General features: G+C 36.5%; 4 protein-coding genes across 11 annotated transcripts in view; 2 read left to right on the top strand and 2 right to left on the bottom strand.

Annotated features, from left to right (window-relative positions):
• Nucleotides 1-9133: 9133 nt before the first annotated feature.
• On the top strand, nucleotides 9134-12454 carry LOC129235634 (cyclin-dependent kinase 2). Its single transcript, XM_054869580.1, has 6 exons — nucleotides 9134-9420; nucleotides 10040-10235; nucleotides 11463-11573; nucleotides 11643-11804; nucleotides 11862-12059; nucleotides 12122-12454. The coding sequence occupies exons 1-6, from the start codon at nucleotides 9296-9298 to the stop codon at nucleotides 12236-12238; spliced, it is 909 nt and encodes a 302-aa protein (XP_054725555.1). The 5' UTR covers nucleotides 9134-9295; the 3' UTR covers nucleotides 12239-12454.
• A 32-nt stretch (nucleotides 12455-12486) lies between these two features.
• Nucleotides 12487-50896, bottom strand: LOC129236394 (uncharacterized). The gene is made up of 5 exons (XM_054870764.1): nucleotides 50888-50896; nucleotides 50741-50826; nucleotides 34338-34458; nucleotides 13558-13637; nucleotides 12487-13486 (listed from the first exon to the last, which is right to left on the bottom strand). The coding sequence occupies exons 1-5, from the start codon at nucleotides 50894-50896 to the stop codon at nucleotides 12487-12489; spliced, it is 1296 nt and encodes a 431-aa protein (XP_054726739.1).
• LOC129235348 (putative thiamine transporter SLC35F3) lies at nucleotides 31812-101152 on the top strand. Of its 8 annotated transcripts, XM_054869150.1 has the most exons (11): nucleotides 31812-32307; nucleotides 63616-64162; nucleotides 64265-64712; nucleotides 64801-64979; nucleotides 65064-65192; nucleotides 65325-65514; nucleotides 65593-65682; nucleotides 71879-72008; nucleotides 80031-80060; nucleotides 81788-81807; nucleotides 100945-101088. In XM_054869150.1, exons 2-11 carry the CDS (start codon nucleotides 63725-63727, stop codon nucleotides 100974-100976), a joined length of 1686 nt encoding a protein of 561 aa, XP_054725125.1. In that variant the 5' UTR covers nucleotides 31812-32307; nucleotides 63616-63724; the 3' UTR covers nucleotides 100977-101088. The 8 variants fall into 8 exon arrangements, with proteins under 8 accessions (XP_054725125.1, XP_054725120.1, XP_054725119.1 ...); XM_054869145.1 differs by lacking the exon at nucleotides 81788-81807 and having other exon boundaries at nucleotides 31812-32121; nucleotides 100945-101152; XM_054869144.1 differs by lacking the exon at nucleotides 81788-81807 and having other exon boundaries at nucleotides 100945-101152.
• Nucleotides 101153-121243: 20091 nt separating this feature from the next.
• Nucleotides 121244-130403, bottom strand: part of LOC129235343 (uncharacterized) — a 12132-nt gene continuing 2972 nt past the window's right edge. The window contains exons 5-7 of the mRNA XM_054869138.1: nucleotides 127526-128055; nucleotides 124485-124602; nucleotides 121244-124182 (exon numbers count right to left, since the gene is read on the bottom strand). Of these exons, the coding sequence (XP_054725113.1) occupies nucleotides 123916-124182; nucleotides 124485-124602; nucleotides 127526-128055 (915 nt within the window). The 3' untranslated portion in view covers nucleotides 121244-123915. The remainder of the gene's footprint in view (nucleotides 124183-124484; nucleotides 124603-127525; nucleotides 128056-130403) is intronic.

Here is a 130403-nt window from a genome sequence, read left to right as displayed (position 1 = left end):
AAATAATAGCGGAAAATATTTTTAAAGTGAAAACTTCTTTAGAATCGTTGGGAGTGATTTGAGAAAAAGTGAAACGAAAAAAGCGACACTCTTGGCTACGAAGCGTTATATTATATGTTGATATAAACGTAGCGACGAACTAAATAACTTTTAGGCCAGCGCCGACACCATGGCGCGGTAGCCGAGCGACTAGCAATGTGAGCTTCCGATCCAAAATCTTTGGTTCGAATCACAAGAAAAAAAATTTTTTTATACAGTTATTTTATTTTATTTTATGATATGTTTATGAGGATCTTTTTTTCATGGCAGAAATACACTCGGTGTTTTGCCATTGCCTGCTGAGGGGTGAGCGCTATTAGAAAAATAGTTTTCCTTAATTTTGGTGTTTTCACCGAGATTCGAACTGACGTTCTCTCTGTGAATTCTGAATAGTAGTCACGCACCAACCCATTCGGCTACGGCGTTTGTTTAATTTTACTGATGCAAAAATGAGGGAAAATATTTGAATAAAGTTTGCTTACTGTTCTGTTTACACATTTTCCAAAGGTGACGGAGAACCAAAAAAAAAAGTCGATTTTCAAACAAATACGAGTGCATATGTGTAATTGTGTTAGAGTTTCGGTCACGCCCCAGCAAAACCTGCGTGCATATGTGTTTGTAACATTCAAAAAAATGTAATTGTGTTTCGGTCACGCAGGTTTTGCTGGGGACGCTCATAATAGCAACCACGTGTGTATTTTTATATTCGTAAATATTTTCATTTTTAAATATTTACCGCAATTATGCCGAAAAATAATGCAGAAAAGTGTCGTGAATATCGACAGAAAAAAAAATCAATAAATAGCATCACGGAATTCATTCACGAAAATTTAATAAAGTATACACCAGAAGTATCGCGGATACTTAGAAAAGATTACGATAAAGTTCCAATGATTTTAAGTGGCGATTTTAACGTAAATTTTGCATTGGACACAGCGGTTCCTTCAATTGACTTTCTCAATACAACATTCAATTTAAAAATGTGTTACAATCGCACTGAATCGACAACACGATCAAAAACAACAATTGACGCGGTATTTCAAAGATATGTTGACAACATCGAAACCAAAGCATTTGTATCATATTTTAGCTATCATAAGCCACTCGTATCATTTGTTGAAATTGAAAACATTGAGGATGAATAATAATAAAATGAAGAAAATAAAATATGAACTTTATAGCAATATTATAATGAACCTATAATTATCCCGCTCCTAATGCTGCTTTCATCTCATTCTCTCTCAGTTTGTTTTACGGAAGGTTTCAATTCTATCGCGTCTAACCGTTAGACTGGTATTTTTTTACTCTAGAAACTGCATGTCATTTTTTGAAGTAGTCAAACAAATTTACGCAGTCCGGTATACATTTTCGTACGAGCTCTTTCTGTAAGGTTTGGGTATTTATTTTTCAGATTTGCAGTTGTAATTTCTGCTAACTATGAATTAGGAATGTTATAATCTGCCACAACTGCTAAATTCGGTGTTACTTTCTGCAACCGATAATAAAAGAGGAAGTAAAAATTAATTACTTACTGTTTTATACTTAACCATATCTTTTAAGAATTATTTACTGTCAATATTTATAATTTTGATGCTTGGACTACTTTCGTAGAGAAATAGGTTTGTTAGTAAAAAGAGTATTTACAAAAGTCAATGGCCTGCAGATAACTGCAGCTGGTATCAACTGGGCAGGAGCTACATGCAGGGTAAATAGTTGGGAGAATACTCGACGAACTACCCATTGGAAAGTCACACAAGAACTCCGTCAAACCAAAAGGGTGGAAGCTCTTAACCTACAAAAGGAAAGTAGTAGGTTTTCTAAAAGGTTGCTATTACTTAAATTAACATCTCTCAAAACTTTACCTTGGTCAAGTTCTTGTTTCAAGTTCTTGTTCCCAATGCACGCATTAGAAAAAGGTGTGCTGAGCGTCATCTTCGGCTGCGCAACCGTACATGCATGTGGGGTGTTCGCATTTTCCTATTTTGAACAGGTATTTCTGAAAGCATTTGGGTTGTATCAATCATAGAAGTTCTCTTTTATTAGCCTGACCGTCCATCTGCCACGTGTTTCGTTTCTCCAGCGGTCTTGCCATAGCCTTATCGCTTTGTCCATCATTTCGCGCGCTGCAAGTTTTTCTTACTCCTTCTCCCATCCTTAATGCTCAAACTTTTTCTTCTCAAAGGCCAGTAAATCTATAGGTATTTGTTGTAGCGATGCTAGAATCTTACACCGAAGATTTGTCTTTAGCGCGTTTGCCCACAGTTCAACTCCGTATAAGAGAACGGAGAGCGTGGTAGCCATCATTGTTTCTCCCGTTTCTTTTGGGTTGGTGCCCCTATGTTTGCCATTAGTCTACTGAGTAGGGATGACATCTTAGCAGCTTTTTCTGATGCGTTTTTTATTTGGGCCTGGAAAGTTTTCCGGAGTCCAGTCTTATGCCTATGTATTTTATAACGTTTTTTGTGGTTAGCGTATTTGGGCAAGTTTGCATGCTAACTTCTAACGGGATGTGCTTCTTTGTTTAAAGTATTAGCTCCGTTTTCTCTGTGGCTCATTTGAGGTCACGTGAATCTAGCCACGTTTGTGTTGGTATCATAACTACGGACTTCTTCAAGGTTTCGTGCTGTGATCACTGCGACGATATCGTCAGATTAGAAAGGTGCTATCGGGCATTTCTGTATTGAATAACTCGTCATAGCTAATATTCCACAAGTCGGGACTGACTTTGCCTCTTTCGTAGTAAAATATTATACTTTATTAAAGATAGAAACCAACCTGGTTTACGCCGGCCCTAACTCAGTTCATGTAAGGGTTTAAAAATCGAATAGACTTAGCATTTAAGCAGTTACATCTAAAAATATACCTTAATCCAACACAGAGGTCTCAATTTTTTTTGTCGATATGAACTCTAAAAAAAATTATGCTGTTATCTCTAAGGCAATTCAATCTTATAATCATATTGCTTGCCACAATATTTTGATGCCTAACATTTCCGAAGCTTTTTACTTGATACCTATTTCGTTTTAATTCACTTCCACAAGAAGCAAGGAAAATCCGAAAATTGTGAAATAAAATAATTGTAAAGAATTTTTTTTAAATTTCAATACTTAAAATCAACATCAAAACTTTTTTGTTGGCGCTCGTTCTATTTATTGGCAAAAAGCAAAGCTTTTCTCAGGCAACTAAAAAACTTCAAGTTTGGTTGACTGCTTAGGAATAAATAGCAGAAAAATAAACAAAAAAACGGCATGTCTCAGATATAAATTTCACTTCACTTTCAAACACTCTTACATACAAGTACAGAGTCGGTGGGTAGTAAGTAGGATATGTTTAACAAGTCCCTTTGCCACTCACTTTGCCCATTCAACTCACCATTTGCAACAGTGGCCAAGTGGAAAAGAAAAGTCAAGAGAGAACCTGCCACTTTTGTAAGGTTGCACACAAAAAGGCGAAATATTGGCCATTGGCCATTGCAATGCTCTGGTGGCCAAGTGACTGCCAGGTCCACTACCACCACTACTGCCCAAAAGGTGGTTGTGCACATTTGATTCGTCATTGAAAGCGTGAGTGCATGTGGATCGTCTGCACATAGCAAGGCTTTAGGGCGATAACATAGACTTATGTGTGTTTTTTTTTCGTTTTTCAGTGTTGTTTTTACTCTACATATCAATACTTGGTTGTATTTATGTTTATTTGAGTTAGAGCGCAGATATATGTGTTTGGTATTATCTTGCGTCTCAGTGTCCTTTACATTATTTTTGTTGCACAATATAAGTTTATTTTTAGACACATTTTAGATACAACAATAACTATGCCTGTGTATAAGAGAACGCTTATGCAAGTGCAGTCTTACATGTGTGACATTTACATGTGTGTGTGTGTGTGTGTGGTGCGTATGAATGGTTGTTGCCGTTGCTTTTGCCAGTTCGAGGAGACTTCTGCACTTTTCTTAGTTCCACAACACGACTTTGATCTGCCACATTTGGCCGAATGGAAACACTTTTGGTCAGATTGCTGCTTTAGCCGGTTAGACTGCTGCTACTCCTGCTGCTCCTGCTATTGCCACGTATACTGCCGTTGCTGTTGAAGCTTTGATAACGATACGCTTCATTCAGTTTTTCCACTTCTTCTTGTCGAAAGTCAGAAGTTGCAGAACATGGCAATACAAAAAATTACTTCAACTGGTGTTACACAGTTTTGGATGGTTTGTTTTCGCAGCAGTGACGCTAAACTGGTGTAGAGGAGGAGCAAGGTTTGGCATTGATACGAATGCAATAGAAGTGTTGGAATTTGCTTCGAAATTTCTAAATTTAGGCAAAAAATAAGACAAGAACAAAAGGCTACAGTCAAAAGTGTTTGAATAAGCTGTTTGTGTAGCAGGTCTTAGCTGGAAACGAAACATAAGAAATGATAGCCAACTAATGATACGAGCTGTAAGCTGCTTTTGCATGTATTAGGTTTCGTACCCAATCTATAGCAGGTCCCTGTTGATAACTACAGTCAAAGTCCTAAGAACTTTAATGTAAGGATATGCAATAATAATTAAATCTGGAGTAGAAAAGGTGTTGCTGTTCCCTGTCCGCTGAGCCACACATGGTTCAGAAAACGTGCGCCTGATAAGCACTGATACGTTCCTGAGCCATATGTGCGTCAGGGGGGTATATGAAACTTCTAAAGCAAATTATTAGACTGGACGTAACGGAACTATACAGTTTCTGCACTGGACGTGCTGGTACGATAATAAAGTAAAGAAAAACGCCGGGACATACGAAAAAATATTTTTATTTTGCGCAGAAATCACAAATTATTTTTAATTAGGGAGGTTGAATTAGTTTTAAAGGTTTTTTTTCGAAGATTTGGGGCTTTATTGTGAAAAAACGGTACAAAATATTTTATTCGAAGTATTGGCCATCGCTAGCTACAACTTTCGCCCATCTTTCGGGCAATTTCCGGATGCCGTTTCTCCAAAATTCTGGCCGCTGCTTGGCTATCCATGACTCAACCCATATTTTGGTAGCCTCGTACGAGGAGAACCGCTGGTCCGCCAAATCGAGACTCATATGCCGGAACAAATGATAATCGGAGGGAGCTATGTCTGGACTATACGGCGGGTGGGGTAACACTTCCCAGCCAAGCGTTCCAAGGTATTTTTTGACAGGTTAAGCAACATGCGGCCGAGCGTTGTCATGTTGCAAAATAACCTTGTCGTGCCTTTTTACCGTTTCCGGCCGTTTTTCTTTCAATGCCCGGCTTAAACGCATTAATTGCAGTCGGTAACGATCCCCCGTGATTGTTTCGCCCGGTTTCAGCAGCTCAAAATATACGACGCCGACCTGATCCCACCAAATGCAGAGCATGATATTCTTGCCGTGAATATTCTGCTTGGCCGTCGACGTTGATGCGTGGCCGGGCAAACCCCATGATTTTTTGCGTTTTGGGTTATCGTAGTGGATCCATTTTTCGTCGCCAGTCACCACCCGATGCAAAAAAACCTTCCGATTTTGCCGCTCGATCAGCAATTCGCACGTAAAAAATCGCCGTTCGACGTCGCGCAGCTTCAACTCGTACGGGACCCAATGTCCTTGCTTTTGGATCATTCCCATCGCTTTTAGACGCTTGCAAACGGTTGATTTATCAACGCCCAATGATTCAGCAAGCTCTTCTTGGGTTTGGCATGAGTCCTCGTTTACCAATTCCCCCAATTCCGCGTCCTCGAACTTTTTGGGCTGGCCAAGACGCTCCTTGTCTTCGGTGTGAAAATCACCACTTTTGAATCGTCGAAACCAGTACTCACATATTGAAATCGACGGAGTATGGTCTGGGTAGGCCTCCTGCAGCAATTCACGGGCTTGGGCTGTATTTTTTTTTCAAATTGAAGCAGAAAAGCAAAGCTTCCCGCAAATTGCGTTTCGATGGCACGAAAGTTGACATACTCGGAGCACGAAAACACTGCGTTGTTTATACTTCAGCGAAATGACAGATACTGATAAACAAAGCCTAGGGATGAGGCTTTGTCATGAATATATATTCAGTATTGCCAACGCGATAAAGTGATAAATAGCGCCATCTGTGTGTCACCTTTAAAACTAATTCAACCTCCATATAGTATTACAGTGTAGAGAGGAACTAGAATTGCTTAGTCATTGGCTTGAAATTACTCTGATATGAGTTCTCGGTCATAGGAAAATAGGGGGTAATGAAGAAGCGGATGAGCTAGCAAGAAAAGGTTCGACACTAGACATAGCAGAGGCGGTGGCAGTCGGCCCCCCCACTCAGCACAATAAAAGTATCCATTCCTTCACACTATCATGCTTTAGCCGAAAGAAGGTGCAAGCAATTAACTTCATGTATTACGGCGACCGTCGTAACCAAATGGGTTGGTGCGTGACTACCATTCGGAATTCACAGAGAGAACGTAGGTTCGAATCTCGGTGAAACACCAAAATTAAGAAAAACATTTTTCTAATAGCGGTCGCCCCTCGGCACGCAATGGCAAACCTTCGATTGTATTTCTGCCATGAAAAAGCTCGTCATAAAAATATCTGCCGTTCGGAGTCGGCTTGAAACTGTAGGTCTCTCCATTCCATCGTACAAAATTCAAAGGACGAATTACCTATTAGGATGCTCTCGACCAAACATTTCACACATGACTGCAACCCTTACAGCCAGACTCTACCTTCCTTTCAATCCCATCTGCAGGAGCTGTCCAGCGGAAAGGGGAAGGAAAGTCTTTTCCACTACTTATGTGAATTTCCAGGGCTAGCTAGGGCACGACATCGCTCTTTCTGTAAACCTTTCAAATTAATGAGATCTCAGACATCGAGATACAGAATTTGCGGCTGTACTTGGATCTCGCAGAATGGATCTGACTGAGAAACAGGAAAAAAATTAGACATCATCACACGAGAACAGTGGTAGTAAAACGGTGCTGGTCGCTAATTAGGATTATTTCAGTAGAAATACTCAACCACTCCAAAAACAACAACAACAACCACCAGCATTTGTATAGGCACGGAACATTATTCTTTCCTTAGTGATCTTATGCCCCAGAGCCGAAGTATCTTTTAAGCGCCCAAGGGTTTTATCGGGTAAGAGCTTCCAAAATAAGTCAGGCTCACCGGAATTTTATTTGATAATTTTTATCCGCAAATTTTTAGCCATCTTATTCCATGCCTCTTAAAGTTTGCAACCGAAACATTGTTAGCGTAATGCATAAATGGAAAGTTCCGTATTTAATTTGTTCAGAATGTCAGTATTTTTTTTTTCATTGTAAGCAACATACATATGTAAATGTTCTCTTTGTAATTATAAGATCACGCCATGTAAAAGTAAACGCAAAACTGTCATTTTATTAGCAAATTAATTAGATTGTACGTCCCCTAAATTCATGCAGCTGATTCAATTAAAAAAATTACAATTACTTCCCCGCGCTTTATTCTCAATAATGCAACATAGAAACAGCAAAAAATAAAGACAAAACATAAAATGTTGCAAGTATCGAGGTAAAAATTTTCTGATGTCGCAAGTACTGAGCACGCAATGAAAAAAGAGTGTCACAAGTTTTGAGGTGTCCAAGTATCGAGTTTCTACTGCATGTACATATACATATATACACGCTTTTTTACTGTTTACGCAGAGGTAACCTCTCTTTAATATCTTATAATTGGCGATACAAAATTTTATATTTTGTTTTTGTCACTTCATTATTGTGCTAAACATTAAACGCGCATTAGCACTTTCGAAAATTCCCTTTTTCGAAATGTATTCAGGGTATCGCATTTACTTACGTTCATAATCATATAATCGTTGCTGTATAGGTGTATCAAAATGTTTCAATGCATACTTTCAGGCGCTAAGCTTCAAAGGCAATGGAATCACATAACATTTTGAGCGATAAACGATAAGGAACGGAACGCTTGTCTTTTATATGCATTAAAGGATTATATACAGTTATAAGGCCGAATAAAGCAAATTTTCCAAAATTGTTTTCTAAGAAAACTTTTGAATTTATTGATCTAAAAATGTGTACACATATTACGTTATCTTTTAACTGTACTTTAAGACTTAGTATTAGTAAAAATGTTTATTTGGAAAAGAGCTACAGCTGATCTCCGGGAGTTGCTCTCAAAAAAGATGTTTTGCGGTGACCACTATATCTCTGAACTGGATCCTCTAAATTAAAAACACTAAAGGAAATTCGTTAAAATAATGTTAAATCTAGTAATTAATCGAAGGGATAGGCAAAATAAATTTCTTTGACAAAATGGAGGTTTCTCAAAAACAAAAAACGATTTTTGACCAAAATATCGGCCATAAATTATTTATAAAAAAACTATTTATCAGTGAGGAAAAAACTTCGATACACACATATAATTACACACATATAATTGGCGCGAACAACCCCTCGGGGTGTTTGGCCGAGCTCCTCCTCCTATTTGGGGTGCAAAAATCTTTGAAAACATGAATGTTACAAAACCGCTCAAAGTATTGTTCCAATTCATCAATTTTTAGAATATTTCAGAGTTGCTTTCAGCATTTAAATGCTATATGCAAGACATATTTAGCATTTAGTTTCATCTATGTAGAGAATTTTATATGGATAATGGTGCATGGCGGCCGCCGTAGCCGAATGGGTTGGTGCGTGATCACCATTCGGAATTCACAGAGAGGTCGTTGGTTCGAATCTCGGTGAAAGCAAAATTAATAAAAACATTTTTCTAATAGCGGTCGGCTCGCGGCAGGCAATGGCAAACCCTTGAGTGTATTTCTGCCATGAAAAAGCTCCTCATAAGAATATCTGCTGTTCGGAGTCGGCTTGAAACTGTAGGTCCCTCCATTTGGGGAACAAAATCAAGGTGCACACCACAAATACGAGGAGGAGCTCGGCCAAACACCTAACAGAAGTGTACGCGCCAATTATTTATTTTTTTTTGGTGCATTTAGATTTCTATATTTATTTAAGACAAATCAGGCAGCACCGTGAAACTCTGCTCTGCTCTTGGCAACGCCACACTACCACCGCGCCACCTAGTGTGGGATTTTATGAGAGAGGCGCGCATTTTTCCGGCACTTTTCTCGTTGTTATTTTCTTATTTGCTTTTTTCCGTTTTCGCTTGATGCTACATTTCTTGTTCTAAGCCAATTATTCTATTAAAATATACAAATAAATCTTTGAAAAATTAACTAAAATACTTTAATTTACTTAATAAATGCCTTTGCATCTGAAAAGTGTGTTCGAGTAGCGGCGGCTGACAGAATGCTCGAGGTGGGCGATTTTAAAAGAATACAAAAAATAGGCGAAGGAACTTATGGCATCGTTTATAAGGCAAAGGATACGAAAACAGGAAAGGATGTGGCACTAAAGAAGATTCGTTTAGAAAGGTGAGTCAGCTAAAGAAGCGCCTATTTCAATGCATACATACATATGTGCATAATTAATTGGTAATTCAGCAATTTATTTTTGGCGTTCAATGGATTTACCGCTGCCGCCAACACCTCTGTTGTTGCGACGCTTATCCTTTGCGTAGGTGTAGAGACAAGAGATAAACACATATACGTCAATTGTCACGCTGCTATAGCGGACGGTGGTAGCAGGTGCGTTGTCCTTGATGAATGTCATTTGCCTCAAGCAAATAAATGCCAGTTGCGGTGTCATGGACATGGGCATGTAGGCATGTTTGTGGCTAGTGTTTATTTCAAAACAACAAGACGAATAAAATTTCGAAAGAAATGTTGCAACCTTACAAAGCCCGTATCCTGCGGATGCTGCGCTTTTATAAAATACTATACGTAGCACCACATGATTCGGCTTTGTCGGGTGGAGAAGACCAACGATATAGCCATATAACTTAATTAATGTGTTATTGATTAAACTGAAATTTTGTATAAATCTTTTATTTTCATGCTGTCATTTTAAATATGGTGAATGGAAAACTGTTGAGTAATAAATAAACTAACGTTGACTGTAAATTATATTAAAGTATTGTAATTTGTATTTCAGTGAAACTGAGGGCGTCCCTTCGACGGCAATACGTGAGATTTCGCTACTCAAAGATTTGACGCACAATAACATCGTGCAGCTGTATGATATTGTGGTGGCGGACTCGAGCTTGTATATGGTGTTTGAATATTTGAATATGGACATGAAGAAGTTAATGGACAAGAAGAAGGATGCCTTTACGCCGAAGCTTATAAAGGTGGGTATTATGAAGTGGTAACAATGCTGACAAAGCGCAAACGAAAGTATTATTCGATTTATTTTAATTTTAAAGGGACGAAAAGTAATAAAAGTAAAAATTTATTAATTTCGATTTTAAACGCAACAAAGTTAACTAAGCGGCCGCCGTAGCCGAATAAAATGGTGCGTAGCTACCATTCGGGAGTGCGTTGGTTCGAATGTCCGTTAATGAAAAAATTATAGAAAACTTTTCTAATAGCGGTCGCTTCTCGGCAGGCAATGGCAAAGCGCCAAGTGTATTTCTGCTAGAAAAAAGCTCCTCATAAAAAAACCATCTACCGTTCGGAATTGGCTTAAAACTGGGTTCCTCTATTTGTATAACAGCATCAAGACGCACGCCACAAATAGGAGGACGAGCTCGGCCAAACACCTGACAGAAGTGTACGCGCCAATTATTTTAAAGGATTAGGGGTAGTCAATATTTTACAAAAATAAAAACATAGCATTAATACATCATGTTTGTACTTGACTTTAGCAAAATTTCAGAAAAACAAAAATTAATAATTGTAAAAGTTTATGTGGAGTCCGTTTCGCCAGAAGTCCCTTGCAGTGATCATCACAAGTCCTTGGAGATTCATCTAAAATCAATCGGACAGGAGAAATTGGTTTTATTAATAGATAATCTTTTGAATGATCGAATCTTTTTTTTTCAAAATTGGCAATATGGCGGCTTCAGAAAATATTTTTCAGATTTTCGATATAAAAACCGACAATTCATTGTTTAAAAAAATCGGTACTTTTGCAAAAAAACATCCTTCGATCAGGCACGAGTTTTTTATGTTTTATTGAAATCTGTCAAGCGCTTTTTAAGTTACAGTGATCACCAGTTCAAAAAACATAGTTTTGAGAAAAACGCATTTAAAATTTTGGTATCGATTCCGGAGTGCCCGCGCGCAATTAACAAAGCAATTGTTGAATAACTCGAAAAGTATTTGTCGAATTCACTTCAAATTTGCACACAATATTTTTAAGATATTATACTTTAAGAAAATGCAAAAAAACAAATGTTTTGGAAACTCTGACTACCCCTAGCCCCTTAAGTAAACGATTTATAACTGTCTATGCCTGTTTGCCCAGAGCCCACTGAAATGTATTCATTAAAATCCCGAGTTATACTATTGCAATAACTTTTTCTTAAAATAGTACTAATATTTTATTTACTTTACTTTTACTCATTCATTTCCAGAGTTATATGCATCAACTTCTTGACGCCATATGTTTTTGCCATACAAATCGAATTCTACATCGAGATCTTAAACCACAAAATTTACTAGTCGATAGTGTGGGCAATATTAAGGTAGCCATCCATCTTTCTTCCTTCTCCTTAAATATTTGATTTACATATAAATTTTATTTTTGCCCACAGTTGGCAGATTTTGGATTGGCACGCGCTTTTAATATGCCAATGCGTGCATATACACACGAAGTTGTCACGCTGTGGTATCGTGCGCCTGAAATACTGCTGGGCACCAAATACTATGCGACGGGTATGGATATCTGGAGTTTAGGTTGCATATTTGCGGAAATGGTTTTTAAGCATTATTCCAAAATTAAACAATTTAAGCTAACTGTCTCCACTTTTTAGATAATGAAGCGCGCACTCTTCCCTGGTGACAGTGAAATTGATCAGTTATATCGGATATTCCGTACCTTAGGTACACCCGACGAAAATACATGGCCGGGTGTAAGTCAATTACCCGATTACAAAGCTAAATTTCCTAGGTGGGAAAAGACCAATGTACCAGATGTTATTTTGAAACATGAAGCGTATGATCTCTTTAAGGTAATTAGTGCATTAAAGACCTTTTATTCGATGAAATGTTACCGGCATTTATGTCATTGCAGAATATGATGCTGTACGAGCCAAATGAACGCATATCAGCTAAAAATGCTATGACACATTCTTACTTCGATGATGTTGAGCATGTGGATGCTGTAGCCCTGCCGGTGGATACACCATAAAAGGGTTTCTATAATTATTTGCATTTATTTAACTAATAGCTAATTTACCATTTAATGTTGCTAGTTATGGAATGTCTTTTAAATGAATGCCAGTCGAGAATTTGTAATATAATTGCCTGCCATTTTTTGTAGGCTTATTTCTGCTGTTATTGTATTTATGTAACTATTTTTAAGGCCTACACAAATATATGCACATTGATTTTCTAGATAAATTAATATACATTTTTTGTTTCGCCTTCTAGTATATATTAAACCCGTTGTAAAACATAATAGGTAAATTTTGTCGTAGGCTGTGATTTGACTCTACGGCGCACAGTTTTTGGCTTATGCTTTATACTCGTCCGCTGGCGCATTCTATTGAGGCGATCGTCTGACATGTAAGTGCCAATTGAATTACGCAGCATTTCCACATTTTTAACATTTTGCTGTTTACTTAGTTGAATATCATCAAATGGATGTCCATCTAGAGTTTGCTCTTCAAGTTCATCGATATTTTCAACTTCCGGTGGTATGATCTCCACTTCCGCAGAATCTTGAACTTTTTGGGAGTCAGACAGAATGGGTTGTTCGTTGATTTGCTCCATCGGTTCATGGCTGGATTCAGTGCTTTCGTTACTCGTTTCCATAGTCGGTGGCTCGATTTGTGGTGTTATTGATGCCGCCTGTCCATCTGGCTCCTCTACTTCCTCCTCTTCCTGCTCTTCTATGTCATCCAGCTGTTGCTGCTGCTGCTGCTCAGTAGGGGCATAAATATTTAAGTACTGTGTTTGCGTTTTTCGTATATTGTAATATTGACCAGTGCTCGGATCGTAAAAGTACAGTGTTTTACGTGGGTCAAATTTGACAGTAAAAGGTTCTTCGTAACCACCATAACCACCAGCTGTCTGATAGGCGTCATTCTCTTCTCCCTCATAAATTGTAGGTGTATGTTTGCGTTTTTTGGTTTGTTTTCGTGTGCTTTTGCTGCGTTTACCCTTCGTCCTTCTGCGGTTGTAGTTACCTACTGGCGAGTCAATAACATTTGTGGCACCAGCGTTGAAGAGATTCACTAACGGATTGGTCATATTCCAGCTAATGCTTGGCACAGGCAGGCGTATATTGCGTACGAAGTTATTCCAATACCGTATAAATGGTCGCTCAGTTGTGGTTAGAGTGGCTTTCTGATAGTGACTTGGCGCTCTGCGCGCCTCTGGTACAAAATAATCGTAATCATAGGCAGTGCCGGCAAGAAGCTGAAGGTCTACGTGGCTAGAAACGATAAGTTGTGTTAATACAGGCTATGTGGTTGTATGCGTGAATCTGTTTAGTTTCAAGTTTACCTGGTACTTCGTGCCGGGGACTTCTTCAAAATTTTTGATGCACCGTAATTGAGGCAAATTGCAATTACCAGGAAATATGTCTGAAAATAGTTGAAATTAATTAGTTCGTACGTTTGAGTGCAAATAAAGCATACTTTAGGGAGTAAAATCTATAAAATGAAACAAAAAATACTGATATGACTTTTTTCAAAAAAAGTACTTTCAGTGCAAAATATTACAATATTACGGCCATTAGGTACATGAGGCCGCTTGAGTTGAACGGCTATCCAACACTGATGCCGTAGAATGTCCAAGTCGCGATTGAAGACAATTTAGCATTTCAACGATATTGCTCTCCATCAGTTTGTCTTATTTCTAAAGATGAGGTGGCACTTGAGGGAATTCATGCTTATCGTTCGCATAGAGTAATTTTCAAAAATTTTATTTTATTTTTATTTTTTTTAAAGCTTACATGATAATAAAATTATAAGTAAACTCAAGCAAACGCAGCGCTAGCAGCAGAGTCTTTCGGCCGGCTGGTGATGTGTGTTGGATCAGATACGACGGAGTAGGTCGGTGTCCTTCAGAAATTTGTAAATTTTTTTAATGTTTTCTTCAGTGGCATCTTTTAAAAGTAGAAGAGCATCTGTGTTGATGCCTTTGAGAAGCAAGTTCTGGGCAGGATACCAGTGGATGATGCACACTGACTGTGGCTTGGCAGAAGAGGCAGGTGTTGGATGTATTGCCTTGTAATAGGTGTACGCTAGTAATTATGGTGTGCCCAATACGGAGTCGTTTTGTACGTTTGGAGTTAATGTTCCAATAATGGTGTTTATAATACGACCATTCACGAAGTAACTTAGTTTGCCTCTGTTCATGAATAAGTCCGTATATGTCGCTAGGTAGGATGACTTCTGATGTGACTGTTGGTGTAATGGAAATGACCTTGGCAATTGTAGTGCCCAGGTATCCACATAATTTTGATGCTACTCCGATGGGTAATTAGTATGTTTTTAACACACTTTTATTAGGTCGGGTTGTATGTATGTATGTATGTATGTATGTATGTATGTATGTACGCATGTATGTAACGGAATCTTTGAGCTTAATTTTCACTGGCTTCTAAAAATCTGATCGATTTGGAATTTTGCACACCTATCAAGGACCGATGACAAAGCAATAATTTGATAAAAGTTTTCCATTATCCTTATTAGGATTGCCAGGAATAATATTTTCTTTTTTTACCTGTGGGCAAAAAGTAAGGTGAATTTGGTTGTAAAATGAAAAAATTTTATTTATTCTTGTAAATCAATTTCATCCCCTTCAAAATAATCCCCTCTCGATGAAATACACTTATGTCAACGATTTTTCCAATCCCCGAAACATGCCAAATAGTCCATTTCCGGTGTAGCCATCAGTATCTTCTTCGATTCAACTTTTATCTCCTCAATCGACTCGAAACGCGTTCCCCGGAGTGGTTTTTTGAGTTTTGGGAATAGCCAAAAGTCACACGGAGCCAAATCAGGCGAATACGGTGGTTGCGGAATGATATGCGTGGAATTTTTGGGGAAATGGTCACGAAGAACGAGTGCAGTGTGAGACGGTGCATTATCGTGATGCAAAAACCAAGAGTTGTTGGCCCATAATTCTGGTTTTTTTTGACGAATTGCTTCACGTAAACGACGCATAACGCTCAAATAATATTCCTTATTAACAGTTTGGCCAGGTGGAAGGAATTCATAGTGCACCACACCACGAAAATCGAAAAAAAATGGCCAATGGAGTGGGGTAGCCGTTTCTCAGGCTCCCTCCACGAAATAAGTTCTTCATCCCGATTACTTCTTTATCACGGCCGATAGCTGCATAGCTTTAGACTCACAGTTGATAAGAAAGGAATTAAATATAACACGAATATATCGAATCATTAATTCACTGACTGCAATGATAACAATAATTTTCATTCATAATAAAAAATAGTTAAAAAAAAAAACTAAAAAACACGCTTTTATTGCCAATCGAACTAAAAAGTAGAAAATAAAAAATAGTTTAAAAAAACTAAAAAACACGCTTTTATTGCCAATCGAACTAAAAAGTATAAAATAAATTTTAATGACAAAGAGACCTATAATGAAATATAGGGATGCTTGATATAGTAAATATTACAATCATTCTATTGGCAACTACCTATGTACAGAGGGTTATGAAAGTGAAGCAAAATGCATCCCACGCTTTTAACTCTAATTTGAATTGCTCTATTTGTTTCTTAATTTTTGTTATAATTCTGTTCTGAGGTAGTTGACTATGACTGATCGTTCGATTTGCTATTACTTCATTATAGGTCCCTTTGTCATTAAAATTTATTTTCTACTTTTTAGTTCGATTGGCAATAAAAGCGTGTTTTTTAGTTTTTTTTAAACTATTTTTTATTAATACTGTCGATGATTTTGCTTGATTTTTTGTGGCTTGGAAGCAGGACAAACTGTCGGATAATATGGCGGTTGTTTCGGCAGTGAAAATAGAGCAGAATGAAAATAGAAGGCCGTACGCGATAACTTCCTAATTTTCCTTTACCACTGCTTCTTACGTGGGATCCTTTTGACCCGTCAGTAAAAACCAATTGCCACCCGTTAAATTTATAGTCTGCGATAGATTCGGAGAACTTGGCCCTGTAAATGGCGTTTGGAGTATTATCTTTCCGTAAATTAACTACGTCGTTGATAAAAGATTTTTTGCTAACCGCCCACGGTGGGTGATTAGTGTACCGCAGAGTGTGTAGTTTAGAGGGCAGTTCCGCATCTTTACCAAATAAGCGGCAGGTGTGTATTGATGAGGGTATTTTAGGTGTACGAGTAGATACGCGTGAGGTTGCAGATTGAAAGTCTTTGCCAATAAGAAGGTTGAGGCTTAGAGTAAGCTTTGGAGTTCACTGTAGGTGCCTTCCTCGACATTGAGGGGGCTTTTAATAATGTCCTCCCGGAGGCAATCACCAGTTCGCTAGGTAAACTAGGAGTTGGAACCGAAATCATAAGGCTTATCCGGTCGTGGCAGAATGGGGTGACACCTCTCTCCGCCGGCAAGTGAACAGAGGCACTCCGCAAGGCGGTGTTCTCTCGCCACTACTCTGGATTGCCGTACTTAACGGTCTGCTGGAGGAGCGGGAGAGGAGGGGCTGTAAGGTGATTGCCTACGCGAATGACGTGGCTTTTATTGTCAGAGGCAAGATACTCTGATGGAACTGATGCAGGGTTATCTGAATCTAGTTATAAATTGGACCGCAAATTGCGGCCTATCGAAAAATCCTCTGAAGACGGAGCTCGTCTTATTTACGAGGAAATACAAAATATCAAGAGTGTTTCTCCCCTCAATAGCGGGCGCTCATCCTTGACAGAGGTCTTACGTGTAAGCCAAACACGGAGGAGAGAATCAGAAAGACAACAGTCTCTTTGTATGGTTGCAGGGGCGCTATCGGCAAAAGATGGGCCTCTCGCCTAAAGTCACTTTTTGGCTTTATAACACGATTATAAAACCAATCTTGCTATACGGAGTCTTTGTCTGGTGGAACTCGCTAGAAAGGATGGTAGCAGTTAAGAAGCTGGAGAGGGTACAAAGGTCTGCCCTCATTGGAATCAGTGGGGCGCTCCGTACCACTCCTACTCTAGCGCTTAACGCTATGCTGAATGTAGCGCCCGTGGACATTGTAGGAAAAACTACCGCTGCACGCGCCGCAATCAGATTAAGGTGTTCGGGCCATAGGCTAGACTTAAGTTACGGACACTCTAGCATTCTTAAAAACTTTGAGTTCATCCCCATGGTGCTGGACCCACGCTAGGTCCGAGCGGATCTTTTTCTACTCACATTCCCTCAAGGGATGAGTGGACGGGGTGCAACATTTGGCGGCAAGGCATGGCAAACATGTTCACGAATGGCTCGAAATTGGACGGAAGGGTTGGTGGGGGAGTATTATGTACGGAGCCTCCCATCAAACTTAAATTTAGGCTCCCGGATCACTGTAGTGTTTTCCAAGCGGAGGTATTCGCAATGAAGGAAGCAGTGGACTGGTTTCTTAAGTCGGTAATTACCGTTAAGGAAGTAAATATTTACTCCGATAGCCAATCGGCAATTAGGGCCTTGGGCACGCTGTTTGTGCGTTCGAGATTGGTCGGGGAATGTCTGGCTTCTCTCTCGATTGCATCCGAATACTTCGTCATCAGGCTCATTTGGGGTCCCGGGCACAGCGGCATAGAGGGAAACTGCTGGGCTGATGAGCTGGCTAGACAGGGAACTTTGGAGACGGTTTCGTCGCGAAATGAGAGAATTGGGGTTCCCCTGAGAACCTGTGGTCTGCTCCTGGAAAGATGGGCCTCGAGTCAACTCAGCGAGCGCGGGGCTAGTGCGCAAACGTGCAAGGTCGCGAGATCCTTCTGGCCACGGGTAGATAGGGGGCGCTCAAGGGAACTCCTAAGGCTAACAAAGCCCCAGCTCTCCAATTTGGAGGGCATCCTTACCGGACATTGTCCGTTAGGTGTTCACGCCGTGGATATAGTCGGTGTAAATATCATAAATTTGGTGAAGTTCATGAGTAGCTTGTTACGGCTAACTACGATCGCAAATCAGCCACCGTCGGCGTCGTCGTAAAATGTATGGTCATCATCGTCTCTAATACCAAGGCTCCTTCTACCTTCTCTTCTCCTTTCTCCTCTTCCATGTATGGCACCACAACGGACGAATTTTTTAATATTGGTCCAAGTGAGCCCTTATCTAGGGCAGCCATTTAACCTAAGCTTTAGATAGAGCCTGAATATTTTTTCCTCCATGTTGTCGTATAGAGACGGAAGGCCCGATTCGGCAAGAATGGCCTTTATGGGCGATGTCGGAAAGGCGCGTATGGATCTGCGCACTGCGGCATGGTAGGATGCAGCAAGCACCTTTAGATTTTGTTTGGCGTGTAATCCATAAACAGCTAGACCATAATTAATGGTAGATAGGATGAGGGCTTTTACCACGTTAATCAGAAAAGTTGAGCTAATTAGCGAGCGTTTGCTTGATAAGTATTAAATAATATTTAACTTAAAATATAGTTTTTCCCTAACATATTTACTGTGCTGTTGGAAGGAATATTTGGGATCGAATATAATACTAAGAAACTTAAGATTATCTGTATTTACAATATTTACGTCATTGAGGGTAAGGGAAGAAGAAGGACACTCCCGTTTTTTACATATATGAAGCATTTTGGTTTTACTAGGACAAATTCAAGGGCCTGAGGATAGAGACCGGGTGGATAAAAGGTGTAGAATTTTGGAAAAGGTTCTCATTACTTCCGCTTGATCCTTGGATTTGGAGAATAGCAATACATTGTCTGCGTATATTTGGTGTAGGATTGTTGGAAACTTGTTCAAAATGGTACTAATTTCGTTAAAGGCTATAATGAACAAAATTACCGATAAAGGGGATCCATGTGGAGTGCCATTATCGAGTGGAAAAATGGGAGAGGGGGTGTTTGATATAAGTACACGTAATTTTCTGTTCGAGAGAAATGATTTTATGAAATTGTACAATTTGGGACTGATCTTCCATTTGTCGAGTTGTTTGAGTACAACCTAAATTCCAATCCGATCAAATGCTTTTTGAAAGTCGAGTGAAAGCAAGGAGATGTGGTTTTTGCTGGAAAGCGCGTTTGAAATAAAATGGTCAAGATGGAATAGGGCATCTGTTGTGCCTTGTCCCTTTTTGAAGGCGACTTGATTCGGGTGGATGAGTTTGTTTGAGTGGGCATACCAGGTTAGTCTGGTAGCGATTATCTTCTCCATTAATTTACCTAGGCAGGCAAGGAGTGAAATTGGGCGATAGCTGTTGACGTCGCAAGGTGATTTTCCGGGTCTTAGGAGAAGAATTACTGCGCTTGTTTTCCATACCTGTGGGTAGTGACCTGTGGTGAGGATATTGTTATAATGCTTGATTGAACGGTGAAGGAGGGAAAGAGGGAGATGCTTAATCATGGGATAGGATATTTTGTAAATACTGGGAGTCTGGCCTTTTGTTGCGGACAGGGCAAGTTTGAGTTCATGGAGAGATATGTCGGCTTCTAAGAGTCTGGCAGAGTAGGAGAGATTAGAAGGAGTGGCATGCGTTTGGGGAATTAGCGAGTGTTTAGAGATAATAAATTCGGGAGGAAAAGTGTGGTCTGAAGAGGCGTTAGAAAAGTGGCTGGCAAATTCTTGAGCTATATCCCAAGGATATAGAAGATTGCCATGAGAGGAATTAAGGGAGTGAATTTGAGAATTGCAAAGTACACCAGTGAGCTTTTTTATGTCAAATGCTGCTGGTGAACTTTTGAAAACAGTGCAGCTTTGCATCCTTAATTACACGACGAAATTGTGCGTTCAATTTTCTGTATTGCATGAGATTTGAAGTGGATCGATTGCGTTTAAAATAGTGCCAAGCGTGTTGCTTGACTTGCCTAAGGGAGGCAATTTCTTTGTTCCACCATAATGATGCTGGTTTTACTGGTTTTGTTGGGGACAGGGGTATGGAGGCGTTGGCCGCACATCGAATCGCTTTATGGAGGTTGGAGGTTTCTAGGTTGATATTGAAGGACAGTGGGAAGGAGTTGGAAGAGGACTCGCAAGCAAGTTCGAATTTGTTCCAATACGCTCTATCTGTTTTAAATTTGATTCTAGGGGGAATGTGTGTGATTTTGATAAGGATAGGGAAGTGATCGCTGCCGTGGAGGTCATCTATGAGGGACCATAATGAGTTGTTGGAGAAGAAGGGAGATGAGACGGTAAGGTCAATATGGGTAAAGGTTGAGTGAGTTGAGAAGTTTGTGGGAGAGCCGTCATTGAGTACAATACAGTCAGAAGTAAGGATTGCGTCTTCTATAGCGCGCCCTCTCTGATTAGAGGAGGTAGAACCCCAGAAGGGGCTCCAAGCATTAAAATCGCCTGCAAAGATAAAGGGTTGAGGAGAGGAGGGTAAAAGGTTGTAAAAATCAGCGGTCGTTATTATATATCTATGGATAGTGAGGAAATATTGGATGGGGTGGGAAATTAGCGGTGGGGTAGGTTACGCTTAACAAGAATAGCGATTCCTTGTTTATTGGTGTTGATGTGGGGAAGGTTATGGAAGTGCCCTACGTAAGTTTTGGGAGTGGGGGTATAGGAATTATGGGCAAGGTGGGCCTCATTTAGAAGTATGACGGAGGGCTTATACGTCTTTATTAGGATTTCAAGTTCTATGTAGTTATTGTTGTACCCGTTTTTATTCCACTGTAATAATGTTAACATAGGATATGTAAGATGTATGTGTGTGTTAATGTGTTATTACTAACTATTAATGTTATGACTTATCTCAATAATTGGTTGTATTTTGTACAGGTAAAGAGTTTTGTACCGGAACAACAATTGGAATTTTTTATATACGAACGGATCTAAAACGAGCACTAACACCACGTTCGCTGTAGTTAACCAACAAGGAATGCTCATTTCTGGAGGTCAGTTACCTGAACACTGCTCGGTGTTCACAGCGGAAGCAATGGCCATATACAAAGCAGCGGATTTCGCACAGTGTAATAAAGGAAAATACTTCAATTGTACGGATAGTATGTCGCCCATTAAAGCCATACAAAACATTTATGGTAGTAGCAAATTGGTTGAAAAATAATAGACCTTTGTATTCGTAACATAAAAAAGATCAACATTATGTGGGTACCGGGCCATAAAGGCATCCTTTTTTATAATTTTTTTTGTTTGTTTTTGAATTTATTTCATTTTATTAATTTCATAAGTAGCTAAACGTCGAGGAACACTCCAATTATAATCATAAGATGTTTTTCCCCGCAGTGTTGCGTATTCAAAAAACACTGAGCGTCATATGAATGTAGTAAAGCGATATTTTATCAATAAAATACACAGCAACATTTTTATATTAATACAATTAAATACAATTCTCATTAATTACACACCAATATCCGTGCCATTTTCATTAATCACTCAATTCACACTCCAGTCCACTTAATATTTAGTTATTTTCATCTAGACGCCTTGAAGATTTTCATAAAACTGATTTCTTTACGCGCAAAAATTCGCATAAGAACCAAAACCGATTGCAATCTAAATCGAACAAATATCAAATAATAAAATAGAAACTAATGCAATACCTTCATATAATAATTTTATTATCATATACCGTTGAAGAGGCTGCAGAATCGAAGATGCGCAACCAAATCGAAATTCATTTGTCCATTCCACTCACATTGGCATAGTGGCGGAACGGCCGCGTACATCTTTCGCCTCACTTGGTTTCTCCAAACAAAAATTTGAATATGAATACAACTATAACAAGGAAAGTTTTGCACAGTCATACCTTTCATACATGCATACGTATGTAGATATATATGTATGTGTACAATATTAAGCGATTTATTTTACTATAAGCTGTCATCTGCATAAATTTCCAACAGCCGGCTGTTGGCTAAGTTAATGAGCGCTTTAAATCAAATTGAAGCTTGAGTGTCGATGGTGTCGGCTTTGAGTTGACCATTGAAGACTGCTGCTCTACACGAATAAATTAAATCGCTTGTCTAACTTTTGTTTTCGTTTATTTGTTTTATGCAAATAATCTACATATGTAACTGTAGTTGCAAGCAGTAATCGCCTAAGTCTAAAATAATGTTTTCGGCAAAAATCACATGCTTTATATTGTCAGCAGACCAATACGAGTGTGTTAGCTAAGAACATTTTAAAAATTATGCTTAGAGAAGCAGGCATTTGACGTAAATACATAATTAAATTTGTAATAGAATTTGGTGGCATACACAAAGTGTCGCAAAATTAGTCATCTAATTTCGTTTTAGAATAACTGTTTTACAAAAAAAAAAAAAACGAAAAAATTACTTTGAATGATGGAAATCTTTATTTTGAGCTTCGCGCGCTGTATGGCTTGTCTGTTTGTATAATGCAGGTGTCTAGCTCACAGGTGTTATATATTCGTCGGGCTCCTTGGTGAGCTTATGGTTTAGTAATGCTTGTTACATATAAATTTATGTATCTCATGTACACAATAATGCACGAAAGACGTCTTCATTTGTCGTCAATCTTGAGTATTTTCTTCCATAATGTAGTCTAATTTTCTTGTTATCTTTGTTGCGGGTCTCTTGTGCGTCTTCCGAAAGTTTTTAATATTACAAAAATGTGTTCCCTCTTCAATAAATACCCTCTTCATGAATCAATAGATTGTGCACTGAGGAGGCCATATAAACCATTTATATTTACAGTGGACTTTAGCACATTCCAACCGAGAAAGTATTATTTTTTTTAGTCAAAGTGGTTTTTCCACTGATTACTTTCTCTCAAACCACATTCCTGCAGACTCCTGCGTACAGTTCCCGCACCACAGATTATACAGAGATTTTAAAGCGATTCTTTAAACAAATCTGTTCTGAATAAACAAATCTCATCTGAATATCACCAAGGCGAATTGAGTATCTAAAGTGGCGCTATTAAAAAACTGTTACTTTATTTTTCGCGATTTTGACAAGTCTGTTGACAGCTCCCTTCGCAATACAAAACAAGCAAAAGGCGGAGATATTACATGTTTGTGAAAATTTAGTGAATGGCTTGGCAATATTGTTTTTTGTGAGACTTAAACTAATCAAACTAATGAAAACGAAGTGCGCTGTGAATTGTGAAAGAACAATTAATATAAAGCCTCCAAATGCAATTTGTTGGCATTTCTATGCGGAAGACGCCATGTGAAGAAAGTACGGTGTGTGCATATACTTTTTTGTGTGTTGGTTGCTTCCATTGCTTTCGCATACTCTTCTTTTACACAAAGAAGTATTTCCCCTTCCTTTTGCTTGTTTATTCATGGGCTCTTACGACACAGCGAATTCGGAAGGCGCAATTGTGTATTCTATCATTCTGGGAATGCCACCTATTCGGGGAGATACATATCTCTTTCCTAGTTCCAACTCTGCATCCAGGTTTTCTCGCTACCTCGCGTGTTGGCATTTGATCTTTTCTAAAGTACAAATAATTAATTTTTAATTATGGTGTTGCATTTTTTCTCCAATAAAAAAGTTTCGTGCATCCGATATATGGGGTGTTTTTTTAGCTGTATGACAACTATGGTTTGACGGTTATCGATAACTGTGGTTTGATGGCTTAGAAACTGTAACATGAATAACATTTCTTTTCAGAAGAAACAACACTCTCAAATTGTGGAAATTTACTTTGAACAAAAAAAAAATTACTTCGCGAACTTCATAGAAATGGCAGCATCATCGGTCTTTATTTCTTTCGAAATAAGGAAGGGGCTGCCCTTACGGTGAGTAGCGAGCCACGGTTTCTGAATAGTTGTCTCCAATAATTGATCAGCTAAACATCGACGGCATTTGGTTCCAACAAGATTAGGTTACATAGGTTAGGTTTAGCAGCCGCATTGCACATAGAAACAGCGATGCCATTTAGACCACGAATTGGGTCCGTTGTGAGCCGCAGGGGCTGGGACACATTTCCCCCTCCAACAAGACTTGCCATGTAACTCGTAGCCGCGGCGGACATATGCCGGATATCACCTTCAAAAAAAAAAAAATTAACAAATGACACGAAATTATCTACCAGATTATAATAAAAAATAGTTTAAGTTCTCAAGCTCTTAACAAACACCCTATATAAAAAAAATTATAAAAAATCAATTGGACTTTTCAGCTATGCTAAATTTGCACTTTATGATACTAACTCATTAATTTAATTCAATAACTACCTAAAGGTGATCAATTAAGAGGAGTTTTTTTCATTTGCGTTTTTTTTACAGATCGCACGCGAGTTGTGGCAAACTGTCATCGTGGATTTGTTGAACAGCGTTTGGCATTTCATCATGGAAAGACTCACACCGCAACAACGTCTACAAATTGTTCAACTGTATTATGAAAATCAGCGTTCTGTGACAAATGTTTTTCGTGCGCTTAGACCGCATTATGGTCAACATAATCGGCCTGCTTTAAACACTATTCGACATACCATCAACAAATTTGAATCCGAATATTCATTGGTGGATAATTCTCGACCGAATAGACCACGTCCAGCAAGAAGCATTGAGAATATAGCGGCAGTAGCAGAGAGTGTACGTGAAAACCGCGATGAATCGATTCGGCATCGTTCTCAGCAACTTGGACTGTCGTATGGAACAACTTGGTCAATTTTACGGAAGGATCTTCATTTAAAAGCATACAAAATACAGCTCGTACAAGAACTAAAGCCAAATGACCTTCCTGCACGTCACCGTTTTGCTGATTGAGCTCTTGAAAAGATTGAAGAAGATCCGCTGTTTTCGAGCAAAATTTTGTTCAGCGATGAGGCGCATTTCTGGCTCAATGGTTACGTCAATAAGCAAAATTGCCGTATTTGGGATGAAGAGCAACCAGAACAGGTTCAAGAGCTACCCTTACACCCAGAGAAAACAACGGTCTGGTGTGGTTTATGGGCTGGTGGAATCATCGGTCCATATTTTTTCAAAAATGATGATGGCCGCAACGTAACTGTGAATGGTGCTCGCTACCGTACTATGATATCGGACTTTTTGCTACCTGAAATTGAATCTAATGATCTCTACGACATTTGGTTTCAACAAGACGGAGCCACTTGCCATACAGCTCGTGAAACAATGATTTTATTGAGAAGTCATTTCGGAGAGCAGCTGATTTCACGTTTAGGACCTGTGAGTTGGCCACCAAGATCTTGTGATATCACACCTTTGGACTTTTTTCTTTGGGGATTCGTGAAGTCCAAGGTCTATGCTGATAAACCAGCTACGATTGAAGCTCTGGAAGCCAACATTACGCGTGTTATTCACGACATACCAGTCGAAATGCTCGAACGAGTGATTGAAAATTGGACCTTCAGAATGGACCACCTTAAGCGTAGTTGCGGCCAACATTTGAATGAAGTCATATTCAAAAAGTAAATGTCAAAGAATGTCCTTTCAAATGATAAATAAAGGTTTTGAACATAATTTACATTTTTGTTTTTTTTAACTATTGAAAAAAGCACCTCATGATTGATCACCCTTTATATAACGGCAAAAAAATATTTCTGTAACTTCCAATTAAAAATCGTGGAATTAGGATAAAACATTTGTGGAATTATTCTAATTTTTGCATAAAATTTGAAAATTGGATATACTCGTTTATGGTAAGACAACAAACCATAACTTTATACAAAAATAATGGGAATTCAAAAAAAAAACACAACAACAAAATATAAATGCAAGTAGTCAAAATTGGTCAAAATGTTGATGCGCCACCCATTTGTCGCGGGGTGAAATCACTTTGATAAGATTTAAATATTTTGTATTTACAGAGTTAATAGTTCCGTAAATGTTACGCAAAACATCATTACTTCAAAATGCTCAAATTAGTGTTGCCAATTTTTTACATAAAATAGGTGGATTTCTTGTGCTTATAAAATATGAAATACGGGCAAGCTTCTCAAACTGTCAAAATCTACATCGAAATTAAAAACAAATTAAAATAAATTGTTAAATAATATTTAATATAATATTATAACTATTAATAAATCATTTTATGCAAAATAAAATATCCATGACTATTTTAAAATCTGAATATAACTTGTAAGCCAAGTCTGTATAACTAAATAGAACCTTGTTTGGAAAAAATCACAAAATTCAGGGGTGAAAATTACCGCGTTACGATTAAAAAGTTTCAACGATTTCTTTATGTCAACTCCTAACGCAATTTTCACTTTAATTATTTAAATAAATACAAACAAAAATAATACTAAAAGCCTGTGCTATTTACTACACTCTGCAACAGTTCTTTCATTTCGCGTCATATGATCACTCGCATAAAACTCTGTGACATAATTTGAACAATACTAACTAAAAAATTGTAGTGCTAAAGTTACAGTTTCTATCAATAATAAATTTACGCCTTCTTCCACTGAAGTGTTGTTTTTTTTTCTATTATTTGGAGGCAAAAAAAGCAACACGAGCAACGATTCAAACGAATGAATCGTTACTTATGGCATTTTCGCGTGTAACTGTTACCTTGCTCTGTACTCTCTACTCAGTATGCTGTAAAAATAGTTATAAGACCAACCCATGATGGAAAGAATAATGAGATGGCGCCTATCGTGGTCCCGTTACTTTGCGCTCAGCAAATTTGACAATGAGTTACGTCGTATTAGCACCAGTATGGCCAGATTACCATTTTCGGAACTTGATTTAGCATTTTTTTATTGTTATTTAGTCTCAGAGTTTTAGTTCTTTCTTCATAACATTTTTCTAGCCTGTTCTAATTAGAATGTAATGTTTATAATTTTGTAAAATATACATTTTTTAAAAAATAGTTCAATAATTCACTCAGTTTTATTTAGCTTTACTTTTTTTCTAACATCTGGTCGCATTGCCCGCGATTGCAATGGTTGTTTGTGTTCTTCTGCTTTCGGCAGTCAAATCTCTCTCTCGCTACTGCAGTGCTGCTCAGCTTTGGATATAAAAACGCACTAAAATACCCATTTAAAGAAAATAAAACACCAAATTTTTATTTAATTACTTAAAGAACTTTGTATGCGTGACAAATTGTCTTTAGAATGTGCGTTTTTTTTTTTTATAAATGTGTTATGCTTATATACAATTTAATTTATGAGTTCTTTTTGTTAAACGAGACTCTTTTATTAAGGAAACGACCTTTTTGCAACATATATTTGAGGTTATGTAACAAGATAAGGTACTCTTTTTGTAAAACTGTCAGTATGGCTTCTTTAGTATTTTCTGGTATTTTGTGGCTTATTTTTACAATGAATATACCTCTTGATGCCCTATGTCCCACTAAGGATTGATGGCCGGGAGAAGCGATTACACCTCTATGGTTTTAATCCGCATTCAGTAAATTCAAACGCCTTTTAAAATGTGTAAAAAGGTTTTCAATTTTAAGAAGAGTTGAGAGAGAGACATTTAAAATTCTTGCATAACCATAAGTAAAAAATTAAATTTACACTTTCAAAATATCAAACTTTTTAAGAACCAACTAATTTTCATTAGCACTAAAATCTTCTCAGAGTGGCCTTTTTTAACCTTCTTTTGTATAATAATACAGTTTTTTAAAAAATTCACAATTTTCCCATTTTGGGTATAAAAAAGCACTAAATTTAAAAGAGAAGAGTGAACTTTTTCATTGCCTCACAACTCTTGCTAACATTTGTCATCGAGGGAGTGTTGACCGTCAATTAAACCGAAACAAAACTAACATGGCAATCGCACTAAGTGCAAAGGAAAACGAATGCGCTTGTATAAGAGTTTATTATTGTATTTACAACTTTAAAAAAATGCATTTACTTGTATGCTAAGGAGTCGTACTATCATACTTAGCTCGTTTCACAGTGCAACACTATGTTACGTGTTGCCTCAAAAAGTTTAAATACTTCTGCTCAAATATGAACGAGACGTTATCAATAAAACGGTCTGCGGATGACATATGGCAAAAATAAATTTTTTGTTTTTTGGTAGGACTGTCATAAGCTTACATGGCAAATTTCAGCGTGATATGTCACATAGTTTGTTTTCTGTGCTACTGTAAACAAGTCAAGCTCGAGTGTGTTCTTCGAATTTAACGATGGAAATTCAAGTTGAACAAGGAATTTGTTTGAAATTTTGTTATTCCAACAAAATTTCGACTTCAGACGCCTTAAAAATGTTGCAGACAACCTATGGGGACTCTGCTCTATCGCGTGCACGTGTTTTCCAGTGGTACAAATCGTTCAAAGAGGGCCGTACATCGGTTGAAAACTTGCCTTATGAACGTCGTCCAGCAACATCAGTAAACGACGAAAACATCGGAAAAGTAAAGGAAATTGTGCTTGAAAATCGCACAAATCGCAAAATCGGTTAACGCTGAATATTATTTAGACGTTTTAAAGCGTTTGCGCGAGAACATTCGTCTTAAAAGCAAGGAATTGTGGGACAACAAGTCATGGTTCTTGCATCATCTCCCTGGAGGAAGCGGCGATTTCATTTTATAATTTTCTATTTATACGCAATTACGTTCTATTTATTTACGTATTTATAATTTTTTGTTGTATTCCATTTATTGTCAGAAATAAAAATAAATATTCAATCCCAAAATTAAAAAAACTAGAATTTTTACTGCGCATTGCTTTTCGTGTTAAATCGACTTAAGCGCTTATTGTTTGTAGCCACATACATACATACATATCAAATAGAAACATAAATGTTTTCAATGGTGCGTGTTAACCTAATTCTTGCATTTCTATTTATATTGAAATTAACGGAGCTATGCACGTTTGTTTATCACAGTTTATTTACATTCTAATCACCCTATATTTCTATGGAACTATGAATGGATATCTTTTATTCAAATTTTGTTTTTAAAATTCATTAATTTTCTCATTGTAGGTAGTCGTCATATTAGCACATTAACCTTATAAGCTTTTTAGATCATGATTTCGAGATACACTCAGCAGTAAAACTCTGCGCCCAAAATGAAAACAATAATTTTAGCCTTACTATTCGAAGCACTGCAAATTTTAAGGTTAAAAAATACGCGTGCATCCAATCGCAGGACGAAAGTTTTTTCAGTGCTACAAGGATTATGTGGATTATGTATATATATAGGAATTAATTGTTTAGTTATCATTCACAAATAAAAGAAATATTTAAGGGTCGGCCATGGTATGGCTTCTTTTAAATTGAATGTTATTTTGCTGTTGACAGTAATTTCACGCTCAAGAAGGAGCGCAAACTCAAGTCTATAAGTATAAGAGGTTTAGGAATCTCATAACCCTCCCTAAGAATTAAACGAAAATGCTCACGGGCATTCTTACAGGCCATTGCAGATTGCGAAGTCATCTGCAAAGAATTGGATATAGTTCACCGACTTTTGTCGTTTCTGCGACCACTCCCCGGACACCCCAATACATCGTCTCCTAGAATTTGGTTCTATGGCGCAGAGAAGATGGAGATATCTTGGTCAATTGGAGCCAAAAGAAAGGCATAGGAGGCCAACCTTTAATAAGAGAACTGAGTTTGGAAGAAGTACTGTGATTAGTTAAGGACACAAAAGACCATGAGCTTGAAGTGCAACCCTCAAATCTGTCTATCTATCTATATATCTAAGTAATCAACATATCGACTACACAAGCCAACACAATTTTTTAACCAACGCTGTTTAAAATACTGAATCCGCATTTGAACTCAGAGTAGCCTCAACTGATTTTTGTTGTAATTGAAGTCATAAATATAAGATCATACGATCTTTTCTAATGTCGTCACAGTATCTCAAACTACAACTCTTCACCTTCTAAATAGATCCCCTTGGATATGAAAAATAATCTTTATTTGTATCTGAAACATCGTCTGTTGGATGTACAGTTGGGCGGGTCGATTTAAAAATCGCTCATTGCTCTGTGAAAATCGTATTATAGGGATCAAAATAAGAAACTTTGCCGAAGGAACCATAACTCTAAAACGAATTCTTATGTCCCCCAATTTGGGTCGAAGTTTTGGCTAGGGGCAAATTTTGAAAAATTCCACTTTGACCCATTTAGAGTGCTCCAACCGAGTCCAAATGTATGACCGACCCCCACTAACTTTGGACGGCCGATCCACCCATGCTAGTGGCACACCCCCTGGAACTCCCCTGGGGGGTTCCCCACACAATCATTTCAAAATATCACCATTTTTGGTCTTTACATGAAAAAATCAGCTAAATGGCTATGTTTTTTCTTTATTTTTATTTATTTATAATAATATTTATTATTTATTTATAATAATATCTATTTTTTCTCTTAAGAAATTTATTTAGTCAGAACATATGTAAATGAAAAGATTAATTTAAGTGAGTTATAGAAAAGAAACTAAAAAGTTCGACCCGAATTGGGGGACATCAGAATTCGTTTTAGAGTTATGGTTCCTTCGGCAAAGTTTCTTATTTTGATCCCTAGAATATGATTTTCACAGAGCAATGGGCGATTTTTTTGCCTCCCCACAAATCGACCCGGCCTAATGTACAGTGTCTGCTTATGTGCTTACTATTACTTAGTCTAAATCTTGGTTCGTTCTGAAAGTCAATCAAAGTTTTTCCACTATTTTTCCTTTGTTCAGCACTATCAGCAAAATGGTTTCTAAAGAAAAGAGGGTAAATATTTTGTCACTGACATAAATTACACAATAAATTTTTTTATTTTGTATTTTAGATGTCAACGCATTAAACTTCAGCAGATGACCACCATTGGAATCAAAAAGAACTTGATTTCTCAGTCTAGCTTAGAAGAAGCGGATAGTTCTGAGTATTTTCTCTGTCAATGCCCTGCCTTTAGTTGGATAAAATCCGAGATTGAATTGAATTTACTTGAAACTCGAACAAGAGGAGCATTACGCGAATATTAGCACCCTAGTAAAGTGAAGAGCTACGAAGTAGATATAAATAAAATCGTATGACAATAAGGATTTTCTATAAAATGGAGCAAAAAAAAATTTACAGAAATTGAGGCTTCGATATGAACTCTATTCACTTTTCAACTGGAGTTAATATAATATTAACTGCTAGCGCTTCTTAACTCCAGCCGTATTGAATGTATGTACATACATAAGTGATTGGAAATGAAGCATAAAATTAGTACACTTACTCGTACACGTACATATATATGCCCCCATTTATTTCGTCAGAAAGTTCGTTTTATTGTGTTTACATTTCTTCATTCATATATCGCACCGAACAACGTCGCTTATTCTGCTAGTAGGTCCATAATAAACTTCGTATTAAAAAGTAGTTATTTTTAAATATTCAACAATAAAACACAATTGCGTGGCGACAGAGTGACACGCAAACGAGTGCATTGACACCAAGCCAAATGCCAACAACGGCCAACAGCATTGGCGAAAACGGCCGCGCGCATGTGTCAAAAGTGTTTGTTTTCACCAATGCAACAACAAAACGCTAATAACAAAACATAAACAAATCGCAGAAGGATGAAATAAGATAATGCATGGAAATGGGCGCCAACGTGCAATGAACAAACACAAACAAGTGTCTTCGTGCCATTAGAAAAGCCGAGTCTTAAACGGAAAGAGCAGAAAAGTGGAAACTGAGCGAGAACAAGTTCTTGCCGAAGATGGTAGGCGGAACTTTACAGCTTTCCACCCACCACCCCCAAACGTGACAAGCTTTTTTATGTTTGAGAAAGCCTGCAAACGATACGGAACGAATGGTCAATTCAGTCTACACTGAGCTACCCAGAAATAAACGCGACGCTGAAACGGTTCTTATGAATATTGATAAAGGAAGAAAAAAATAATTAAATTTCTGTGTACACATACAAAAATCTCTTTTTGCTGTGCAGCAGCTGTGGCGGATGGTTTAAGTGGAATTATTACATATTTTGAATAGTGAATAGTGGTGCATTGTGTAAGATGGGCTCCACCGCGGCTCGTTGATTTCGATGGGGATATGTCGCTATGCGGCAAACCCAATGTACATTAGGCATACGAATTCCTAGTGTAATCAAGTGAAGAAAAGTGATTGTCATAAGTGATAAAGGGGTGGAAGAGGTAAAGGAAAGCGAAAGAAGGGGAAGGTGAAGAGGAATAAAAGTCATAAAAATAATATATATATATATATTTGTCAAATTACTCGCAATAAAATGCATTTAATATAATTCAATTATACAAAAACAAAAATTGCATAATTTCCCTGACAAAAATGTTACAGCAACTTTAATCGAATCAAAAGAAAAGGTACGCTCGCATGTATATTGTAGGTGTGTGTGTGCACATGGCTAAATATGCATACGCACATACATACATATAAATAATGCACACTATCAAATTTTCATAAGTATAATATGTAATTAAATTTAAAATGCGTTCAAGACCTCAGAGACTGTGGGAACGTGCTTGAAAAGGAAAATGAAATATGTATGTGTGCACGACTATGTAAGTGTGTGGGAAGGGAAAAATTGTGTAGGTATAAGGAGAGAAAAGTTAAGTACATTGAAAACGTTCGGACGTAGAGGCGCGCGTACACATGCACTCATACTGCAACATTTGTGTACCTATGATTCGAAGCACGCATGAAGCGTTACCCTACAGGGAAATCCACAAGTCGAGAATTTGTGTGCTTCAAGTAAATTTAGAAACGCGTTGATTCTTACTTCCTTAAAGGAAACTAGTGATAGTGCGGGAGCAGAGTAAAATTGGGAAAGTTTTCTATCATCAAATTTGATTTATCTATCAAAGAGCTCTCTTCCATATTTCTTACCAAGTTTTTCTCTTTCTTTGAAACCTTTTTGGTATGCGCCTTCTGTTAGTAAACTAGTGTGACTGCGCTTTGCAGCCATGCAATTTCCATGTTGGTTTCTCACAATTTATGCCTGATTCAAACCATTAGAAAAAACGATTTATGAATCGGTAGGATAAATGGCTGTCCACGCGAGGGGCCTACTTGGACAAATAATCGAAATCCATCCATTGTGATACCATACAGAGGAAAAACGGAGAGAAAATAACCAATCAGGTGGAAAAAACGAAGAAAGGGCTTTGGATTGGAGGACGACAACCAAGCGGTGTATTAACCGCGTCAAGCTACTGATGAAATTGACCAGGCGTGTGATATTTAAACCTGGTATATCTGCAGGCGGCCGCCGTAGCCGAATGGGTTGGTGCGTGATTACCATTTGGAATTCACAGAGAGGTCGTTGGTTCGAATCTCGGTGAAAGTAAAATTAATAAAAACATTTTTCTAATAGTGGTCGCCCCTCGGCAGGCAATGGCAAACCTCCGAGTGTATTTCTGCCATGAAAAAAGCTCTTCATAAAAATATCTGCCGTTCGGAGTCGGCTTGAAACTGTAGGTCCCTCCATTTGTGGAACAACATCAAGACGCACACCACAAATAGGAGGAGGAGCTCAGCCAAACACCTAACAAAAGTGTACGCGCCAATTATTTATTTATTTTTTATATTTATATCTGCAGGTGTAAGGTGTAGCAAAAAAGTGGGAGTCAAGATGTTTGAATTTCGCCAAGCAGCTGAGAAGAAGATGCTGAGATAATTCTACCTCATACTCCAGACAGCTTCAGCAGAAAGTATTTGAAGTAATCCCAAGTCTCACCACATGTCTCTACCTCACAGGTCCCCCGTCTAGCCAGCTCATCCGCCCAGCAGTTTCCCTCTATGCCACTGTGATCGGTAACCAAAATAATCCTAATATGGAAGTATTCAGATGTAGGCGAGAAAGAAGACAGGCGTTCCCCGACTAATTTTAAACGTACAAACAACGAGCTCAAGGCCCTAATTGCGGTGTGGCTGTTGAGTAATTACAGAAGTAATAAACCAATTCACTGCTTCCTTAATTGAGGCTACCGCCGCTTGAGAAACGCTATAGTGGTCCGGAAGCCTAAATTTGAGTATGAGAAGCTCCTTGCAGAATACTCTCCATCCAACCCTTCATCCAGTTTCGAGCCATCCGTAAACATGTTTGCCTTGCCCTGTCTCCAAATGATGCACAACGCCCACTCCACCCTTGAGGGAATATGAATGGAAAAAGTACCGCTCGTACTCAGCGGGGATGTACATTCATCGAGCACCATGGGAATAAACCCAAAGTTTTTAAGAATACTAGAATTTCTATAGGTTATGGCCCGAATAGCTCAATTTGATTGCAGCGAATGCAGCGGCAGTTTTCCCTGTGATGTCCACATTCCACAAAGCGTTAAACGCTGGAGTAGGAGTGATCCTAAGCGCTTCACTTATTCCAATGAGAGCAAACCTTTGAACCCTCTTCAGCTTCATAGCTAATGTCGTTCCAGCTAGTTGCACCAGGGAATAGGGCATCATGATGCACCGCCGCACAAATATCGATGAATATCGAATTCCGTTTAGGCGTTTGACTGTTTGTAATACAAATATGCAATATGCTCGGAAAAAGTGATATCCGCTATAGAGCCATTGGCTTCTTTGACAACAATTTAGAGCATCAATAACACCTGCGTGCAATATCGTGCGTTTGCTTTTCACTTACTTTTTCCATCTAACTGTAGTAGAACATACTCATCAGCGAACATCATCCTTCTTCAAATCAAATGTGGCCTTTCGCCTTCATTGCTATATGCTAGCCTCTCAGTTTATGATTTTTCATTCGCTTGTAATTCCTTTTATGGTTCTCCTTCAGAATAAAAATACACCCTGTAAAGGAGAATATCTGGATATCAGTTCAATAACAGGCGATGTGTGGACTTTTCTTTAATTTTCATCTGCACTAAAAAGTTGGAAAAGGAGATTCGGAAGTATTATTCAATGAAGCAAAATTCAAAAGCAAAAGACAAGAGACGTCTAAGGACATTTTTTTATGAGTAAAAAGTTGATAGAAAGTTACAAAACTAACTCTTGGAGTTGAATAGTGAAAACTGAATGATACATCGAAAGCAATGCAAAATACTCCTGGCTCTCAACTTTTACTTTATATTAGCAGAGATAAACTTTAGTAAAACCCTCTCAAACTAAACGAGACATTACGGAAGATCACCAGGGTCTACAATTGGTGAGTTTGAGGGAATATTTGGTGGAAATAAAAAGAAAGAGGCGGGAGTTTGTCTACATGTTGCAGAAGTGGGCATACCCTACCTCCTATCGATGAGGTCTAGTCTTTTCGAGAAAATTGCGCAAACACTTTTTTTGAGTAAACTGCTGAAGTATTGTATATGAGTATAACGATAATATTTTTTCAGTTACTGGCTAGAATATGTTTATTTAAACAAGTATTGCATCATGCGTTCAGTATTTCATTCGTTTAGCAGTCGTGTTAGAATTTTCAACCGACTTATGAAATACTTTATTGAAAGCGCACATTGATTGCTTATTACACCGTGCAAGTTAAAATTTGATCAGCGCTTTTGATAGGGATTCTTATTAATTGACGCTTTCTAAATTTAATGACGTTCTTCACTTTGACAGATTGGCTCCAGTTTACGAGAAACGGGTTTTTGAAAATTTCCCTTGTGGCCACTTATACTTTATTTATAAACATATTTTGAAATCAAAAACTATTTAAATCTTAAGGTACGGCGACCCCCGTAGACGAATAGGTTGATGCGTGACTACCCTCTGGAAGCGCATAGGTTGAAAACTTCGGGCACGAAACACCAATTTAAAAAAAAAGGTGGTTTTAATAGTCACTTCTCGGCAGGCAATGGCAAACCTCTGCCATGGAAAGCTCTTTATATGTATAAAACCATCTGCCGTTCGGAGCAGCATAATTATGACGTACACCACGAATAGGAGGAGAACATCCAACAAAGGGTGTGAGTGCCATATATATATAACATGAGATTAAAAAATATGTTCAAAACGTTTTAATGTACAATATTTTTTTATAATTTTTGATTTTTTGTTTAACAAGTTTGCTTAAATTTTAATTCTAATTTATTTAATTAAAATTTTTATAGAGTTAAAAAATTATTATCAATTATTTCTGAACAACATCAAAATCGAATCACCTTAAGATGAGATGTGAAATTGTTTTTGAATTAGCTTTAAGTGGCTCAAGGCTCATTCTCTAATGTCGATATCTCAAAAACTAGAACTAATACGACAAAACAGGGGATGCCATTGACCTTAGAAGACACCAATGATGTAGGATCAACTACTACAAAGAAGTTGAAAACCCAGCATATTGTAGTATATTATAATATGATCAGCCTCTTATCGATGGCTACCTCGAGCAGTCATTCAAACCTCCTCTTTAACCACCAAATACTCGGTGATAGCTAAAGCTCCGATACACTGAGCTCACATAACGATTATTAAATGACACGCAACTATACCATCCGTTATCAGTTTGTAAACTACTACAGCTGCAACAACGATCTGCTATCATTCGTTCCCATAACAGTCGTCCCATGAAAGTCACTCCAATAGCATTCCCCTTACATCTTTATGTTGCTACAACAACAACATCAGCATCTGCTATCATTCTACATATTACCAAACTTAAAATATCTTCAATTTATTGTACATTAGGAGTCCGAAATCGTAGAAAAATCATACATCTGGATTATGCATAACAACAAAGCACATGCGCACTGGCAAAATATTTTGAGCGATTTAAAAGTAAAACATGTGATAATAATCATCGGCCAATAACTCTACTCACTTCGGAAACCGTTTAACTTTTCTCAAAAGTGAAGACATAATTATCGGTCCGAGGTGCCCGTTTTGAGACGATAGAAACTATAAAACGAAACTTGTTGGCACCGATACTAGAAGGCGCATATAAAATATATTTATTTCAAAGTGTGAAGAAAAACGTTGGCAAATTTATGTAATACCTAAATAGTGGTATTTTAAGGGCGCGAACAAAGTTTATGATGATTAAATGAAAATTTTTTGTTTTACTTTTTCACTGAATGTACCTAAGAAAATCATCATATACAGGAAATGCTTTCATTTTTTTAAAACGAAAAATAGTGAAATCCGAAATCAGTAAATTTCCCTGCAGGGTATGTAGCTCACGAGGTTGGACCAATTAGGGAATGAATGCGCTCGGGCAACCAGCTTCGTGTCCTATACATTAATGCACGTATGGATGTGAGTGTGTGTGTGCGATTGTGAGTCGAGCCACGTTGAGATACACACAGCAGACAAACTTTTAGATGAGTTAACAAAGAATAGTCGAGGCAAGAGTGGAAAAAGCAGCAAAGTAAAGTAAAATTTGTTTGAAAGGCTAGCCAAATCGCAGTACAACTTAGGTAATTACGAAAAGTGTTTCATTTCAGCTGTTGAGCGACCACAGAAACGGGGAAAAATGTATTCAAAAGCCTAAAAAGTGAAGGAAAAACGCAACCAAAAACTCGACGAAAAATTCTGTGGTACATCGCAGCAACTTGTCGGTGCTACAATCATTGATCATTAGAAAAAAATTCGCACATTCATACATTTTTTCTTTAACTACAACTTTGTGCTTTTACAGTGCTCAATGACATGTTGAAAGAGCCTCATTTTCTTCTAATATATTTCCGACTTACTTCCTTTAGCCGCCGTACGACGCTAAATTGTATGAATGAAAGTGCAAAGGCAGCTCCGCACAGCCATACGCCGTACGCTTTCATTCACCTTTCGTTCGACTCTTTTCTGTCGCCCATTTGTGGTTTCTTCTTCTGCTTGCTTTGGATGTTCATTATTTGTGCCACTCACAGTCAAATATTTTGTGTTGTGCCTTCAGGCTTTGTAGTGGTTTGTCTCTTTGTCTCTCTGCGTTTACTTTGCTTTTACTTGTTCGTAAACCGTGTTTTTTTTTAGTATCTGTGTGGTTTACTTTATTGTGCTGCCGTTTTTTATTTTATTCTTTTTTTACTATTTCGTTACAACGTATTTTTTATTTTTGGACAGGCCGCTTAACGTGGCTTTTGACCAGCTCTATAAAAATGTCGTGTCGCGTATACGCCATGTTGGATGTAAGCGATTTCTTCGCCTTCGCATGACAGCTTTTAGGCGCATTTATCTTTTAGTTACGATGGCTGGTATTTTTGTGTGTTTGCGTGTGTCTGGTCGCTATTTTGGCACAAAGTGTTTACCATACAAACAAAAGAGTAACAGCATTATTTACTTACTAGCGTTTTTTTTGGTGCTAATAATATTCATGTGCAACATTTAAGTTTATTACTATTATTACATAAATGTGTTGCTCTAAAAGCTACAACTTAAAATTCGTGAAGAGACCCTACTACCTTCACTTCGCTACTTGCTCTGGCAAATCCTTTTGCTTTTAGATTTTTGTGCACAATTAATGTATATTATCTGCTCTTGTGCTTCTTCTGATTTTTCTCCTCCAATTACAAAGTAATTTTTAGCGCCGTAATGGTCGCATGTCCGGCTATCATATATCATTTAAAATTACGAGTAAAAGTACTCTGCTGGTGCAGGATTCACTTGCAATTACATTAGCACATTATTCTTCATGTAATTTGGACATTTTCTCTGCCTTCGGTGTTGCTTGGTTGTTGGTGTGTACGTTTTTACTTAAGTGCTTAATTTTTAAACACGTTGTTTGCAAAGTACTGTTATTCTTAAGATGAGGAAGTAGGCATTTATTTTGAATTCTGCTTGAGTAAAAATTTGCATAATGGAATGTTACAGGTACTAAAGAGGTTCGGTGCTCTAAAGAAATTTTCGAAAATGTTTTTTAAAGCCTTTTAGAATTTATGACGACAAACGTAAATGTAAATGTAAATATTTATGTACATAAATAAGCAGGTGAAGAAAATTTGTTTAAAGTGAACCGCTATGCTTACTGATTAAGTCTAAAAATATGCGATATGAAACCGGCCAATTTTGTAGATATGGGGTGCAAATAATAATCCTCGTTTCAGATGTCACATATTTTTTAGCGCATCCGCCATCCATTTAAAAATTGTAACTATGCCATATGTGTTATAATTAAATTTTTTTTAACTTTTTTTAGTATTCTTTCTTTTTTATAATTCATTCAAAATCTTTTACAAGCATTTGAATTCACTCAAAAAGTTACATTGATTATTAAAGGTACAATCTGTGTCAGAAGAAAAGAATCGGTTTTTTTCTTGTAACTTCAAGATATATTTCGCTCTGCTTTTTGCCGCTTAATAGTCCCACTCAAGGGCCACGCCGACAGTGCTAACTCAGGTTAGTGTCGTTCGAAACTTTCCCGTAAACGTAACCAAACAAAAATGAGTGAGAAGTACGCGAATCATTTTGAGGCGGTATTTTTACGCACGCGTTCGAAAGGACCGAAATTATCTTACGCCGCGGCTGGAAAAGTAATTAAAAAATTAAAAAAGTTTGTTGTGATGTGGAATCAGCGGTATGCAAAAGTGTTGATGGCTTTTCCGAGCGCGGCTTGAAGCGAGTGAGGGCAAAAAAGCAGGATAAAATGATCGTTCAACTTTTTAAGCGGGACCCTTCTTTGTGACTACGCCAAGCACGAGTTCTTGCTAAAAATGGAATAGATGTGAGTATCAACACCATCGAACGCGGACTGAAGGAGGCGAACATATCCTTTCGTCTCACATCATCAAAACCACTGCTCTCAGAAAAGCACATTGAGAAACAGCAAATCAAGAAAATGGCGTCACAGTATTGGACTGGTCTTCCCAGTCCCCAGACGCCAGCCCCATTGAAAATGTGCGGAGAATTATGAAAACGCATCTTGCTGGTAAGCCAGTCCACGATTTAAAGTAACTCGTGTGAGAAGTTCGCAAAATCGAGTCCTTTGTCGACGAGCTACGCATAAAAGCTGGTTAAAAGCATGGAGAAGATGCCAAGTTATAGTCGACAACGATGGAGACTACACGGTTTATTGAGTAATTGCGACTCATAGCTTTGTACATGCTTTCATGTAAAAAAAAATTTAAATATATATCTTTTATACTCCATGAATAATCGCGGTTGCTTTTTTCTGACACAGACTGCATATTTCCTGTGTCCTGTGAAATATCCTTCCCAGTAAACAAATTTAACAATTTATAGGGAGTTCTTAAATGATCTGCCGTAGCCGAATGGGTTGGTGCGTGATTATCATTCGGAATTCAGAGGAGATCGTTGGTTCGAATCTCGGTGAAAGCAAAATTAATAAAAACATTTTTCTAATAGCGGTCGCCCCTCGGCAGGCAATGGCAAACCTCCGAGTGTATTTCTGCCATGAAAAGCTCCTCATAAAAATATAATATCTGCCGTTCGGAGTCGGCTTGAAACTGTACGTCCCTCCATTTGTAAAACAACATCAAGACGCACACCACAAATAAGAGGAGGAGCTCGGCCAAACACCCAATTATATATACAGTAGGTTCTTTTTTTATGCGGCTTTTTTTTATGCGGTTTTGAAATAGTGCGGTTTTTTTTTTAAATTACAAAATGCATGTCGACCTATCGGGAATTGTACATATAAACAAGATTCTAAACCTGCTAAGCAAAAACTCATCACAGATTACATCAGAAATGCTAACCCTACAAGTATGGAACCGCCTGCATAACTATCTAAATCAGACGTGTACATTTCCTCAAGTGACGAAAGTGATTTTACGCCAAACCCTAAACGAACGCGCAACATGTGGGTATTGTCTGATTCTATTTCTGACTTTAATTTATTTTTCGATTCTGACGTTTCTGAAATAAAGATATAATTTTCAAAAATACAATATTTTGTTTATGCGATTTTATTTAATTATTTCAGATTCATGCGGTCTATGGAACGTATCTATAGTTATAATATGGGACTAGTGCCCTTTTTTATGCGATTTTATTACATTATTTCAGATTTATGCGGTTTTAGCATTTGAAACGCATCTATAGTTTTACTATAGAACTAGTAGCTTTTTTATACCGTTTTTTTTTATGCTGTTTCTTGCGGAACGTATCTACCGCATAAAAACAGAACCTACTGTATACATATATATATATCTTAGATGAGCTGGATCGGTATTTTTCTCTTCAACTAAAAAGACAGGCAGTGGCAACATGAGAGTATAGACCAGTTCATTTGGGTGCGATTGAAAACGATCTCGGTAACATTTTTTATTTCCTCTTTTATTAAAGGAATTTTCAAGCCCAGATAAACTTGGAGATTTGTCATGTACCACGTAGCGTTTACCAGAGTATGTAGGGTCTTAGACTGAAAACGTTGTAGAATTTCTAAGTTTGAATTTGATGCTGTGCCTCACAGTTGGATTCCATAATTGCAGACTGTTTGAGCACAGATTTGTAAAGAATAAGCTTGCTGTCCATTGAGAGGGGGATTTACGCCATAACAGCCAATGTCTCGAAATACTCATTAATCCTACGGCTTTCTTTTTTGCAAAGACATGCGTTTTCCACGTGAAACGTTTATACAAATGAACGTCGAGAATGTTGAGGTAAGTTTTAGGTTGATGTGGGTTCACGTAGTTCTCCTTGTGGTAAATGTTGCATGTGAAGTTTTTTTTCACTCACTTTCAAGCGTCAGCATCGAGGCCGTTTGAAGACTTTATTTATGTCGATTTGGAGCTTAGAAGAGACTTCTGTGGAACCTGCTGCTTTCGTCATGATAGTAGTGTCATCTGCAAAAGCACCGGTGGTAATAATTGCAAGTGCACAAAAGACTATGAGGTCCAAGTGCAAAACTCCAATAAATCTAGTAATTATAATTGAATCGTTGGAATTTTAGTTAAAATTATTACTTGGCATTTCTTATATGTATATTTGCTGGTGAACGGGTCTAACAGGTTTGTGTGTGACTACCATTCGTTAGTGCCTGAATTGAAAACCCGCTGGGGCACGAGCTATTAAATTATAAGAAAAATTGTTTCGTACGGCGCTGGCGGATCGGTAGCCAATGCAAATCGCTTAGCGCAGTTCGGTCATGAAAAAGCTTTCAGGGGATAGATACTTGTAAACGGTGATATTTTCCCTGATTTTCTTTAAAATTATTTAAAATGAAGAAGTCGGTATATTTTTTTTAAATTGTCATACAGTTTATTTATATGTACATTAAAATGGCGGATGTACACTCAATTCTTCCAGGAAGGTCGCAGCGGGGCTTCTCAATCGGCGGGCATTGTAGCGTCGGTGTCAGTGACCGGGATACAAAAAACCAAAAATGTCATAATTACTATATGAATTAACAATAAATGGAAAAAAAATCGCGGAATAAAATGCTTAAAAAAAAAGCAAAATGAATTTTGAGGCGAATTTTCCCACTATTTTTTCGAAAAATTGTCGAAAACTTGAGACACATAGAAAGTAGTATCATAAAAAAAATGTGTGCAAAATGTCAGGCAGATCGGTCAATAACTTTTCGTGTTATCGTGTACGCCAATTCGAAAAATATAGTTTTGAGATAAACGCGTCTAAAGTTTGCATACAACTTAACTATACCTCTCCCAGCGCTCGAGCGCAAAGAATAGAGTCGTCACGGTTGACGATCTATAATATAAGAAATACTTAAATTTACTTTCTAAAATTTTTTTGACATATTCTTAAAGGATAATATTAACATTTAATGAAAAAAAAAAATTTTTTTTCGAAATTTTACAGGTATCTGTCCCCTTAAATTTTATGTTCTTCCGTTGCTTGCCAAAAAACCTAGCGACGTTTCCAACAGCATTTTTAAAAAAATGTATCAATATTTCAAAATTTAAAGCAAATTGTCATTTGGGTGCATTATAGAAGCGGGTGATTCGATCATTCAAAAACCGGGAAAACCCCCAATGAGGTCACATCCCACCGGCCAATAATTATTTCCAGTGATCGGCAACTATTTGAAAAATTATTTCCAAACGCCAAATAGCAAATAGTAGAATACTAATAACTAATACTTTCTCACCAATTTGGTTTCCGAAACAGACATTCTACGATCGATCAAATACATCGCTTAGTATAGACCATTGAAGAAAACAACCGAGTTTGTTCAGCAATATTTCTCGATGTAGACTTTCCATAAGGTCTGATCTGCAAACTGAAAACGATGCTGCCATACCAATACACCGAGTTGTCCAATTATATTAGTTTGGGAAAAAGAAGTCCGTTAATTTCTCCGGAAGATGTCTGTTGTGATCGATATCTTGTAAAGTATCGATCAAACAATTTAAAGTTTATGCCCATTGTCAAGGTGACATCTTACACCAAAACAATTCTTTTACTGTGTTTTGTTTGTTCCATTCAGTTTTGAGTTACAGGGCGCTAGCAATGGAGAGAAATTTCGATACATTTCACAGTTTGTCCTTGATAAAGGCGAAAACGCAAGCCAGGTCGCTGAAATCGTGAGCTAATTACGTGCAATTTTGAAGGCGTCGATGCCGTTCAGGCATTCTTGATGTTTCGAAGTTGATTGATGTGTTAGTAGTCGTAGCATCGCCCAGGAGCTAAGAAAAGTCCATGAAACAATTTAAACCATTTGCGAGTGCAAAAGTCATGGATTCTTTTCCACCAATATTTGGCAGAATTCTTGTGAACGCTCCGCTGACTGCGGTTACTTCGGAGCTCATGGTAGTTAGATGCTGCTTAAAACTGAGTCGTGCATCAATCAAGACACTCAGGCGCTCAATTGCCTCTTGCGACAGTATTACGTGACCGCCAATCCGCGATTTCATCTGCTTCCTTCTTTTGCGTGCAGTAAAGAGGACCCTGAAATCCAACGTTTAATCTCTCTTGCCAACAAGTGCTACTTTGGACTAAGTAGGCAACTGAGCAGTAAAGTCCTCTCTCGACGAACAAAACTAACACTCTACAAGACTCTCATCATGCCCGTCCTAACGTATGGCGCAGAAGCGTGGACGATGTCAACATCCGATGAAGCGACGCTTTGAGTGTTCGAGAGAAAGATTCTGCGTAAGATTTTTGGACCTTTGCACGTTGGCAACGGCGAATATCGCAGACGATTGAACGATGAGCTGTATGAGCTTTACGTCGACATAGACATAGCGCAGCGAATAAAGATCCAGCGGCTACGTTGGCTGGGTCATGTCGCCCGAATGGGTACAAGCGCTCCGGCTTTGAAGGTATTCGATGCAGTGCCAGCTGGTGGTAGCAGAGGAAGAGGAACACCTCCTCTGCGTGGGAAAGATCAGGTAGAGAAGGACTTGGCTTCACTTGGTGTGTCCAATTGGCGTCGGTTAGCACGAGAAAAAAACAACTTGCGCACTTTGTTAAACTCGGTCAAAATCGCGTAAGCGGTTATCGCGCCAATTAAGAAGAATAAAGAGGACCCTTTCTGTTTTCTGTGCTGTCACCACGAGTCCCGCATCCCATAGCCAATGTTGTACTCTTGCTGCTGCGTCGCTACAGCAGTCCCTTTAGATTATCTAACTTCTTATCCTTTACTACTAGCGCTATGCCATCAGCAGGGTCTATCAATGTTGCTTTTCTTCTCAATTGTATCCTTAGCATCCCATCGTTCATAGCATTCCACAAAGTAGGCCCTAGGGCTGATCCTTGTGAAACGCCACCGGAAAGTTTGTGTGCTTTTAATCCGACGTCTATATCGTACTGCAGGGGTATTTCGCTAAAGTAGCTACGAATTATGCGCATCAGGTAGCCAGGAGAATGAATTTTTTTAAGGGACTGCAGTATGTTGGGACACCTCGGTGAGTTGAACGCATTTTTGTCATCTAGTGTGATGACTGCACAAAACTTTATTCGGATGTGTCCTCTGCTGATGGCTTCGCGTCGAACGCCATACTGTTTGTCAGGCAGGCCGGTAGGGCATTCCAAGTATTCTTGCAGTCGATGCGCAAGGTTTGTGTAACAGGACTAGCCGTTGCAGTTTCCATCTACGCTACATACATTTTCGCAAACGTATCAGGCTTTGCCCCTACTGCTTTCTTAAAGGCGATCAATGAGTCAATCTGCTCATGCATTAAGCGCTCTTAGATTTTTGATATACTCGTATGTAGTAGAATCGCAAAAGGTTTGTAAACACCCTTTTGGGTGTTTGGGTGAGCTCTTCCTCCTATTTGTGCCGTACGTCTTGATGCTGTTCCACAAATAGAGGGACCTACAGTTTCAAGCCGACTCCGAACGGTAGATATTTTTATAAGGAGCTTTTTCATGGCAGAAATACACTCGGAGGTTTGCCATTGGCTGCCGAGGGGCGACCGCAATTATAAAAATTTTTTTTTCTTAATTTTGGTGTTTCACCGAGATTTGAACCTACGTTCTCTCTATGAATCCCGAATGGTAGTCACGCAGCAACCCATTCGCCTACGGCGGCCGCCAAACCGCTTACCATGATTGCCTTAACCCAATTGTCGTAAAATATAATTTTTTTGATTTTTATTGCTTTGTTTGTATCTTTTTGAAAAGTTTTGAAGTTGTTTGAAAGAACATCCGGCATTTATTTGATATAGTTTTCGTAACAAGCGACGCAAATTGATTAATAAATTACTAATATTAGTTTGAATAGAGTCGAACTCGTCATTTACTGAAGCCATTCTGTATATGGAAGCCCAGTAACTACCGCTCACTAGCCACATTCGATAGGGCGCAGTTGATATTTCAAAGCAATTTAAAAAAGAAAATTGGGTTTTGAAGGCAGTATTCAGAAAATCTTATAAAAACTAAAGTAGATACAATTTTTGAACCCAACAAACTTACAAAAATGTTTTCTCAAAGTTCGCTTATTTTTTGGCCGAAGCCGAACCTAAACCGAACTGCAATTTTTTTTACCGAACATGGCCGAAGCCATAGTGAAACTCGGTCGTTCTCTAAAATAAACCGTTTACTATTCTTAAGATAAATTCAGTTTATCACTCACATTGAATTACTCTATAATTTCAATAAAAAATGTTTAATTTTAAATATTCCAAAAAATGTATCGAGAAATTGACGACTTTCTCACATGTTTTTATCCCATATTTTCTTCCGATTACATTCCAGAACAAGTGTGCATATAAAATGTTTAAAATGCACCATTAATCATTTTGCTCATTCTAACTGACATCGCTTTTGAAGTAATTTACAGCACCCCTACGCATGTACGCCCACTGGCGCACACTTGACAGACTTGCTGCATTTATTCCCACCAAAGGAAGGCTCAATGTTCAATGCTAAGCAAAAAAAAAAAATCATCAGCCAGTCTTCTGCATTATTCGGTCCTCCGTCTGCATACTTTTGCGTGTTCGTTTTTTATGTGTGTAGATATGTGTATCAGTGAGTATATGTGTTTTGGTAGATAAATGACTGTCAGAGCACTTGAAGTAAAGTGCATGCGAAATGCGGACAAAATTGCCACACAACTGCAGTGAGAATGCAGTGAAATGCCACAGGGAAGACAGACAATTTATCAACGAGACAGCACAAAACCGCTAGAAAAACATAACAAACGAATGTACAAATGGAAATGTAGAAAATCGCAAAACGTGAGAGGTCCATGGTCCGTAAAAAGAAAAAAAAAAAACAATAAAAAAAACCAAGAATACTAAATAAATAAAAATGGCGCATAAAAATATTTGCACCTTTCCAACTGGTCGTCGTCAAGTGCTATTGCAATTGTATTATGCATAAATAAATAAACGATTTGTGCACACACACAAACTGCTGCATAGCTGCAATTATATGTCAGCCTACCAGCAGGTTCAGTCGCTTGCCTTCACTGTCAACAGTTCAGCGGGGTCTAAGTAAGTGCAGCAGTGCGTGTCCACCTGTTGTGCGCGGTTGCATTTTAGACTCTAGTCGATGCTATTGCAACCAACAAAGACATCTCACTGTCTGCTGACAAGTTGAAAGCCATTACATACATTTGGGCGCATTCACTCATACAGCAGTGAATAGTGAAGTAGGCACAACCATGACCAAGAAAATGAGTAACTAGCTGCTTGGCATGACAGTTGGCTTTGAATAAACGTCTAATGGCCAACACAAGCCTCCTTTTTTCACCACTAAAACCCACTTAACCCCCTAAAAGTTGTGGGTGGAAGAGGCAGCTAGTTGAATTTTCTTTTTACTTGTTTTTTTGTGTGTTTCTTTTGTCTCCATGACAAGCTACAACACGCTCTCCGATGTGTTGTACTTGTTGTAGGACTATTATTTTTTATTGTGGCTGGCTAAGGCTTCTAATTAACACACATACATACATACATGTGCACATAAACAAACGAACAAACGCAAATACTCAGCTGGTAAACAAATTGAGTAGTAGACGACGCTGTGCAAAGAACATGCATACATATACAATATGTATGAAGGAGGAAAGAATGGTAGGGCGCCTCAAAGTATGCTACATTAACCTTGCCCAGTCGTTTGCATTATTTTTGTACTGCCAGCTGCTTTTAAGTGTTGCCTTTCACTTTATTTTTGCTATCATTTTCATTATTGCTATTAGTTCTTATTTACTTTCACATTTCCTCTCATTATTGCTACTTGTGTTGCACCACTGCATTAACTCGAATTACTGCTCCTGCTGCTATGCGGCACTTGAGTTGATTGCTTTGCGCCGATGGAGACTTCCAATGCCTATGAAGCGCTCCTATGTGTGTATGTGTATGCTATATATCTATACCTAGCATACCTCTAATCGCTCACTGTCAAGTTGTCTCTTCATTGCTTATTCAAAGATAATTTAGTTATATTGAATTTTTTAATTTCCACTTGACCTAATTGCATATTTCATTCCACTCAATGCATGCGACACATAAACCGATGTGCATACAGCTCGCGAGAAATGATAGGGCATTAACATTTCGACCAGTTTTGAATGAAAAAACAAGAAAAATAGTTTTGTTTTAATGTTCATTATTTTTTTCATAAAGTTTTAACTTATTTTTTCATAGAAAATTAACTGTACGTCTAATAAAAACTAGATAAATCCAATTTTCAAATTGTATGCAAAAATTAGAAAACCTCCTCAATTTTTTCATGTAGTTATTTAGCTGTTTAAATTTTAGTATAATTAAATGCAGTTTTAAAATTGCTAAAAAATCTAGTTAATTTTTCATAGTTTTTCATAATTTTTTCCCTTGACAGTGGTTTACATTTTCTACAGATAACAAATCCAAAGCTGGTTAAAACGTCGATATGCTATCGATTTGTCGCAGGGTTTGCATGCATGCATACTTATACAGTCACTTTGACAAGTATTCCGCGATCACTCAATTATTAAAAGGTATCGATTTCAAAGATTTATCCTTTATACCTTAGAGCAGAGGTCGGCAAAGCTTACTCGTGCGAACAGTACACTCCACACACGTATTTGTAAGCTCTTAGAATTGACCATGAATAGTAAGATGCGAAACTCTTTCATTTAGTGTGAAAACGCGCCCAGGAACTCGTTTCGATACTTGAGAGTATTGCTAATCCCTGGTTTGATGAACAGCTGATAGTCGAAATAATACTGGCTATGTTGGCCAAAAACAACTGGCTATGTTGGTAATTTTCTTATGACACAGTAGACATACTTGGATACATGAATAAAATTATTAAAAAAAAAAAATTATGATTTCAAATGCGTTTTTTTATGGAAGCGATATAATTGAGTTCTGGAGAAATATTTAAATCTCATTTTAAAAACATCTTAAATTATGGAGGGAACACTTCTCGAACCTGTTAAACAGTGATAGCTGCGCATGTCAATCGTTGATGACGGAATTGTCGTTCCGCTAGCCGACCATGACGAGGTGAGAATAGCGATAACGCGGCTAAAGAACAATAAAGCCGCGGGCGCCGACGGACTGCCGGTTGAGCTATTCAAACATGGCGGCGAGGAGCTGGTAAGGTCCATATCGGCTTCTATGCAAAATATGGACGAAACGTAGTACCTCCTGTCATCAAACAAACGGCACATTCGCGTATCGGCACCCACGTCAATGTTGACAGTTATAATTTCGAGGTTGTAAAAGACTTCGTATACTTAGGAACCAGAATTAGCACCGATAACAATGTCAGCCTTGAAATCCAACGTAGAATCTCTCTTGCCAACAAGTGCTACTTTGGACTAAGTAGGCAATTGAGTAGTAAGGTCCTCTCTCGACGAACAAATCTAACACTCTACAAGGCTTTCATCATGCCCATCCTAACGCATGGCGCAGAAGCGTGGGCGATGACAACGTCCGATGAAGCGACGCTTGGAGTGTTTGAGAGATTTTTGGACCTTTGCACGTTGGCAACGGCGAATATCGCAAGCGATGGATTGATGAGCTGTATGAGCTTTACGATGACATAGACATAGCGCAGCGAATAAAGATCCAGCGTCTTCGTTGGCTGGGTCATGTCCTCCGAATGGTTACAAACGTTCCGGCTTTGAAAGCATTCGATGCAGTACCAGCTGGTGGTAGCAGAGGAAGAGGAAGACCTCCTCTGCGTTGGAAGGACCAGGTGGAGAAGGACTTGGCTTCACTTGGTGTGTCCAATTGGCGTTGGTTAGCACGAGAAAGAATCGACTGGCGCGCTTTGTTAAACTCGGCCAAAACCGCGAAAGCGGTTATCGCGCCAATTAAGAAGAAGAAGAAAATGAAATAGTACTAAGTGCAAAATAAAGGGTATGAAATAATTCAAACATAATAATTCAAAACATATCGAGCCATAACCGCCGAAAAAATGTATCCCACAAACTCGAAATTTTACAGGGGAAGGTTTTTTTTTAATTAAATCAGTTTGAATAAAGCCATTATTTTTAAATTTATAATGTAAATATTTTTTTGTGTAATACATTTAATTTTAATAATTTTAAATAGATATTTGCATCATAAGGGTGGTTTTTGTGGGATACATTTTTTTTGCTTTCCTTCTGGCAACCTATTATTTAAAAAAGTATGTGGGTTACACAAAAATTTATTTTAAGGAAGTGACTTCCCGTTTTTTTTTTTAATTTGATTTTTTCACTTAGTCGTTAAAATTAAATTACATTTGATTTAAAAAAAAAATAAATGTATACATTTCTTAGTATATTTGATAAAACAAAAATAATGTAATGTAATTCATATATTTAAAGTTTTCTGTTAACAAAGTAATGTTATTCATATTAAAATCTTGTAAACTTGAATAACGATAGATAAAAATATATATAAGGAACGCTAAATACTATCTACAATTATATTTTCTTGGGTTAGTTCTTGCATTTGATATTATGGTGTACCACTCACTTGGAGCCCAAATAGTCCTATTCCGAATAAACGATTCAATTGTACTATGTATCGAATCAACAGCCATCATGGTGTGTCCAGGTAACAAGTATGTGATTGGTAATTGTTCTATAAAGGATTTTACTAGCGATATGCTAGCTTCCTCAGATTTGTTGTGTGCAGTTGGCTTTTTTATATTTTCAAGGCAAGTTTTATACGAACTTCTATTTTTTATTACGGATATTAAAATCGTTTGTGAAATGTTCAACGTTTTCAATAAAAATTGTTGACAAACTTTAAAACTGCTATTATTGATATTTATAAAATAATTAAAGCTGCACTTTTTTCTGTCACTTTCTCCATATCGCCTTTTAATATCGACTTGTTTAACACAAGAAGACAGCCAATCTTTCTGTCTAATTTTGTTACCGATTCCCCGAAAATGTTCATTTATTCTTACTCTTTCATCTTCAGAAACTTTATCATGACACGAAGTTGGACATTTTTTCTTTAAGCACGGGTTGGGCAAAACACTCGTATTTTTTTTTTCCTAACTTTTTGCAACCTTTTAGGTATTCTCTTTTGCTTTCTGTAGCCCCTTTTCCCAACACACGTTTCCTCCTCGACTTCTTTTAAACTTTCCAAACCATTTAAATCAACGAAAGATTCATCTGAATCGCTATACGGTACCAGGGAGAGCTGTAAAAATATCCAATAATTGAAAACAAAGACATATTTTGCAAAAAAAACAAATTCATACCTTCGACATATTGTTCTAAAGCTTTATCTTTAATTAAAGTCTCAAAAAATTGAGTTTTTTTTATTTTTTCCCCTTGTGTTTCATTTATTTTAAAAGAGAATTTAATTGTATCCCACACAAGCGTTCAAAGAAAATGTAAACAAGTAACCGTATGCATTTACATTAAAATTGTTTTTGTTATAAAATCATAACGGTTTAATCTACAGCCATGAAATTTTGACAGATGATGCAAATAATGTTGCACTATCGATTTCGATAACAAAACAAAAATCGATTATGGTGTGGGATACATTATTTTGGCGGTAATGGCTCGATATACAAATATATACATTATAATTTTACCTATTATAAATTATAAATTTATTCTTCACTGTTGATACATTTCTTCTATAAATTTTACTCTATTTTCACCACTGTGCAGTGCGATTACTCTGTGCTCACCAGCACACTCGCAAATCCAATTTTGCCGACTTTTGCTTTAAAGCCAAAAATTCATCTATCTAAATACAGTTACATTTAAACAGTACATAATGGCACGTCCACCAGTTATTACACGATTGGCCGAGCTTTTCCTCTAATTTGTAGCGTGAGAGTTGATAAAATTGTACGAATGAAGGGATCTACATTTTTATGCCACATTTTTAATGGTAGATATGCAGTCAGATATTTGCTATTAGCTAGTGGGGAATGGGGAATTTAGAAAAAGCTTTTTCTATTGCTTGTTGTCACATTTCTTCAAAATAGGAACCGATTGAACGACAGTCATTCAGGCACAAACCTACTCGGCTATCGCAACCACAATTAACGGACTTAAAATACAAAATCAATCAAAACACTTGGAGTAAAGCTACTATGCAAACATGAGAAGACTTTTTAGAGTAACTGTACTGGTATTGTGTACACTGATATTTGCTCCCTTGAGATTTGCTTTCGACCTCTCGAATGAAAAGTTAATAAGGATAATCCGAAGTCAAGAGTATAATTAAATTTCATTTAGCGGTAGCCACGTGAACACGTACATTTGTATATGTGTATATAAAGAATTAAAGGATTGTTTTTTTTTTCTATTTTGAGTGAGTTCGTAAGTATTAGGAGAGATATCCACTTTATGTGTGCTCAGGTGGGAATATCCCTGGCACTACTTGACTTGATCCATTGTGATGATAAAGTTTTGTTATAACAAATCCGAAGTGTGTTAGTTTAGGAAGGATTTTTATTATCTTATTTGATATAGTCGTATATTTCAAATAATGCTACCCGACCTCAGTTGATGGACTACAACTTGTTCTTCTATAGCGGAGCAAACGATTTTCAAACCAAGAAACGTCAAAATAGCTCTTCATCGAAAAAAATATTACATTTTGTATGCACAAATGTCAACAGGTATCTTAGTACGAATACTGATTATGAAAAAGTCTAAAAAGTTACTAATAATTTGTGGCAATGAGTTTTTAATCTCTATTCAGTTTTATTTTCAAAATTAGAATATGCATAGGTATACGAAAGTTGTCCTTTATATTTTAGGCCCAATAATGAAAACACAATAAAATAGTACTGAAAATGACTTTATTGTTTTTCAAGATATTCACCTTGGAAGTCAATATATTTCTTCATTCGCTTCAACCAATTTTCAAAGCACAAAAGCCACTCAAATGTAGATGCCTTCAAAATGAGCTGTTTAAAGGCTTCAATAACTTCTACAATCGTTGAAAAACGTTCACTTCGCATTTTAGTTTTGATGTTCGGGAGCAATAAAAATCAATCGGTAATTTTAGGACTGTAAAGTGGTCGATACATTAATTCGATCTTCTAAATGCTCGAAAACTCTCTTGTGTCAGCCGAAACGTGAGAGCTCGCATTGTCTTAACGAAGCATGATTTGTCTTCGGTGGTTGATTTTCCCTTAATTCTCCAAAACCTTCTAGCAAGTAAACGGATGTATTCCTCTCAGAAATGGCAGTTTTAAGTTTTCCTAGTGATACGGTTGCGACATTACCAGATTTTCCCTTCTTCTTCATGTATTCAAATAGATAAAAAAAATTAGGAATTTAAGCTAGTATTTTCTTTAATTTCAATATGTTGAAGGTGTATTTGAAGATTAGTAAGTGATTCAACGCCTTTGAGGTCGTTGTGATATAAAGAACGAGAAAAAGTTTTCCTATATCTAAATAAGCCTATTTATTAGAAGTTAACTTATGGTCAATCTCATTTTCTAGTTCACCTTCAGAAGAGTTGGCCAGCGATTACTGAAAAACAATACAATTTCAGTATTAATATTTTCCATATCTTCACCATTTATGAGGACTTGATTATCGGAATTAAGATGATCTTCGACGTCAGCATAGATTTGATTCTGCACTAGATTAATTCTGTTCGAGTAGTGAGCTACTGCTCATCCTCTACAGTCCAATCGCCATCGTCATTTGGGATATCTGTTTTCTCAAACCCAGTTTTTCTAAAACAATTTTCACTCTCAGTGGAGTTGCTCATTTACTACATACTTTTACCTCACACTTACCCTTAAGTTTTATAATTTTTGTAACTTAAAAATATCTAATTATAATTTTGCCATATTTTTATGTGTTAAAATAATTTAACGCATTTCAGGCAGTCGCGTTCATATCGAATAGTCTCCGCTGCTGAGTAATGGTTTTCTGAATACCGACATTAAAGCACGTGTTTGATTTGAAATAAGCAGCGCACTTATCAAACCGGGAGCTGCTTGGCTCTCATGCCAAATAAGAGTAATAAAAAAAAAAACTATTGATATTGAACTTTAATGTATTTTGATTTTCTGCCATTTTTTTGTTGCCTGTATGTAAGTATGCATATTGAAATAATATTAAACTGACAACGACTTAAACCAACACAAAATCGAATCCATGTCAAATGATCTAAATATTTTGGGCATTGTCGTCAATTATTTTGAAAATTGGCTTATTTGTAGGTTTGAGCAAATTGGAAAGTAAATTGAACAAATTTGGAAAAAAATTAAATAACTTTGAGATTTATTCAATGTTGAAAAATTTCGGAATTTTCTCAACTCAAATATTTTCGGTGCTTTTTTTAAATTTTATATAGATTATTTTTTACAGAAATTTGTTGCCGAAAAAATTGAATTTTTGGGCTCAAAATCTTTGGGGAAATTTTTGTTTGCCTGTTATTTGTGAAAAACGTTTTTCAAATGTTTTTCATATATTTTTTATTAATAATACGATTACGTCTTCGAGTGACATACAACCTTGATCGAAAAGTCCTCAGAAAAAAGAGGTTGTCTGTGAAGTCGGTTTACGATAGTTTAACGTGACAACGTCATAAGAAAATACTGATGGAATGGTTGCATTTTTCAAAAGAAAATTTTAATTTTATTTGCTTGAGAGGATTGTATGGATATACAGAAGGAGGTAAATGGAATCGCAATGGAATTAATCAAGTTACATTTACACAAACGTGAAAAATTAAGAAACATTTATTAAATTCATAAAAGATATGTTCAATTTCAACTGTGCATCAGACGTTAATAAGTCAACAACACTAAGGGCCACCATCATCGATTTGACTTTTTTAAGACACATTACACTCGAAACACTCCCTTTCATTTCCTACTTTTCCGATCATCGTCCTATTCTACACAGTGAAATGGTTCATTACCATGCGCACAGGAAGAAGGCATATGCAAATATATACAAATATGTGAATTTATATACATATGCGCATATACAAACATATATATGCTCACTCAAGTAGGAGAGAGCCAGATGTCGAACGTTGCCGAACGCGGGGACCGATTGTGCCTCTTTGTCGTTCGTTCCGCGCTCTCGCTTGCAGTTCAAGCAAGTTAACGACGCATGAGCAAGGTAACGAGAGGACCATCAGATAGTGGACTACTTATGTATCCACTCAAGATATTGTAGTTACCGATTTGGGTTGATGATTTTTAAGTCTGAATCCGACCCAACATTTATCAAACGCATCACGAGACGGAATCGATAAGTGGCTTTATGAATACGACACGCAATCCAGACATCAAGCGAGTGAGTGGAGAGCTCCGAATGAACCAAGACCACAAAACAACGTCATTTTCAGTCAAAACAGAAAGCGATACTCATGGTTTTTATGGATTACAATGATTCCTTACATCACGAATTTCTGCCAGAAGGTCAGTCAGTTAATAAGGACTATTATTTCGGCGTTATGAGACGTTAACGTGAAGCAATTCGCCAAAAAGAAACGATATGTGGGAAAACAACCCGTCGCACAGTGCCAGCATTATCCGTGAATTTTTGCCCAAGAACGAAACCAATACCATCCAATAGACATCGAATTCCCCTCATATGGCTCTCTGCGTTTGAGTCAAAAAACCGCTACGGGGAAGGCGTTTGAACAGTCGAAAGGTATTAATAGAAAAATTGAAGACGATTCTGATGGCTATATTGAAATTAGAGTTTCGGAAATGTTTCGAGAGCTGGATCAAACGCTGGCATAAGTGCGTCACAGTTGATTGAGAGTACTTTGAAAAAAAAAATTGCATCAGTGCCTTCCCCTCTCCCTAATGTAGCGTGCCTGCATCATCTGTGAGTAATGTAATATTTTGTTTATAGCTCTCAAACAAATTTGCGCTTACTTTTTAATTTTGCGTACACTAAACACTTTGCACCCACATTAAAAATGTAAATGCCAAGGTACAACCTCAGCTACAACCCGCGAACACTACCAACCATTATGACCAGAGAAGGTCACATGGCATACGGAAATTTCCATAAAAAGCATGCGAATACAACATTTCTCATCATAAATGTGTAAGTTATGGCATTATTAGGCTGGCATTGCCTCTGGGCGTTGTGTCCTCCGAATAAGTTGTACAAAGAACAAACAAAGCAAACAGATCGTGGACCAATTGTTGTGACGTGAAGAGGTGTCGCTAAAATTGCCATGCTACGGCGCTCATTAGGGAACTTACACATTTCGGTGTGTGTGTGTTTTAGTGTATGTGTATGCATACGTATACGTTTATGTGTGCACTTGACACTGTTGAAGGTCTTGTAGTGAAAAACTTAACCGCAGCCTTAGCCTCAGCTGCCACAACACTCATCGCAGACGCACTCTATTCCAAAGAAAACGAAACGTTTATTTTATATTCAAATATTTTTTCAATCGGTATATTCGCTTTCTTCCTTTATGTAGAAATTTCTACGTTCCAAGTTACCAAAACACTATCTTTTCCCGCTGATGGATCATTACTTCGGCTGGTGCTCAAAGTGGCTTGAATATCTTCAATCGATTTATGACTCTTTCCCTTTATTATCCCTTTGGAAATAGGTAATAGGCACAAGGTACCAAATCAGTAGAATACTACGAATGGTCCTTTCTTTATTTAAGTCAATGGCAACAACTTTACTGACCAGATTTACAGGATTACCTTACAATAACTTAAGAATGAAATTTAATAGATTGTTTATTTGATAGATAATAAGACTCAATAAGTGACTTAAACAGAGATCTTGGCACTGCAAAATCAAGATCAAGAAAGCCGATTAAATTATCCAAGTCCTCTTGTAAGGGCAGCGAATTTGAGGTAATTAGGTCTAAGAACTTCAATATTAAATGGGTTCTAAGAGCAAATTACTCTATTAGGAGCATTGAAACATATTGAAACTTAATTCTCCAAGTAGACCTAAACAGTCAATGGTGCCGGATATTATATCGTATAAGTATATAAACATTAAGCTTTGAACGAGTCGTCTGATTTCAAGTGATAAAACATTGATACGCATGCACCTAGCGCAGTAGGTGAAGATTGTGAAGAGCGAAATGGACAAACTTGTGTTGAACTCTTTCAATTCTAAGAGAATGCAAGGAATGCATAAGATGCTAGTCGAAGAAAGCATCGAACAGACTAAAGCTTTATATAAGATTTTTCTAGTATAGCGTCGCAAAAAGCTAAGTTATCAAATAATTTGGGAATAATAGAGTTAATAAGTACAACAAACGTAAAAGACGAGTCAAAAAGAGTACCAAGAACACGAATTTCAGTGACTGAGACAGAAGTTACATTTGAAACATAGTAATTTGAGGAAAGGGGTTTCTTGGACTTGAAAAACGTTGTGTGATTACACTTACTACTATTAAGAGATATGTAGTTTGTTTGGCAGTGTGCAATAATTCAGTGCATTCAAGTCTTCCTGCAAAAAAATGTCAAATCGTCTAGGTAGGTAGGTAAAATGGTTGAAGTACCACTCTGACTCTTCCCAAGTAGCACCAAAGCGCCATTTTGATATCATTTTCAGACCTTCAACAGGCTGTCGAAGAAAAGAACAACCGATTACCTTAATCGTCTAACTGCCAAACCCAAACATTTACAGAGAAAGTGCTCAACAGTCTCCTTCTCTGAAAGGTCGCCACAACTTCTGCAATGGAGATTAAATGGTAAACTTAGCTTTTCGCGTGAGTGCCTATCGTCCAATGACGAGTAAACACCACTACGAGCTTGGAAATTGTATGGTGTGGAGTCCTCAAGACTTTTAGAGCACTGCATCTATTGTACTGGGACCAAAGGATTTTCGAAATAGCACATGAAGAAATAGAGCTCCATCTTTTCAGCGCTTTTCTGAGGAAAAGGTTGTGCTATTCCCCTTTAACAACAGTCAGGAGATGCCGGTGACCGGGTAGGAGGTCTCTGAGACCAATTCAGCCCTCTTCCTGGCATGCTCATCAGCAATTTCATTTCCCACCATGTTTCTATGTCCTGGATCCTAGATAAAACAAATGTTTCCTGCACACCCAAGAGATTTGATCTTCTCCTTATAAGAGTTGACTAGTTTGGATCTGCATAATGATGTCATCAGAGCCTTGATGGCGGCTTGACTAAGGATTTTGCTTGCCTGCAAGATCGCAAAGACTTCTGCCTGAAAAAACTCTGGCAGTATTCCGCAATATTAAGGAAATAGAAAAAATTGGCTGATAAAATCGTCTATATACAGAAAATATTTAGAATACTTTAAACAACGATTAATGAAAAGTGTAAACAAGTATTCTTGGCCCTATATTAGCTTGTGATACTCCAGAAGTTGCCACAAATGTAAGAGATTTAGTATTCCCAATTTCAACAAATCAGATCCTATTTGGCAGGTATGATTCCAGTCATAATAGGAAAACCGATTGGAAGCCTAATTTTTCAACTTTCCAGAGCAGTAATTTGTACGAGACCGGGGCCTTTGCCTTTTTGACACTCATTTCAAATAACATCAAATTTTTCGTCATCTGTCAACTTGTGCGACCCAAATCTTGAATTGAGCATCCGAACACCTAAGGACTCAATCTTAATGTGTTGCACAGTTGCCTGAGAAGTCCGCAATTCACTTTCAAAAATTTTCACAGAGGCTTTCTTGTTATTTTTCATGAAATCACGCACGGTCCGTTGTTTTCTGAGGATAATAGAGTGGCTATTCTTTGATCGTCACTAAGCGTTGACGCTTACCCGAAATCGGTGGTGTCAATCGTAAATTTGCGTACGGGGTAAGTAAACATCATCAAATAATTGGTAAAGGTTTTAGTGCATTTCGAAAAATAATTGCCAAGTTTAATACAAAAGTCAATTGCAAATCTTTGTTTGAAACACATTTTCCGACTGAAGCACGTAACAGACGATCAAATATGGCGCAATAAATGAAATTATTTGCATCTAAATGTCAAACTTTTTTTTTAATATGGCAATATTACACTATTATATCGAATTTGAAATTTTCACAAAGCTTGTTTATTTTTATAAATTAAAAAAAATCGTTTTTTTTTCAATAGAGGGAGTAGATAATATTCCACCTACGCCCACCTGCTCATGCTCCGCGCAACGTAGTTTCATTGATATTCTATACTGAAAGCTGGTTTGGTTCGCAGTTTTTCGGTTGCCCTCGCCGGCTTTCCACGCCGCTTAACGGGTTCGTATTTCTTTCTTGTTTATTTTCAAGTTCTTATTTTATTCTTTGCGTTGTACAATTCGCTAATTTAAACAACACGCTCATCGAATGGAAGCCAATATGTTCATGGTTTGTGACCGTTAGTCGGATATGGACCGGAAAGACGTGGCGAATGGGTTGGCAAAAATTTGAGTTTTTTGTTTCGTTTTAATTTTGATTGTGTTTATTTTTTCTTTTGTTACTTTGTAGCTCGTACTTGAACCTTCACCTAATCGCTATGCGAATAAATTATATCGTCATTTGCACGATTCCAATTTGGCCCTTTGCAAACCTAGTGGCAGTGTAGTACTCAAATGTGGTTGGGGACATTCGCAAATGTGTATATAAATATGTGTATATGTGTACACTTGTACGCACGAAATGTTTGATTCACGCTTGTGCGGTTAACTCGATTTAAATTAATTTCAACACGTAAGGTCCCGAGATGCATGAAGTTGATAAGATTGGTGTTGCCTATATTTGGCCAATGAATGCGACAACGCCGCTATTCATAATGAGGTTTGTGCTGTCTTACATATTTATAAGATTTTGAAATTTTGGAGGGCCTCTTAACGCTCATTAAGAGAACGAAATTCGCTCCAAAAATAGTCTTATACAAATTGAAAAAAAAAAAATTCGAGCATGAATCTCACCAGCGGTGAATTAATTTTTGTTTTTCAATTAGCCCTTTGTAATCTGTTTTTTAAGCAAACATGCATTTTGTCAAAACAGTACCGGGAATTGTTAAATAAAACGCAAAATAATTCTTTAATCATCAAAATTTATTTTGTCGCCTTCAAAATAGGCTCCACTCGCAGTAATACGTATATGCCAACGATCAGTCCAGCCATCGTATCACCTTTTCAATGCGTCTGAAGGGATCTTCTTCAACTCTTTCAGCGAATTCTTCTTGGCCTCTATCGACTCAAAGCGGCGTGCGCGGAGTGGCAATTTAAGTTTTGAGAAAAGGAAAAAGTCACAGTGAGCTAACTCCCTTGAATACGGCGGTTGTTCGATGATATTTGTCGAGTTTTTGGTCAAAAAAGTGTTCACAATATGAGCCTTGTGAAATGGTGCAAGATTCATGAGTTTTCTTTATACAAAGTGGACCGTTTCCTATGCACATTCTCTCTCAAATGTCGTATAAGTTCCAAATAACATAATTTATTTACCGTAGAACCATTTGGAACAAATTCCGAGTGCACAACACCATGGTAATCAAAGAAAACGAGTAGCATGACTTTCACTTTTGACCGATTTTGACGTAGTTTTTTGTGTTTCGGCTCATGTGGATGGCGCCATTCAGCCGCCTGTTGACTAGCTTGTCAAACCGATATACCCACCACATCACCTGTTATGATGCGCTGGATTAGCGTTAGGTCCGAATTCACTTGCTCAAGCATGTCTTCAGCCACATTTTTCTGATGAATTTTTGAAAAGAAATGCAACTCTCTTGGAAGGAGTCGAGCAGCCACGCGTCTCATGCCCAATCGATGATAAAAATGTTGCGTATTGATTCGTGAAACACGCTAAGGTCACGAGCTACCTACCTCAAATTTAAACGATGGTTTTCCAGCACCATTTCTTTGTCTGTGTCGATGTTTTCTTCCGTTGAAGACGTTTATGGGCGACTAGATTGGGGAAAATCTTACACGACTTCTCGGCCCTCTGCAAAATCCTTATACCACTCGTAGACCCGTGATTTTGATAAAGCACACTCGCCAGAAGCTTTTTGCAACATTTTCAATGATTCGACACACGAAATCCCGTTCAAAACACAAAACTTAAGACAAATTCTTTGTCCGATATTTTTATCTATAGTGAGAATCGCAGAGCACACCTGCGGTTGACTGATATAATTAAATGCCAAAAACAAGCTAATTGACAGATCACACTCAAACTCTGCGACACTATAGAGGGCAGTTGTACCAACATTCCAGCAAAAACAAATTAGCCATATGTGTCACGCACGCTTTTTAAATTCCCGATATTTTTTTGACAGAATATATATTTTCGGTATGCTCTAGTACCAGTCGATAATTCGACCATAAGAGTTCTCACTATAATAGTAGGTTTTATCCAATTTCATAAAAAGTGTACACTTTTTTTTCAAACCCTAGTAGCGATACCTAAAAATGATTTTGAAGATTTTAAAATTTTCGTGGATTTATTTATTTTGTACACACCATATGAGATTTAAGTTTTGAAATTTCAGTTCATATGGGACATATGCCACACTCCCTTCTGCAATACCACTATTCACCATAAGTAAATTGCCAGATGCCCCCTATATATCAGGATCATAATTTCTGCGCTAAAGGAAGTTATATACTTCAAATTGCTGTGTATTTACTTGAAATCAATCGAACGGTACACAAAGGAATTTAAATATTTTAATGTGACGTATGTATTACATATAACGATGATTATTATGAGAAGATTTAGTACTGCAACCAGAAAGTAAGTGAAAATAGGTGCACACTGACCTAGTTAGGGAACTACATATAAATATCTTGTCAACAAACGCGAAAACAAAAAGTAGATTGGATTGCGTGCCTAAGCATAACAGGGGCCATGAAAACTACTCCAACTGCTGACATGGAAGCACCACTACATTTAGCAATACAAGAGGAAGCTACTATGCAAGCACTCTATTTTCAAATGAAATGAGAGAAGAACTTAAACCAGGAGATCTTACTGTACACCTCAATATCTTGAACAGGATTCAACATGCAGTATAACCCAGGCGAATGACCACACAGAACCCGTACTAAATTTTATAAAGAGATACAAGGTTATCTTCACGCCTAGCGAAGAGTGGAACACTAACCCAATGGCTAAATTATGACTCACAAAAATGGTACACAGATGGTTCCCAAGGAGTAGGAGCAGGAATAGTAGGGCCTAGAGCACACAAATTGCTAACACTAAGTACAGATACCACGATTTTCCAAGCTGAGCTCTTCGTCATAATGGAAACAGTGGAAAATATATCCAAAAGAGGGTTCGAGAAATTAAAAATTAAAATACTTTCGGACAGCCAATCGGTTCTCAAAGCCTTGAACAGCTTCACATTCAAGTCAAAAGTCATAATAGAGTGTAACAATGCACTCAACAAATTGGCCACTCATAATCAGGTCTCACTGTTGGGGTACCTGGACATGAGGGGCACGAAGGAAACGAGAAGGCAGACTTTTATGCCATAAAAGGGGCAGAAGGCCTACTTATTGGACCAACACCATTTTTCGGCTTTAACAAAAGTAATATAAAACAGGAAACCAAAAAATGGATCCAAGCAAAAATCGGGGAACACTGGATTGGCACAAGCGGCCTTAATCCCTCCAAAAAGTTTTTGAACTTCAATGCCAACAGAGCAAAATCTGTTCTAAACCTAGATAAAAAGGGGCTCAGATTACTTTGTGGAGCACTTACAGGTCACTTTGCCTGTAATAAAGGCTTCAACATAATAGGGTTATCTAGTACAAGATTATGCAGGTTCTGCTGCGATGAAGAGGAGTCTATGGAATACTTGATCACCAACTGTGAGATATTAGGTCACAGGAGACACAGAATCCTGGGCTCGTATTTACTAGAGTAGGAAGGTCCACAATTGATTCCTCCTAATTAATTATAATTAAGTAATTAGGGGCGCACATGGTAGCGGATTGATCGCAGAGTGAAGAAAGTACTCTCTTTCACAGTAGACAAAAAAGTGGAAAAAAGAGAAATTATATAAAGCCTTTTGATCTAGCCGAGAATTTTGTGAACTTTCCGCCATTGACTTATATGCTATTAGACATTCATTGGCATTACTATTCGACAGCAAAGTCTTTGAAGCCGAAATGAACTGACGGCCCGGAAAGACCTCCTTAGAATCAACGAAACACATTTCTTAGCGAGATGGCCATTGCGAAATATTGTAGAGAGTTTCAAGGCTGGTAGAATTTTTTCGACTCGATACTAAATTTTCATGATTGGTGAACTGGGAATAACCTTGTCAGCTACTTATAAATGGCATGTTTGAGAGAGGCGTACGGTACTTAGTAAAAGAAATATAGCTAAACTAATTTTTTTTTATTTAAATACTTATACTTCAGTAAACTGGGCCAATTATGACCTGGCATTTTACAGGTAAACTTAGGACCGATTTCCTTGCGTAGTCTTCATCAGACTCCTCCATTTCAAAGTTAGTATAAGCTGCGGATTTTTTTTTTATTTTGATTCCCTCTAAACTTTAACTTTTCTAATGTCAACCGAGCTATGTAATGGACAAATCTATGACAGATATGCCATCTTCCTCTTTCCACACTTTGCAGGTCCTGCTTCAATATTTTGTTGTCTTGCAATAACTAATCGTAAGTAGCTTCCCCATATAGATTATCCGCCCACCTCAGCAGAGCCTGTGTGTGCTGTGTTATAGTTTTAACATGAATTGGGGATTGAGGTTTTGGGTGAGAGCTATCAAACTCTCACAACCGTTGTCAGGAAGGAGATCTCTGATATTTCACAAGTCTTTTGAATCAGTCTGAAATGCACAGCTCTTTTATGGCAATTGTTTTGGATAAAACTATACTCATCTTTAAATATAAGCTTAGTGTAACCCCAATGAATATTATCTTGTATGCAGGTCAATCGTCTTTCCACCCAGTAGGATTTTTTTGACTAGCACTTACTTTCATTATTTGGTAAATTTCCGATCGATTCTTTACCGATAATAACTTCCTTGACCGACCTGCAATAACTTTCCTATAATATCTTTCTTTCATCTGATTTCTAGTTACCTGATTTCGTTGACGTCAATTTATATTGAGAGCCGCTCAAATCCAACCCTTTAACCAAAATAATGTGTCGTCATCATCGTGAGTGTTCAACAAATCAGCGATAGCATGACTCGTGACGGAGAGATACCCGCCATTTTCAACCCAAAACGAGTGCGTACACCATCCGTTGTTGTGACTGGCGAATCTCCGAATGGTCCGTATGGCGGCTTTAGTAATGCGCTCAACACCAGCAATCCACAAATCGCCCACCAAGACTCAATTTCTTCGAGTCAACAGGACCCGAGTGAAGTCATAACAATACACCCGGATGTACGCGATGCGTCGACGCCGATTGGTACGCACCCAGGCTTGCGGCGTGGACTCAGTGCCGTTGGTGGGAGTTTTGTGAGTAGTTGTGGTGTAAGTGGCGTTACTGGTATTGGAGGTGGTTCAAATGAACCAGATACGCCGCCCGGCTTGGAGGCGGGACCAGATGGCACAGAAGTGCGTTTCCGACGACTGAAAGCTTGTAGAGAGACATGTTGTTCCGAATTGGCGCGAAAGGTGAGTATATGAACAAGCATGAACAGTTTTACTTTTCGAAATCAGCGAATATTATATGGCATTTGTCTCCATTCTTCTTTTCTTGGTAATTTTATTGCTTAGATGTACTTTGGAGTTTGCGTCACCATACTCGTCACCGCGTCATGGGTTGGCGCAACGCATTGCATCAAATTTCTCTACTTGAATCGCAGCCCCTACGCCAGTATTACTGCAGACGACATCGACAGCACATCAAATCGCGCCATCGAATTAGATTTGGTCACCAATATGGATGATGATGACCCAAAAAATATTCTGGGTATCAGTGATAATTCCTTAAGCGTCACTGAGGTGGAGGAGGCTACAAAATTTTTCCAAGTCGCACCACCAACTTTACCGGAGACGACAGTATTTCGCGCACCCTTCTTCGCCGCCTGGTTCTTCACCAACTTTTCATTCCTATTCTTCCCCATTTATGTGCTAGGTCGCGTATCGTTGCGAAAATGCGACAAGCCAGGCGAGATCTTGGGTGACGTATTGCGCGGATTTCGCGATCGTGGTTTCACAATCGGTAAGAGCAATATGTGCCAGCACCGTAAAGTAGAACAATAGAACAACTCATTCATCTTTTTCTATCTTATTTCTTCACGCCTCGACAGGTCGTTTCCTCAATCGCTGTCTCTCCTTCTGCATACTTTGGCTGGTGACCACTTACCTATATACCATGTCTCTACGCGTGCTCTTCGCCACAGATGCCATGGCGCTATTTGCGACCAATGTTGCTTGTGTTTACCTGCTGTCATGGGTCATTCTACATGAACAATTTGTGGGCGTGCGGGTATGTGTGGCCACGGCACGAAGCGACATGGCATTAAATTGTTACAAAAATAAATGCAATTAAGTGCTTTTTAATCCTCACTAGATTGTTGCGGTCATTCTATGCGACACCGGCATCGCGCTGCTAGCCTACATGGACGGCATTACGGAAAGTCGCACGCTGAGTGGTGTTGTGCTAGCTACGTTGGGCGCCGCCGGTTATGCAGTATTCAGGGTGTGTGTTATGACCGCATGTCATGTATCAGCTTCTAAGCCCAAATGAAAATACAGCGAAAAGGAAATGTTTAATTTTACTTTTTTTTATTTTTGTTTTTTGTTATTTCTTTATATAACGCATTGCGTGTAGGTTATGTTCCGCAAGGTGATGGGCGATCCACCGATTGGCCAGATTGCTTTTGCATTCACCACACTCGGATTTCTCAATGCGCTACTGCTGTGGCCAGTTTGTGTGGGGCTGTATTTGGCTGGCTATGAGAGTATGCCGCCAGATCGCATGCCATGGATTATTTTATTAATTGCCAGTATTTTGTTATTGGGTAAGTTTACGAATGCATACGTACATACTTGTGATAAATAATTCAATGAGCCATTAAAAATGTATGCATTGATTTCAGTTTTCCACATACTAATGCAATTCAGCGCAGCTGTCACTTATAATATGTTTGTCACGCTGGGTTTAATTACAGCAGTTCCAGTTTCAGGAGGTAAGTTGAAACACAGCATTAAGTACTATGTTGAACCGACGTAAAACTGTTCTGAATATACCAGGACTTAGCTGGTTATAAATTCTCGTCGTAGCGCAGACCAGACTGACATTGGAATGCTAATGATATGATATGATCTCAAGACCTGCGGCCATATGAGACTCTATACAAATTCTTTAAATTCGGCACTCGAAGTATAACTAATTGAAAAGGCCATAAATTTAGTTTGAACAATTACTTTTATTCAATTCAAAGTAAAAAATGTGTGAAAGTAATACAAAATTAAGAATCAATTTACTTTTGCTCGATATGACCACCTTTTGCTTTGACTTCGACCTTGAGACGGCCCAGAAACGAATCGCAATTTTCCCTAATGCGGCTTGCAGGTATTTTGACCCACTCGCGGACAATGGCTTTTTTAGCGCCTCGAGACTGGTAGTTCGGACCTGGCTCTCCAAACTGGCCCAAAGAGAATAATCCATCGGACTAGCGTCTGGTGAATTTGAGAGCCACTGTGTGAACGTTATGAAGTTCGGAACGTTGTTTTTTAACCATTCTTGGTTCACTCGAGCTTTGTGAGACGATACCGAGTCCTGTTGAAACGTCCGTGGTCTGCCACCGAAGTGTTTGTCTGCCCACGACTTCAAAAAACGATTGGAGAGCGCCTACCTGCGGTTACAGCAGTTCAAACCATTACCTATGGTGGGTGCTGCCTCCTGGTGTCCAATCAATGACTCAAATTCTCGTATGAACGGTCGGTCAAATAAACCCTATCGTTTTGGGAGTTTACGAATTGCTCAATTTGAAAAATTTTCTCGTCGGCCAAGCAAAACAACTTCTTCGTTCTCTCAAGTCTGACTTGTTGCTGCTTTGGTGTGAGGTCATACGTCTTTTGGATCTTATAAGGCTTGACTTTGAGATCCTTTTTCAGTATGCAGCGGATGCTACGGTCAGATATTTTCAGTCCTTTAGCCATTTGATTGGAACTTCTTCGGGGACTTTACTCAAGTCGCTTCTTCACTTTTTTAACCATTTAACGTGACGTTGCAGCCTTTTGATGACCCCCTCCATGACGTTTCGCGATGCTACCAGTATCATTGTAAAGGGTAATGGTGCGATAAACAAACACTTTATTTACTTTAAGGTGCTCGAGCTCACGAACAATCGCTGGATGGGATTTTCCTGCCAAATATAATGCAATCACACTATTACGTTGGAAATCTATTACTAATTTTCTTTGCTCGCGTTTACTCTCTGCAAAATACTTCCGCGCGCTTCTAAATAATACTCTGGGCGGTCATTTAGCCAACTAACAGACAACTGATCTACGGTTAGGTTAGGCTGGCCTGACTGCCTGAAAGCCATCATATAATCCTTTTAGTCCTTAGTGGTACCAGCTGGAGCTTGACCTCTACGTTTCTTTGTACAGGACTTCCTGTAATAAGCCTGCGTCCTTTGCGAGTCTAAGTAAGCCCTAAAGTTCAAACCCCGAGAGACATTCTGATTCCTCATATTATAGAGCTCCTAGGCATTTCATTCGGGCCCTAGACAATGCAGGGCAAGAACATAGGAGGTATTCTAGATTTTTCTCTCTTCCAGTTCATTGCAAAATCTGCAGTGATCGTTGTTTGCGATTCCTATCTTGTATGCGTGTGCTGCTCACAAATTGTGGCCTGTCAGTATACCCACGATAGTGCAGCTATCTTTTCTGGACAGGGCTAGTCCGCATCTGGCGTATTTATCTGCCATCTGTACACACATAATTTTCGCGGTTTTATAAGTGGCTAGATTCTTCCTCCTCTTGTCTATCCGTATTTTCAAGTGCGCAACGATGTCATTGAATATCGTATTTAAAGGTTTCAGTATATATTTTGTTCAAATGTCATGTAAACAGCACTTTTGGCAATCTCATCTAGAATTTCGTTTCCTGCAATGCCTTTATGCCCGGATACCCAATAGATGTGCAGCCGTCTTTCTATGGCTTCCCTGCTCTTAAGAACGTATTGAGATGCAATTTCTTTATCGCCGCTTGACTGTCAACGTACATATTTATTTTGGAATTGCTCGATGTCTTTCCTACAACAAATACTTCTGCTTGAAAGATACTGCAGTGGTTACGAAGCTTAAATGGCCATTTGATGTCTAGGTCTGTGCAATAAATCCTTGTACCTACTCTGTCCAACATTTTCGAGCTATCAGTAAGTATATGAAGTGTATTGGAATAATGTTTCATGCCTCTTTTCCACCCTTCTTCTTCTATTGTTTTCCGGAACCTCTTCACCCAGTTGCACTTCGGAGTCATATAATCTGTATTGGGCTTATAATTCATGCCAAGTTGAGTATTATTTCACCCGGTAGCGTTGGTGTAGTTTTCATTGACCCAGCAGGGGAGAGTGCACCAAGACGTTGAACACTTTCCATAGATATTTTGTATGTCGTGTTTCTTAACGCAGCCCACCACAGCAGATCACCGTAGAGTAATAGCACTAATACCATTTTTGAAGGAAGTAGACGCCATGTAACTCCCAGCATCCTTTTACATGCATATATAGCGTAGCTGGCTTTTTTCTTCCTCTCTAATATGATATTTTCTGCTTCCATGATAGCTTTCTATCCAAAATTACTCCAAGTTACTTTGCGTTGCCTTTAAGAGCCAGTTCTACGCCGGTTAGCTTCGGGGGTGCCAATAGGTGATCTTGCACCTTCTAGTAAAAAGTACCATCTCCGTTTTGTCAGCGCTTATCCCCAGGCCTGCCTGAGTTGCCCATTGATGCAAGTACGAGTGTATTAGTTATTATGTCGTTCACGGTATCTATATACGTATTTGCATGTCACTACTTTGGCTATGTTATCTGCATACGCCATTAGTTTACATGACGCACCTATAAATTTCATTAATAGTTTATTAACTGCGAGTAACCGAGAAAATATTAAGTTGCAATTTTACAATAATAATAGTAATAATAATTAGTGCTTAAATCCTTTGTTAGGTGTTTGACCGAGCTCCTCCTCCTTCCATTTGTCGTATGGGTCTATATGTTTTTTCTATAAATCGAGGGACTTGAAGAGCTGACCTGAGGAGGGATACGAGGAGCTCTTTTCTGGCGTAAATTCACTTAAAAGTTTTACCCTGCCTTCTGGGGACGACCACCATTAGAAAAAACTGTTTCTATCTATCATTTAATGTTTCATGTCCGGAGTTTCGAATCCAGAGACTCCTGAATGGAACTCACTCACCAACCAATTCAGCTACGACGGCCACTATATAAATCAATAATATTACCCTAGATATTACATACGCATATCGGGCACATTTGTCTTGTGCGGGTGGCCAGCCAATATTTCTAATAAAAGAAGAACACGAGTCGTTATATATGACACACCTGGGTTCGGTAATCCTACTTTCTGAAATTAGGTCCCTATAGAAATATATAAACACCTCAAGTAGCGCTTATTCAGCACGGCTTTCTCGTCGATATCGAAACAGCACGTTGCCTACAAGGTGGCTCATCTAGCGTTTGGAATTTAAATTAAGTGCTTCTCACAAACACCTTAATGCTAGAAGTGCTCTTGCATTTATAAACCTGTGGTCAAAAGAATAAAACGATGTGAGCTGCCCTTTTACAACTAAATAGGACTGATAGCAAAATCGCGTAAACGGTTATCGCGTCAATTTAGAAGACTTATACTACAATATAGTTCGATAGTCTGGAACTCACATTTCCAAATTTACATAAATGGATTAGAATGCCCCGTTTATACTTTTTGCCTTAAACGATTTTGGATGGGACTCGCTATATGTTTTCTCCCCATACAACAGTGATCTCTCATTGATTTTTAACCCATTTCTTCTGAAGTTAACCTTAATGTTCGAGAATTAAGACATTGAGGTCCGTAAAACAAGTAAAGAGCTTAAATAGAATGAACCATTTCGGTCCCTATGCCAAGATTTTAACTCTCATTCCAACACTTTTGATTATCGGACTTGCTTTTCACCTTTGAGAACAGGTTACCATCCTCTCTCAATAAATTATTGCTGCCGATATATTATATCTCTAACAGTTTTTGTGTTCGACGTTTAACAAACTCTTGCCTTCTGGCTCCCTGCTTCGTATCCCTGGTGTCGGTTGAAAAGGAGGGCAAAAGCAGAGTTTTTTATTATTTAAAAAAAGTGGCTGTAAAAAAAGGTGGAATAAATTGTATTCAAATGATTTCCAAAGCTGGATTTAGAAATAAAAAACAGTTTAATGGTGTAAAATCGCTGTTTTAAACGCCTGTTTGACAACACCGTAACGGCTGATTTTTCAATTTTCGAATACTTCCCAACTTTGTTCCTAAGCATTATCTAAGTTTCTGATAACTCACGGTTGTTATTTTACCTGGAAAGCTTAAAAAATCGATGGAACACCCAGTAACTTTCAGAACTATAGGCCTCTTGTTTTCGCCAAGCGTTAGCCAGTGGCGAATAGAACTGCCTTAAATTACATGGATTTGCAAAATAGTGAGTTATATCAGTTTTATGAGGTTTAGCCTTACTCACTAGCGGCGAGTCTTGCTCGATAACTTTGTTGTTGCTTGTACATACAAATTTTTCATCAAGTGGCCGAGCAGAGAAGTGGCGAATATAACTGGTCTTATATAAGGTTAAATACTGTTAACTAGGATAAATTCCTATGATAGCCCAGTCTACGATCGACGCCATTAGACTATTATAAACGATATTTTAATAAATCTCAAAATTCAATATGTGCGTAAATTAATGCTGGATATCTATTGATTTTAATATTACTTTAAAAATGTTGCTGTTAAAGAGGGTGATCCAAATATGAATTTATGTTTGAGTCAAAGTTTTTTGGCCCCATAGAACTCTTTCCGGTCGAAATTTTAGCTGCCAATCAGGATCTTATGATAGTACCAAGAGCTAGTGAGACTGTGCCCAACATTGAATAGCGAAAATATTAACAATTTATTGATGTCATCGATCTCAAATGACGTGCACGAGCCTGATTAGAATTTTTCAACAAGATTTCGGCCATCTACTTGGTATTGCTTTTTAGATTGAGTTTTAGTTGGAGTAGCTCCCATGTGATGACCGAGAACCCAATGTATTCCTAGGAGGTAAAATTTGGCGCAATTATTAGAATAGTGCCATCATAGGTAGTATTTTTTATTTCAAAAGTATTACTAGAAGCACCATTTCGCATAACAGTGAGTGCTACAGAGCCATAACTACCGACTTTTTTTAGTCCAATATTAAAGTCATGGGCTCGAATATTCTTTTAAGGCCAGTACATTGGGCAATTGCTGGCAATAGTTGTATCAGTCATCTTTGTCAATGTTAACTGGTAGCTGTTATTTGACTTGGATGGAATTCAATGACGCTTTGAAAGGGTGATGTTAAACAAATCAGTTATGGAGGAGCCAAAACCATCACCGAAAATCTAGGAAAATTATTTCTTGGGTCGTTCACGTTCTTATCTGTGCGCTACAAATTTTGCATGAGTTGGTTTCAGCGCAAAGCTACAATTATTGGTGCTATACCTTAGTCATGAGAGTTCAGTGTTTTATATATATATACATATATAATTGGCGCGTACACCCTTTCTGGGTGTTTGGCCGCGCTCCTTCTCCTAGTTGTAACGTGTGTTTTGATGTTGTTCCACAAATCGAGGAACCTACAGTTTCAAGCCGACTCCGAACTGCAGATACTTTTATGAGGAGATTTTTCATGATAGAAATACACTTGGAGGCTTGCCATTACCTGCCGAGGGGCGACCGCTATTAGAAACAAATTTTTTCTTCACTTTGGTGTTTCACCGAGATTCGAACTTACGTTATCTCTGAATACCAAATGGTAGTCACACACCAACTCATTCGGTTACGGCGACCGCTTTTTTTAACTTTTATATTATTTAAATGGCGGGATGAAAATCCACAAAACGTCAGGGTAGTCCAACGTCTGAGAAATCATTTTAATCAATATTTTTAACTTGCTTGTACACTTTCTGGCGTTTTAAACTTTTTTTCTATTCTAAATATTATCATCACTCAAAACATTTTTTTTTCTTATTTAGCAAAAAAGGTATCCAGAAACAAAATTGGATGAATAATTTTTCGCCACCCTGTTTTCGGATTACTTTTTCATATTTTTCTATGTAGTTTAGATAAAATTTATTTTTGTACCATTACTTTCCAGCTTTAGACGTTGTGCTCTATGGCGCCACATTTGCGGGCATGAAATTGGCCGGCGTCATATTAATAGCCGTTGGCTTTTTCCTAGTTATGTTCCCCGAAAACTGGCCAGACTACATAACACGCTTGCTAAGGTAAGACAAAAGTTCAGTTTTGCATTTGGTTTTATAGAAACAAAACAACAAACCTAAAAATTGTTCACTTGTGCTTGTGTTATATTGCTAAGTTTTTGTCCAAGTCCGAAAAAGTACTTTTTAACATTAATTCATTAAAGTTTTTGATATACTTTCTTATTAAAGCTAAATAGCATTTAAAAATTGAATTAAATTAAATCACATGAATTTCATTACTAAACATTAAATATACTCAATTTATTTAGTAACAAAATGCTAATTTATCAATTTTAAACCAGTTTTTATAAAATATACCCTACATGCATATTTACTAATTTAAGCATTACAAACTGTTTTGTTAAAAACTTAAAAAAACTTATTACATTTTTAACAAAAATCAAACAAAAAATCAATTGAAATTAATACTTTTAATTTTCTCATATTTTTATGCCCGAAATATTTCAGAAAAAGTGGTCGTGCTATACTACGTTACCAATGTTGTTGTGAATTAGCTGAAATTCATTATCCCCATGCGGTAGGCTAAAATAAATATAAGAAATCTTCCCAAAATCGAATTTATTTACTTTAAAAATTACAACAAAAAATGACTTTTTTCTAGTGAATTGTTTTTAGCTTCGTTCGACCTTAGTGTTGCGCGCTTCAATTCTTAAATACAATATTAAATAAAAATTAGCGAATGCGTCCACTGGCGTACATGCATACATTTTTATAAATACATATAAATGCAACCAAACCATTTTAGTAGCGAAACTAAAAAATATATGTATGTATTTTTGAATTTTTCAAACACTTTCGAAATCCCTCGTAGAAGGGTGCTGCACTGCAAATAGGAATATTTGAGAGCTATATATTTATATACGTACATAGAAATATATATGTATGTATATTTTACATATACATATATCTATATATATTAACATTCACTAGCAGCGCTTTTTAATAATTTATTTCTGAAAACTAACTACTATTCGTCATTTAGTGCGAAGATTTTGTAAATTTTGTAACGCCAGAATATTACTCCATATTTGTTTTTTTTTTGCAATTTGCGCTAAATGAGACTTTTTACTGAGTTCCTGAGGAGAACTGCATTTTCCGTTTCTTTTTAACAACCTTGGTTGCCTACCTCCGCTACTACTACTAACAACTACTACTCTCATCCCACTCTTACTACTCTTTCAACCACTATCACTAAATACTAACAATAATTCTAGAAACAAAAACAAAATACTGCCTACCTATAACTCTTATACCAACTATTCTTCCACCCATCTCAAATCGTTTTTTGATAATTCAAATACAACAAACAAACAAATACACTAAACCATACACGCCCTCACTCTCTTTTTGAGATTTCTGCGACTCTCAACTTTTCCTTTCTATGTGCCTTTCGGGCTTATTGTGCATTTTCGTAAATAAGTTCCAATATTAATGAATTGCCACGAGTTCATTTGTATATCAGTACTTAAATATGTCAACATTTACACACAAATATGATATATTTATTGCAAATGTTATATACAGACATATACATACACATACATACATTGCTAATCGATGTTATGGCTAAGCAAATGATCAGCAAGTGTTGGAAAACCACAAAAAAGAAATTTCCGCCCACCCCGTTTGTTTGCCCAAGCGCTATGCATTGAGAGTTAACTGTACCCCACTTGCATCTAGAAATGTACATACATACATACATGCATATGTATTATATATAAGCTTGTTAATGAGTGGATAGCGCAATTATGAAATGTGTACAATAAAAGCAAGTGCCACAACTAATACTTATATTTATTTGAAAACACCCATACATACTAACGTATTTGTAGCATTTTGAATTGGTTATTGTTGCTGGCTAAATTGTTGTGCGATTCGTTCAAAATTATTATTTTATTAATTTTTTATATTAGTTATATCAATTCGCTATATGTTATTTATTTGTGATAAATTATATGCCAATAAATTATATGCAAATGGGAATAAAAATATTACATAAAAATTAGCCTCTAAGTGACATTACTTAAATTTCTCAAGTTGCTCGAAACCTGAATACCTTATCGCCTCTTATATCCCAAGTTAAGAATTTCTCGGATTTCAAATTTGGCAATTTACTTAATCTAATCTACTAATCTTTAATCGCTTTAATTTACATAAAGTGGAGCTCAGCATATCTCCTAAGCATCTTCTTGTGTTTTTTTTTTTTTGCTTCTTTTTTAATCTGAGTTAAGCTGACTCCAGATTGGCTTTAGATTAAATGTAACCTATAAGGTTCCGTTTTACTTGTACTTCTAGCCGCGCTTGGCCTTCCCATCTAGATAGGCTAGTTCAAGTCCATTTCTGATCTATCAGTTGTTGCAAACTTTGTCCCAGGCATAGCAAATGATTGAGTATAAAAATTCGAAGGCAAGTTATTAATTATTCTCCCATTCTCCCTCTCAAAAAAACGGTGTGTCTGTCGAGGTGGCTGGGTAGGGTACACTCGGGGTAGTGTTTCCACGCAAAGTGAGAATGCAACTTTGCTTTGCTACCTATGCTCTCTTTTTAGATAGTTAGGACGGTGACAGCTCAGCAGATTCCATGCAAGGTCTCGCTCAGATCTTCTTTAAGCCCACGGGTTGACCAGAAAAAGCTTCAACTATAGTTAGTGACGAAAGTCTTAACCATACATTGCCCGATCGGCAGCCACTTCTCAGCTGTCTCGTTTTTTTTGTAATGCTTGCCATCAAACTGCCAGACTTGCAACTTCTAGTCGCTTTCATTCGGGTATCGCTTTTGTTCCTTCTTCTATTCTTCGTCCTTTCATTTTCTAGGGTTTTAAGGGTACCACACCTGTTCAAATGAGCTCTCCATTCCTTTAGGGTTAGAATTTAACTTAATACAACCCATAGGTAAAGTACATATTTTTGTTTTTGTTTGTCACATGGCCAACGTACGGATGAAACCCATGCCAACGGTTTCTAAATTGGTGTTATGATTTTGGGATCGGGATTTTGGGATTAAAACGGGAGGATTTTTAAAAATATTTCTAGAATTACTCTCTTATATAAATAAATATTTTATAATAATATTATTATTATGTCTGAAATTATTTACTTTGTTTAAAACCTTTATGAACAAGTTTTTAAATAAATACATATCTACTTTTTAAGCTAATGTTTTCAACTTTATTCTTAACCTGTTATTTTTTAATCTTTTTTATTGATAGTTTCTTAATTGGCAAAATTTGCTTAGCCTTTTTTTAAATTGCTTACAAAACAAATCATATGTAAATAATTAAATTTATTATTTACTTTTACTTCGCAACATAATACATTTAAAATTTTTGTACCCAAAATCAAATGCTTTAATAAATTAGTTATTGTCAAGCATAAAACACACACTTTATTATATATGAAAACGAGTTTTTCAATGAAAAACAAATAAATAATGCCTACAAATTTGGTAATGAAATTGAAATGTTAACTGCACCACTTGCTTTGCGGCATTTTTTCAGAAGCACCACCCAAAGTGTTGAAGAAACGCATGCAGCTGAATTCGATTTTGAGATTTCTTCTGTATACTAACACGTTTACTTAATATCTAATACCAATAATTTTACCATAATATTCTAATTTAATAGCAAAATTTCATTTTCAAATTAACATCCAATTTAAAGCTGAACTTTGTATTATACATTTAAATTAATTAAAAAAAAAATTCTAGATATTTATGTATGAAACTATTTTAGAAAATAATGTTCAATTACATGATCGATCAAATATAAAAGTAGAATAGTAAGAATAGTCGAATTTTTATTAGCAAAAACGTTTCCTAGCTTAAGAAGATGGGGTGAACCGAAAATACCGAAAATATTCTTTTATCTTCAGTGTGAGCTCATTTGCGGTTTTATTTATTTGAATTTGGCACTCAAACAGCCTGGTTCTGTTAACGCACACGAATGTAATGCGACTGACTAACTAAGTTTTCTTAAAATTATTGAGCCTTGTAGCGCGGATTGCTGCGCTCCGCGGTGTTCAAGAAAATGAAATTGCCGATGAATTGGCCAACTGTGAATCAGCGGTCGCTGCACAAGGACCAGATCCAATAATCGGAATCAGTTTTACACTAATCATGAATTGGATCAGCGATTATATATGACATTTACATAAAGGTCGATAATCCAGTCTATAATACTGCAGAACTAAAAAAACCAAACAGAAAGCTGTCGAACTTTTTCTAAATCTTTGAAGAAAACACTTTCGTTTGATGGCCGTTATAATTACAGGTCACAACCCAAGGGGTCAGCATATGACCTCCATTGGAATCATTGAAGACCCGATTTTCCTGTCTTGCTTAGAGGAAGCGATAGCACTGAGTATTTTCTCTATGAGTGTTCTGTCTTTACTAGAGTTAGGCTACGAAGTTTGGGTTCCAAATGCATGAGAATGAGTAATATTCGTTCTCTCAAGCCAGAGGATATTTTCAGATCTGCCAAAGAATCTGAAAAATTCTCACAGGACTGACTATCTTTATCCTCTATTCTACCCTCTCTCTTTCCTCAGTGACATTTCGAATACAATATTTTTAGAGATTTACGTGAAATTTTTGTATTATATTACTATAAAAAATAAATAAAAAAATTGTAAATATATCATATTCCATGATTCCTTTATTTGCGCTGTTGTGCGAAGTATGCATAATCAGACCTTTACGCTCTTCCAATTAGACGTAGTCGTAGTTCAGAAGGCAACGAAGTAACACCAGCAGTGGCTGTCAACACAATCTCAGGTTCCGCCAACCGCCGTCGTAAACAGACCGTTGTCATAACCCCTGTTACATCAGCCAATCAGCTGAGTCTTTCAAACTTACTTCGTACTTACTGGCGAGAAAAAAATATAGCGCAAATCATTTTGGATATTTCATATTCGCACCAATCGAATGGTAGTCGTGCACGAAGCCTTTCGTTTATGATGCCCGCTGTATATGACATTTTGAATCAAAGATAAAGATTGACTTTTTCATCGGCCATACATACAATAAAATTTTATTTTATTAATCGACATTGCATAAATCTTGCAGTTTCTATAACTAAATATTATTTAAGAAAAAATTGTTGAATGCAGCTTCAGTCGCTCATGAACCAATGTTTAAGGTGATGACTTTTCTGAAACTCCGTTTCATATCAGCAGTCAATTAGCCAATGTGGTAAACGTAGTGTCAAAAAAGAACATAGCGCGCAAAAATATGATTAGAAAATACTGTTGAATACTTGCAATAAATAAATAAAATAGAAATTTTCAATTTGCATTGCTGTCACTTTACAGGGAATTAGCAAATTTTATAGAAGCAATATTTCAAATTCTTTTTAATGGTACAAATGTCGAAAAATACTCATTTTTGCAATAGGTAATTACGATTTAGATTGAAGTATACTTTTTTAAAGCGTTATTGAAAATACCTGAGAACTTTATGAAAACTCTATTCACTGCTTCAAATGGCACTAGTTTACAGTAAAAAATGACAAGAGCGCCATTCTGTAAAACTACTATGTAAAATCGGCCATTGAACACGAAAATTCTCAATATTTTATCACCAAATAATTATTATTGATAAAGTCAGGAAAGGTCAACTAAAAAATATTTAAAGTCTGGCCAATTTATTTTGTCATAAAAACAAGTGATATAAGAATTTAATGGTTGTTAAATAGTCTATCTTACATTTATGTATATTTAAATAAAAAAAAAGGTTTTAAGTATTAAAATAAAAAACAAAAAAAAAACACAATTTTTCCACAAAATTTTCTTCTAGTAATTTTCTGAAATCAGTTTCAAAAATTTTGCTTTCATTTATTTTTTATTTTTGCGATTGCGAATATTTAAAACTTCAACTATGGTATAGTATACTCGTAGAAAGCCATAAATACAATAAATACTAAGTTGTTCAATAAGTTTCGCGGTTCGATAAGAGGTGGTATTAAAACTAGAGGTACATTCTTAATATGAACGTATGTGAATTTTCATTCCAATCTGTCAATGCATTCTTTGTTTACAAGTCATTTAGTATCAACGTGTCACAGTATTTTCTACAATGGAAAAAATCAAATATCGTGCAGCGATTGAATTTTTATTTATTATTAAGGACTTTCCGCCACCAATTAGTATAGTATAAAGATGGGTTGCTGAATTTAAAAGTGGTCGTACAAGCCTTGAAGACTATCCACATCAAGGACGCTCAAAAGCAGCAGCAACACGAGAAATCGTAGAAAAATAAGGATGTGGTATTGGAAAATCGTTGAGTGACTGAAAGAGATTTAGGAGAAGCCCTAGGCATCTCATTGGGCAATGTAAGCAGCATTTTTATTGAAGTATTGTGTTTCATTCGAATGCGCCTTCCTCAGCAACATTTAGAGCGTTTTTTAAGTATAAAGTTGACTTTGTGCGTCGTTTCATCACTTTGGATGAGGCGTGGGTCGGGTCTATCATCATGATCCTAAATCAAAACAAGAGAATAAAGAGTAGTGTGAGTCTAGTTCTTAAGCTCCGAAACTGGTTCGTGCCCAGAAATCGGCCAAGAAGGTGTTAGCATCACTTTTTTTTGGACACGAAAGGAATTTTGTTTGTGGATTACTTGCAAACTGTGCAGATAAATACGTCCGATTCGTACTAGCTCTTTCTAGAAAAGAAAACAGAACTATCATAGGTATGCTGACAGGCCACAATTTGCTAGGGGCGTACGCATACAAGATGGGAATTGCAAACAATGATAACTGCAGATTATGCAATACACTAGAAGAGAAGGAAACTCTTGAACACCTTCTATGTTCTTGCCCTGCATTGTCTCGGGCCCAAATGAAATGCCTAGGAACTCTATAATATGAGGAATCAGAATGTCTCTCGGGGTTTGAACTTTAGGGCTTACTTAGATTCGCAAAGAACGCAGGCTTATTACAGGAAGTCCTGTACAAAAAAACGTAAAGGTCTAGATCCAGCTGGTAACACTAAGGACCAATAGGTTTATGTGATGGCTTTCTCCCAGCCAGGTCCACCTAACCTAACTAGCAAAGTGGTAAAACAATAAATTGTAAATATTATTGTAACCTTTTACACCAGCTGAAGGAAAAAATTCGTGCAAAGGATCCAGTTTGTAAAAGAAAAAATTCTCCTTCTTTAGCATTTGGCAATGACTAAAATCCAAGATTTCACCTAATTTAGCCCCTAGCAACTTCCATCTGTTTCCAAACCTAAAAAATTCATGCATGGAAAGCGTTTTTCCTCAAATGATGAGTTGATAACAGCTGATGAAACGTATTTTGCAGCCCTTCCAGACTCTCACTTCAGTGATGGAATTTACAAATTGGAATCTCGTTGGAACAAATGTATAGTATTGCTGTTCAAGAGACTGTACTGAATAATAAAGTGTATTTCAAGGCATAAAATTGTGTATTTCTTATCGAATCGCAGAACTTATTGAACAACCTAGTATGCTTATAAAAGTTATTTCAATTAGTGAAAAAATACTCAAAGAAAAATAGTTTGACATCTGTGGTGTATTTTTCGTGCTCTGCGTCCGATTTCACATTGAAGTGGTGTTTTTGTAAAATCAAAATATTTTGTTGTAAACTAGTGTTATCAGCAATATTGGATGCATGTACCACCAAATTATTATTGCAATAGGTTTTTTTTATTTTTTGTTTTTGTATTCAGGGAAAACAGTTTTTTTTTCATCTTTAAGAAAATCATAACACTTTTTTCTACACGTAATTTAATCAAATAAGCAATTAATTAATACACATAAAAGAAATTTGCATGTAATTTAAAATGTTCCTTTAATTTACTAAAAATAAATGTTTTATTTGTAAAAAAACACATCTTTGATTACTAAACTAAACCAAATGAAATCTAAATAAATTGAAACCTATTGTAAAGCTACTTTATAATTTTTCTGTTTAATTAAAGTTTCATTTTTGTCTTAAACTATCTATATTCGTGTACTCCTCTCATTACTCGTATAAAAACGGTATCGATATTTCCATTATATTTGCAGAAATATCATCTTGTTGGGTCACAACGCGAGGTGAGTTTTGTTTGTAATGCTTTCATTTTCACTTCTCTATTTCCTAAAAACAAAAAAAAAAAACTTGATTTTACCATATTCGATCGAAGAAAAAAACACATTCGCGTATTTTATTTAAACCAATAAAAAAAGAACAGAACAAAACTACATTTTTTAATAAAATACATACATACATACATATATAATTTTTTTCTTTCAAATAATTAAACGCAAAGGACGCATAATGACAAGAAGCTGTAAATCTGCGCCGTTCCTTTAAGGCCAAATTTTCACTGCGAGTTTAACTGTGGTGTTTTTTTTTTAATCAAACCTGCAAATCTGCTCTTTTCCCCCAAGGGTAAATTTTTCAGTGCTAGTTTGCCTGTGGTGTATTTTTTAAACTGTGTTTAAGCCTACGAAGTTGGACGTTTAAACTGAGTTTAATTAGAAAGCTTAACTATGCTCTAGTACTGAAACCTAGCACTGAAAGACTGGTGCTAACAAAACTTGGAAGGAATATTCCATCATGAAAACAAAACTTATTCTGAATATATAAATATGTTATGAAATTTCATGGAAAAAAATTTTCCTGAATATATTATATTTGATTCCATCTGATTTTCTTTACTGGTACAAAATTTCACCACACAAAAAATTGAATTGTTGCAAATACGAGTAGTGAAGGAGGATAGATAACAGGTTTGCTCGTTAGGTATGATGCTTGTTAGCTTTAGCTTAGTGAAACACAAAACGAATGACGAAAAATCCAAAGTTCCCGGTTGGCATATCTGTCAAATTTACTCAGAGCCGAATAACGGTATGCTAGGTAGTGCAGCACCTCTAAAAATTTGGTGTTGTAAATTTTGTTACTGAAACGGACCGAGATTTCAGTTTCTTGCGCATGCCGCCCACATTTGCTTCACTAGTGACATAACTCAAAAATCCGTTATTTCGAAAAAAGCTGTTTTCAATTAACTATGCCTGCCTGTGTAAAAATGAATATTTATTTTCATCTAATGAGGTGCCGCTAATAAATATCGCCAAGCATTTGTTACACAGCATAAAAGAAGTACCACAAGTCATTTCTGCGTACTTATATATATATATATTTTTTTTGATTACGCCACAATTGAAGTAAATCAGCGATGTGTGCATTTATGCGTTCTTCGCTAAAACTACTTATAAGTTAATAATTTGCGTAAATTTCTGCGAGGCATTTTCTACTTTGATCATTAAATCTTGTAAATTATTTTTCAAAATTTTTGATATTCTATTATTTACGTTATTAAATTAATTTATTGCGTATGAAAATTTTCCTTTTTTCTTACCCTCAATTGGTCATATTTTTTCTCATTTAATTTGCATTTCTTCCCATTTGAATTCTCTTTGTCCTCAAACAAATTCTATTTCAATTTTGTTCTTCCTACTAAAGTTAAAATATGGGAGTGTCATTGTTGTTATTGTAATTTTTGCGTAAAAAAATCGTTATTGAACTGCCTTTATATATAAGTGTGTTAACATAAAATAATAAACACATACATACACACTTTCCATAAATTATGGAATACCAATGAACATTGCAAAACGTTTTTGATATGAATTTTGCTCTACCCTATTGATATTGTATTAATGAACGAGTTAATGTTTTTTGACTATATGTTTTTCTCTACTTTTTTGCATATACCTACATAAATCAATCATATTCGTATTCCTAATCCAAAAATGTTATTTTCTACGTGGATCAGCAGATATACAAACTATTATCCTGGTACAAATCTTCATATGTTTTATTGAGACTATCACCATTTTCTAGCTAATACATAAAATACTTGTGAAGCTTACAAAAACAAAATACATATATATATAAATATTTGCAATAGTTTTAGTTAGCCTACTTCATTGTATTGTAATTTCTGTGTGCTTAGCTTGTTGACCTCAGTCACTATCGAAAAAACACTTGTCTCAAATTATAGTTTATGTTCAAATTTGTATGCCACACATTTTTAAACGAATAATAAAAATCACTTACTAATGAAACAAATACATATGGGAAACTATAAACTATTAGGCGTACAGCTTCGGGTTCTCAAGAGGCCTGCACATAATTAACAAGAACTAATTTCAATTGAAAGCTGCGTTAGTCAAGGCGTAGACATAATTTTGCTCAACCTAGGGCTAGCCTACCATACCAGCAACGCGTATTTCTTCATAGCCGTGAAATGTTGCCAGCAACATGTTTTTGACTTGCCGTGAAATGTTGCTAGCAACATTGATAGTCAAATGAGAAGAAACGTAAAATTTATGAGCATCGTCCCAGAAGAAATTGGCAAATTTTGGTAAGAAAGAAAACAAATATAAAGAGGATTTACTTACAGTCTTTGCGAAGCCGTTCCGCTTAAAAATGTAGTATTCGAAGTATTCGAACTCAGGCACTTCACTCACAAACGAAATGCCATTTTACGCGCAATTTCGTTGCGCGGTGTCTTCACGGCGTAAAATGAGCACTACTCTGCCGTAATATATATGTGAAATTTCAGGCATATTTCACGTCAGTGTAATTTGTATGGATTTTAACAGCCATTTCTCGTGAAACGTGAACCTAGTGCTAAGCTTTATTCAAAACTCAATTTAAAATAGAAAATTTTAGAGACCTAATTTAAATTTCTAAATACAAAGAGAGCCGTAAGAGAATCTTGTCGCCATACTATTCTTTCACCTATTTGGACTAAAATTTCTCCAAATATACGAAACAAAATAAATTTTGTGTACAATATGACGCCAATGAGGACTTTTGAAAATAAAATCAAAGACGAAATAAACAAACAAACCAACCATTATAAACAAGTACCATGAAAAATTAAGATGGCTGGTGCAATCGTGATGACCTGCTGAGTAGCAGTCTCTAAATTTCTACGAAAACTAAGTCAAATCTAAGTTTTGGCTAACACAGCTCTAAACTGTAATGCATATACACTTGTGCTCACATAATTAAGTCCCTTCATCTTAATTTTTTATAATAATATGCAAAGCTCTTTAGTTTACGAAAATCTTGTAAATCAAAGATCTAAACTTGGTATACAATTCATAAAAATTTAACAAATTTCCAAAATGTGTTGTTTTATTTTTTATTAACGATTCTTATTAGTTTTTAGAAGCGTTGGACAATTGCACCTAGCATCTGAATATAAAAGGATACTAATGCAATTTTCAACTTGATTTAAGAAGCCTTTTGTAATATAATCGCTCCTCGCTCTCCATAAGGTCTCCCACCGTTGTGCGTTTTACTCGTCTTCGAGAAGGATTCAGCTGAAGTAAGCTCGCTACTGCATCGTTGACAGGATTTTTTAGTCGCTGTTTGTGAGCTTTGGCAAATTGCTTCGTTTCTTCAATCACAGTAGGTTTGTCAAGATCACGATTCCGCGATAGTATGGCGCGTTTAATATGCTCCGCCGGACTTTGTATTGCATACAACGGATGGAGGTGTTGTACTTTTGGCTGGCGCATTCCCCGTAAGTCCAAACCGGTCTTAGTGGTTGTTTTAAATAAGTAATTTGTTGCGGATTGATAAGCTTGAGCGCCTATTAATAAGATAATAAAGCTTATTTTATTCTAAGCTCAATTTCAAGTCAAGCTCTTTTCGTTTTTTCTTGGCATGAGTTTTTCAGCGCAGTTTGGCATCAAGTGTTATGCGCCGATATTTGGTTTCGTCGACATGTAGGATTATCGACACATCGATGAAGATTGACCTGTGAAGCGTTTTTGAGAGAAATCACCACCTGTTCTGACTTGTTTTAATTTGACTTCATTCTCCACTCATGCGGTTACTTGCTGATTTGCCGATGATAGATCGTGGGTATATGCATCAGATATAGTAGAGGACTCAAAATGCTTCCCTGTGGGACGTCTGCATTTGGTGTTTTTTTTTTTTTTTTTTGATAGATTAATATGCATTTTCGTGTTTTACGCAAAAATACCTATCATTAAGATGAGCCACTCGCATTATTGTGTTAGCAGCATGGACTTGAGCTTTTGAGAAGTCCTTCGTTCTGTACTTTGTCGAAAGCTTACGATTCATCATGGCTGAGCACCCTTTTTTTCTTTTCCATAGCGCTTTCTATGATTTAAAAAAAATTGTCATAAAAATGTTCAACTTTCTAATCAGCACAGGTTAGGACAGGTTAAATTGTAGCGGCAGTCGAATATGAGGCACACTCAGGCTCATAGGCTATTGTGATAGTGCATGTGGAATTCGTTTTGATCTCCCTAAAATTTACTTTTCAACTCAGTGATAAATTGTATACCTAAAATGAAGAATCAACGTCTGGAAAGAGCAGAACAGTATTACAGAATATGTCTGATCGTGTCAGCTTCATCTTCATTTAAACAGCTTCTGTAGATGTCAAATGTCTGCACGCCTAGTCTATGTGGGAGTATGCCCTGTTATAACAGAAATCAAGGAGGTGCTTAAACGTATAGCAGGGATACTGTGCATTTAGCATTGAGAGTCGGCCACAATTCTCAGGCAATTCTGCAGGTAAGTTCGTTGTGCCATCATTCCTCTCAAAATAAGTAGCTTACATGTTTGTAGGAATATACCAATACCATTTTCAATCGGCCCCACAATAGCCAACAATCTAAGTTAAGTTTGAGCGAAATGATCTTGCAAAAGTCGAGGAGTCGAAAATTAAAGAGAGCCTTAGATATTCGGAATTTAAGTGTCTGCTCACCCTGCTCTGGAGCTTTGAGTCATCTGTATATACATGGATGGCCTCGCACTGTTTTACAATGGAAGGTCATGAACGTTGTGCAGGGAGTGGTAGGCATAGTCCGTCACTCCGGGGAGCTTCGAAATATCAGTCATAATGTTTCCGGATGACTCCGTAACTACTGTTTGACCACTTCTTGAAAATGTACAGCATTATTGCCACGCTGCTGACGGCATGTTTCGCCTACAGTTCCACTGGAAGGAAGTACGGTGTCGCATATAACACTTTCGATGGCGTGGTTGACCTTGAAATGGCTATAAGAACAGATGCGAGTCTTTAGACCTTATCAACTGTCTTAATGTTCACACTCTTCTCGAACTACCTCAGTATAAAGCCAATGTAATATTCTGGATTCCATTCCCGATTTTTTTCCAATTGACCTGCTGCAGGAGTGCATCGCTGTTATTGCTTTGTGTATCCTATCTGCAACTGTTTAGCTGCCTTAATCAGCAACAAAAGGGCTGTCCTTTTCGTTACTCTAAGAGTTTTCCTCACTAAAGGAATCGGATGTGTTCGGAACTGTTTATATTGTATGCAAAAAGAAATTATCAAAAATCAACGCATCTTTTTGAGCGACTTCAATCATATTGAAATTTGATGGACTATAAAGTTGCACATCCATAAGTTTTCTAAAGGTTCTTATTAAGAAGATGAAAATTTGTATGATGATTCTTTTAAATTTTTTAAATTTTCGTGAATTTTATAGAAAATTTGGAGTTTTGATTTTTAAGGTTTATTTTAAACAAGAAACTATATTTTTATAAAAAATTAACGAAAAATATTATGAATGTTGTAATAAGGTGAAGTGGCTTAATTACGTGAGCACCAGTGTATGCATATAAATATATAGAGTCTGACGTTGTGATCGCCTATTTGAAATATAAAAAACGTTATATGGATAAGTTCGTACGCTTTAGTATAATTAATTGATTCAGCTAACACGCCAAGATATGCTCTCTTGAGGAATTAAGCTGCCTACACTCCGAGTATTGCGAGACACTCACGATCGTTTAACCCTTATGGGGTTATTTATGGTAATTTGGCCGAAACCTTGGGAATGTTGAATTGCATTTATTTTATTATAATTAAATTTAATATAATATACTTCATTATTTTAATACAATTTTTTTCATATTCAAATATTCACTTTACCTTCAAACTCCAACAACTCCTACGGAGAGCGACCTCTAGCGACCCCTAACAATTACCTAAAAATCAAACAATCATAAAGGATAATGCCTCACTTCGGTTCTACACTGACTGTTTTAAATACTATTGCAGCGTATTGCAGCGTACACATTTCAGGACGAACTAACGGCATTTAAAGAAGTTTTAGATAGCTTACGACGTAGCCAAGCTGCCCTCAAGGCTTTTATTTCCGTCAATGCAGGAATAGTAACGAGTTCGCTTTTCATGTAATGTGTGTTTCGAGGTACTGCAACATTAATGATATTGAGCTTGTAAGAAAAGGTACTTCCTTGCCATTTTCACAGATCTGGAAGAGATTACCTAATTCTCATCTTCCACCGGATAGGAAATCCTTCTTCAAAGAACTGAGTATGAGGTGAAAAAAGTCAGTACTTGCAGAACAGATAAGCTCATGCGGCCAAAGAGAATCATGAGAGGATGACTGCAAGAGCTTCTCTAACTAAGCAAAAGGCAAATAGCTATGGTCCTGAGCCACATTGTGATTGAAAGATTCGCCATGACAAAGACTGATCAAATTTTCAAACTGCATAAATTTCATTGTGTCTGAAGTGACACTATGTTTGTATTATCGGCATAAAAACTAGAATTAAAAACTAACGCTATTGAAAACGACCATGTGAACAGAAATGAAGGGGCAATCGATTTGCTTGATTTAATTAAAGATCAAGCAAAACCTTCCTTGAAATTCATGAAACCATCAAAGTACTGCTCTTCACTTATTACTACACTTATTATTCTCCAGTTTTCATAGCCACATACGTTTTTAGGCCACACTTGTCCTTTGCGGGTTATAAAGGGTTAGGGGTAGTCAGAGGCCCGAAAGAATGATGATTTTCAATAATTTTCTTTGCTAGTCAATTGCTTTATTTTACAAAAATAAAAACGTAGCATTAAGGCATCATGCTTCGACTTGACTTTAGCAAAATTAAAAAAAAAAGAATAATAATAAAAATATTTGTAAAAGTTATCGCTGTTTGTGTGGAGCCCGTTTCTCCAGAAATCCCTTGCAATGATCATCACAAGTCCTTGGAGATTCATTTAAAGTCAATCGGACAAAAGAAATTAGTGTTATTAGTATATAATCTTGTGCCTGATCGAAGCTTTTTTTCAAAATTAACAATATGGGGGTCTCAGCAAATATTTTTCAGATTTTCGAGAAAAAACCGACAATTAATTGTTTAAAAAATCGAAATTTAAAAACAAAAAGCTTCGATCAGGCACGAATTTTTTCAAAAGCAGTATACATTTTATTGAAATCTACCAAGTGATCACCAGTTCAATAAACATAGTTTTGAGAAAAACACATTTAAAGTTTTGCGAACGCTCCGGAGCGCCCAGCGCCCTTTGTTAATTGTTGAATAACTCGAAAAGTTTTTGTTGGATTTACATAAAATTTTCACATAATATTTTTAAGGTATTATACTTTAAGAAAATGCAAAAACAATCTATTTTTTCTAACATTCTGACTACCCCTGACCCCATAAATAATCGTACCTTTTCTTGGTTAAATAAATCAACATGAAACTTTTAAAATTGGTTTAAAACACAAAAAATATTTTCAAAAGGAAAGGGAACGGGTGTCACATGCGGATTAATAAGCTTACTTGCTAGAACAAAGAGAACTACAGTGACCTCTAAAGTTTTTTCATACACGAGTGCAAGTCGAAAAATTAGAGGATTAATGATTAGACAGATCTTTTAGAATTATCATTATTTATTTATTTTGTAAATAATATTTTATATAATACCTGCAGTTTCAGATGATTAGAACACATACATATGAAAAAGAAGAATGACTTACTCTTTTTCTCGACATGACCACAAACAAAGAGAAACTCAATAATAATTGATTAATAGCACACTTGACTACCCGGAAAATACCTTTTTCTAACCTTTCTCTACCAATTTAATAGACCTTCTTTCTTTAATTTTTTTGGTCGAAAGTGACTTTTCACGCAGTAGCATATCTTTCAAATGGTGTTTAGCTATTCGTTCGAGAATACAGATTGGTTCAAAAGTAAGAAAACAAACATGGAAAATGTAAATTGTTAAATGCAATTATTTTTTTTATTCATAAAGTCTGTGTCAGAAAAAAAGAACCGGTTTTTTTTTTGTAACTTCAAGATATACTTCGTTCTGCTTTTTGCAAGGGCCACGACGCCAGTACTAACTCAGGTTAATGTCGTTCGAACCAACGAAACAAAAATGAGTGAGAAGTACGCGAAGCGTTTTTATACGAATTTTTCTTACGCCGCGGCTGCAAAAGTGATTAAAAAATCAAAAAAGTTTGTTGTGATGTGGAATCAGCGGAATAAGGTGTACAAAAATGTTGATGACTTTTCCGAGCGCGGCTTGAAGCGAGTGAGGACAAAAAAGCAGGATAAAGTGACCGTTCAACTTTTTAAGCGGGACCTTTCATTATAACTACTCCAAGCACGATCAGTTCTTGCTAAAAAGAGAATAGATGCGAATATCAACACCATCGAACGTCGACTAAAGGAGGCGAACATATCCTACCGTCCCACATCATCAAAACCGCTGCTCTCAGAAAAATACATTAAGAAATAATAAATCAAGAAAATGGCGTCACAGTATTGGACTGGTCTTCCCAGTCCCCAGACGCCAACCCCATTGAAAATGTGCGGAGAATTATAAAAACGCATCTTGCCGGTAAGCCAATCCACGATTTAAAGCAACTCGTGTGTCAAGTTTGCAAAATGTGGTCTTCTTTGTCGACGAGCTACGCAGAAAAGTTGGTTCAAAGCATGAAGAAGATGCCAGGCTATGCTCGACAACGATAAAGGCTACACGGCTTATTGAGTAATTTGTATGAGTAATTCGTAGTTTTGTACATACTTTCATGTAAACAGAATTTTAAATATATATCTTTTATACTTCATGAATAATCGCGGTTCCTTTTTTCTGAAACAGACTGTATAATCAATAATCGATCATTTTTAGCGAATCGCCTGCTATTTTTCTGTGCGTCCGGCGCAAAACTTGCTTTGCTGTGACCACAAATCAAAAAGTTTATTGTCCGAAATATAGACGTATTTGCATTGTTAAAATGCTTCAGAAAAAAATTGTTATCCTCATTTTACACTTAATTTCATCAAGAGTATAAAATCTATGAATAACAAACCCGACTATCAATGATTCCGCCCACTAAGGAACAAATTTTTGGCAAAATTCATCCATTATTCCATTTTTGCCCACAGTTTATATTGAGCAGCAGTTCGCCCTTTGTGTATACGAACAAACCACCATTGGTTGCCTTTGTAACTCGACAAGATGATTTGAGTGGAAATGTGCCAGTACTGGTGCTCCACATACAAAATAATTTTGGTTGGAGAATTTTACTCTATGTTATTACTTACTCAATGAATCAACTCAATTTTAATACAGTTATTCCAATGATGCTCTAATAATTTTTTAGCATCAATTTAATGATTTTCCAGAAGCTCTGAAAAATATTGTTCCACAGTTTTTTTCCGAATTTTGAACGAATGCGAGATTCCTATAATATCGTCTATTTCAAGCTTAATAAAAATTAGATCATGATTTCTAGCGTTTTTGCATTTTTCAACTTCCACTTACATCTTCAGCACTTGTATGACCGCGATTAGACATTAAAACCCTTTGAGCAGAGTAAAAAATACAACGACAAGTCAACTTCAAATGGCTCGTAACCAAAGAATGAATTGATAGCTAGAAGTAATTTTTTTTTTTGTTCAAATGAAAGATGAAATTTTAAAAAGCCGTATACAGGTAGAAGGCCCAAAAAAAAACGAATTTTCCAGAATTTTTTCCGAGAAAACTTTTAAATTTATTGATATAAAAATTTGTACACATATGTATTACCTTGTCTTTTAACTGTATTTTAACACTAAACCTACCATGGACGGGTCAAATGACCCATTTTAAACTTTTTGTCAGAAGTTCTTAGAAATAACATTATTAAATCGTCGGTTTGCCTTCACGACTTTTATTAAAAAATACATCGAATGTATTTTTCAAGATTTACTCTTCTCTTGCTAATTGTTTTACCGAGAAATATATGTGATCTTAATAATATATATAATATTTTAAAGACGGGTCATTTGACCCACATTGATAGGAATAGGAATACATAAAATATCGGTAGGTTTAGTGTTAAGACTTAGTATTAATAAAAATATTTATTTGGAAAGGAGCTAGAGCTGCTCTCTCAAAAAAGGCGTTTTGCGGTGACCACTATATCGCTGAATTAGATCCGCTGAAGTTAACAAACCAAACAGATTTCGCTAAAGTAATGTTAAATCTAGTAATTAATGTAAGGAATAGGCAAAATAATTTTTTTTTTTTTTTTGACAAAATGGCGGTTTCTCAAACAAAAAAAAAATCATTTTTTCACCAAAATGTCGGCCATAAATGGCTTATAGAAAAATATATTTTTATCGGTGAGTAAAAATCTTCGATAAGTTACTAAAAAACATATTTAAGAAGCTCATGTTAAATTTGGTTTTAACCGGTTTAGCCGTTTTTGATTCATGTTGGTCACCGACTTAGAAAACACCATTTTGAGGAAAACGGTTTAAAGTTTGAAAAGCACTTTCAAGCTCTAAATCGTCTTTTCAAATTTGCGTGTAACTCTGAAAATATTCACCGGAGCGATATTCAATTTTCTGTGCGTATTCTTAAATATATGAACATTAAGAAAAAAAAAAAAAAAATAAAATCGATTTTTTGAAAATTCTAACTGTATAAAACCCCTTAATAGCCTTAATAGGTACCAGTTTTAATACTTTTCAACCAAGCTGTATTTATAGAAAGAAAGTCCTACGTTTCTGCTATATTCCAGAAAACTTTTTCTTAAAGCTCTCTGGTATAGGCAGCAATTAGGGCATATTTTTCCACTTGATACTTTTTGCTGCTCTAATTGGTTAGTGTTACGATATTTTTCAACACCAACGAACCCGCTTCTCATTCAATATCTCACTAGATTTCATACGCTAATGAAATTACAATACTCTTTTGAGACATACATAGGTACTCGTACAGAAAAAGCAAGTAAGCTTCGATTGTTTCGGTATGGTTTGGTTAGTCGCACTTACTACACGAGCTCGTTACTTAAACTGATTTTTAATATACATAGGTATGTAGCCACTAAAATATGAGATTGCAGCATTTTCTATAAGATATTCTGTAAAATTGTAAAGTCCAATACAGCAAACCTATTGGACTTCTCAACGAATTCTTGCTAAAATATTAGTGCGCCTTTTTATGGTTTCTTCCAATTCGTTAAATATTAAAACATCCAAGTATCACTTCACGAATTGTCACCTACCACCCAGACGTGCATACATATACATAAATAAAGTTTTTATTCAAAGGTCCATAGTGCATACATGCATACATATAAGCATAAGCAATGCAATAACATATTAGAGTTATGTAGTGAAACACATACATACATATATATTTATAGTACTTATAAATATACTTCGCATGTCCTTGAATTAATAAGTTGTAAAAAAATAAAGCAATACACCAACCAAGTAAATATTGGGTTCTTAATAGGCTTTGTGCTTTGCTCATCTTTGGCTAGTCAAAACCAAAATCAAACTCAAAGCTCACGAGCCTGCTTGGGCCTCAGGAGCTTTGCCTGCTACTTTTATGTACGAAAAATCTGAAATTTGAAACACACTTACAATATTCATGTATACTTATATATGTATACTGTACAGATGTACTCTCAATAAAGCAAGGCGAGGTTTAAAGTTTAACTTTTTTATTAATTATTTAAAATTTTATTTTTGTGTTTTCAATAAAAAAATTAGGTTATAAAGGGTTTTTCAATAACAGATGTTATTTGACAAGTAGAGACTACGTCATTAATAAAAATGGAATGATACACGCTTAAACAACGCATTAAAATTATTAAATTCCTCGTCCGTTCTTTGGAATAAGGCATTCCACAAACGTCATTACACCGTATTTTGCATAAAGATTTGGGTCTTATAAAGTCCAGTTAACACAAGAACTCAAGCCGGCCGATCATCAACAACGTCGTGTCTTTGCTGATTGGGTCGTTGAAATGCATGAAAATGATCCGGAATCCCATCGAAAAATCATCTTGAGTGATGAGTTCCATTTCCACCTCGGTGGCTTCGTCAACAAGCAAACTTGTCTGGGGCTCAAAAAAATCAAGAGTTATGGTTGAAAAGCCTCTCTATCCTCAACGTGTGACTGTTTAGTGTGTTTATGGTCCGACGGAGTCAGTGGACCTTACTTTTTCGAAAATAAAGCTGGAGCAACAGTTACGGTGAATGGATTGCGTTATCGAGAGATGATTAACGATTTTTTATGGCTGGAATTAGATGGTATTGATCTGGACAACGTTTATTTTCAACAAGATGGCGCTACGTGCCACACAAGCAATGAAATCATTGATCATAACACCTCTTATTGGAAAATCCTCTACCACAATAAAAACCATATAGCTGAAAGTTTCGCACTTTGTTCAAAATTAAAAAAAAAATCAAAAGTATTTCATCAAAATTTCAACCTTTTTATTAAAAATTTTAGAAAAATTGAAAATTGAATAGAAGGGCTATCCTTCAATTTTAGTATAATAGTGATCGGTTTTAAGATTTTCAATAATTTTATTTTATTTTTTTGTTGACGATGCTACGCAGTATCTTCCTTAAAAAAATGTGGAACATTCGCTCTATGCTATTATTGTGAATTACTACCTATGTGTACTCTTATACCTATAATAAAAAATTAAAAATGTATGCAATTGATTCCAATTTTTTTAAAGTCCTGCGAACATGAATAGAATTGTATCGATGCTACAAATCTTTCTTGTCAATGGCCTCTATGACATCTGTGTGTCATCACGCTGGGATAAATTAATTTTACACAGTAGAACCTCCTCTAACCTAGAACTAGAAACTTACATTAGGCATATAGAAGGTATGTTTTCCGGTTCCTTTTTCAAGCAATTGGCGAAGTTCATAGAGCTCTGGCTTCATTCTCAGTCCTTACTTCTTTCGTAATGAGAAAGAAGCTGCCGTTGCGGTGAATGGCGCGCCCTATCGAGCCATGCTGACTTCATTTTTATGAAGCAGCTAAACAGCGATAACATTTGATTCCAACAAGATGGCTCAACTTTCCATACGGCGAAACGCGCTTTACAATCGTTTTGTTGCAATATTCCAACCACCATTGATGCCATATGGTTAGATTTATTGGAAAAAGGAGTCAAAAGTTGGACTGATCGACGGACAAATGCCGGATATCATATTCAAAAAATAAATGTCATGAAATTATCCACCAGGCTATAATTAAAAAATTTCAGAAATATTTCTGCTTTGCATTATAATTTCAAGCTCTACAGCTCTTAAAAAAGTACCTTATATATATAAATTTTAGACGCCGGCAGCCAATCAAATTGTCTAGATATTGCAAACTGCAATAACAAAAGGAGAAAAATCACGTAAATCAACACTATTGACACTATTTAGCCTTATTGGCTTTATTGAATATAATGCAAATACAATATACAGGGTGGCTGATGAAAGCCGCTACCAAAAAAAAAATTGAATAACTTTTTTTCTTTTTAAGTTATCTGTTCCATTTTTGTTTTAATTTGCAGATTGATCTTTAAAATTTATTAAAATGGATAACTGGGACACGCAAACAAGAATTTGGATAGTCCGCCGCTATCACGCACTGGAGTCCGTAGTTTTGGTACAGAGAGAGTACAGGCGAATGTTTGGCGGCGATCCCCCGGCCAGATGGACCATAATGAGACTGGTGAATAATTTTGCTGAGCAAGGAACAGTCGCAAGAAGGCCTTATCATCGAAACCCACCAGTTCGGACGGAGGAAACGATCGCTGCTGTAGCTGCAGCTATACAAAGCAATCCAAGGGTTTCAACAAGAAGCTTATCTGCTCAACTTGGTGTCAGCCGACAGTCGTTGCAAACAATAATGCACAAAGATTTAGACTTATTTCCCTACAAAATTCAAATGGTTAACAAACTGAATGCAGCAGACTTGCCGATTCGCTTGGAATTTTGCCAGAAGATCCTGCAAATGGTGGAAGAAGACCAAAACATGTTAAACTGCCTTTTCATGTCTGATGAGGCCCATTTCGATTTAAACGGCAATGTGAACAAACAAAATTGTCGAATATGGAGTACTTCTAACCCACAGATACTCCACGAGACGGAATTGCATCCTCTTCGCGTGACAGTGTGGTGTGCGGTTTCTTCACGCTGTATTGTCGGGCCTTATTTTTTTGAAGAAAATGGTCACACCGTTACGGTTACTGGAGACCGTTATTTGAAAATGCTGAAAGAATTTTTCTATCCAGAACTACGCCGAAAGAGAATTCCTTTCAACTCTGTGTGGTTTCAACAAGATGGGGCAACGTCTCACATAGCCCAGACTGTTATGACAAAGTTGCGACGAAAATTTCCCAATAAACTGATTTCAAGAAACTCCGAATTTCGTTGGCCCCCCAGGTCGCCTGACCTTACTGCACCTGACTTTTTCTTGTGGGGTTTATGTAAGCAAGAAGTTTATAAAACAAAGCCAACCAATTTGGATGAACTAAAACAATCCATTCGGGCAACAATTGCGGCTATTCCTGCCGCAACTCTCAAAGCAGCAATGAACAACTTTTTACTAAGATGCCGCACTTGTGTCAACGAGCATGGGGGGCATTTAAATTCAATTATTTTTAAAACTAGTTAAGCTACATTTAATAAAATTTAATGACCTTCAACTTGAAAAAAAAATAAATGAATTCCATACACTAAAAGAAAAGTTATTTGAGTTTCTTAATGTAGCAAAATTCATCAGCCACCCTGTATGTCTTAAGGGGTCCCGGTGGTCTAGACGTCGAAAATTTAGGGAATTTCAGGAATTTTTTTATACAATAAAAAAATGAAAAACGATAATTAAATTTTTTAGGCTTTTTATTTAACTTCTTTTACATACAAAACTGAAAAAAAAATGTTTAGTTTTAATAATTTAAAAAATGGCGCTGAAGTTGACCCCCCTCGAAAAATTGGACCGGGATGGTGTTGTCCGTTTTGGCTCTTCTACTTATCTGAAATACAAAAACCAAAAAAATTATTAATCAGTAGAGAGAGAGAGAAAGAGTATATATCTAAATAAATTCACAACCTTTGCAGAGAATACAAATAGACAAAATTTACAAAAAACGGAGAAGGGTCGACCGGTGTACCTAGGTAAACGCCGGACACAACGCCCACTACTCCGAGCGGTAATCACCCGCACAAACGCAGCGATTCCAGGACCGCAGCAACGGTACAAATTACCGCAAGGCAATACCAATAAATCCAACGCCGAAATGGATACCACTTTATAGTACGTACAAGCACTAGCCAGGAAACGGAAATAAACGCCAAAAAGTAGGCACAAAAAACAAAACGCCAAAAAAATTTGGCGCACAAAACGCCCCAAACAGTAAGCACCAAAGAAATATAACGCCAAAAAGTAGGCACCAAAAATATAATTCCTACAAGTTCGCACCAACAAACAAGCGCCAAAAAGTTGGCAGTGTTATTTCTCACTAGAAATTAGCAACCACAAGGAAAAACTCAGGGAAAATAGCCTAAAGTGTATCTAAGATATATAATATATAAGGTATAGCTCGTAGCCGAATGGGTTGGTGCGTGATCACCATTCGGAATTCACTGAGAGGTCGTTGGTTCGAATCTCGGTGAAAGCAAAATTAATAAAAACATTTTTCTAATAGCGGTCGCCCCTCGGCAGGCAATGGCAAACCTCCGAGTGTATTTCTGCCATGAAAAAGCTCCTCATAAAAATATCTGCCGTTCGGAGTCGGCTTGAAACTGTAGGTCCCTCCATTTGTGGAACAACATCAAGACGCACACCACAAATAGGAGGAGGAGCTCGGCCAAACACCTAACAGAAGTGTACGCGCCAATTATTTATTTTTATTTTATAGCTCTCTCTCCTTTTCCTCTAGGTTATATATTTTTTCTCTCTCGCGGAACGAAAATGCCCAAAACGTTGCATGGCCTTGAAACTTTACTCTCCATTCTCACTCGTCCATAGACGCCTAAGAAGTTTCACTTCAAAAATCGATATCGAAAAAACAAAAATTTTTGAAATTTCTAGACCACCGGGTTCCCGTAAGGCATCTCCAAATAATTGAAAATAATATCGCAGCAATTTAATCAAATGCGTAAAAAAGGTAAAATATAAAAAATGCATGCAAACGCAACGCAAATACAGTCTGAAAGATATGTGGGTTTGAAATGGGTTTGGGTTATGGTATTTCAGTGGGATGGCTTGCGTTTTCGCTTTTATCAAAAAAAAAGGTTAAATTTAACGAATTTTCTCCTTGTTAACTTCCATTGTTAACACCCTGTAACTCACAACTGAATAGAATAAACCAAAAACAGCCAAATAATTTTGTTAGTGTGAAATGTCACCTCGACAAGGAGCATAACCTTTAAATTATTTGATCGGTACTTTACGAAATATCGATCACTACAGCCATCTAGCGAGAAAATAATGCATTTCTTTCTCTCTAAACTAATATTTGTTTATTTTGTCTAGTTTTCCCCCAAACTAATATTTGTTTATTTTCTATGCTGGCGTCACTCAAAGCAGCTGATTCTGTCAAATTCGTAAAGAACAAAGTAGCGAATTGCGAATGACGCCTCCTTTGTACTTATAGTCTCTACCTCGTGATATTATCATTGAATCCTATTCTAGTACACAAATATCATCAGCAGACTCTTGAGCTGTGAGCACAAAATGGTTTAAATAAGTTCAAAAAATGGTTACTGAGGAATTGCACTTGGATGAGCATTTACGAAGCCTGATTTTATCTTCAATGACACTCTAAGCCCAAATATTTTACGTTCCTGCTTTAACAAGCAATTAATATGATATTATATTAAATTGATTAGTATAATTTACGTTCTTACGAAATTTATAAACTTTTGTAATTATGCTGAGTTACATTTTTTATGGATTGAATTTATATTTGCCTTACACACGCACTCAACTATTTTTGCCTTTTGATTATGTTAAATTGAAAAAGAAGTAGTTTTAGTTACTAAACAAAATGTATGAAAAATACTATGCCACACAACTATCGCTTCTACTCACATTTTACTCTTTCACTTTCCTTTTCAAAATTTTTCTCCCAACTACATTTTATAACGAAAATAATAACTACAAAACTAATCTCTATAAATTGGTTAATTTGCATAAAACGCTTTCGAAAAAAACAAAAAAAAAATTATAAATGAAAATAAAAAAAAATATTTTTTTTTTAAATAAAAAAAAATATATAACTTCGCAAATGCCATGTAATCACGCCACGTAATTGCAGTCGCCCAGCGTTTTGTAGAAGAGATGTTGTGGTCGCATCGCCCACCACAAGATAGGCGGTGACACACGATCACGCTATCCACAAACACGTGTCAATTCGTAAACGTCAAATAATGTCAATACACAAATGTCAAATGAGCGCACAGCACAATTGCACAGATTTCACTACTCGTAAACGTAAGAATCTCAACTCACTGTACAAGAGCGTTTGTAAATAAGCAAAAAAAAGCAAAAAGAAAGCAAACACAAAGCAACGTAACTACTAGCAAGCCGTAAATAAATATTTTAAACTTAAACGCGAAAGCAAACACAAATGGTAAACGTAAACGTAGCCGCTTCCTACAGCTTTGGTAAGTACAAGTGTGCCGCATTGTACAGCACTTAAGCTGCCGATCGCCGCTTAAGCATCGTCAAACTGTTCGTATAGCGTACTCGTAAAATCTATATATGTACATACATGCCCAAGTAAACATCGTCAAGTCAACGAATAGTTTAGATTTTTATATGTAAATGGTAGCAGATTTTTAAGGTTCAAAAATTAATGCTGAATCGTTAAGGAATTACTAAAGTCAAATAAGCATTCTGATTTGCTGCTGGGAAATGCAACACTGCGTTTATGATTTTTCTTTCAAACAGTTAACTTTGTTTATTAATTTTCTATATTTTTTGCTTAATATTCGTACATTTATAGCGAAATATATTTTTTTTTTCTACTTCGTCATTCACAGATACCAACAAATACACGCGTACGATTGCAAATTAAGTCAAAAATACTATGCGGTGAATCTAAATGCTTTTGCCGATTAAAATTTTTGCAAATGTTCCCAAAGAAAAAAAAACAAAAACAAAAAAAAGAATTCTATAATTATGAAACATTAAATTCTATTTATTGACAACCACTCACAACACGATCTTACAACACCACGTTATTCGATAACAACTCGAGATATGCTTTAAACGCGCTTTATTCATGCCAAGTATGTACTTACCACCGCCACTCTGGTTGCACGTCTCTCGAATTGGTCGCTTCTTCTCTATACTTTCACTCACTTATCGTTTGTTTGTAAATAAATAGAAGGTAAAGAACTATTGAACACTCTCGAATTTCTCATGCCTGCTAACTCACCGCTTTCCTAATGCTAACGCTTTATTGGTGCATAAGAAATTTTAATATCCGTTAAATAATTTAAATATAATAATTAGTTACTCATTGCAAACTCAAACTAAAACAAGCATGTAAAAATTTTAAGTACACCGAAAAACACAAAAAACAAAAAATGACTTTAAACCATACCTATGTACAATATTTATATTAAAAATTTGAGCCTTTCCACTCGTAGCCATTGTATTTATTGTAAACTCACTTATCGGTATACTTCGTGGCTTTTTAGCGCTTTATCGTAACACCGTACACCGTATATCGTATTTCGCTTTTTGGCTTACGCAGTCCTTTTGTATACTCTCGTTATTACAAGTCTGCCTCTCTTTCTCTCTCTGTCTCACTAACTCACTCTCCGCCCGTCTATCCACGCTTTACAAAGCTCTTTTTCTTATTTCTTTGATTATTCTTTTCCTCGTATTTCATAACGATTTTATACATTTTTGTTATAACTTCGAATTCACATCAGTAAATCAGTAAAAATTCTACCAACTACTAGATGCATATAGCGTTTATTATATTTACTTACTTATTGTGCAAAAGTCATACATATAAAGCCAGATGTGAAATATTTAAAAAGGATATTCTTAGATAAATCGAAGGGAAATCACTTGCATCGCATAAGATAGTAGCAGCAAGCATTTTATAAAATATTCTTGTACCTTGTTGAAATTGATCGGTTAATGGAAGAAGCTGCAGATGGTTTTTATTTGGGTCCATTTTTTGATTTCCTGTTTTAGGTTGTTTCTGTTAAAGCCGAAAAATGGGTTTGATCCAAGTCTACCTTCTCGTTTTCTTCGTGTCCCTCATGTCCTGGCACCCAAATACCTTACAATTGACTGCTCATAAGTCCCCCGCATCCGATATTCGCGGTCACTAAAAGTTCATAAATTGTGTACGAGTATCCTTTCTCAAACCTCAAATCGTGACTTTCATTTGCTCAATGCTTTACAACAAGCATGGAGGTGGACAAAGCGTTGTTGTTTCGCCCTTATAGGGTATAAAGTCTTATAGGGTATAAAGTGTACAGAAGAGCTGTTACTGATGTTCTCTATTGGATTTCAAAACCGACGTTGTTATCAATGCTTATACTGCTTCTAAAACGAACGAGGTTCTCTATTATTTCGAAATTTTAACTGCCAACATATCAACACTGGATGCCGATATCGGAGTACACTAATAGTTTAATAGCAAGATGCACTTCGCCTTGTTCTCGTCCATGTACCTCAAGATTTTTGATTTCATCTCTAATTAAAAAAAAAACAAAGCTAATGATAACATGCAAAACAATTTTATTTTAGATAGTTAGCCTATCTGAGGTCGCCTTTGACATCAATTGCTTTTAAGATGTCATTCCCAATTTCCGCAAAGTCAATATTCTCGTTCAACATGTTTTTTACAAAGCCTTAAACGGGTGAAGTTTCTCCATTGGATCCATTCAGCAAAGCATGGAGGTAGGTGCATAATGGCTTCAGTGTGTTCTGAACAGCAGCCAGAATACTGACGTTATCACAATATGATCAATTTGCGGTCGCCTCTCGACAGGCAATGGCAGAACTCCGAGTGTATTTCTGCCATGAAAAAGCTCCTCATAAAAATATCTGCCATTCGGAATCGGCTTGAAACTGTAGGTCTCTCCATTTGTGGAACAACAACAAGACATTTACTCGAAAAAGAAAACATTACCGCAAACATTATGGAACACGATTTCATTTAAGTGACTGCCTCGCAGTAGCGCACCCTATCAAAACAGTTTTCCGAGATCTTGTTGGCGGTTTCTGGCTCTATCTCATATGGCTTCCTCATAACAACAGTTAGGTTAGGTTAGGTTAAATGGCTGTCCTAGCTAAGGGCACACTTGGACAAACATTTCATAACAACGGTTGTCCATCTATTTCTCTTTGGCCATTTCCTAAGACATTTCTGGGCAGGCGCTCTTCCTGATCTTGACTGATCTTTCCAGCTCTTTGATAGACATATCCTTCAAGACTTTTATATGTATAACTTATTTTTCTTTTGACTTTTTATATAGGCTTTTTGTTAAAGCGCCTCTTTACTAGGCAAATAAGGTGCAAGATGTTTTTTACAACCATCTTCAACCAAACTGTGGGCTGCTTTAGTCACCTGAATCTTAAGCTTTATTCACTATATATGGAATAATTTTTCTGATTATAAGGTTTATAATAGTATGGCATTCTACGTAACCGATTAATTTCAGCAAGGCTCGCATTCGCTAGACATCTATGTAAACTCAAGTAGAAATCTCACATTTTTCTACTTACATCTATGCCATGAGACTAATAACACTTTTTCTATTTTCCCAAAAACACTTAATTAAAAAACATATATAAAAAACACACACACACACATCAAAACATCATAGATGGGGTCGAGGTCCTCGCCACGGATCGTTAGCCGGTCAGCATCCCACCATTATCGACTATCGGACGGGATACATAAGGTCCCATCTTCGGTCACCATCTGGCCGTGTGAGATGACTGACATGTCGCCCACTGGATTTCTACTCAATAATCAGCAACAACAACATCAGCATCCGCATCAACACCAAACACACCAACAATATGCCGGTTATTCCACATCGTCGGGACCGCACTCCAGTAGCCATAGTCACAGCAGCAGTTCAACGACACGTGCGCCACCAATTGGCAGTGGGGGCGGTGGTGTAGGCGGTCGTTTGTTTCCCTACTTCGGTGGCGAGCACGAGCGAGAGCGTAAAAAATCCGAAACATCGTTCTTTAATTTAGGCTTTCGTCGCAAATCGACGGTGGTTTATTATGCCTCCACTGATTAAAGGATTGAAAGCGTAAATGTGTAACGCACTATGGTGGGGAAATTGAATGATTGACATACATACATACCTATAAGAGATAAAATGATGGAAATTGTGCAAAAAAATTAAGCGAAAAAGAATTTAAATTCCGTAATTGAGGTTTGAATTTGAAAAATATGAATTTATGCAATTAATGAAATTAATAAAATTAGTAATGCAAATTTAGTTAATGAATGTACATGTGAAATTCTTCAAACGACGCATTGCATGATGTACGAGGGTAAGGCTCTTAAAAAATAAAACACCTATTTCAAAAATAGGCCGCGGTGAATTATTCTTACTGTCGAAGAATTTTATCAAATAAACAAAGTTATAATTAATCTGTCTATATAGTAATTTAATAAATCACCTTGAAGGTTGAAGGTAGTTTACGAGTATATTATAAAGTTGATTCTGCTCAATTGAAAATATCGAAGAATAAACACATGAATAACAAAAAATAAATATAAAGGATTTTAAAGCACTCATATACCAAATACATACATACATATGTACGTAATATATATTAATGATTGGTGCACATACTTAGTAATGGTTCAATTGTGAAAGTTGTATTCATTCGAAAATTTTAATAAAAAATATAAAAGATGAACAATCTAATACAAAGGCATAGTTAGAATGAATTCGATAACTGACAAAAATTCCGTAAAACATCTTAAATTGTTATAAAATATGGCATAACAATCGAAAATGGATGGTAATACAGCGGTTCTTAGTAATCATGTGGCATCTTTAGCTAAAATAAAGGGTATTTCAAGCGGCGCGTATGCATGTTGTTTCCGAATTTGATCCTTCCTTTAAAATAAAACAAGTAAAAATTTAGATTCTTTCAAGTTTCCCCATTTTTATTCAAAACACGGCTCTTAACAATCATATGCGAAGAATGGCTTCATTTAAATGTCCATGAGCAAGCCTACAGGTAAATTCCGGCAAACAGTCGATTAATGAATACTTATTGTTGCACTTTGCACTACAACAACAATATTCTCAACAGAACGTCCAGTGTTTGGTCTACCAGCCCTCCTTTGCTATCCTCGAATCTAATGGATATCATGGGCCATCGGTATGGCATGTTTAAGCCAATGTACTTGCTGTAATTCAATCCTTCTTTTGAAGACCATGCCCTTATAAAGCTTGTGCTGTAAATTTATGATAGGTCTCGTGATAGGTCTTCGCCTAATCGTTGATGATTTTAATTGCGGTTTCTAAGTGTAAAAAATTACTCATAACATAATAAAAAAATATCTTGGGTATTGTAAATTTATTCCATTTTTCTAACAGTACATTGATCGATTGCGTGGGGAAAAAGTGCGTTCAAGATCAAAACTTATCATAAAAAGTTTTCTCTTCAAAAGCTGACATTTTAAAAGAAAAGTTTCAAGCTGTAGCACGAGTGCTATTAAAACTATCGGAAAAAACGCAATTAAAAAACAAATTTTTTATACAATAATTGATTTAAAAAAAATATTTTGCAATTAAAATTAAAACAAAAAATATTTTGTAATTAATTTTTTTTTTAATTTTTGGTGGAATTTGTTTTTTTTTAATCTTTTATTAAAAAAATACGAAAAGTTAGGTACCATTTTAAAGGAAAGTTTCAAGCTTTGATATGAGAATAATAAAAAAATGGAAATATCGATATTAAAAAAATAAACCATTTTGATTTTTTGTTGATGTGAATTATTATTTATTATAATTGAATTGGAAATATCGAAATTAAAAAAAAAAAACAATTTTCTTTCTAATTTTTTTTCGAGTTTTTTTTTATTTTGTATCATAAAAATTAGAAATATGGAAATTAAAAAAATAAACCGTTTTTAATTTTTGTTCGAAATTATTTTAAATTGAAAATAATACAAAAAAATTCTTTAATTTCTTTTTCTCTTTAATTTGTTTTTATTTTGTAACAGAAAAATGTGAAAGGTTAGGTAACATATTTAAGGCAAAGTTGGAAGATTTAATTTAAGAATAATAAAAAATTGGAAATATCGAAATTCAAAATAAAATAAATAATTTTTAATTTTTGTACGAAATTTTTTCCTAAACTTTTTATCGTAAAAATTCAAAAAGTTAGGTGCCATTTTGAAGATAAAGTTCTAAGATTCAATTTGAGAATAATTCAAAAAACTGGAAATATCGAAATTAAAAAAAAAAACACAGTTTCAATTTTAATTTGGTGCAAACGTTTTTTTTATATCTTTATCAGAAAAATACAAAACGTAGGGTACCATTTTAAAGGCAAAGTTCTAAACTTTAAGTTAAAATAATTAAAAAAATTGGAAATGTCCCAATTAAAAAAAAATATTGACAAGTTTCTTTTTAAGCAGAAAATAAATATTTTTCTTTTTAATTTTTGTTCGAGTTGTTTTGTTACATTTTTTAGTATGCAATTTTAAAGCAAAGTTCTAAGCTTTAATTTGAGCAAAATTAAAAAAATTGGAAGTACCGAAATTAAAAAAGAAAAAACAATTTTTAATTTTTTTTTACTACATTTTGTTTTAGAAATTTATTTAAAGAAACAATAAACCTCGCAAAACGCAAAATGGTTTATTCAATATTTCAGCAACCACTCAAATATTTGCTCTTTCATTTCAACACAATTTATGCTCCCGCATAGTGAGCTTCCTGCAGCTAAAAGTGGATATACATATTTGAAAATCTTTCCTACGATATCACTTTTACCTCCATAATCGGAGGTTTCCGTCCAAAGATTACTTGCCTCTACTAACACGCAAGCCCATGGGGAAAAAGGGCCTGGTTTCCTTTCTTATTAAAACCATAAGTCCCCCATACGTCCCGTGTGCTGCCAATACGTGGATATTTCGAGAAGGAAAACCTCAGTACCTTCGAGCGAAAGATGCTAAGAAGAATTATCGGCAATCGACTATGAAACTTACCGGCTACGTTATAATGATGAATGCTCCTTAAAGTTGCAGTGGGCAGCTCATGTCTTGAGGTTACGATCCGAATATCCCACAAAAAGCATCTTCTGGTAAAATTTCTTCAAAATGGGAGCGCTAAATTTTTAGGCTGTACGCTGACGTGTAAATCGCTTTGGTAAGGCTTTATTGTAGTTTGAAGGTGGGAAAATTAATTTTTAATAAAATTTGCCATTACCCCAGCAATCATTTTTCGAGAGTTTGTTCCAGTTTCCATTTAAATTATAATAATAATAATAATAATTGATGCTTACACACCTTGTTGGCTGCTTGGCCGAGCTCCTTCCCCCTACTATTTGTGGTGTGCGAATTGATGGTTTTCCACCTATAGTTTAATGCTGCCGAACGACAGATGGATTTCTATGAGGAGCTTTTTTATGCCATTGCCTGCCTTGACTTGCGATGGGTAAGTAAATAAAAAAGAAATCACGAAAGCTTTTGATCGAATTTTGTGCAAAAGCATAATTCTTAAAATATTTTCAATCTAACCTCATTCCGGACACTTTCGACTGAAGAAAATCACATTACATTTCTCTTTGAACCACATCATAGAAATAACATCCATACTTGAAAATACATTTTTTCCACTACTTCACGCTTGCCCTGGGATGCGATATAATCCTGAAAGTATCGATATGGTAGAAAAAATCTTTGCAAATAAATCGGGTACTTATTAATATTGAATTAAAATATCAATTTTGGCCGAGTTCAACAAAGTCGGTTTTTTCTCGAGCTAACCGGCGCCAGTTGAGCATACCAAGTGCCGGCAAGTTCTTCTCCACCTGAGCTTTCCAACTCTTCCTGTGATACCACCAGTTGATACCGCATCGAATAGTTTCGGCGCGGAGCGGTTGGGTCCATTTGGACGACATGACCCAGCCAACGAAGCCACTGGAACTTCATTCGCTGCACACCGATATCATCGGTATACGCCAGCTATTGTACGCTCAGTCGTCGATTACTTTGATGAAATTTTCGTATATTTTCTTACAAAGCTTTAATTATTTCTGCAAAAACTAGTCCATAGGCGTTAAATCGGGTGATATTGATGGTTGAATTGCTACAATGGGAATTTCGTTTGCAATAAATGTATTGCTTAATTTCCCATAAACTTGTTGCTTTTTGACATCGTCAATAACTATACCCATCAACAATAGGCTAAAAAACGATATCTCGATATCGAAATACGTTGATGGTAAACGCCAGCTTCTAGCTTAAAATGGTATTCTCCAATGATTCCTTTGAACAGCAATATTTACAGTCGAACAGCCAAAACTTTCGATACTTTGATTTCTTTCTCGGCGCATATGCCACTAGGGTCCAAAGTGCTCTTAAGTCACTAGCGGGTAGCAAAGATAAAGAAATGTTGCTGGCAACATTCAAGGCAATCAGTCTACCGCTATTAAATTATGCGGCATCTATTTGGATGCCGAGTTCTAGTGATACGCAGTGGATGGAGCTGTAGACATGTGAGCATGTCACCAACAACCTCTTCACATGGTCATTTAAATCTGCTCATCTGCTAACACCTATTTCCCATCTGGTTCCACGCTGTCGAAACAGCCAGTTTTCTGGGCCTGTCGTTCGATAAGATAGACGACGTTGACCGAAAATTTCACTACCCTGGCCAACGTTTCAAAAACTGCTATTTTATACGGTTCTGGTGCGAAATTGTAGTAGTTTAAAAATTTTCAAAAGAGATGCCATCGATTTGGGCACTGCTAAAAAGTAAACTCCTAATTGAAAGGCCCTTTATCTATGAGTTTGTTTTTTATGTGAGTGCACACGTATTAATGTACTATGTATATATTTCATTCAAGTAAAATTGTATTTAGAAATTAAAGAAATAAAGCATATATTAGTTCTACTTAAAAATATAAGAGTTGTAACAAATATATCTAAAATATTGTTATTGTTGTCGACAAAAGAATTTGATTTATATAAGTACGGGGTTTTCACTAGACATCTCCTTTCTCTGAACTGAAATAAGAAATAGAAAATTTTAAAATAGAGATAGATAGAAAATATGTCAATGCCAAAAATGCTGTCAAACAAGGCCGATTGGACTGTTCAAAGATGGGATACCCCCTATTGAGAAACCCTGTATGTACAAGTATGTTATTCTTGTTGCAATGAAAAATAAGTATAGTAGTTTATAAATACGTAAATACACGACGTATTCTATCATCATCATTGACGTGAAATATACTTTTTACTAAACAGTCCGCGAAAAAACTATAACACCTCAAAATTTTTCCCAGTGTAGACTATTTGTTTTTTAATATTGATAATTTTTTTATAAGAGTCTAAAAGCATTGTCTAGCAAAAAACTTGTTTTAGCTTTATTCTAAAATAAGGAAAATTACACAAATTTTCATCACTATTTCACTGTTGTAATTAGAATTTCTAGGAAATTATTTGGTTTGCAGTTTTGCAAAATTATTCAATTTTATTGCAGTAAAGTTGCTAAAAGTCCGGTTGATTTTCTATAAAATTTCTCCTATCCGACACGGATGTCTGGTGGAACTCGTTGAAAAGGACGGCATCAGTTAAGAAGCTGGAGAGAGTCTAAGTCCAAAGGTGCCCTCATTGAAATCAGTTCGGCGCTTCGGACCACTCTTGCTCGCTCTAGCGCTTAACGCCATGCTTAATGTGGTACCTTAAAAACTTCGGGTTCATACTCATGGTGCTGGATTAAAGTACCCCCTTGCTGGGTCCGAGCGGTACTTTTTCCATTCATATTCCCTCAAGGAAGGAGTGGGCGGTGTGCACCATTTGAAGGCAGGGCAGAGCAAACATGTTGACGGATGGCTCGAAGCTGGACGGAAAAGTCGAAGGGGCGTCATCCAATCTGAAGCCCCTACTTCTTAAGTCTATTTTCTAAGTCTTAATAAATTTAAAATTTTGATGAAACTTTATCGAATTTTATTGAAAATTGCGTAACTAGGATTAATATATAATACATAGACTTCATTATAAAACAAAAAATAAATAAATTAAATGCAAAAATAAATACACAAATATTCAAAATTTGTTGAGGTGCTATAGTTTTTTTGCCGGTTGTATATTTCTTGCAACAAAATTTTTATTTTTTAGCAAAGTGAGCGGCTATAAGTTGATGTGCGATAATATAAAAATGTTTGTAATTAGTATCGATTAATCGATGATGCGAGAAAACTTGAAAATTCTTCAATACGCGATATATTTTGTTATTAGTGTTAATATTATATTATTATTGTTATTGTTGTTGTTATAGTTTGTATAAGTATAAGTTTAGAGATGTAACTGCATAGTTCCGTGGTAATTAACTGTATTTACATAGTCAAAATAATAATATTTATATTTAACACGTTTCAACAATCGTATAAAAATTGGAAGAACAAAAAGCTAAGTGAAAAATTTGTTCAATTACAATAAAATAATGTTATAAGCATTTAAAAGCAAAAACTAAAAAAAATATATTTAAAATAAATATAAATAAAAGAAAAGTAAAGGTGAAGTCGAAGTCGAATTTAAAATTTGTGGGGGAGAACAGAACAAAGTGTTGTAATGCAAAGTAAGTACAAAACAAAATTACATTTTCGGACAAAAATTCCCAGAAAACGCCGCCAAATAGAAAATAATTGGCGAATTAGACATTTGAAAGTTAGTATACCAATGGCTGGTAACAAGCGCAATGACTGATTTAGGTGTCGCTGAGGGCTTTGTGAAATTTTACGGAACAGTTGCTACTAGGCAGGTTCGCAATTTCGACGTTGGGTCACTCGACGATACGCAGATCCGTCAAGAGGGGCACTCCTCAGGGCGGTGTACTTTCTCCTCTGCTGTGGATTCTGGCAATGAATCAATTGTTGAAGAATCTAGAGGGAAGGAAGATAAACGTAGTGGCCTACGCAGATGATGTTGCAATATTAATAAGAGGGAAATTCCCAGATAACCTCTGCAACATAAATCAAAATGCTTTAAACGATGTAAGTCGGTGGGCTGCATTGAGTGGTCTTGGGGTAAATCCCAACAAAACAGAACTAATCATGTTCACCAGGAAGGGGGGGGGTATCCTACCCTTGAAGGAATCACACCGTCAATTGAGGAAGAGGCGAGCTACCTAGGACTAGTATTAGGAAGCTCTCGTGGAAACAAACGATTAATGATAGAGTAAAAAAAGCAGCCACACCACTATATACATGCAAAAGAGTTGTGGGGGCAAAATGGGGCCTAACCCCAAAAATAGTACACTGGCTATATACAGCAGTGTTACGGCCTATCATGGCATACGGTGACTTAGTCTGGTGGCCAACACTTGAGAAAAAAACAACAGTAAAACGCCTAGAAAGTATTCAAAGGGGTGCTAGCCTCTGCATAAGCGGGGCACTAAGGACTACGCCCACGGCAGCGATGAATGACATGCTGCACTTATTACTGATTGAGGCCTACAGCAAACAGCTGGCGGCGAAATCGGCATTTAGGTTAAGAGAATCTTCTAACTTAGCCACTAACAGAAGGGGTCACGCAAGAATACTAGACGAATACCCCTTCCTACATCAAACGACAGACTTTTTTACCTCAGTAGAGTTGCATTTAAACACATCCTTAACCACACCTTCCCCAACCAGAGAAGATTGGGACAATGGGGTAATGGACAATAGAAGCGGAAACAGCATCTATACTGATGGTTCCAAGCTAAATGATCAAGTAGGCGGAGACCTTCATTCTGAAGGAATGAATGCCAAGATCTCATTCCGGTTACCGGATCACTACAGTGTATTTCAAGCTGAAATTTTAGCTATCTGGGAAAGCCTGCTAGCCCTAAATAAAAGTGCCCTCATCACAAGAGATATAAACATACTTTCAGATAGCCAATCGGCCCTGAAAGCTTTAAAATAACATAATATTAACTCGAAGACAGTAAAAGAATGTATCGACGTTTTGACAGAAGTATCACAGGACTTTGTAATAAATCTACTCTGTGTGCCGGGTCATAAAGACATAGAAGGCAACTGCGAAGCAGATGAACTAGCGAGTTTGGGTACCACATTACCGATCCAACCAGACAAAGCGAACATTCATATACCTTTAGCAACTTGTAAGATGCTTATAGATAAACACACTATCAGTGCTGCCAACAGGCTATGGTCTCAGACCCTGACCTGTGCAACTAGTCGAATGACGTGGCCGGAATGGAACATGGGCCACACAAACCGATTGTTGAAACTAAACAGGAAAAACATGAGAAATCTTCTCGGGGTCCTAACAGGGCATTGTCTGATTGGCAGGCATGCCAGTAGACTGGGTGCGCCGTTTAACGACTATTGCAGAAGCTGTAACGACATTGAAGGAGAAGAGACTATAGAACACTTTCTATCCGGGTGCATGGCTCTGGATATAAGAAGGTTCAATATTTTAGGAAAAAATTCCCTGAATAACTTGGCAAAAGTAGACAATATAAAAATAACAAGTCTTGTTAGATATATTAAAGCCACAGGTTGGTTCAATGAGGACAATGTAGAGTGAGGAGAGGGGACAGCCCTGGTGGTATCACAATGATCCTACGGCAGGCCCAGATTTGTCAACCAACAACCGTATAGAGTATACCTCTATTGAAACACCCTGTATGAATAAAGGAACAAGATAGAGCAGTTATAGAATTGGTTAGGTTCAGAATAGATACTTGTACATAGTTAGTTTATGCCACAATTTAAAATTTTTGAAGGAAAAAATTGTAAAGATCAATTCTATGGGGCATATTTTCTTTAGGTTACCAAATCGAAATCTTGGACCAAAATAAAAAAAAAACTGTTTTATGGTCGATCTTTAGCTCCTGGGCGATGCTACGACAACTAACATGCCGGTCAACTTCGATTATTTCATATCGACGACGAGCCCGCATGTGTGAGGTGCATCTTTAACACAAAAAATCCTGAACGAAATCGACGAAACCAAAATTGCACGTAATTAGCCTATTACTGTATTGGCACCATAAACATCAATCACAATTTCAGCGTCCTGGCTGCATTTTCGCCTTTATTAAAAAAAACACGTTTTAATGTACCGAATTTTCTTTTCGTTGACTTCCATTATTAACACCCTATAACTCACAACTGAATGGGAAAAACAAAACCAGCAAATTTTTGTTTTAGTGTGTAATGCCACCTTGAGAATGAACATAAACTTTAAATTGTTTGATCAATACTTTACGAGACAACGATCACTACAGCCATCGTCCAAGAAAATAATGGATTTATTTTTCCCCAAACTAATATATGTGTATTTTTATTTAAATTTTATTAAAACAAATTCCTAGGCAAATGCTATGAATGATCCAGAAATTTAGTGCTGAACAGGAAAGTCAGTTCAGGTATGTTTTCAAATGTAACAAAAACCATTTGCATAAAAGTATTTCAATTGGCAATAGAAAACAATGAAAATATGTCTACGAGTACCACTCTAATCATAACGGGTAGGCCATTTAAAGCGGGCCCATTTGTTTCTGAAAAAAAAACATTGAAAAAAACATTTTTTTTTGTGTTGATATGAAAAATCATTTATTTTGATTCAAGGAGATTTGTTCCAGCTAGTTTTTGAAAATGATATCCTTCAAATGTTTGCCTCTGGCCTTGATGGCCAAATGTGTCCTTTTTTCGGCGTTTTCCATCGTTTTGGCCAATATTTCGGCCGGTATGGCGGCGATTTCGCGTCGGATATTGTTTTTAAGTTGAGTTAGAGTCCTTGGCTTGTTGATGTATACCTTGGATTTCAGATAACCCCACAAATAATAGTCCGGTGGCGTCAAATCTGGTGATCTCGGTGGCCACGGAAAATCACCATTTTTCGAAATCAACCTTCCAGGGAACAATGGCTTCAAAAAATCGATTGTAGCGGGTGAAGTGTGGCATGTAGCCCCGTCCTGTTGGAACCAGTAGCCTTCCATGCGCCTGAGTGTTGTCCTGGCGATGCCTAATTCCTGAGAACGACGATAACTCGATGTTCGCGGAGCCTCCTCAACACTGGCTCGTACAGCCTCGATATTTTCAGCAGAACGTCGTGTACGTTGTCTGGATGCGTGGCTGGTATTGCTGAGACTACCGTGGTTAATAAATTTTGCGTATAAACGCTGTAAAGTGCTTTTGGATGGCGCACTTTTAACTTTATTTTTTTTTTTAAACGCACGTTGAGTTTTCACAATTGAGAAGTTATTTTGGATGTAAAGCTGAATTATTTCAGCGCGTTCTTTTGGAGTGTACTGCTCCATGGTAAAAATTGTCTTGGACTGACGCTTCCAACGCGCTATGTCATTAGTTGATCTGACGTTCCTGTCAAAAGTTATAGGGTTGCCCGATGGGCCCGCTTTAAATGGCCTACCCTGTATATCTCGAAAACTTCTAAAAAAAAACATGGAAAACTTCTACAATTAATAATTTATTTATTTTATTTTTATTATTTAATTATTCTTATTGTAAATAGAAAACGAAATCGAAAATGGTTTTCAATACCCGCTGCTATACATAATATATATCTAATATTCAATATTTTTCTCCACACCAATGTGACTTGACTTTCAGTTGCATATTCAGGCCGTAATTTTTTTAAATTTATTTTGTTATTTTATTTAATTTGTCTATCGGGTATGCAAAAATATGCGAGGATATGAATGGTATAGGAAGATTAGGCTAAAATATTGCTTAACCTTTACAACCATGATTGCCATCTAGTCGCAATGCTGCTAAATATTTGTTTCAGAAACTTGTTGCTGGCAACATTTTCGCCGGCAGCTACCATTCATTGCAGCGCTAGTGGGATAATATATTATTGTATTTAACTGTAAGAACGTTTGCTACCAGCAGAATGTTGTGCATAAAGAAGTCAGTAAGTGCAATTTGTCTCCTACAGCAAGCATTACCAAGTGATATGGAAAATTAGCCAGTCTGCCCAAGCTACCGATTTCGATAAAATATTAATGATTTGATATTGACATATTAAACCTGCCAGAGGGTCATAATCTTACATTCCATTCGATTTTAAATTATCGTTAATACAAAGTGAATATCACTGGAACTCATAAAACGATTTTTTGCAATATTTCCTCCGATATTTGCTTAAAGAATTGTTACAAATAACATAAAATCTAAACAAAGAACTGGAAATTTTAAGTCAACTCGCCAAAATTCAAACCCTATTTAATGCATTGTTTTTTTTTTGTTTTTGTTTTTGAGTATGCAGCTCAGTTAATTTGCATTTGAAGTAGCTAAAGTTAGGTTATAGGACACGAAAGAACATGTTTCAGAAAACGTCTAAAACAGAGAAGGTAGGACGATGTAATGACACTCGCGAACGAAATTCACCATGATCCAATTTGAACCAATTAGTGTTTAACATCGCTAATTTTTTTGGCGAATTTTAGTAAACGAGTTGCACCTTCCCTGTATTAGACGTTCTCTGGAAATTTGTTGGAAGTGAAAATTCCTACCCGATTTTTTTTAGCAGAATAAGCTACGAATCACCACTTCTTGTCTTTAATTGTTCTATGCTGATTTCTTCGCATTAATTTGCTCCGTCGTTCCAAAATTGCAAAATAAATCTCCAAAAAAGAAATAGTTGTCATTAATTTTTTAAGGCCATGTTCATGTTTTTACGCTTAAAAAATAATTCATAATGTGACTAAACAAACATAAAATATTTTTCTGTTATTAATTATGTTGGAAATGAAAAAGTGTGTAAATTGAATAAGTGCAAGAAAATTTCTAAACGTATCTACGACGACTCTAGTTTGGAACTAGGGAGACAAAATATTGAGCTAAATAATATTAAGGAAAATCTTAAATTCCTTTAAAGCTGCCTTATACTAAAGAATACAATAGCACAAGAAGTTACAGTTTCCATCCTGTACCGCTCCAATACTCGACTAGTAAATTCCACCAATAAAAATAAATTGGTTTTAACCCCTTGACTGAACTTTCTTGAACAAACTGATTATCATTATCGCTGACTGAAAATAAATTTTCGTTCAAGGGATTAATTGATTATAATTAGTTCCAATACGACTTTGGGTGGTGAATTTTGCTAATCCAAGTTGGTTAAAGAAAAAAAGGAATGGTAACTTCTTGTTGTTGTTGTCGTAGCAGTTCATTAAGCCCCGCTAGTACGGTGTAGTTAGCGGCCATCGTCGTCTACTTCATCTACCGGTAAGCCCAGGAAGGATACTGTCTCGACGGGATGGGCCCAAGTGGAAAGTGTTATTAGCAGAGTGGGTTTAAGGGGACATGTGAATAGGTGGCTAGTATCGTGCGGGGTACGTTCACATGCCGTACATATAGTATGTATGTTGAGGTCAATTCTGGATAGGTTTAACTTTAGATTAGATTGAGGTTTGCACTCCGATCTCATGATCTTTTATCCTCTCTACTCCTCAGAGTACTTCATTCAAACGCAGTTTCATTGTTAAACTTAACATGGGTTGGACTGAGCGTATATGCCTTTCTTGTGGCTGCGGATAACGCGGATCTCACGAGACAGCTGAAGCTTTGGGGGGTTTGTTAGACTCCGATGACGGAATTCGTGGGACGGGAGTTTAAGAAAGTGGTAAGAGACTTCCGATGAATGTCATTCACTGCCTGTCTATATACCGTAGACAGCTTCTTGTGTTTATACCTTCTTTGTCTTTACATTTTCTTTGCCATATATTCATGTTGAATTTCTTCTATTGTAGTAGGACAACAGGAAACTCTTTTGAGTAATATACAGATTCAATTGAATTCTTATAAATTATATAGATAGCATTGAATTATGAAATAAAATTCAGATAATTATATAATATTTTATAATAATATGGGGTCTCCCATTGAGACCCCCTAGGTGAAGTATTGGGAATGGAAATAAGTTTTCGCCCCCGTAAAAGAGGTGTCGCTGCTGATACTACGAGTATTCGACGTGAGTAATAAAGATCGCGAAGAGGCACTGAAAAAATTCGAAGATACTCAACTACAACAATTATTGAATAAAGACGCATGTCGTACTCTTGATGATATCGAGAGACGTTTGGTGACGTGTGAGATGCTTCTTGAACGGCGGAAAAGAAAAGGTTTTCTGCATCGTATCGTCACTGGCGATGAAAAATGGGACTACTATGATAACAGCGAAAAAAAATGTTCATGCTTCAAAGGTTATGTTGTGCATCTGGTGGGATCAGAAGGGTGTCGTCTATTATGAACTTAAACTTTGAAACCATCACTTTTATTTAATTGTTTAAATAATTCGTTACTTTGGCTACGGACGGAAACTTATTCCCATACCCAATAAAAGGCGTGACTATCATTCGGAAGTGCGTAGGTGCGAATCTCCGTGCATGAATACCCAAATGAAGAAAAAACTTTTTTCTAATAGCGGTCACTCCTCGGCAGGTAATGGCAAGCCTCGGAGTGTATTTCTACCATGAAAAAGCTCCTCATAAAAATGATCTGCTATTCGGATTCGGAATTGGCTTAAAGTTGTAGGTCCCTCCATTAGGCAATGATAAAAGTAGTCACATATCGGTTTGACTCAACATTTTCAATGGCCGTCTATAACGACTTTTATACAAAGGAATCGTAAAGCAGACAAATTAGCGAGAGGACATTGATAAGGACATTGTAGGTATTAGTCCGGGAGCCAGGGGTCATTTTGATCTCATCATTTCATACCGACTGATTTTAATACTGAAGGCAGACGCCATGCAATGGATGACGAAACCAACCGTCAGCTGGTCCAGTAGCGGTGGGTACGTGCGTGGGATGCTGCGAAACGTGTCGAAAAAAATGTTTAACAACTCATTTAATACCGGCTGAAATTTTTTTTTGTATTGTTGACATTTAGTAGAATAAAAAAAATAGTTAGCTGCGCCGTAGAGGGGGGAAAACACGTCAACTCGTAAAATAAATTAAAAAGTAAAACTATTTTATGCAGCCGAGATGTATGAACGCAATGATACATTCTTGCTTCGGCTGACAGTCTTCCCACCGCTATAAACGCACCTGACCATCATTATTATATTTTCATATGAGTCCCAAATTATGTAAAAAAATTTCAATAGGCATAAAGTATGCATGTGTGGTATATATATATATGTATATATGTAATAGGCGCGTAGACCCTTGTTTGGTACTTGGCCGAGCTCTTCCTCCTATTTGTGGTGTGCGTCTTGATGTTGTTCCACAAATGGAGGGACCTACAGTTTCAAGTCGACTCTGAACGGCAGAAATTTTTTTAAGAGATGCTTTTTCATGGCAGAAATACACTCGGAGGTTTGCCATTACCTGCCGAGGGGTGACCGCTATTAGAAGAAACTTTTTTCGTCATTTTGGTCTTTCACCGAGATTCGAACCTATATTTTCTCTGAATTCAGAATCGTAATCACGCACCAACCCATTCGGCTACGACGGCTACCTGACATAAATTAATAATTAAATAAATAAAATAAAAAAAACTGCGTGTCACCGTTATTTTCCATCACCTTTTCCACTTTGTTACTTCGCCACTCGCAACACTCAGTTGAAAATTAAAAAATTTGTAAATGGCACTTTAAACAAAGTTAACAATCAGAAAATTGTTTCATTTGAAAAAAGAATATTCATAAATTCAAAAGCAAATAAATTTTTTAATTAAAATTCTAAAACGCTTTAAAAATATAATAAAAATAGATTCATCAAAATTTCGCCAAATTTATAAACAAATTGAATGGATATAATAGCGGAATAAAGAAAGCAAATCCAATTTGAGAATTAACGAGAAAACGGAATACGATTTTTGTGCAGTTTCTTTGGTGTTGTTGTTTTGAGCGTTTTTTTCCTGTATTGTGTTCAAGAATTGTTACAGAAAAAATAACAGAAAAAATAGTTTTAATAGCAGAAAAGCTAAACAAAATAATTGCAAATTTTCCTTTTGAAAATACTCTATCTCTAATTCTACTATTTATAAAAAAGAACGGTATAAACTTATTTTAAAGACATCAACAGAATAACGACAACAATTAACAGTCAACATTTGTGAAGTGATTTGTTTTGGAGGAGATTTATATTAAACAAAAAACAAAATGAATAAGTACGGTAAGTGGATATGTGAACGCATATTTGAGAGGAAACGGCATGCAGCACACCTTGCCATTGGGCTAACTTGATTCCGATATAGCCAATATTATTTGAGGTTATGTTAGATCAATATTCATTCTCAACTGTTGTTGAATGTTGAAAAGATTGTCGCTCTAATGACAGTTTGGTTTAAGCTTTCAGAGCGGCAAACGATTGGCAATTCAGCAGCATTTTCACATTTTTGAAAACGTTTTCAAGTCTTATCACCTTTTAACCTACTTACAATATTATACAGCAACAATTTTAATTAGCTACACAATAAAGATTATACTTTGCACAACTTCGCTTATCTTCCTAGAGCCAATATACCAATATACACGAGGACTATTAATCATGGGTTTTTTGCATATTTTCTTCAAGATTCATTCGTGAATAGCACGACGCGTTTTGTAGAGGTATTTGTTTTTGGGCCTCGTGCTGGGAAGTTGTCAACGTTTTTGTAGTAACCATTTATTTATGAACGTCTTCAAATTCTTCAAATCGTTTTCCTACGCGGTGCTCACTTTTTTAAAGCAAATTCTTCAAATCGTTAAACCTACGCGGTGCTCCTAAATTTTTCACAAAACTAACAAACTGCATAACGCGTATTGCGAAAAGTATTACGCAGAATTCCAATTTTTTATAACGGTACTCTACCATAAGTTTGAATTTTACCAGTCACGCTTCCATTAGGCAGGCTATACTTAGTCCTGCCATAAGTTCTGTTACATGTTAAGTCCGTTACAGATATAAAATTACTAGCATTTCCCAGTGGGCTTCGCTCCACCATACATAAAATGTTTTTTTTTATATCGCAAGAAATTTTTCATATTAAGTTTTCTTTATAGAACTCGTAAAATGTTTAAACAGTTGAATTAGTTGATTTTTTTCATTCAACATACTTTCTAAAGATGTCACAATAGCCTTTTCTGTACTTTTTTAAAATTTGATTGTTCCCTATATACAGGGAAGGTGAAAGAGCCGATAAAAACTTGTAATTAAACTTTGATTCTTTAATTTCCATTTCAATTTACGCTTTCAATACGCAATTTTACGCTAAATAAATTATGCTAAAATAAATAAAGTTAAAAATGTTTTTCCAGTTCCTTGAATGCTCCAGTTTTTATTATATTTTCGTCCAAAATTAATATTAACATAATACACTTACAACCACAACAGTACAACAGAAACGCTCATAAGCGGCTCTGTATTTGTTGTTGTTTTTCCCATACAGGCATTTCGTATGAGAGGAAACCATTACTCACATAAAATGTCATAACTCAGGAACGGCTGCACCGATTTCAATCAAACTTCACACAAACCACCTCCTCAAAGATAGAAAAAAACTCTAAAATTTTTGTGTCAATCGGTTCGGCGGTTCTTGAGTTATAAGATTACCAAGGAAATGTAACTTCTTTTTATATATATAGATAATACTTTTTTTAAAGAAATTGGTTTTGTTTAATCACTTAAATGTTAAAAAAATATGAAATTTTCATTCAAAATGGTCACCATTTGCTTTTGCGAAAGCCTTGAAACGATTAAGCCATTCAGCTATTGCAGCTCGCACGGTTTCCCTGGATATTGACGTCGCTGCTCGAACCAAAGATTGTTTGACACTCTCCAAATTTCTGTAAGTTCTTCGACAGGCCATGATCTCCAATTTTGACCACAAACTGTAGTCCCCTGGGTTCAGATCTGGACAACCAGATGGTCACCAATCTTATGCGGCTTTGAACCCAGGATTATTGTTTTTGGTGGGTGGTTTTTGTCTTATGAACTGGAGCGGAATCTTGCTGGAAGATCCAAGGCCTTCCATTGAAAAGAGTACTGCTCAACTGTTTCACCAAGCCTTCTAAGACATACTCCTGGTTCACTTTTGCCCCGGCCTTAACCACTTTTTCGCAAAAATGAAGACATCTCTTCGCAAGACACTTCCTACCAAACCCTTACGGTGGCTGGGTGGTGGCCCCGCTGAACCCTTGCCATCGAAGAAGATGCATCTGTCGAGTCTAATGCATCAAGCGCGTTGTCAAAAGAAGAGCAGTTGAGCGACGGAAGACTTTCGTGTGGAGATCATCTTTAATTAGTTTTGACATGGATTTGCTAGATACAATTTATGAGTAGACAAAGCATTCAAAAAAAAAAAAACCAAAAATAACAGAACTTTTTTCTGCGAATTTGGTTTGTAAAATTTGTCACAGAATGTATGGCAAGACTAAGTATATGTAGACATTTTTTAATTCCCTTAGCAAACTCATCCATAAATTTTTTTTTAATGTGATTTTATACTTTTCCTTATTATAAAAATTCATCATTTCTACTGAAATTTACTTGTGTGTTCAAGGACATTAACCCTCAAATGATAAAAAATGAGTTTTTCTAACATCGGTTAGCCCTCGATGGGCACTCTAAACCTCGCCGAGGTGGAAGCGTCATCTATTTGCAGCACCCCATTGAATCGCGCACCTTATGAAGAATTCAAGCGTGAATTATATATGTACAACCGTCGACAAAAAAAGAACCCACGCCCCGCTTGTAATTACAAATTTTGGCATGGGAAGGAAATGCACAGAGCCATCAATAAAAAAATTATTAGAAATCAACGTGATTTTTGAGACTTTTCAAACCTTCAATTTATTACACTAAAATGGGTTATATGTAAATAAATAAAACTGCATATTCCAAATTTCCTAAAAATTCTGAATAAAAATATTGACTAAAATTTTATTAATTTTTCTGAATTTCGTACAAAGTTCAGAACTTTGAACAATATAACTTTTGTTAAAGAATGAATTATATTTTCATTGAAAATTAAATAATAATAAATTAAAATTAAACTAAACAAATTTAAATACGCAACGGGAATGGGTACGTGAGTTTTTCTTGCCAACGGCTGTATTTACCTGGTATATTTACTTTTATCGAACGCAATTTTTATTTTGTTTTTTTAGCTATTATTTTACTTCTTTCTAGTTGGTAATATATATGTTTTATCAATACCAATAATTATGAAACTGTTTTTTTCAGGCTGTTACTCCTCTAACTTCGATTGTTTTACAACATCGACACCTAATGAGAGTAATAATGGTATGAAAAAAGGGGCGGTTCTAAGAGCACCGACCTTTAACGTCGTTTATGCCCATAATACCCGTAATGGTAGGGAGGTAGGTGAAATGGTTGAAGTACCACTCTGGCACATTCCAAGTAGCACTAGAGCGCCATTTTGACCTCCAACAGGCAGATATCTACAGCCACCCAGAGGCGTTGATGTAATGGAGAAGATTTATGGGATTTGCAATGGCCCACTGACCCAGGCTTCGAAAAAAAAGATAGCCAGATAAATCGTCTAGCTGCCAAGCCCGGACATTTACAGAGAAAGTGCTCAATAGTCTCAATAGTCTCCTTCTGCAATGGGGATTAAATGGTAAACGTAGCTTTCCAACTACGAGTTTGGACATTGAATTAGGTCTTTCAGTGTCTATTGTACTGGGGTCAAAGGATTTTCGAAAGAGTATACGAAGAAATGGAACTTCATCTCTTCTGCGCTTTAATGAAAAATGCGTTTTGCAAGTCCCCTTTAACAATTCAGGGGGTGACGATAACCGAGTAGGAGATCTCAGATACCAATTCAGTCGAGCCCTTCCTGGCAAGTTCATCACCAATTTCATTTCCCTCAATTTTCCTATGTGCTGGAACTCAGCGCAGAGAGATGTTACCTGCACACTCGAGAGATTTAATCTCCTCCTTATAGTAGTTAACCGGCTTGATTATCGGAAAACATGTTAACTGTTAACATCTCCCCCACTCCCATGTTTTCTAAGCATTTTGCGTATCTGCAGGTTCGCAAAGACTTCTGCCCGAAAAACAGTATAGCAGTAACGGTAAACTGTTGTAAAATATTTGTGCCATTTGGAAAATAAGCGAATTTCAAGAAATCGCCTAAAAACCAAAATTAAATAAGAGTGAAAAATACGTACCCACGGCAGTTACCCGAAATGCTGCCGGAATGGCACGGATTTATATCCGGGCATGGACTGTCACTTCAGCAGCATCTACCAAAAATTCATGGAACACGATTTCTTTCTTCTTCACAGCATTACAACGCGGGGTGCGTCAAAGTTTCCTTCACATGTTCCTCCAAAGCGGTCGATCTTGAGCTTTTGCTTCGTAGTTACGTATTCCCCAATTCCTTGAAATAATTTTCCACTGCGTCTATCCATCGGTTCCTCGGTCTGCCTTTAGCCCTTACGCCCATTAACTTTCTTCACGATAGCAGGCATATACATACATAGGTAACATGACCTAGCCATCTTATGCGCTGCGTTGTAACAAAATGCACAGTTGTCTCGTTCTTAATGAGATCATTCGTTTAGTTCAGAGTTTTACCGGATTCTATAGGTGTGCCATAATACATTCTTGTTGGGCCAAAAAAGTTTCTTAAATTTTTTCATTCCATGCTAGCAATCAGCGCGCAGTCAGCAACTTTAAGCGTACATACCTCACATCTATGTCGTACATAGTTAGCTTTGTAGTTTTAGACAAGAACCGGGACTGGAATAAGTTAAGGTGGGCATAATGTTTTGTTAGCGGCGTTGATGCGATCCTTGACTGCAGAAGTTGAATCACCGCTACTTGCGAACATAGCTCCCAAATACTTAAAATGCTGCACTGCTTCAAAGGTATAGGCTCCCACATGAAAATTTATTTAGTTTGATGAAATAATAATAACCACAACAACAACAACAATAATAAGAAAATATACTTTAAATAAAGGTATTGTACTAAAAACTGTCTTCGTTTATTTTTTTTTTTTTTTTGTGTTTTTACTTTTTAAGCTGATATAAAATTGTACACTTAAAACAAAAGTATTAATAGAACTGCGGATATCGCACTATTTACGATATTAACAAAAAATGTTTGGAATTTGTGAACAGCGTTTTTAGCGTTTTTAATTCACTTATATACTATAAACGCTGGTGAATTCTAGCTTACTTTAGTTGTAATTGTATATACATATAAGTATGTATACGTATATTTGATATGATTTCATTATTCCATACCTTTACATGTAGACGTACAAAAGTCTATACATTCTAGCTGATATGATTTACGAGAAGCAGGCACAAAGTGGTACATATAAAAATATTTAGTTTATGATTTGTAAACATTTATTCGAGTATGTCTTTTTGTATCTCTCTTCTGGACGGACTCTGTTTCACCATAAAGATTTCTTAAGTGTGTTGCAAAAATATATTTAGGATAACCCAATAATATACAAAACGCAATGTTGTATAATGAAATATTATTGTGGTTATAAGTTTTCAATTATAAAAAAAAGTCCAAAATATTAATAAAGTTCATAAAAAATATATGAAAGAAACGTTTTCTTCATCCTAACCAACAACAATTAATGCACATTATTATTATCTTCATATTGGTCCGTCTTGCATAGCAGCACACAGCTGTGAGGCATACACAAAGGCCGCCGCACGTTGGTGGCGCGAATACAATAGACCACGAAGCGCATCTTTGCAAAAAGCGACGCAAAAACCAATCAAAAAAATCGAGTATAATAATAAAGAAAAGCAGCAGGAGGAGGTACCACTCCATCACTATGCATGCCTACCATCGTCCTGTCTGTTTGCCTGCCTGCCTGCGTGCCTGCTTGCCTTCCTCCCTGGCTGCCGATTAAGCGGCCAATGCAACGTTCTTTTGCCTAGTGGTCACTCACTGAATGTTGACTATGAAAAATGTGTGAAAATATTTTGCTGCAAAAACGTTGGCCACCGAAGGGCGCATGTAAAGCCAAAATCATGCGCATCGTCTTCATTTGTTTTTTGTTTTTTATTTTCCTTGAATATTTTTTTGATATCAAAGTTCTTCAAAAACACTATGTGCGCTTGATTTTTTGTCGATTCAAAAAAGTAACGGCGTATTTGCCGGACCAAGTGTTGAACTGGTTTTTTTCCAAGGCATAATCACCACTGCTAGTAGCAGTGGAAAAAAGGTTCTCAGGGTGCAGCCGAAGATAATAAAAATTCAGGCACATTTGATAATCAACTATGAAAAAATTTTAATTCATGCAAAAAATAATGAAATATAGAAAAACAAGGAAAGAGATGCAAAAAAACGGACATCGGCGAACCAGGCAACACAGGAGGCCATACAAAAAAAAACACATTAAAAAGCGTCTAAAGTACAAGACGCGTACGCGCGGACGAGCTGGCGATTTGGCATGCCAATGTGCGCGTCCTTATGGACCGTCATTGAAAGAAGGGTGCAAGGCAGACTGCAGGCCAATACAACCACTAACAATAGCAACAACAACAACAATGGGCACACTCAGCTTTGATCGCCTCTGAATGTCTAAGACTTTGCGACCACAACGTTGAATGGCATGGTCAAATAAAAAATGAGAATTTTCAAATGATGTAGTAAATTTGCGTATGCAAGCTTAGGAGCGATAGTAGCATCTACTCATAGACATTGCGCACAGATTTTCAACCCTTTCGAGTAATAAGCGTTATCTAATTTACGCTCTTCGCACTCGGCTGCTCAGCAAAGTAAGCGAGAGATTGTCGCGAGATGTGTTGTAGCCAAAGTGTAGCGGAGAGACACAAGACACAAAGCTGGCATATTTGGCTTTAGATTGAACAGGTTTTCTTTTATTGCGAATTTTGTCGCTTTTGCTATGTGAAATGTTCTTGTAAAATGTACGTTCACTGCGCCAACTTCGTATTTTCTCAACAGCTTCATCCGTTGGCATTTCCGTTCTTTGCGTTCGCTAGTGCTGGTAATATGAGCTCCGAAGGCGGATTGCGCTGCAAGAGATGCTACTTGCTCAACGAACGTTTGCGCTTTTCTTGAGCGTTTCTGCCATCCATTACTTGTCTCTTCGCTGTGCGCTTTCTGCTCCTCACCTCGCTGTGTTGTACAACAAATGACAAATAACTAGATGCATTGTAATAGATTATGTCTACAACTTAATCGTCTTGGATAAATGATGACACCGTTTCTCAGTGCGCCTCGTATTACTGCCATTGTGTAGCCATTGCTGATGTCGTTGCTTTTGTTGTTAGCAGCATTTCTGATGCTCATAGAGCAGACTTTGCTGTTAAATATGTATTTCGCCTATGATTTGCAAACACTGTTGCTGGCAGGATGAAGTGAAGGAATGTTTGTGCTGTTTTTGTTTTGTTTTTTTGTCATTTGAGATTCTTGCATTCTTAAACCAAAAAAAAAAAAAATTGTTTCTCTATGTATGTGATGATCTTGTGATCATTGGCATTCACACTTCTTTGGAAAAGAGATAATTGTATGTTGGTTCTTTCTTTTGTTTGTCGTTATCAAATACGGTTACTTACATACTAGTACTTAAACGAAAATGGACGAATTGTTTGTATATTAGTTTGGAGGCGTTGGGAGACATTTGCCACGGTCACCACCGCCTACAATGTCGCATATACTCATCTGAACTTATACATTAGTATTAGCGTTAAACCGAGCAGCGATACGAAAAGCGATGTGGCGACTTGCAGACCGGATGCGCCAGCCAAACGGCAGTGGAATGTGTCGTAACGCGACTGCTCGTCGGCCACAATATTCTGGTATTCAGCTTCTACAAGTTGACCGTCGTAGTAGGTGATCAGATCTTCGAAAGGATATTCATAGCCTTGTAGACATTCACATTTGTAGCCACCAGTTTCATAGCCACGGCCCATAATGGGTACACACTGCAAAGGAGCGTGAAAATGAGCGCAAATATATGAATTATTTGAACGAAAACGAAATTGTTTGAGAAATTTAGTATTATGTTGAAGGAAGTATGAGTTAGTAATAATTTAATTTACTTTTATAGCTTTACAATTATATCGCAAAATTAATCACTCTATCGGAAGATTTATAATTTTTACAAATGGTGTAGTACGTTAATCATTTTTAACACTTGCGCTACCTTGTATGTATTCCGAATTGATTACTTTGCTTGCATGCAAAAGAATTTTTTATAAGAATTAAAAAATAAAACAAAACTTACATAAGACGTTCGCTCATCACATTTATGCGTATTTTTGAAAGCGTTCGGCTCAAAGTACCAATCCGGACATTGATTGATGTCCAATTGCAACATATCCATAGAGACCGCAACGACACCCCTATAAAATGGAAAAAATGTGTAATGAGTAGAGTTAAAAAAATTATTAAAATATTTAAATTTTTGCGTATAATTTTTTCGAATAAATTAAAACAAAAAACACAGCGATTAAAAAACGAAAATACCATATTTGTTGTAAAGGGTCTTTCAAAAGACACACCCATATGTTTAATTTTAATAAAACAAGTAAAAAATTAAATTCTTCCACGTTTCACTATTTTTACTTAAAATTCTGCCTTTAACAGTTATGAGTGAAAAATTACATAATTTAAATGCCCACCATGTAAAATCCGCCAAACACCCGATTCATAAATGCCTCAATGTAGAGATCGTCGAGATATCGATGTTAAGGTTATTCAGCTACATTTTCCGCTACAGCAACAATATTCTCAACAGAACGTCCAGTTTTTGGTCTGCCAATCCTTTTTCTATTCCCGTCAAAACCAGTTCCTTGAAATTTTTCACCAATCTTTGAATTGTCGACTCATTCGGACTATTATTTCCACCAAAAAAATTACAAAGTTTGCGATATATTGTTCTTAAAGATCGACCATTTTCATAACAAGTTTCAATAATTTTAACGCGTTGTTCTATCATGTGAAATTGTGGTATCTACTTGACAAATGTGAAAGATACAAATAAAAACTGTTACCGTCTAGGAATTCTTCACTACTGACATCTAGGCGTCACCGTTGAAAGATGCTTTACCTTACTGGAACTACTCGGATTTAAATCCGGCCAAGACATGCCACATCAGCAATATTCCTCTTCAGCAGCAATATGCGTTGCATATTTTATGCTGTTACAACGAAATTTCGAATGAGGTCTCTGCATTCGGCAACGTGCCCATTGAAATTTTGGGCATCAATAGACAAATTAGTTCAGCTATCCTTTACAGAACTCATTTAGTGACATAGTAAATAAATCACGCACCGGAACATGGATAAGAAATAGATTTGCAACAATTTCTTTATCTTATATAAAAATTTATATTTTTAAAACTCGTTTTGCAAAAATATTTCAGAATTTTATAAAATAGGTTTTGCAACAACTTTTTATTATATATTACTAAAAAATATTTTGTTAAGCCCGTTTTTCAAAAAAATTAGGAATTTCAAGAAATAGATTTGCAACATTTTTTAGCACTCGTTTTTTTAAAAATATTTAAGAATTTTTCATTTTAAATAAATTTTCTTTTAATTGCTAGGGCAGCAAGTATCTGTGAATAATAAATCTACAAAATCTATCAAGTCAGTCCATAAGTTCGTGCATTTTTTAAAGGTGGTTTTAAAATTAATAAAAATATGTTTAAAGTATTTATTAATCAATAATATATTTTCCTTCATTATTTACAATGTCTTCCCAACGTTTAGGCAAATTTTTCATTCCCTGCTCAAAAAATTTTTTGTCCTTGGAGCCAAAATACGCTTCGATATCCCTATATTTTTGGAGTAGTTCTTGTTACTCATATGGGATTGAAGTCCACGGAAAAGGTGATAATCACAAGGTGCAATATCCGGAGAGTATGGTGGATGCGGCATTAGCTCCCATCCGAGCTCGTTCAGCTTGAATAATGTTTGCCTTGCGGTATGAGGTCTGTTTCCCCCGGGCCCGGAGTTTTCACAGGGGCCCGGACTCGAGATTATACGTATTTATAAGAATTAGATATCATTGGAAAGGGCCCGCATTTGCAATTTTCCCCCGGGGCCCGGATTTTCCCCCGGGGCCCGGGTATGCTCTCTACGGCCCTGCACACAAACATACGCTTCTACAGCGGCCGCCAAAAACTACCCGCTTGTAAATCTTTGTAAGCAAGTTTAAAAAATATCAAATGCCGTGATTTCAAGTATTTATTTCTAAAACTTAATTTTATTTATTAAATTTTTATTTTTGAATGATTCCTCAGAAAATCGTCATATTGCTTATGTATTCTTACCATTGGGATATGCACATATTTGTATGTAATAAGAATATGATTGATTATACTAGTTTGGAGAAAAGGAAATTCATTATTTTCTCGGTCGATGGCTATAGTGACCGATATGTCGTAAAGTATCCATTAAACAATTCTTTTGCTGTTTTTATTTTTTTGTTTATTCCATTCAGTTGTGAGTTGCAGGGTGTTAACAATGGAAGTCAACAAAGAGAATGTTCGGTACATTTAACAGTTTTTCTTTGATACCGTCGAAAATGCAAACCAGACGGTTGAAATTGTGAATGGTGCCTGTTATGTGTACTGTAACAACTAATTACGTGTAATTTTGGTTTCGTCGATTCCGTTCAGGCATTTTTGATGTTAAAGAAAATGTCGACAATGTCGATAAAATCACAGAAATAATCGCAGTTGGCCGGCATGTTAGTTTAGCATCGCCCAGCAGCTAAAGACCGACCATAAAATAATGGATTTCCTTTTCCCCAAACTAATATAAATATCTGCAAAATTACCAAAAACCATTCAACTAATTTAATACTTGTGATTTCCCCCAAGTAGTTCCAAAAATTGTATCTTTTATCATCCGCAATTAACACAATCAGATTACAATATGCCGCATCATCTGTTAAGTGAGGCCAGCAACAACAACCAATCAAAAAATTTAATCTAAATGTATACAACACACAATTCCTGACCCATAAAACCCACTATTGTTATTGAAATTAGCTTAATACTTTGCCCTGAATTCATGCGGTACACTTGCGCACGCAGCACCATTACGTTTAAAGCTAGCAACAAAAAAAAGATCACAAAAAAAAAAAAAAGCTAAAAACCAATTACACTCATCTTCCAACTGTCAAAAGCATACAAATAACTTAGCAAATATCCTTGAGTGTTAAATAACAAAAACAACAAAACAATCCGGTTGACCCGCTACTATAGTACATCCACATCTCCTTATTCTTCTATTCCCACTTCTACTTCTACTTACTTGAATTCCAGTTTCACTTTAAGGCTATCCCAGCCGAAAAAGGGTGCCGCATAGGTCACGAGCCACTTTTTCACATAACCATCACAGTCGAATTGCGGTTGTGTCCAATAGCCATGTTTCAGGTTTGCCGCACGGTATGAATTCGGGTAGTGTTCGTATTTTTGCATATATTCACCTGTTTCGTTGTGACGCAACTTCATTTTCATATAGAACGTTTCTAGGTCATCGAAATTGGCGGACCAACGTTGTTTCAAAAACTTGAAATACTTCTTCTCCGTGTAGATTTCGTGCGTTTTATTCAGACGTGCGATGTCTTCAACTTTGAATTTGCGTGTATTTAATTCGGTTTTGTATGCGTATGGTGCGAAATAAGTGCGGTTGGTGAATTTGTTGCGTTCCCAAAGCATGGCAGCCGACCAGACCTTAGTGTCGCCCAAGACAATGGCCAGGGTTTCGCCGATCATTTGATCTTCGGTCAGCGGTTTGTCGGCCACACGTTTACCAGTGTACACTTCATTGGGATCAGAGATCTGCAAAAAGGGAATAGGAGGGGACGTAAAGCATGAATAAATAGGTAAATATTAAATGTGGTAAAGAAGAGTGAGGCAAATAGGATACAAGTTTAGCATTGGAAATCGAGTGAAACTAGTTCGACTGGCCCTGCTGTTGGACCTAAATGCGATGTCTAACATTCTAATTTTTGTCTTTTCTTGTGCTTTTATTTGCATAACATGTTGATTTCTAGGATTGTCATTTGTTTTTGTAACATCATAGTTAAAAATGCAGGTTTCGCACCATTTTCATTTGTATTTATACTCATTTGCGCTTTCGACAACGTCATTTGTTGCGCCAACTTGTGCAAACAAAATTGTGATAAACATGTTTTTCTGGAATTATTATTAAAATTCTTTCCACTAATGATTTGAGCATTTCGATGATGTTGCTTTGACACTGAATATTTAATTTTATGAACTTTTTAAAGCGACAATGTGCCTGTGGCCACGTTAGAAATTTGAGCAACTTGAATTAGGCGTGGAAAATCATAGTTCACACTTGAAGGAATATTCATATAATTTAATGATGCTCGTTTTGTTCTATGGAATTATTAGTAAAGCGAACAGCTGTTGTCTAACGTACATTTAGAACCAGTTATTTTACCTTATAAAGTAAGAAAATTAAAACTAAAAATTAAGGAAAATTCACAAAAAAATGGTTAAGCATTCAAACTAAATAAGGATTGGCGAAATTTCCAACGCTGTTTAATATCGCGTATCACCTATACCAGGGTATCTTATTTTCTTGTTTTATCCATCTAAAATTTTTAGTGTCATAAGTAAGCTCTACAATGCGGTTCAAGTATAAGTGCTTAATTAATTAGAGCAACCTAGTATTTTGTAACTCAATGCGAATTGTGGTGCCTTCCCAAAACAGGTACTTCATTTTTCGTGACTTTGACATATCTGACGTCAGATCCTTTGCCAATACAAGCAAACAAAAGGCGGGAATATTTGATGTTTGTGAAAATTCAGTGAATAGCTTGGCAATATTGGGATTTGTGAGACTTAGAGTAAACGTCCTAATGAAAACGAAGTGCCGCGTGAAAGCACAAATTAATTTAATGCCTCCAAATGCGGAAGACGCCGTGACAAAAGTGTGTTTGTGTGTGCGTATAATTTCTTGTGTTTGGTTGTTTCCGTTGCTTTCGCATATTCTTCCTCTTCACAAGCAAGTAATTCCCCTTCCTTTCGTTCGTTTATTCACGGGCTCTGATGACACAGCGAATTCGGAAGACGCAACCATGTATTTTATTATCCTTGACATCAAACGACTTCGAGCAAAAAATTCTGCCAAAATTATTGAACAATTTACACTCTTTTATTAAAATTTGATATGAAACCTGAGGCTGGGAAAATACATACACTAAAGTGCGCATAATGTCGCATAAAACAAAATGCGATAGATGTATTTTAGCGTTTCAATGCATAATTTCAGGCGAGATCATCTAAAAAGCACTGGCATAGCATACCAGTTTGAGTGATATGTGGAGAGGAGCAGGACGCTTCACTTTTATACACTTACATACGGCGGCGTTAATCCGGATTACCGGCACGGTTAATTCTGATTAAAACTGTAATGCGACAGACGGTTGTTAAACAGATTAGTGTTTATTGGATAGTTTTGTCAGTAAAAGATGAACCCAAGGCAACAAATGCGGGTATTAGCTGCCGATACTGAGAAAAAATTATTAATTTAAAAAAATCTTATATTGCAATTTCTCAAACTGATCCGAAACATAAAAACAATTCATGTAAAATCGAACGTGTGAGTGAAAACTAGCATTGTTCTTATTTTTAAAAGCTTCATTATTTGTCATTCACAATAGATATTAATTATAATTTTTCGGCAATGTTGCCGTCGAAAGTTCCCCTAATCCACTTAAATTATGAGAATTAAGTCGAGCTGTCAATCCGCATTAGTTGCACTTAACGCCAGAGATAATTCCGAATTAAGTCGTTAATCCCCATTAAAAAAACTTAAACTTTATTATATTAAATCTGTATAGGTAATAAAACTGCATACTCAAGACGTTTTCTAAAGATTCTGATTAGGAGTTCAAAAATTTAATGCCAATTTTTGGAAATTTTGATGAACTTTGTACAAAGTTTGAAATATACAATGAGAAATACCGGGTCTTTCAAAAGTGATGCCCAGATGTCAGTAGTGAATAATTCCTAAACGGTACCTTTTTATATGTCATCGTGGACATTTGCCAAGTGGACAGTTATTAAATTTTACACGATAGAAGAACGTGTAACATTATTGAAACTTATTATGAAAATGGTCGATCGTTAAGAACAACATTTTGCAAAATTCGTTA

The sequence above is a fragment of the Anastrepha obliqua genome, chromosome 1 (genome assembly GCF_027943255.1).
Source record: "Anastrepha obliqua isolate idAnaObli1 chromosome 1, idAnaObli1_1.0, whole genome shotgun sequence".
Taxonomy (NCBI): Eukaryota; Metazoa; Arthropoda; class Insecta; order Diptera; family Tephritidae; genus Anastrepha; species Anastrepha obliqua.
The sequence above is the reverse complement of the archived record's forward strand: the minus strand, read 5'-3'. Positions and strand labels throughout refer to the sequence as shown.

Excerpts from the sequence above, each read along its gene's own strand:
- LOC129235348 (XM_054869145.1), top strand. The coding sequence starts at position 63,725 with ATGACTCGTGACGGAGAGATACCCGCCATTTTCAACCCAAAACGAGTG. Across the intron at positions 65,515-65,592 it reads TGCCAGTATTTTGTTATTGG|TTTTCCACATACTAATGCAA; the intron begins GTAAGTTTACGA and ends CATTGATTTCAG. Across the intron at positions 80,061-100,944 it reads TTGTTGGGTCACAACGCGAG|ATGGGGTCGAGGTCCTCGCC; the intron begins GTGAGTTTTGTT and ends AAAACATCATAG.
- LOC129236394 (XM_054870764.1), bottom strand. Across the intron at positions 34,459-50,740 it reads AAAGAAGTCGAGGAGGAAAC|TCAAACGCCTAAACGGAATT; the intron begins GTGTGTTGGGAA and ends TATTACAAACAG. Across the intron at positions 13,487-13,557 it reads TCCCCGGCACGAAGTACCAG|CCACGTAGACCTTCAGCTTC; the intron begins GTAAACTTGAAA and ends TATCGTTTCTAG.
- LOC129235634 (XM_054869580.1), top strand. The coding sequence starts at position 9,296 with ATGCTCGAGGTGGGCGATTTTAAAAGAATACAAAAAATAGGCGAAGGA. Across the intron at positions 9,421-10,039 it reads AAGAAGATTCGTTTAGAAAG|TGAAACTGAGGGCGTCCCTT; the intron begins GTGAGTCAGCTA and ends TTTGTATTTCAG. Across the intron at positions 10,236-11,462 it reads TTACGCCGAAGCTTATAAAG|AGTTATATGCATCAACTTCT; the intron begins GTGGGTATTATG and ends ATTCATTTCCAG.